We start from the raw sequence: 144,179 nt of genomic DNA, 5'->3' as shown, positions 1-144,179 counted from the left end.
CTCTTTTCTCTCTAATAAATTTCCCTTTTCTGGCCCAACTGCTGGGCTTGCTCTCTTTTTCTCTGCACTCACCTTACACATCCTAGCTTTGAAAACTTCAGTCCACAGAAAAATGTAACTCTTTTATTCATAATTGTCAAAACTTGGAAATAACAAGTTGTTCTTTAGTAGGTAAATGGATAAATACACTGTGGTTTCCATCCAGACAATGTAATATTATTCAGGGCTAAACAAACAAAAAAAAAGAGGTATCAAGCATGAAAAGACAGGAAAATACCTTAAATACACATTACTACTGAAAGAGTGTAAGAAACCAATTTGCAAAAGTTACATACTATATGAGTCTAACTATATATATGACATTTGTAGTGAAAGAAAGCAAATCGATGATTGCCTGGAACCTGGGGGAGAGGAGGCTTGGGGTTGACTGGAATATGGGCATAAAGAATGGGGAATGGAAAAGCTCTGTATCTTGATTGTAATGACATTTGTCAAAATTCATTGAAATAGATCCTTAAAGTAAGTACATTTTATTGTATGCAAATTGTACCTCTATAAAATTGTATGAAAATACAAAGGGGACAAATGTACAAAGGGAACTAGAAACTAGAGAAGGGTACTGTCTATCCGCTCAAAGAATGGGTAGATGTTTGCAAATATTTGTCCATCTAGTGGTCACTAAGTCACTCATCACCAAATCCTCAGGAAAATATAGGGGAAACCCAGAGACACCACTTGGGTTGCTTACATGTTTCAACACTTAATGCTACCTACTTTATACTGGGATTTCAATGACCAGAAAAAAATCACCTGTTATTTGCTCATTTTCTTCTAGAAGTTTTCATGTTCTAGCACTATTTAGCTGTTTTCGATGGAAGAGACCAGTAAGGGACTAGAGAGTATATTCTTTGTTTCTAACAGCAGGTGTCAGGATTGCCTAATAAAAGAGAAGCATATTCAAAGTTTTTTATTTTTATTTTTTAACGCAAAAGAGAAAGGCACTAATCACCTTGATGTATGACTTTAAAATACATGCAGCTAGTATCATTAACACATTGTGAAATTCGACATGAGTGCATTGCTCTCAGTGGCAAGTAACATGCTGGTAAGCTATAGCATTGATTTAACAGCAATTGTTAGAATCTGCCTGCCAAAGCAGGAGCCACAGGAGACACAGGTTCGATCCCTGGGTTTGGGAGATCCTCTGGAGGAGGAAATGGCAACCCACTCCAGTATTCTTGCCTGGAGAATCCCAATGACACGGGAGCCTGGCAGGCTACAGTCCATAGGGTTGCAAAGAGTCAGACACAACTGAAGCTACTTAGCACACAAGAAGGAAATAAATAATTCTCTCTGCTGTCTGAAAAAGGAGCCCATGGCAGGTGCCTGCTGTTTTTTTTGCTTGGCCTACAGTAGGAACACAATAAGCAGAGGAAAGTAAACTAGCTAGCAATCTGCTCACAATGACAGTCCCAAGCCTGCAACAGACTTTGATAAACTTTATCTTCCAGTGTTCAGCGGGAGCTTTTATTTTTCTTTGCTCACTTTCTTGGAGAACTCTTTACTATTGAATACTACTTGTTTGCATTTCTCTTTTGTTAAAAAAGTAAATTAGGCCCTAATTTTTCTTGTAGCTGAGTTGTGAGAAATATCCTAGCATATTCCAGACATGAATCCATCTTCCTCAAACTTACTATTTCTTCTGTTTATTTATGAACGGAAAAATTATTGCCCTAAAAAATCAAATATCAAATGCACACTGAACATGTGCATGCTCAGTTGCACCCAACTCTTTGTGACCCCATGGACTATACCCCACCAGGCTCCCTTGTCCATGGGATTCTCCAGGCAAGAAAACTGGCGTGGGTTGCCATTTCCTTTGCGAGGGGATCTTCCTGACCCAGGGATCAAACCCAAGCTCCTGTATTGGCAGGCATTGCCAAGTGGCATTCTTTACCACTAAGCCACCTGGGGCCTATAACCCAATTTAAAAAGTAAATAAATAAAGTTCAAACCAAAAGTTGAACCAAGATACAAGCTTCTTCATTTAACAGTTAACCAGAGAGCAGCTTGTTCTATTGAACTGAACGGTAAAACTTGGCCAGGGAGGCAGGTTTCAATCCCACCCAGTGGATCAACTTTGTTAAGATGACTTGAAGGAAATGCAGATTGAACCGGTAATTGAGGCTGCAGGAAGGCCTTAATTCAGGGACAGATGCTAAGTAATTGTGGAAGTAGGTTTCTTCTCCCTGTCATTGTAGCAAGGTCACGTTTGCTTCACAAGCACACCCAGGGTCTGCAGTAAAGGCATTGTCTCAGGATCATGGAAGCGCTGAGGATTTCCTAGGTTAACAGTGAATTTCTATATGGGCTCTGCTGCTATACATACTTTGGCCACACGAGGGCGCACAAAGTCCTAAGTGCTGTCCACAACTTTGCAAGCAGGTTTTGAGTCCACGGCCCTGCCTGGGTCCCTCTAAGCTTCCAGGCTTCCAAATTAAAGTCCACTCGCCCTTCTCCCGAAGTCTTCTGGTTTGTTTGTTTGTTTGTTTTCCTCAGATGCAGGAGAAAAGTAGAATAGACGGAGATGCAAGAATAGGAAAAGGCAGGAAATCCTCGCTCCGGGAGGTCCTGCCAATCACCTTTCCCTGGAGAGCCCCGCCCACCGCGCTCTGTGTAACCTAAGCCTGCCTGAGCAGATCTGCCTTCTGTTCCCTGTTACTGGAAGCCCGGTCCTTGTCCAGAGCATTCCTGAAAGAGAGTGTCCTGCAGGGCAGTAAGCGGCTTTCCCGGAAACTTACAGGGAGGAGCCTCGCGGACAGTTCTTAGACGGGAATTTTAGTGATGAGTAAATTCCCTGGCAATTCAAAGAATGCTCAAACTACCGCACAATTGCACTCATCTCACACGCTAGTAAAGTAATGCTCAAAATTCCCCAAGCCAGGCTTCAGCAATACGTGAACTGTGAACTTCCAGATGTTTAAGCTGGTTTTAGAAAAGGCAGAGGAACCAGATATCAAATTGCCAACATCCGCTGGATCATTGAAAAAGCAACAGAGTTCCAGAAAAACATCTGTTTCTGCTTTATTGACTATGCCAAAGCCTTTGACTGTGTGGATCACAATAAACTGTGGAAAATTCTGAAAGAGATGGGAATACCAGACCACCTGACCTGCCTCTTGAGAAACCTATATGCATGTCAGGAAGCAACAGTTAGAACTGGACATGGAACAACAGACTGGTTCCAAATAGGAAAAGGAGTATGTCAAGGCTGTATATTGTCACCCTGCTTATTTAACTTATATGCAGAGTACATCATGAGAAACGCTGGGCTGGAAGAAGCACAAGCTGGAATCAAGATTGCGGGGAGAAATATCAATAACCTCAGATATGCAGATGACACCACCCTCATGGCAGAAAGTGAAGAAGAACTAAAAAGCCTCTTGATGAAAGTGAAAGAGGAGAGGGGAAAAGTTGGCTTAAAGCTCAACATTCAGAAAACTAAGATCATGGCATCTGGTCCCATCACTTCATGGCAAATAGATGGGGAAAGAGTGGAAACAGTGACAGACTTTATTTTGGGGGGAGCTCCAAAATCACTGCAGATGGTGTCTGCAGCCATGAAATTAAAAGATGCTTGCTCCTTGGAAGGAAAGTTATGACCAACCTAGATAGCATATCAAAAAGCACAGACATTGCTTTACCAACAAAGGTCCATCTAGTCAAAGCTATGGTTTTTCCAGTAGTCATGTATGTATGTGAGAGTTGGACTATAAAGAAAGCTGAATGCCAAAGAATTGAAGCTTTTAAACTGTGGTGTTGGAGAAGACTCTTGAGAGTCCCTTGGACTGCAAGGAGATCAAACCAGTCCAACCTAAAGGAAATCAGTCCTGACTATTCATTAGAAAGACTGATGCTGAAGTTGAAACTCCAATACTTTGGCCACCTGTTGTGAAGAACTGACTCATTTGAAAAGACCCTGATCCTGGGAAAGATCGAAGGCAGGAGGAGAAGGGGACAACAGAAGATGAGACGGTTGGATGGTTGGATGGCATCACTGACTCAATGGACATGAGTTTGAGTAAACTCTGGAAGTTGGTGATGAACAGGGAGGCCTGGCATATTGTGGTCCATGGGGTCGCAGAGTCGGACACGACTGAGTGACTGAACTGAACTGAAGGATCAGAAATTGAGGAAGAAACATTAATAGGTAATAACTTAAATAAGTTATTAACTTATTTATTATAAATTTATAACTAAAAAAATGAAATCCCTCCCGGTGAAATAAAGTGGAGGAAGAAGGGGAATGGGAAAAGTACAGAAGGTTTACAATCCTGGGACTTCTCTGGAGCTTCAGTGGTTAAGAGTGCCTACCAATGCAGGGGATGCAGCTTCCATCTCTGGTCAGGGAGCTAAGATCCTGCATGCTTCAGTGACTAAGAAAATAAGCCATGAAACAGAAGTAATATTATAACAAATTTAATAAAAACTTTGTAAATGGTTCACATCAAAAATCATTTTTAAAAAAAGTAGTCCTTTGGGCTGGTGTTTGTCAAAAGAACAGTGCCACACTGTGGGAAGACAGCTATGTATGTTTGCTTTTTATAGAGCTATTTATTTCTTCCCATTATTAAGATTGTAGTAAAATGTTTTGTTTTGTTTTTTTTTCAAAAAGAACTTTTGTTAGCTCTGCTAAGGGAAACTCAAGGAAGAAGGTATTATTTTTCATTATTTAAGGCTGTAACAGGGGAGGAATAACTATGTCAGGAATTTTCATGGAGCATCAGGAGAAGGAAAATGAATGAGTACAGCCCAGGAGGACAGTTGGGGCTCCAGCATATTGGAAGAAGTTATGCATGTTTCCTATATGATAGACTCAATTCCTTATAAGCAGTCTCTATAAAGTTGAAGTAACCATGTAAAATTCTAATTTGATTCCACAACACTGACCTTTCAAACCTTGATTCTCCCTCTCGGTGCCCTCTTATCTGTCCCTTGATCCTAATTTCTCCCTGCTTTCTTAAATCCCATGGACATTATTCTCTCTGAGAAAACAGCACTTTTTTTTTCACCCCCAAGATGGATATAGGAAGACTCTCTCCCTTTTACAGGTTTATCCTTCTTTGATTATTGTCATTTGTCTAGGAAGTTGCCAAAATCCTGATTAGTTTGATTTCAGAAATACAAAGTTCTGTCCATTTTAGCCTGTCCGTAGGTGGTGGTAAACTTGGGGATGAGCAAAGCTGAATAGATGTGAGTGAAGTGAAGCTGCTCAATCATGTGTGACACTTTGAGATCCCATGGATTATAGCCTACCAGGCTCCTCTGCCCATGGAATTTTCCAGGCAGGAGTATTGGAGTGGGTTGCCATTTCCTTCTCTAGGGGATCTTTGTGACCCGGGGATCGAACCCAGGTCTCCTGCATTGCAGGCAGATGCTTTACCCTCTGAGCCACCAGGGAAGTCCATAGATGTGAGTAGTGTTCTATGTTTCTGATATTTTGATGCTGGATGGTCAAAATGAAGAATGATTTTTGCAGTCATCTGGAACAGACTGGTAGCCACTGAGAAAGGGTATTATCTGATACATCCATTGAGGACAATAGATTTCTTTCCATTCTGTTCTCCCTGACCCTTACTTTTTCCTTCTGGTGAGGTTTTTTTTTTTTTTTTTTTTAATATATTTTTTGGTTTTTAAACTTAGGTATTTATTTTTTATTTTTTTATTGAAGCATAGTTAATTCAGAATGCTTTGTTGGTTTCAGGAGTAGAGCAAAGTGAATCCCTGTGTGATTATATGAACTCATTTTTAGCAGCTTTACCCATATAGGCCATTACAGACTGTTCAGTAGCACGCTCTGTACTATACAATGGGAGAAGGCAATGGCACCCCACTCCAGTATTCTTGCCTGGAGAACCCCAGGGACGGGGGAGCCTGGTGGACTGCCATCTGGGGGGTCGTACAGAGTTGGACACGACTGAAGCAACTTAGCAGCAGCAGCAGCAGCAGTGTGTATGTGTCAACCCCAGTCTTCCAATTTATTCCCTCCTGCTTACTCCCTGGTAACCAGGGGCCATAGCACACCAGGCTCCTCTGTCCTCCACTGTCTCCCAGAGCTTGCTCAAGTTCATTGCTCCATTAAGTTGGTGATGCTGGCTAATCATCTCATCCTCTGCTGCCCACTTCTCCTTTTGCCTTCAGTCTTTCCCAGCATCAGGGTCTTTTCCAATAAGTTGGATATTCGTATCAAGTGGCCAAAGTGTTGAAGCTTCAGCTTCAGCTACAGTCCTTTCAATGAATGTTTAGGATTGATTTCCTTTAGGATTGACTGGTTTGATCTTGCAGTCCAAGGGACTCTCAAGAGGCTTCTCTAACACCACAGTTCAAAAGCATCAATTCTTTGGGGCTCAGTCTTCTTTATGATTCAACTCTTGCCTCCATACATGACTACTGGAAAAACCATAGCTTTGACTATATGGACCTTTTTTTCCCAAAGTGATGTCTTTTTTTTTTTTTTTTAATTTTTGCAGTATAATTCTGTTTATATAAAATTTTTAGTGTGATGGCTAACTTTATGGGTCAACTTGACTGCACCACAGGATGCTACTGGGCCCAGTAAAGCAGATTTCCCTCCTCGGGGTAGGTGGGAATCATCTAATCTGTTGAGGATCTGAGTAGAGCAAAAGTTGGTGAAAAGAAGAATCTTTTTTTTCTTCCTGCCTGCCTGCTCAAACTGGTACATCTCACCTCATTTTCTCCTGCCCTTGGACACCACCAGCTCTCCTGGGTCCCCAACTTGCAAATAGCAGATATGGGTATTTCTCAGCTTTCATGATTGTGAGCCAATTTCTCCTAACAAAATTCAATCTCTCTTTTTCTTACATAGATATATAGATAGGCAGATGATAGAGACAGGCATATATATGTATATATTAAAACTTATATTAGAAATCCACAGAGAAACCCTATGCATAACTGTATTTACATTTGCTTACTCTGTGATTTAGATAGATACATATATATATAACTCTCTATTTATCTATATCACAGAGTGAATAAATATAAATATAGGATGTATCTCTGAAGAACTCTTAGTTTTGATATAATTTATTAAATCTAGTTTAATATAATTTTTAAAGTTTCTCTGCAGAACTCTAAGTTTTAATATTATTTTTAATTGAAAATTTATACAGGCTGGTGTTTTAGTAATGGTTGTTTCACAACCAGTTCATAATATTCCTGATAATTTTAACAGTTGACACTCATGAACCAGTCCTAGCTGTCGCCAGCATGCTATTTGCTAAAGCCCTGTAGCTCCAGCTGTTTTATTATAAGAAGCCTCTATCTGTTCATGAAGTATAGGAGAAATAAGCCTAAAGAAGCCCTTTTTCCTTGGAAGATTTGGGTGGAGTTTTCAAGTGTCTCAGTGGTAAAGAATCTACCTGTCAATGCAGGAGATGCAGGAGACATGGGTTCCGTTCCTGGGTCAGGAAGGTCCCCTGGAGAAGAAAATGGCAACCCACTCCAGTGTTCTTGCCTGGACAATCTCATGGACAGAAGAACTTGGTGGGCTGCAGTCTTGGGGTCACAAAAGAGTCAGACATGACTGAGCAAATAAACACACACACACATGCGTGCACACGCATGCGCACTCGCGCGCACACACACACAGTGGGCAGGGATATTGACAAGCCATGGCTACACCATGGCCACCAGTGACATCAGACATGCAGTGTCACTGTAACACTTGAAGAGCCAAAGCCACCAACGACGTGGAGGCAAGGAAGAGGGGGCTTTCTGGAAAGTTGCTTGTTTCAGAAAGTTGCTTGCGTTTACCAGTATGTCTAAGTTCTTGTTCTCCTGACCCAGGTATCAGTGGAAATTTTACACTTTAAATTTTCCAATTTAACAATTGGACAATTGTTAAAAAACAATTTAGAGAAACTTCAAAAAGAAGACTAGTCTTGTGTGACTGGCCTCAAGTCATTTCATTCTGGGCATTAAAAGAGAACATGACCTTTCTCCTCTCCATCACAATGCCTGGCTCTCTGTGGCAGTGCTGTCAAATGACCAAAGGGGAAATTGTCTAATTATGTGAGACTTTATCATCTAACACAGACCTACAACAAAGCTGGAAAATATTCATTTCCAAAAATGACCACACAAACAAATTCCTCAAAAAGTTGTGCTTTAATTCACTTACGCTGTGGTTCATTAAACCAATAGATGAATGAAGCAATTCTTGGTGGCTAAATGACACTGTAAGCAATACAGAGTTCTTCAAATTAATGTTAAATGTGATGGTGAAAAGGTTATACTTGATAAAAAGAAACAAAACACTTCATTAGCCTTGACATGATATAGAAGAATATCACACATCTAAGAGCAAGGAAAGCAGAATACTGAAGAGTAAGAAATGACACATGAACTTTGCTTTCCTTTCTTCCACCAAAGATTACACTCATCAAATGATCTTATTTTTTTATGGACTAAACTAAAATAAAAGAGGGATTAAAACACAAGTCACTTATCACTATACAATTCTGAATTCAGCTTGCATAATTCAGTAGAGCATTTTGCAGTGTTTTAGTCAAAGGCTAATTTCCTTTGTTCTCCAAAGAAAAGAGCTAAACAACAGCTTCAAGATCCTTAAAAAATACATTTAAAGATCAGACTAGAAAATAGGCAGCTTCCCTAAATATATCTATTGACTTGTTGACTGGAGAGGTAAAATTACAGGAAGTATAAGGACAAGTGAAAAAGCAAAATGCAGTTAAGGACAATGGTAAGACTATGCAAGATTCCTGGCACGTTTGAATTTCTTGATTCTTGTCCTGGCAAGTAGCATCACAATGAAGTAGATGTTTGGATTCATCCTCTGATCAAAAGAAAAAAATTGGAAGCCATGGTCATTATAAATTATAAAAATTATGTAATAATAGCAAATATTTAGAGAATTTAAATAATTCTAACAACCCTACTGAAAGACAATACCATTAGCTTCATTTTACAGGTGAGAAAATGAAATAAATAATTTGACTTTAAGTGCTACAGGTAGTTTGGACCTAACCTGAGAAAATAATCAAAGTATCCTGAGTCAAAGTTCAGTTTTCTTTCCATGACACTAAATTGCCAATATTGGCCAGTAATGGGGCATGTCCACCTATCATTCCAAGCCCCTAAAAAAAATTGAAAGTTTATTGTTTGTGATGATATGCTTCTGATCTCTGTGACAAAGGAAGAAGATGGGAATAATTTCTAGTATTTCCTGTAGAGTGGATCACACTAGGGGTAAAACTGAGTGAAATGATGCTTGGTGAGAGAATGAGTAATGTGTATACTCAGTAACTAGTCATGTCTGACTCTTTGTGACCCCATGGACTATAGCCTGCCAGGCTCCTCTGTCCTTGGAATTTTCCAGGCATGAATTCAGAAGCCCTGAATGAGTGATACTCCTCATCATATGACCTTTCTGGTCCTTTCCTTGAGGAAGTGATAGTCAGTGATCTTTCAGTTGATTGGGTGATGGTGGTTGAATCACTAAGTCTTATCTGACTCTTGCAACTCCATGGACTGTAGCCTGCCAGGTGCCTCTGTTCATGGAATTCTCTGAGAAAGAATACTGGAGTGGGTTGCCAGTTCTTCCTCCAGGGGATCTTCCAGACTCGGGTAATTAACTCATATCTCTTGTGTCTCCTAAATTGGCAGGCAAATTCTTTACCACTGACAGGGAAGCCACTTTGAGTTGATTGTTCCCTTTATAATCCCTCTACAAGTTCAATTCCAGATAAGAAAGTCAACACAATTAGAAATGAAAATGGAGAAACCACAATAGACAACACAGAAATATAAAGGATCATAAGAGATTACCATCAGCAACTATATGCCAATAAAATGGACAACTTGAAAGAAATGGACCAATCCTTAGAAAAGTATAATTTTTCAAAACTGAGCCAGGAAGAAATAGAAAATCTTAACAGACCCATCACAAGCACAGAAATTGAAACAGTAATAAAAAATCTTCCAACAAGCAAAATCCCAGGACTAGATGGCTTCACAGCTGAATTCTACCAAAAATTTAGAGAAGGGATAACACCTATCCTACTCAAACTCGTACAGAAAATTGCAGAGGAAGGTAAACTTCCAAATTCATTCTGAGGCCACCATCACCCTAATTCCAAAACCAGACAAAGATGCCCCCCAAAAGAAAGCTACAGGCCAATATTACTCATGAACATAGATGCAAAATCCTTAAGAAAATTCTAGCAAACAGAATCCAACAACATATTAAAAAGATCATGCATCATGACCAAGAGGGCTTTATCCCAGGGATGAAAGGGTTCTTTAACATCCACAAATCAATCAATGAAATATACCACATTAACAAATTGAAAGATAAAAACCATATGATTATCTCAATAGATGCAGAGAAAGTCTTTTACAAAATTCAACACCCATTTATGATAAAAACCCTCCAGAGCAGGAATAGAAGGAACATACCTCAACATAATGAAAGCTATATATGACAAACCCACAGCAAATATTACCCTCAATAGTGAAAAATGGAAAGCATTTCCCCTAAAGTCAGGAACAAGACAAGGGTTCCCACTCTCACCACTACTATTCAACATAGTTTTGGCCATAGCAATCAGAGCAGAAAAAGATATAAAAGGAACCCACATTGGAAAAGAAGAAGTAAAACTCTCACTGTTTGCAGATGACATGATCCTCTACATAGAAATCCTAAAGACTCCACCAGAAAATTACAGGAGCTAATCAATGAGTATAGTAAAGTTGCAGGATATAAAATTAACACACAGAAATCCCTTGCATTCTGATACACTAATCATGAGAAAACAGAGAGAGAAATTAAGGAAACAATTCCATTCACCATTGCAATGAAAAGATTAAAATACTTAGGAATAAATCTACCTAAAGAAACAAAAGACCTATATATAGAAAACTATAAAACACTGATGAAAGAAATCAAAGATGACACAAGTAGATGGAGAAATATACTATGGTCATGGATTGGAAGAATCAATATAGTGAAAATGAGTATACTATCCAAAGCAATCTATAGATTCAATGCAATCCCTATCAAGCTACCAATTGTATTTTTCACAGAACTAGAACAAATCATTTCACAATTTGTATGGAAATACAACAAACCTCGAATAGCCAAAGCAATCTTGAGAAAGAAGAATGGAACTGGAGGAATCAACCTGCCTGACTTCAGGCTCTACTACAAAGCCACAGTCATCAAGACAGTCTGGTACTGGCACAAAGACAGAAATATAGATCAGTGGAACAAAATAGAAAGCCCAGAGATAATTCCATGCACCTAATGGACACCTTATCTTTGACAAAAGAGGCAAGAATATACAATGGAGAAAAGACAATCTCTTTAAACGTGGTGCTGGGAAAACTGGTCAACCACTTGTAAAAGAATGAAACCAGAACACTTTCTAACACCACACACAAAAGAAAACTTAAAATGGATTAAAGAGCTAAATGTAGAACCAGAAACTATAAAACTCCTGGAGGAGTTTACATAGGCAAAACACTCTCTGACATAAATCACAGAGGATCCTTTATGACCCACCTCCTAGTGTAATGGAAATAAAAGCAAAAATAAACAAATGGGACCTAATGAAACTTAAAAGCTTTTGCACAATGAAGGAAAGTATAAGCAAGGTGAAAAGACAGCCCTCAGAATGGGAGAGAGTAATAGCAAATGAAGCAACTGGCAAAGAATTAATCTCAAAAATATACAAGCAACTCCTGCAGCTCAATTCCAGAAAAATAAACGATACAATCGAGAAATGGGCCAAAGAACTAAACAGATATTTCTCCAAAGAAGACATACAGATGGCTAACAAACACATGAAAAGATGCTCAACATCACTCATTATCAGAGAAATGCAAATAAAAACCACAATGAGGTACTATCTCACGATGGTCAGAATGACTGCTATCAAAAAAGTCTACAAACAATAAATGCTGGAGAGGGTGCAGAGAAAAGGGAACCCTCTTACACTGTTGGTGGGAATGCAAACTAGTACAGCTACTATGGAGAACAGTGTGGGGATTCCTTAAAAAACTGGAAATAGAACTGCCATATGACCCAGTAATCCCACTGCTGCATATACACACTGAGGAAACCAGAATTGAAAGAGACACGTGTACCCCAATGTTCATCACAGCACTGTTTACAATAGCCAGGACATGGAAGCAACCTAAATGTCCATCAGTAGATGAATGGATAAGAAAGCAGTGGTTACATATACACAATGGAATATTACTCAGCTACTAAAGGAATACATTTGAATCCATTCTAATGATGTGGATGAAGCTGGAGTCTATTATATAGAACGAAGTAAGTCAGAGAGAAAAACACCAATACAGTATACTAACATATATATATGGAATTCAGAAAGATGGTAATGATGACCCTATAATATATGCAAGACAGTGAAAGAGACACAGATGTAAAGAACAGAATTTTGGACTCTGTGGGAGAAGGTGAGGGTGGGATGATTTGAGAGAATAGCATTGAAACATGTATATTATCATATATGAAATAGATTTCCAGTCCAGGTTTGATGCATGAGACAGGGTGCTCAGGGCTGGTGCACTGGGATGACCCTGAGGGATGGGATGGGGAGGGAGGTGGGAGGGAGGGTCAGGATGGGGAACACATGTACACACATGGCTGATTCCTGTGAATATACGGCAAAAACCACCACAATATTGTAAAGGAATTAGCTTCCAATTAAAATAAATAATTTTTAAAAAAAAATCCAAAAAAGATTCAGGAAATTCAGGAAAGGGTGGTAGTTGGTAAGAATAACTCCATTCATATATTAATAATTTGTCTCAAGTCTTTCTCCTTTTCATAATTTTTGGTTGTTGCTGCCATTTTCAGATTTGGAGACTGGTTTTTACTGAAAGGAATATATCAAAAACAATTAGGTCTCCTAGCCCAACTTATGTAGGAGTGTAAAACACAAAAATAATCCATGAATTATGCATTTTTGAAGCATTTTATTTATTAAAAAAAAATATTTTGGCCATGCCACACAGTTTATAGGACATTAGTTCCCAGACCAGAGTTCGAACCCAGGCCTATGGCAGTGAAAATACTGTGTCTTAGCTACTGGACCACCAAGAAATTCCCTAGGCATTTTAAAAGGAATAAAATTGTCAAATCTTGTAGTGCATTGTTAAATTTTATCTTCTGACTACCTTTCAATTTCAATGATCAGCACTTAAACAAGAAGAGAATTTGCTCAACAATTGAGGTCTTTGCTTCCCTCATGGTTCAGCTGGTAAAGAATCCACCTGCAATGCAGGAGACCTGGGTTTGATCACTGGGTCAGAAGATCCCCTGGATCTACCCACGCCAATATTCTGTCTTGGAGAGAATTCCAGGGAGTGTATAGTCCATAGAGTTGCAAAGAGTTGGACACGACTGAGCAACTTTCACTTTCACTTTTCTGTTTGTCATATTACTTTATATTAAACTCATTATTACCTTTCAGAATTTCATACAATTTTAGCACAGTTTTCAGAAGTTCTAGTTTCATGATGACAAAATAGCTACTTTTCTCCTTAGTGTATTAGTATATACACAACTCTGAGCTATTTATGTTCATAATGGTGGCTTTTTTTAATTTCTGAATTTGAGTCATTTAAAAAATGTAAAATGAAATAAATTGAGTTTTAGCTTTGTTGAACTCAGTGTCATATCTATCTTGAATCACATAAAAATATGAAAATGTTTGAGAACAAAGAAAGAAAAATAAAATCTTACATGTTACTCGTCAGTCTCTTTTCCACAGTTAACTTCATGTTTTAACATACAGGTCATGGCATCACAGCAAGGACTGGTACATTCCTTTAAAACACACACACACAATGCAAAAGTGGGTTCAAGCATTTTTTCCCCTGTAGACTAGGTGCACAGAATTCTGGTATAAGATGACAATGAAATTTCACTTTTTAAACTAAATTACTCTGCTATACAAATTCGAGTTGAAGTGACCAAGGAAATTTAATGATAGAAAAAAAATGCTGAGTAATGAAAACCATCTCTTAAAAGTACAAAAATAGAATAATCCAAGAACTTTCCCAAATAAATTCACCTAGATGGTATTATATGTATGTAAATTTGAAATTCAAGGGAGAATATTTCTATTCTCTTCAAACAGTTTGATGATAGAGAAAAAAAAATTTTTTAATCCTCAATTCATTTTACCAAGCCTGCATAATCCTGATAATGAGAACTGGTAATGAATATATACATCATACCATTCTCATTTGTGAGTATTAATGCAAAAACTTGAGTAAAATATTAGTCAAACACTAGCCTATTAATATAATAATTTTCCATTACAAACTCTGCAGAATATTTTGTCACCAAAAATGCAAGGGTGTCTCAACAGTACAAAATAAAGTAACATTATCTATTATATTAAAAGACTGAGGGAAGAAAACAACTATTACTAATGTGATAGATGGCAAAAATTAGTACAAATTAGGCAAGCATTATTTAATTAACAAGTGTTAGTGAACTATGAACAGTGTTTTGATCATCATGATAAAGAAAGTCTATCTGGTGAATAATAAAAGCACATCCAATAAAGTATAAAACAAGAATTATTTTTATGCTATATTATTATGTTAATTCTGATAAATGCTATGAGACAAAAACATATTAAAGCATAATAATCAGATATATAATAACTATTATCTATAAATAATAATAATTATGTTTTCACTGTTTATACATGATAAAATTCTTGAGCTAGGAAAAAAAAAGAGGATCAATTTCCAAAAACATTGAGTTAGTCACTGAGATAGCTGTTTAAGATAATAATAAAGTAATGTCAAGAACAGTAATAAATGAGAACCTAAATAAAAAGTAAACATTATATGTACTAACAGAAAAAAGAAAAAAGTTGAAAATATTTCAAAATAAACTTTCAAAATGTGCAAGAACTGCATGCAGAATTTTTTATTTAACTTCTCTGAAAAACTTCAAAGGCAACTTATCTTTTAAGACAATACTTAATGTTGTGAAAATTCCAGTGGCCTTTAGAGTGAATTGTGGATTTTACAAATATCAAACTGTATTTGCAGGTAAACTGACAAAATAAATAAATAAATAAAACCAATATATTTATGGAAGAATGAACACTGAATAATTACTATGAAAACACTGCAAAAAAATACCAGTGAAGAAATTTTCCATTACTGATATTAAAGTGTGTTACATAGTTAGAATCATTAAGATGGCATTATGGTTGTTTGATAATATCTAGACAGAAAGAATGATTATTTTTACTAAAAATAATAAAATAGCATACAAGATCCTGGAAAATGGATTTTTCATTAAAGAATTCTGTATAAAGTATATATACTACTTTTTAGGTAAAAAACAGCTATTTAAAAACTCACTTGTTCTTAAGTTTGGACTCTCTAGATCTCTAATTTTATTCAGCTACAAAAGAAGAAAATCAACAAGATATGGAAAGAATATGGGAACTGGATGATGTAGTTAAAGAAAAGAAGATATTAAACACCGTATAATAGTAGTTTCTCCTCTCCTATTCTCTTCCCTCTCTCTTGTGTGTGTGTGTGTTTGTGTGTGTGTGTGTTTGTGTGTGTGTGTGTGTGTGTGTGTGTGTACTGAACACGCAGCATTTTACCTGTTGAAATTAGAAATACCAAAGATTGTGAACAACTTCAGTTATCCTCCACTTGAGAAACCATATGGGAATATAAGAAGTAAGAATGAGATAAACATAAATCTAAATTATTGTAAAATATCAAATCATTTGTATAAATCATATCTCATTATAATTAACAGAATATTTACATTATTCTTTGTGAATAATTTAGTTGCACCATGTAAACTTATAATTTAATAACTTAAAATTTTGTTTTGTTTTGTTTTTTCTTTTTTGATATACAGGCTTAGTTGCTTCATGGAATCTTCTCAGATCATGAATGGAACCCATGTCTTCTGCATTGACAGGCAAATTCTTTACCACTCAGCCACCAGGAAAGCCCTTCAATAGCTTAAAATTTCTGAATAAATAAACAGCATAGAAAGATTATATGTCTTCCTCATTGTCACAAAGCCTCTTAAAGTAATGGATAAATCTTGGGTTGTAACAGGTTTCACCAATTACTAGCTTTGTATCCTTGGATCTAGTTACTTAGCTTTTCTGAGTCTCACTTCTTTTCTAAATTGGGAAAAGAAACCTGTTTTGCAGGTTTGTTGTGAGTAATAAAGGAGATTGTGATTATAAAAGCATTCAGCAGATTGACATGTAAAAATCTCTTCAAATCGTAATTCATTTTTTTTAAATAGAACACTTTCTTTTAGAAACCTACTCTGAGACTGCTAATGAACATTCTATCAGAGATATTCTTTAGGATACACTGATGTCTTGAAGGGGTTAGATATTTATGAAGATTTAGTCAGAAGTAGCGTAATTATCTTAAATGTTCTATGTTAATCCATCTTCTACAGACTTGTGTGATTTTTCTTTTTCCTCTTTACGTTTTAATTTCTCCTTATTTACACACTGCTTAATGACTGTCTCAATGGAGAGAATTTACTTCTGGATTTTCAATTGTTGCATCTGTGTGTAAGTACTTAATCTCTCAGTTGTGTCTTACTCTTGGAGACCCATGGACTGTAGCCCACCAGGCTTCTCTCTGTCTTGCCTGGGATTTTCCAGGCAAGAATACTGGAGTGGGGTGCCATTTCCTCCTTCAGGGGCTCTTCCAGACCCAGAGATATAACCCACATCTCCTGCATTGGTAGGCAGATTCTTTACCACTGAGCTACATGGGAAACCCCTTTTTAATTGTTATTGTTCAACAAAACGATCAGCTGGGAGTTTATGTGATTTAGAAATTTGACTAATACATTTAAGAAAGTTCATAAGTGACACGTATAGTTAAGGATTTACTTTTTAAAAGAAAGTACACTTGATTTATAATGTGTTAGTTTCTACTGTACAGCAAAGTAGAGTATAGTAGAAAGTAGAGTATACGTGAGTATACATGCTCATGTATATCCCCTTTTTATTGGATTTCCTTCCTATTTAGGACACCACAGAGCACTACAGAGTTCCCTGTGCTAGACAATAGGTTCTCAATAGTTATCTATTTTCTGGAGAAGGATATGGCAACCCATTCCAATATTCTTGTCTGGAGAATCCTGTGGATGGAGGAGCCTGGTGGGCTGCTGTCCATAGGGTCGCACAGAGTCAGACACGACTGAAGCGACTTATCATGTATGCAGGCATTGGAGAAGGAAATAGCAACCCACTCCATTATTCTTGCCTATAGAATCCCAGGGATGGAGGAGCCTGATGGACTGCCATCTATGGGGTCACACAGAGTTGGACACGACTGAAGGGACTTAGCAGCAGCAGCAGTTATCTATTTTATACATAATATCAATCGTGTATATATGTCAGTCCCAATCTCCCAGTTCATCCTAGAATCCATACATCCATTCTCTATGTCTGTGTCTCTATTTCTGCTTTGCAAATAAGTTCATCTGTACCACTTTTCTAGATTCCACATGTAAGTGAAACCATATGATATTTGTTTTTCTCTTTCTGACTTACTTCACTCTGTATGACAGTCTCTAGGTTCATCCACATATCTGCAAATTGCATAATTGTGTTCCTTTTTGTGGCTAATATTCCATTGTATATATATGTACCACATTTTCTTTATTCCTCCACCAATGGACATTTAAGTTGCTTCCAAATCCTGGCTATTGTAAATAGGGCTGCAATCAACATTATGATGCTTGTATCTTTTTGAATTATGGTTTTCTCCAGATACATGCTCAGGAGTGGGATTGCTGGGGCATATGGTAGCTCTGGGGGCTTCCCAAGTGGTGCTAGTGGTAAAGAACCTGCCTGCCAATGCAGGAGAATAAAAGACACGGGTTCAATCTCTGGGTTGGGAAAATACCCTGAAGAAGGTCATGGCAACCCACTCTAGTACTTTTGCCTGGAGAATTTCATGGACAGAGGAGCCTGGTGGACTATGGTCTACATGGTCGCAAAGGGTCAGACGCCACTGAAGCGACTTAGCACACATACACTATGCTATGTTTAGATTTTTAAGGAACCTCCATACTATGCTCGATAGTGACTGTACCTATTTACATTCTCACCATCAGTGTAGGAGGGTTACCTTTTTCCTACATCCTCTCCAGTATTTATTGTTTGTAGATTTTTAAATGATGACCATTCTGAGAAGTGTGAGGATAACTCATTATAGTTTTGATTTGCATTTCTCTAATATTTAGTTATGTTGAGCATCTTTTCATGTATTTTCTGGCCATATATATGTCTTCTTTGGAGAAATGTCTATTAAGGTCTCCTACCTATTTTTAGATTGGGTTTTTTTCTTTTTTTTACATTGAACTGAATGAACTGTTTGTATCACAAGGGAGATTAGTCCCTTGTTACTTGTTTCTTTTGCAAATTTTTGTTTCCATTCTGAGAGTTATCTTTTCACCTTAATGATTTACTTCTTTTCATTGAAGTTCTTATAAAATCATATAATAAGCGCATCCTGGCTTTCGAAATGCTTTTCAAAAGATGACTAAAGTCAGTACTGAAAACAAATACAAGCCTACATTTTACTAAGATGCCAAGTTTGTCTTTTTGAACTTCCAAAAGTGCATTTTAAAAGAGAAGAAAAGAAAACATTACAAACAGCACAGGAGCTCAGCCCGGTGCTCTGTAATGACCTAGAGGTGTGGGATGTGGTTGGGAGTGGAGGCAGGTGCAAGAGGGAAATGATACATGTATAGGTGTAGCTGATTCATGTTGTGCTTCAGAAACTGACACAACATTGTAAAGCAATTATACTCTAATTAAAACCAAAACGAAAGCCACAGTAACTCTCTAGTAAATTTTTTAGACCACAGACATTTGCATACCTCAGGAGAGCCACAATCACAGTCTTCACCTACTTCCAAAAGTTGGTTCCCACACACTGGTTGTGTCATATTTTTAGGAACCAGTGCTTGCAGTAGGCATCTTGGTTTTTGAGATAGCATGTATTTTTTAAAATGTGATCGACTGCGTGTACTGAAATCCTTTGGGAATTTTGAACTGTAACCAGAAGAAGAATGAGAAATACCATGTTATATACAGTGATAAGTTAACATAAGAATGTGACTTGTCTAACTAGTTCAACAAAAATTTCAAATTTAGTATAAATGAACCATGTTATATGTGGAGTGTGAAAGAGCATGAATACTACTCTCATTGGGAAATTCTTTTTCTGGATACCCAGTTGTAGGAATTTGAAGAATTTCAATTCCTGTGCAGATTTAATTCTGCCCTAAATGGCAGCAGTGATGAGCTTCACCATTTGTTATCATTCACTCATCTCACTATTGAGGGCTGAGAGGTAAGTGATAATAACAATGAATAGTGAAAGGAAATAATCGCAAACTTAGAGGTTCAGTGGAGATACTTAACTTCCTATTTATGAACACTTCAACAGTAAGATATGTTTATTGATTTTTCTATCTCAAGTCCTTGCAACGTGTTTAGAATTAAAAGGCAACATTAATAACATAAAAATGAATGGATTGGTGATAGGGATTTATAAGGATGCTCTCATCTTAATTATATAAATATTTTTAGAAAAGACTGTTTTAAGCTAAAATTATTTTAAGTTAGAGTAACATGGTCACTATACTTATAAACTTTACCTTGGCATATTTGGAAATCTTAAATAATGAGTTCTGCTAGCTGATAAATCCCGTACATCAAGAAGCTAGAACATGAATTAGTTGGAAACACAGCCATTACATTAAAAAATGTTCATCCAATTATACAGGCTGTATCTGAATTCTTTAAGATCTAAGAATTTTTTTTTCTCTAGAGTGACAAGGTCTCACCTTAGATATTCATTCATCACACAACTCCCAGAGGGACACTTGGTGTAATATGGAACATCAGGCATACCGAGGACATGACCCAATTCGTGTGACATCACTGCTACAAGAGAGACACTGTTCTTTCTCTTACCCTGGTGAAAAAAAAAATAGAAATATCTATTATTTGTGAATTTATTCAATTATCTGTTCATTATCATTGATGTTTGGTGTTACAAAGAATAATAGTTTGACATGAAAATTATTGAATCATTGAGCTTCTTCCCCTGTCATTGGTTATTGTAAATTGTAGACATTTGAGACAACTGACAGGACATTGTAAACATTAAAAATGTTTACATTTCAAACATCAAAAATGACATTGTAAACATTTGAAATGATTTGCTATTGGAAATCTAACTACTGAGCCAGTGCTCAATCAATATGGATTATTGATAAACCATGGTTAAATCATGATAATTCCATTATTCATTGTTGTTGTTTAGTTGCTAAGTGGAGTCTGACTCTTTTGTGACTCCATGGACTATAGCCCTCCAGGCTCCTCTGTCTATGGCATTTCCCAGACAAGAACACTGGAGTGGGTTACCATTTCCTTCTCCAAGGGATCATCCCAACCCAGGGATAGAACCCTCATCTCCCACACTGCGAGTGGATTCTTTACCAACAAGCCACCAGGGAAGCTCGTTCTGCATAGGAAGTACTAAAAGATATCACACTATGTACTCAATTCTAAAAAATATTGCTATGGTGACTATGACACTGGCAGTGTTGGGCCGTGTGACACTGACATGCACTTTGTCCAACCTCCCTGGCCATAAATACTAGCGACGATTAATTTGAAGTTGCCTCAAATCCCAGAGGGCACCTGGATTCTCTTTTTGTTCTGATCGTCCTCTTTTAACTCCCTAACATCAACTAAAGAGTGAAAGCTCTGGGAGGGTCAATGTAAAGAGATATTCTGTTTCATAATCCAAGGAATCCTCAGTGTAGTGATCTACTAATTCAGGTTCATTTCTACTTTTATTTACTGATTCAGCAAATGTACATTGTGCTAACTCTAAATAAGACATTGTGCTTGTCTTCATAGAAGTTGTAGAACCTCAGGGAGCTACATGTTTACAAACCTCAATAACAGCAACGGACGATGGGGTGCACAAGGAATTCGAGGTCGCCAGTCCTGTAATTCGATCTTTGAAGCCAACTCCACTGCGTAAAAATTACAGGTATGTTGTCACAATCTGAGTCTTTTGAACCATCAGCTTCTGTCAACTCTGTCTGAGACTTCCCTAGTTCCCCTATCCTTTTCCTATTCATGAGGTCCCAGAAAAGCCACTGCAATTCTAGAGCATTAGAATGACCACAGATGGTTATCCCACATTCAAGAGTCAATTTTAGTGATCTGACATGGGTCTGCAACAATCCCACAGGTGAGTTGCTAATAACAGAACTTTAGGCTCTCTGATCACTGAACAGGGAGGTAGAATTGAATAGGAATCTCTGCCAAGAAACTTTTGGGATAATTATCTTCTCTGTCAAAACAGTCCTGGCTCTGGCCAGTGTGTGCTTACCTGAGTAGCTGAGCATGGTCATGGGTCTTCATTTTTCCCAGGTTAGAACGATGCCAATTCACAAATTTGTTAAAGGTGGCACGTGTGTTGTGTACCACCTTTATCTTGTCACCATTAGACCATATTTCCATACCTACCAAGGACACTTGAACGTCTATGGTATTGTAAATCTGAGGGAAGAACATTTTTCATCATGAAAATGTTTTATATTTCTTTTTTTAAAAAATTATTGAAGTATAGCCAATTTACAATGTTATGTTAATATCTGCTGTAGAGTAAAGTGACTGAGTTTTGTTTGTTTTCAGTTATACATATGTATACATATAGATGTCAGGCAAGTGTACGCTCCTCGGTTCTGCCTCGTCATAACAAAGATTTGGAGTGACGGACATTAAAGCCCTCGGCGCTTCACAGCTTTTGGGTCTTGGGCAGACTGTGTTATAGCTCTCAGGTCTCGAACAGACTGTGCTATAGCTCTTAGACAAATCAGTGTTACAGCTCCGTGTTACAGCTCTGATTTATTTAGATACTAGCAGGAAAATCTATCCTCGAGGCGTGAGGGCCTGTCGACCCAAACACGCGAAGAGAAAGAGCGCCCCAGCATGCGGGAGAGAGAGAGAGAGACCCCCCCGCCCTTTGGCTTCTCTTTTTATATGTTTTCCCCACCCCCCGCCCCCGGGCCTGCCCTATATAAATGGGGCTAGCCAGGAGTGTTGTTTGTTCTACCTGAGGTCCTCACTCCGGTCCTCGGACCTTCCTTTGTTGTATTTTCGCCGGCTTTTCCCTTCCTTATCTTTTAGCCACCACCATTCTGGACTCCTGTTTTCTATTCTAACTATCTAACATATATATATGTTCTTTTTCATTCGTCTCCATTATGGTTTATCCTAGAATATTGTATGTAGTTCCCCGTGCTATACAGTAGGAAAGATTTATTTAGTTTTTTTAAAAATATATTTCGTTGATTGTAAGTGGTGGATAAATGTATCCCATTTTGAAAACAGAAAACCTAGAAGTTGCCTTTCCTACAGTATACAGTGATTTTACCTTGATGTTAATCCTTGTCTACCAAATTTTCCCAAACTGTGGACTTTAAGCCATTGTAATTCTCCCAATTCTTATTTGCTTAAAATATAGAAAAGCCCTAAACTCCTATGCGGAAACGTATGTTTATAGAACAAATATCTTACCACATTGAGCAGGTTTATCACATCAAACACAAAGCGTCTTATCACAGTTATGTTCTCATTATACATCTTATACTGTAAAATACAAAATGCAAAGAGTAATTAAAATCACAAATTAAAGTGAGAAAGCTGATGGGGATTTTATAGTTTAAGAAAACTTACACATTTCAATGTAAATAAATGTCTGTTCATTCCACATCTACCTTATCTAAGAATCTGTTTCAACAAATTCTATTTCAAATGTAAGACGTTTTTGGCAAAAGAAAACTTAAGCATTCATATAAAATATCAATTCAAATTAAGTTGAATAAATCATATTAGTCTTAATGTTTTCAAACCAATTTAATATTTTTAAAATTTGGTTATGAAGCATAAATTCTCATATAATATATGAATGTAATTAATAAATTATATATAATTTTATATCTGTTTTATATTTACATGTTATAGTGAGAACTTTAAAAAGATATTAATAACCAACTCTTTTATGTTTCTAGTTATTGTGGTTGTTTTACTGTTGCTATCTGCCATTAAGTATATTTCTCATATCTGAACATTTTGGCAGCAGATGAATTTTAAAAGAGAGGGAGTGAATGAAAGCTATTTCTGACATGGTAGGTAGAACAGATAAGACAATCACATGGACAGGCTTTGTATTTTTCATGAGAATAGTTTCTTGTTTGCGTCTGCTTGATAAGAAAACTGAAAAGTTGACTCAACTACCCAAGAAGTGCTCATTTCATACTCACAAACGCATTATCCAGCACCAAAAGCAAATCAATGTATTTCTCAGCATGAAGAAATTCTTCTACCTTAATGAAGAATGAAAGAACATTGTTAATAATATCTTCAACCTAAGAGATTAAAAAGCTTACAAAAAGATTTATTTATTTATTTTCCTTCAGAGGAAAATTAAATTGAAGAATAAGCAAATAAGGGTTGGACTTTACTCACACAAGCCATTTCTGGATACACCAGTATTTCATGCATCATTACTGGGTCAGTTGACATGAATGATGGTGGGAAACTGCACTCACCTCTGGACTTTTGAGTGACCTTGGGTTTCGAATAAGGTCCTGTTTCCTGCCAACGTTTCTTACACCACAGGTGTGCTTAGCTGGGTTGAGCTCCTCCTGGTTGTATGTGAGTACAGCGTGTTCTTCTCGGTCTGTGCTTTTCAGAGGCTTTATCATGTATCTTTGATCATGATGTGTGAAATAGCCCCTGTGAGACACAGAGGTTAGTATTTCAAGATTCTCTGCCAGAGTCGCACCCGCTGGCCAGAGTGAAGGTATTCCTCTCCCTCAATGCCAAGTTCACACGTGGTTTTCATTCATATGTCTTGCAGCTAGCTTTTGTTAATTTAAGTTATAATCAGTGTTTGCCAATACAAAAATAGATCCTATTTTAATTACCCAGGGCATTCTGAACAAGAAGTACTAAGATGAAGCTATTCCCCAAAATTTGAAATTTACACCATGAGCTCAGTAAATATTTGTCCATAGTTTATTTTCACATTTAGCAAATATTTCTTGGCAGATCCCAGGATTATAAGGGAGAATGTAGTAAGGGAGTAGATACCTTTCAAAGGATACCTTGCAAAGGAGTAGATATCTTATAGATACCAAGAACCCCAAAGAGAAAGATTGATGAGCAGATCAGCCAGAAGAACAAGTTGGAACAAGTAGTAACTTAAAGATTTTCTCTTCTTAGAAGGAAAATTAGTTCAGAAATATATAGTGAAACCGTAAGATGAAATATTAGAAAGCCAACACAGCTGTTAAAAAAATTACATCTACAAAAGCACTGTATGATATGGGAAAAGGCTTTTGATGTCATGTGGTATGTCTCATGTTGGACAAAGAATCGTGTATTTTATTTTACATTTCAGTCATATAAATGATATTTTTGTTTATCTGTGTAAAAGACTGAACCGTGATAAAAAACTAATAATAGTGATACTCAGAGGTAAAACTTTTTGGTGGTTATTTTCTTATTTGTGTTTTCTCACCCTTTACAAATTTTCCCTAACTGGCAAGAATCACCTTTGGAAACAGAAATACCACACAGATACACAAACACACTCATACACACAAACTTCTAAAAATTATGTTTAACGTGACAACTGCAGGGTAGCATCTTTAAGAAAATAAAACAGATGGTTTCAGGGAATGAAGGATGGATGGATAATAGATATGAAAGTGAATCCAGATGTCATCATGCTCCCGAATATAGTACTTGTTTAAAAATTGCTAACTCTAACTTTGACTAGAAGTGCAGATAATGATAATTGCAAAGATGATACATTATTCTTCACTTTAACCATGTAGATTCAGCATTTTATCAATGGAAACAATTTTATCAAAATAGTAAGAAGACATGGTGTCCAGGAAGACTCAATATTGTGCAACAAAATAGTGCTTGATGTTTAATATTTTTAAAAGTTGTAGCTCACCTCAATCCATCACAAGTACTAATGCTGGCAACAGAGTCCTTTTCATTTAGGATGTGTCCTTTATAGTAGCAGTGTTCCTAAGGTTGGAAAAAAATTTTTTAACTACAAAAATAAATGTATCACCGTTGTGTTGAAAACTTATCTTGAATATGTAGGAATGTTCTTCAAATAGTGGCTGTGACCAGACTAGCTCCCACAAACAAAAACATGGAGAATCTCAGTAGTTTTATGGGCCTCTCCATCTATGATCTTGGGAACTCTCCATATTTGGTGGTTGAGCTGTCTTTGTGACACTAATTCACACTAAAGAAAAGTCCAGGAAATTTGGACGTAAATGGACTCATGGAAAGAGTAGATACTGCAATTGAGAAGTAGCCAGTTGCTTTATGTGATCTATAGCACTCCCTAGGAACTCTCAGTTTCGAGTGCCAACGTTGGAGAATTTAGTATTTCTGTGCAAGCTCCACTATGCATTACATATCAATAAAGTGAGGTATTCATTTTTCTAAATTCGAGTCTTCAAGAGGCCATACCACCATTTCTGAGACCCTGTGATTTATGGATCAAATTCATTTTTTTTTTTTAAACTGGTGTGTTAGTGGTAGCCCTTTATCAGCCTCGAAAGCCCAGAGAGTTTGTCTATAACTAGAGATTCAGACTGGCTTCCCGGGTGACTCAGAGGTAAAGAATCTGCCTGCCAAGCAGGAAACACAGATTGAATCCCTGGGTTGGGAAGATCCCCTGGAGAAGGAAATGGCATCCCACTCCAGTATTCTTGCTTGGGAAATATCATGGACAGAGGAGCTTGGTGGGCTAGAGTCCATGGGGTTACAAAGAGTCGGACACGACTGAGCGACTAAACCACTACACAGAGATTCAGATATGTTGGCACTTCATATAAGCAGAGTAGGGGGTCACTTGTGTAGAACAGTCCAAGAAAGCTAATGAATAAACTCTTATTCAAAACATACTGACTTTCTTCAGGGTCTGACATTCCATCTGGGTCTTTCTTGCCTTTACAAGAAACCTTGTCATTATAACATTTTCATTATAACAATGTCATTAACATTTTCTTGTAGACAGCTGGAAAAGGTACCACATTAAGATGTCACTGGCCATTCACACTTAAGTATGAACTAATTTATCAGATACTTTCCCCAAAGGTCAATGTTAGCAAAAATCCAGATGCCCTTGAAATAAGAAAGTAAGAAGGGAACAAAGGGCCATTCTGTGGCCAAAGTCTTGTTTGTTTTTTTACAGAGACATAGATCTATGGGACACCATGGAGGGTTTGGCTCTGAGAAATGCTCTAGCTTGATAATACTCATGACTGAGCCTTTTTAAAAAATTAAATTTATTTGTTTTTAATTGAAGGATAATTGCTTTACAGTATTGTGTTGGTTTCTGCCAAACATCAACATGAATCAACCATAGGTATACATATGACTGAGCCTTTTTATATTCTCTTCGTATTCTTTTCTTGGCCTTGATCCTCTATGTCTGAAACCTACACCTTGGCATGATTTCTATGATGGTGGTTTAACCGGATAAAAATTTTTATTAGGTAAATAATTGATATACCATTGTGAATCTCAGGATAAATGCACTTACCGCTAGAAAATTGTAAATAGTGACATAATATTTTGAGTACCTAGTAGAAAATATTTCTAACTTGGTGATAAAATGGTTTAAGGGAAAATAGATTTTTAGTTCCTTCTTAAAATGCAACACTTGAGGGACTTCCCTGGTGGTCCGGTGGTGAAGAATATGCCTTGCAATGCAGAGGTTGTGGGTTCACTCCTTGGTCAGGGAACTAAGATCCCACATGCCGAGGAGCAACTAAGCCTGTGCTCCACAACTAGAGATTCCATGCACCACAACGAAATACTGAGCATGATGCAGTGAAGATCCTGTGTGCCACATTTCAGATCTAACACACTCAAATACATGAATATTTAAAAAAAAATTTTTAATGTAACACTTGAGAGCCTCCTACTACTTTTATCTTTTAAAAAAGATATAAAAAATAAAAAATAAAAAAGATATAATTCTTTTTTTCACCTGTTGTCTCGTTGGTCATAGATGAGCCCCTTGCTTTCAAGTCCTTTGATTTTTTTTTTTTTAAGTTGACCTTGGACTTATGAATCTCATGATGTAAGCAGCTGATCCAAGTTAAGAGCCCCAGAAAGCATTCAGACCTACCATGTTCTGAGGTCTTGTGGTGATTTCTTCTCCACCGGGTGAGTAATATGTCTCAGTGTAGTCTGGTCCCAGGAGATGCCTGTAGAGAGCAGAAAGTTGAATACTCTCATAGTGACAATTAAGACAATATCCCTGATCCAATCTTCAGCACTAAAGGAATGATAATGTTTACGGTGAGAAAGAGCTGATCTGATGCACTGATCTTTTTCCAATATTGTGAGTCTGCTCCTGAAGCAAATCAAACATTCAGTTATACCTCTTAGATCTGAGGAAAGAAATGTCTTCCAATATTTTACTAACACAGAAATCAGAGAGTGATTTTTCTAACTTCAAATATATTATTGGGATTCTTTGCACCAAGAACACAGCCTCTAAGCAATCTCAGAAGGATGTTGGGTCACAAGTACACATCAAGGACCACTGTATTCAGGGAGAAGTTTACTGACTATTATAGAACTTGGTGGAACCCTATTCCCTGAGATTATCTCAAGGCTGTGTGCCCCAAATGAGCCTTAGATATAAAAGCAGAGACTTTACTTTGCTGACAAAGGTTTGTCTAGTCAAAGCTATGGTTTTTCCAGTAGTCATGTATGGAAGTGCTGAAGAATTGATGATTTTGAACTGTGGTGTTGGGCTTCTTCCCTAGAGAGTCTCTTGGATTGCAAGGAGATCAAACCAGTCAATCCTAAAGGAAATCAGTCCTGAATATTCATTGGAAGGACTGATGCTGAAGCTAAAACTCCAATACTTTGGCCACCTGATGTGAAGAATTGACTCATTTGAAAAGACCTTGATGCTGGGAAAGATTGGGGGCAGGAGGAGAAGGGGATGACAGAGGATGAGATGGCTGGATGGTATCACCAACTCAATGGACATGAGTTTGAGCAAGCTCTGGGAGTCGGTGATGGACAGAGAAGCCTGGTGTGCTGCAGTCCATGGGGTCGCAAAGAGTTGGACATGACTGAGCGACTGAACAAATCTGAGCTGAAGTGATATATCAAATGTATAACTAATGAGAATCCACTCTATAGCACAGGGAACTCTACTCAATGCTCTGTGGTGACCTAAATGGGAAGGAAATTAAAGAAAGGGGTTATACATATACGTGTAGCTGATTCACTTTTCTGTACAGTAGAAACTAACATAGTATTTCAAAGAAAATATACTCCAATTAAATAAAAGTACTGGAAAGTCACATCAAAGGTTTGAGTTTTTCTGGGTAAAATATATTTGCAGCAAATTCCAAAATTACCAAGGAAGAAAGTTGTTTGTGCAGCTTCCTTTGTTTTATACTTTGCATATAATTTACTAGAAAAACATCAAGCTTCTTCTATAACATTAATACAAACTATTAGCATCTAATGCTCCATATGTTTCATGTCTTCTTTGTGAAATTATACTATATAGAGTTTCAAGATTTATTTTCCTACATTTTTTTAGAATAATCCAGTGATTAGACTTGCAGAAAATACAACTTACTCAGCTTTTTGTAGGGAAAGAATGACTTCTTCTCCATTTAACATCATCTGATATTGAAGTTCAGGTTCATATCTTTCCTAAAGATATTTAATAATATAATGATAATTTACATTTCTGAATCTAAAATAATTATAATGATATAGGTAGCTGTACAGAATGATAATTACAAATGCATGTAAGATAAAAGCAGTTCTCATGCTTCTAAAATATGTAAAAGGAAACAAATTTTACACCAAAATAGATTTCCAAAAAGTACAACAACATGGTAATACAGATTACACTCACTCTAATATGTAAGATATGGACTTATCATTTGCTGTAACGTATGGTATACAGTGACTGACTGATGGTATACAGTTCTGTACACTAATGGATCCTAATAGGGTAATAATAAGGCATATATTTTTACTGCTTTAAAGCTAAGCTAAATATACTAAAAAAGCTCAAACAAAAGCATACTAAAAATTAAAATAAAAATTATAAAATGAGGAAAATATTTGCAAAAATGTAATAGTCAAAGAGTATCTTCAACACAGTAAAAAAAAAATCTTGTAAATTAATGAGATAATTTTATCTCATAGAAATGGCTGCCATTCCTGTCTTCCTTTATTTTGTTCTCCCCACAAACTTAGAGAAATGTCCAAGCTGCTTTATTCTTTCTGATCCAGAGAATCAGTTAAGTACCTTACTGCTGCTTCAGGGCAAAAGCATTTAAAGAAAACCTATGCCCTCTCCAGGGCAAAGGGGAGCTTTTGTATAAATGGATTTCAAAATTAAACTATTAAATGTTGACTGTGACATCACTTCTACTAGTAAAAAGTCCTTTACTGTTTCATTAGATGACACCATGATCAATCCACTGCTTACCTCTTTGCCATGCTTCTCTGTTTGGTTATTCTGTATCTCTCTTTTGTGTAAAATGTGTAGTTTCTTAGGATGAACTACTTCATACAGCTCTGATTCAAGTGTTTGTCTTATGGTCATTGCTAGAGAAAGAGACATAACATTGATATAAAATATGTAAATGTTTTTGTTGACTGGTTTGTTGAAATCGCGTGGAAGACAATTCCCATTGAGAAGAGAAACACTGAGAAGAATAATTTCCTTCTTCTACCTAAGCTTTGATAACAAAGAATTTTTCTTTAGCTTTCTCTCCCTATCCTGGAAAGACATGACAATGATGAAATAATTCTTTGAAATCGTCAGTATATTAGTGCTTACCTTGAGTCTGAATGATGACCCAGAGGATGGAGAGCAGGACCAAAGACATGTTGGTACTGCAGGTGGCTGAGAAGTCCTACTCAGCACAAAGTTGTGATCTCCCCACTTGTTCAGTTTTATCTCCCCTACTTCACTGGCCAGCTTTATCTGCCCCCTACTTCTCTTTACAAATTGAAAAAAAAAAGTTTTAAAAACCTCAAGCCTTCTTTGGAAGTTTAGGGAATGTTTCCTAATGGCTTTGGAAAGTTGCCAAGACATTGCACTGTCAAGATCATGAGAATGTTCCTCATTTCTGAGAGGTATTTATGTCTGTGGTTACATCTTGTTAAGGACTCACATCTGGGCAACTGCTTGGCCCTGGTGCTCCAATAGCATGGGAAAGTACCTAATGAGACTGAGATATATGTATATATATTTGCACACACATTTAATTCAGCCATCACTCATGCTTTTCAGTAATCTTATAGAAATTAATCTATATATTTAGAAAATCTATCAGTCTGTACATGTTTTGAAAAAGTGTGTGCTGATCTCCTGGACTAGCAAAAGATATAAATGCTTATAGAGAGAATTTAAATTGAGGGAAAACTAGTTTGTCACCCAATGGTCCAACATTATATTTCTTTGATTTCAGATGACTTCCTTCAGATAAAATGCTAGAAACAGTATTATTTAGCAAAAAAGGTAAAGCAAAGTGAGATTCTTGGTATCCATTGACCTGGTCTTTCTCAGAGTTAACTCTAAATTATATTCCTATTAGTAGAGTTTTCCCAATCTAAAAATCTATGCTCTTTAACTACTGAGTTTATTTTTTACTGATACATTTGGGAGTTTGCAAGTATCAGATTGTAAGTTTTATAGCAATCTCTCCATGTCTATGCTTCTCTTTGTTTTTCTACATTCTTTGGAGTCATTTAAGTTTTCTCTATAATTTTCTTTATCTGTTGCTGGTCCAGAAGATCAACATTCTACGTGTATCTTATAGTATGCATGCATGCATGCTAAGTTGCTCCAGTTGTGACCGACTCTGTGTGATCCCATGGACAGCAGCCCACCAAGCTCCTCTGCCCATGGGACTTTCCAGGCAAGAATACTGGAGTGGGTTGCCATTTCCTTCTCTGATTTAATCGCTAAGTCATGTCCAATTCTTTGGAACCCCATGGACCTTAGCCCACTAGGCCCCTCTGTCCATGGGATTTTCCAGGCAAGAATATCAGAGTGGGTTTCCATTTCCTTCTCCCATATCCTATAGTAGTTACCACTAAAATTTAGCAAAATAAAATCTTAATAACATCTAACTACCATCAAATAATACAACATCCTGAAACGCTGTAGCTCTTCTCAGCATCCCATCTCTAGCCACCTTACATGTTGTTAGGTGTTTTAATTCTACCATGATTTTCACCCCCTGGTCATTATAGTTAGTTCTGTGTTTTATACAGATGCTATTTGAAATTACTCGTAAGAATACCATCTTCTTTTCTCCAATATTCTTTTTTGTTAAACATATTTTCTAGCAAATCATCTCTTAGAGTAAACAGTACTGACTGTGTTTTAAAATTCTTTCCCAGGAGACTATATTTATTTCACTATATGCTTTAATGGTAGTTAGGTGGGAATACAGTTTTAGGATGACAATAAATGTATCAGCATTTGGGAACTATTTTACTGTTTTTGGGGGGGGGCAACTCATATTACTGTTGAAAATTCTGCTTTCAGACTATTAAATAACAAATTATTATTATTATTATTTTGCTGTTTATATAAATAATAGGGCTTCCCAGGTGGCGCTAGTGCTAAAAGTACTTGCCTACCAATGCAGAAGACATAAGACATGCAGGTTCGATCCCTGGGTTGGGAAGAGCCTCTGAAGGAGGGCATGACAATCCACTCCAGTATTCCTGCCTGAAGAATCCAATGGACAGAGCAGCCTGGTGGGCTACAGTCCATAGGGTTGCAAAGAGTCGGACTCGACTGAAGCAAATTAGCAGCAGCAGCATACTACTAATATCTCAAGATAAATTAGATATTTATTGAGATCATGTTAATTTGAGTTTACACTAAATTAATACTACATTTCTGGGCATTTCAAGATGACCCTGATACTATCCTTGAAAATGAAAGTGTAAGTTGTTCAGTGGTTTACGATTGAACACCACTTCTCCCGGATTGCAGGTGGATTCTTTCCTGTCTGAGCCACCAGGGAAGCCCAAAAATACTGGGGTGGGTAGCCTACCCCTTCTTCAGCAGATCTTCCTGATCCAGGAGTTGACCCGGGTCTCCTGCATTGCAAGTGGATTCTTTACCAGCTGAGCTACCAGGGAAGCCCAATGGTATCCTTAGTATTCCTATAATAAAGTCTAATAATAGAGATTAATCTACAAATAGATACAGTTTATGCAAATGGTAAATATTGTGACCGAGGCTTGTGCATTATATTCAGGTAGATTTTAGAATACATCATTTGGTGTGTGTGTGGGGGGGTGCAGGTGGGGGGAGAGAGTCAGATTATTATTAGCTAGAAAAGAAATAGTGGAAGGAGTATTCTGGTAAGAGAAAACTAAGTGAGAAAAGCCAATGGATATGTAGAAAACACAAATGTTTGTGTAACTACAGTCCGTTTCCATGACTTGAATACAGCATACAAAGTAAGTATTCACCCCACTCTGGCATTCTTGCCTGGGAAATCCCATGAACAGAGGAGCCTGGCAGGCTATGATCTACAAGACTGAAAAGAGTTGGAAACAACTTAGCGACTAACCAACAAAAAGCTTAGTGAGAGACAAATATTAAAGGCCTTAAAGACAGTGGTGCATATTGGTACATATCTTAGAAATAGTTAGCTCATAAAATTATCACATTTGCTAAATGATTGGATGTAGCAACTAAGGGTATAGAAAAATCTTCAATGATTTTTTTTTTTTTTTTTTGGTCCATAGAATTCTTTTCTTTTCTTTTATATTGTAGTGGGTTTTGCCATACTTTGACATGAACCAGCCATGGATTTTTAAGGTGAAGTTTGAGCAACAGTATGAATTTTACAGATGTCGTCTTCCAATTTGGTTAGTTAGCGGGAGTTGCAGTTTAGTTAAAACTCTTAAAGGCAGAATATATAAATCCTGGTGTGTCCTTCAGGAGCACAGTACCCTGAAGATAACAGATGTTTGAAAATATGGATGTTCAGTGAGAGAAGTTTGCTAACTGCACTATCTACCTGAGATACTGGAGAAGGCAATGGCATCCCATTCCAGTACTCTTGCCTGAAAAATCCCATGGACCGAGGAGCTTGGTGGGCTGCAGTCCATGGGGTCGCTAAGAATCTGACACAACTGAGCGACTTCACTTTCAGTTTTCACTTTCATGCGTTGGAGAAGAAAATGACAACCCACTCCAGTGTTCTTGCCTGGAGAATCCCAGGGGTGGGGGAGCCTGGTGGGCTTCCGTCTACGGGGTCACACAGAGTTGGACATGACTGAAGTGACTTAGCGAGATATTGATGCTGTTTGTTAAGAGAGTTGAGTATCAGTCTATAAATTAAAGCTGGGGAAATAACAGTGAAAGGGTTGTTTACTTAATGCATCTGGAGGGAACGAGGAAAGATATATACATGTACCATTCTGAATAAAATATCCAAGGAATTACTAAACATAGGGCTTAATTTATGATGATAAAACTAAGAAATCATGGCAAATATCCTGACCACAGAGAATTTTGTTCCCATAAAAATCAACAACTTAACAGTAATTGGAAAGTTTCATGATAAAGTATACTTGACGATTAGGGAAGTTGTTTGAATACTGTTTAACTAGAAATAAAACAGCAACATGAATAAAAATGACAAAAATCCTTTAAAATGTAAGTATTTTGCATGCATTCTTTTATTTGGCAATTGTAATAGATTTACGTCATTGTTTCAAAGGTTATGATTCCCAGTTTATAGATGACTCAAAGATACTTAGTATAAATCATCCAGAAGGGATGTAATATCTGTCTCTTAAGTCACTGACATAGAAGAGTTGCTTGATATGAGAACTAAAGTATTTTGAATATTTTATTGAGGGAGATATCCATGATGGCCTCAATTGCTTCAAGGAAGAAGTCTATTTTAAAAATATGAGAGGATAGTAATTAGTGGGTTGTGTGAGAGGTTTGAGATGAGAAGAGAGGGTTTAGAATAATTAAACATAGGAGTTGATACATATACATTATGGATATTATGTATGAAATAGATAACTAATGACAATATACTGTATAGCACAGGGAACTCTACCTAGTGCACTCTGGTGTCCTGAATGGGGAGGAAGTACAAAAGGAGGGGATATATGTATATGTGTACGCACATGTATGGGCTTCCCCCGTGGTGCGGGTAGTAAAGAACCCACCTGCCAATGCAGGAGATGTGAGAGACCCAGGGAGATTCAATCCCTGGGTCAGGAAGATCCCCTGGAGGAGTGCAGGGTAGCCCATTCTTCTTGCTATAATTAAAACCTATTCATGCTCATCAACTAAATAACAACTATTTCTCCCCCAAATATAAGAATTCACCTGGCTCTCATATTCCTTACTCTTTCCCAAGTCCTACATTGTGTTGATATTACCTAGACTTCATTTCAGTTCAGTTCGGTCTCTTAGTCATGTCCGACTCTTTGCGACCCCATGGACTGCAGCACACCAGGCCTCCCTGTCCATTGCCAACTCCTGGAGTTTACTCAAACTCATGTCCATTGAGTTGGTGATGCCATCCAACCATCTCATTCCCTGTCATCCCCTTTTCCTCCTTCCTTCAGTCTTTCCCAGCATCAGGGTCTTTTCCAATGAGTCAGTAATTCACATCAGGTGACCAAAGTATTGAACTTTCAGCTTTAGCATCAGTCCTTCTAATGAATATTCAGGACTGATTTCCTTTAAGATGGACTGGTTAGATCTCCTTGCTGTCCAAGGGACTCTCAAGAGTCTTCTCCAACACCATAGTTCAAAAGCATCAATTCTTTGGTGCTCAATTTTCTTTATAGTCCAACTCTCACATCCATACATGACTACTGGAAAAACCATAGCTTGACTAGATGGATCTTTGTTGTCAAAGTAATATCTCTGCTTTTTAATGTCTAGGTTGATCATAATTTTTCTTCCAAGGAGCAAATGTCTTTTAATTTCATGTCTGCAGTCACCATCTGCAGTGATTTTGAATCCGAAGAAAATAAAGTCTGTCACTGTTTCCACTGTTTCCCCATATATTTACCATGATCATGAATCAAGGCAAAGTGGAAGTGGTCAAAACAGGAGATGGCAAGAGTAAGCATCGACGTTTTAGGAATCAGTGAGCTAAAATGGACTGGAATGGGTGAATTTAACTCAGATGATCATTATATCTACTGCTGTAGGCAAGAATCTCTTCAAAGAAATGGAGTAGCCATCATAATCAACAAAAGAGTTCAAAATGCAGTACTTGGACGCAATCTCAAAAACAACAGAATGATCTCTGTTCATTTCCAAGGCAAACCATTCAATATCACAGTAATCCAAGTCTGTGTCCTGACCAGTGATGCTGAAGAACTTGAATGGTTCTTTGAAGAACTACAAGACCTTCTAGAATTAACAAATTAACACTCAAAAAAAGATGTCCTTTTCATTATAGCTACTGGAATGCAAAAGTAGGGAGTCAAGAAATGCCTGGAGTAACAGCAAATTTTACTTTGGAGTACGGAATGAAGCAGGGCAAAAGCTAACAGTGTTTTGCCAAGACAATACACTGGTCATAGCAAACACCTTCTTCCAACAACACAAGAGAAGACTCTACACATGGACATCACCAGATGGCCAACACTGAAATCAGATTGATTAAATTCTTTGCAGCCAAAGATGGAGAAGCTCTATACAGTCATCAAAAACAAGACCAGGAGCAGACTATGGCTCAGATCATGAACTCCTTATTGCCAAATTCAGACTTAAACTGAAAAAAATAGGGAAAACCACTAAACCATTCAGGTATGACCTAAATCAAATCCCTTATGACTATACAGTGGAAGTGACAAATAGATTCAAGGGATTAGATCTGATAGACAGAGTGCCTAATGAACTATGGATGGAGGTTTGTGACATTGTACAAGAGACAGGGATCAAGACCATCTCCAAGACAAAGAAATGCAAAAAGTCAAAATGGCTGTCTGAGGAGACCTTACAAATAGCTGTGAAAAGAAGAGAAGTGAAAAGCAAAGGAGAAAAGGAAAGATATATCCATTTGAATACAGAGTTCCAAAGAATATCAAGGAGACATAAGAAAGCCTTCCTCAGCAATCAATGCAAAGAAATAGAGGAAAGCAATAGAACGGGAAAGTCTAGAGATCTCATCATGAAAATTAGAGATACCAACGGAACATTTCATGCAAAGATGGGCACAATAAAGGACAGAAATGGTATGGACCTAATAGAAGCAGAAGATATTAAGAAGAGGTGGCCAGAATACACAGAAGAACCGTACAATAAAGATCTTCGTGACTCAGATTACCACGATGGTGTGATCACCAACCTAGAGCTAGACATTGTGGAATGCATGTGAAGTCAAGTGGGCCTTAGGAGGCATCACTACGAACAAAGATAGCGGAGGTGATAGAATTCTAGTTGAGCTATTTTAAGTCATAAAACATGATGCTGTGAAAGTACTACCTAGAGTTACACTGTCTAAAAAATAGTCACTAGCCACATGTGACTGTTAAGGTTAACATTAATTAAACTAAATACAATTTAGACATTCAGTTCCACTGTCACAGAAGTCATATTTCAAGTACTCAATAACTGTGTTGTTGGTGGCTCCTGTGTTGCAGGGGAATGATATAGAAGACATCCATCAAAACAGAAAGTTTTCTTGGATAGAATTACCTAGGTTTTCAATACAGGGAAATTATGAATACACTTTGGGGGGGCTATAATGATTTTGTTTTAGGATACATACATTTTATTGAGGTATTTGATCATCTCTGTTTTATACATCTCTTGTGGTATAATCTGGATTTTCTTTTTTCTTATTTATTAATTTATATAAAAGGCTTTCAAGTGAGTCTTTATGTCATTAATTTTTATAACCTCTAATGCTTGAGAATATTTTTGAATCAAACTCTGATAATTGAATAAAGAGTTCAGTTGTGCATAAAATCATAGTTCTAAGTTCTTTTCCTTCAATATTTTAAAATTGCTATTGTATTTCCTTCTTGCATCTATTACAGCTGTTGGAAAATATGGTATCAATATAATCTTGGTTGTTTTCTATGTGATATACTATTTCTCTTGGACTCATTGGATTTTTTTTTCTTTATTTTAATGTTCCTAAATTTTCTATAACTAGATAGGGACACAATTTTTTTTTAATGTTTTGCTTCTCTTCTTCTTTTCATTCTCCATGGTTTTTCTCACACCATGCTCTTTTCTCTTTCTTAACTCTGGGAAGTTCATTTCCATTATTCAAGTTATTTCCTTATTTCTACTTTTTTGAATTTTCTGTCTTTGGGGGATTTCTATTATTTGAATTTTAACATTCCTACTTCTGCCCTCCATAATTTTTGGCTCTTCCTTTTTTTCCCTTCCATTTATTTTTATTAGTTGGAGGCTAATTATTTTACAATATTGGCTCTTTCTTTTTAAAAAAAGATATCTTTTGTTATTTTTTAGTTCTTTCTGGAAAAATTCTTTATTGATCTCTGCAATTTACTGATTTGTTTATCTATTCTATCTATGTTATTCAGTATTTCAACCATTGAGTTTACCTATTTTTCATATTTCCCCTGAATTCATTTCTTTATGTTTTCCTGTTCTAGTTTCATATTTGAACTATCTTCCCTTCTGCCTATTATTAATAGTATGTTTATTATTATTTTTGTCCCCTTTCTTCTAATATTTCTGTCTAGGTTGAAATCTGTAGTCCAACATATCATTTATCTTCAGAAATTTTTGCTTTCTTAATGTGCTATTTTGGGATCAGCTATCTCATTTTTACATGACTCTGTTGCTTATTCTACTAAGCAACACATGTAGAAATGGACAGCCTCAGATATTGTCAGCTAGAAAAGCTAGAAAGTGGGAAGCTGATGAGTCTCCCGCAGGCTGAAAAACCTCAAAGATCAGGAAACAAGTCAATTACTCAACACTCACAGACAGTTCTCAGATCTTCACCTTTTGCACCTAGAGAAACAGCACTAGTAAGAAAAAGTCGTTAGTTGTTAACTTCCTCTGTCAGTTTAGAGCTGGTGGGGTGAGAAAACAACTTTCAGGGATTAGTCTCATTTCCTCTGAATTCTTACTGCTCATGGTTTCTCTTTTGCCCTGATTTTATCCCTGAGTCTGCCAGGACTTATCCCAGCTGTGGTAGGTATAGTAGACAACACTGCGTGGTCAAGGCAAAGCAAGCAAACAGCCAGAGGAGCACGATACATCCTGTTCCTCTCTTGCTGCCTCCTGATCCAAGCCAAAACCACACACAGAAAACTAAAAACAAGCCCACAGTCACTCCCACGTTATCCAGGGAAGTCTTCCAGTTGTTTTAAGTTCTTCTTGTACTAAAGAAATAGTCAGCTGGACCATATCAGCTCTTTGCTCTAAATCCCTGGATGATTTTAAATATAAGCAAGATATGCATATTTTCTTTCCACACTAAATTTGCTTAGAATTAGATCATTCTGTTGAATGAGTCCCTCAAAACCCTTTCTAGTTATAAAACCGATTTGTATTAGTGTCACGTCTTTTTTTTCCTATTTGCTTCTCTATTTAGTGTTTCAAGAAAAAAGCAGAAGCCTAAACCAAACACCTCATGTATCTTTAGTTGTGGGACCCACACATTGCTAATGGAGGTATTATTTGAGGTCACTTGAGCCACTACATGTGGAAGATTTACCATCTCAAGAGAAATTAGAAGACTCAAATGTGAGTTTGATTATGGCATTATCTTCAGTTACAACAAAATAAAAGGTGCCTGGATGAGTTCAAAAGACCATGTCTGGCAAATAAGCATATGAAAATACTCAACATCATACATATATCATTAGGATTTGCAAATTTAGCCAACTATAAGATACCACAGTTTTTGAATGTTGAGTTTTAAGCCAGCTTTTTCACTCTCCTCTAGACTGTCTAGTCCAAGCTATGGTTTTTCCAGTAGTCATGTATGGATGTATGAGTTGGACCATAAATAAAGCTGAGCACTGAAGAATTGATGCTTGTGAACTATGATGTTGAAGACTCTTCAGAGTCCGTTGGACTGCAAGGAGATCCAACCAGTCCATCCTAAAGGAAATCAGTCCTGAATATTCATTGGAAGGACTGATGCTGAAGCTGAAGCTCCAATACTTTGGCCACCTGATGCAAAGAATTGACTCACTGGAAAAGACCCTGATGCTGGGAAAGATGGAAGGCAAAAGGGAAAGGGGTGGCAGAGGGTGAGATGGTTGAATAGCATCACCAACTTGATGGACATGAGTTTGAGCAAGCTCTGGGTGTTGGTGATGGACAGGGAAGCCTGGCGTGCTGCAGTCCATGGGGTCACAACAATTCAGACACGACTGAGTGACTGAAATGAACTGAAAATATCACTACACACCTATTAGAATGGCCAAAATCCAGAGCACTGACAGCATCAAATGCTGGGGAGGATGTAAAGCAATAGGAGCTCTCATTATATGCTAGTGGGAAAGCAAAATGTTTCAGCCACTTTGGAAGACAGTTTAGCATAACCATACAGTTCAGCAATCTCACTCCTTGGTATTTAACCAAATGAATGAAAACTTAAAGTTGTGAAAATACCCGGATATGAACAATTAGGCAGCTTTCTCATAACTGCCATAAATTGGAAGTAACTAAGATATCCTTTAGTAGTTGAATGCATAAATAGATAGCAGTATATCTAGAAATGGAATTTTATTCAGTAGTAAAAATAAATGAACTACCGAGAATGAAAAGACATGGAAGAAGCAAATGCATATGGCCATGTGACAGAAGCCAATACGAGAAAATTATTACATACCTTTTGATTTCAACTGTATGACATTCTGGAAAAAAGAAAACTTTGGAGACAATAAAAGGATCAATGGTTTCCAGGGACTAGGGTGTGGGAGGAAAGAATCTGCAGAAAAAAGAGGCAAGTACCTTACAAATGCTTCCCAGGTGGCTCAGTGGTCAAGAATCTGCCTGCCAATTCAGGAGACGCAGGTTTGATCCCTGGGTCAGTTTGATCCCTGGGTCAGGAAGATTACTTGAAGAAGGAAATGGCAACCCAGCAACCCAGTCCAGTATTCTTGCCTGGGAAGTCCCATGGATAGAGGAGCCTGGGGGCTACAGTCCATGGGGTTCCAAAAGAGTCAGACATGACTTAGAGACTAAGCAATAACAACTATACAAATACTTTGTCTAGTACTCTAATGGTGGATATATGGCATCATTGTGTGTTTGTCCAATCCCTAGAACACATAACACATTTTTAGGGCCCTAAGGCAAATTAAGGATTTTGAACTGTAGTGATATGTCAATGTAGTTTCATCTACTATGACAAATGTACAACTCCAATGGGGAATGTTGATAATGGGAGAGGTTGTGCATGTGAGGGGCAGGGGGTATATGGGAAATCTCTGTACCTTCCACTCAATTTTACTGTGAATCTAAAACTGCTCTAGAAAATAAAATCTTTGTCTCTTCTCTTCAGTCATGGGAATGAACCAAAATAAAATGAGTGAACCGGGAGTGTTTGCTACAGCTAATCAGATCATCCTAATTGCATTGGTTTCTGCTCTAGTTTCATGTAGGCATCCCTGGCTGTTTAATGGTAAAGAATCTGCCTGCAATGCAGGAGTTAGATTCCTGGGTCAGGAAGATTCCCTGGAGGATGGCATGACAGCCCACTGTAGTATTTTTGTCTGGAGAAACCCATGAAGAGAGAAGTCTGGTGGGCTGCAGTTCATAGGTTCACAGACTGAAGTAACCGAGCACATATGCATAGCTGCATATATTTCGTTGCTTATACTGGATATCCTTATACAAACTTCTTATTCAGCAATCAGCAAGATAGATACAAGCATCTCAGATATAAATATTGTTCTTGATTCTTTACAAGTTGTTTCTGTGAGTTTTTATAGTCCATGCTGTGTACTCAGTAGCATCAGTCATGTCTGACTCTTTGTGGCCCGATGGATTGCACCCCACCAAGTTCCTCTGTCCATGGGCTTCTCCAGGCAAGACTACTGAAGTAGGCTGTCATACCCTTCTTCAGGGGATCTTCCCTACCCGGGGATCCAAACTGCATCTCCTGCATTGCAGGTGGATTCTTGACTGCTGAGTTGCCAGGGAAGCATTTGTATGGCACTAGACTATTTAGTCTGCAGATTCATCCCTCCCACACCCCTAGCCAAGCAGGAAGGATTGTGTTCCTTCTGAATCACTGATTTTTATTATTTGGTTGGCTGGTTTGTTTTCCCAGTAGTCATGTATGGTTGTGAGAATTGAACCATAAAGAAGGCTAAGGGCCAAAGAATTGATGCTTTTGAACTGTGGTGTTGGAGAAGACTCTTGAGTGTCCCCTGGACTGCAAGGAGATACAACCAGTCCATCCTGAAGGAAATCAATCCTGAATATTCATTGGAAGGACTGATGCTGAAGCTGATGCCCCAGTACCTTGGCCCCCTGCTGAGAAGGGTGACTCATTAGAAAAGACCCTGATACTGGGAAAGATTAAAGACAGGAAGAGAAGGGGACAACAGAGGACAAGATGGCTGTGGCATCACCGACCTGATGGACATGAGTTTGAACTAGCTCTGGAAGTTGGTGATGGACAGGGAAGCCTGGCATGCTGCAGTCCATGCAGTCACAAAGGACTGAGTGACTGAACTGAACTTAGCTGGCTGACTTTGTTCTGTTTATGTAATTTTATTATCCTTGTTGATAGTACATTAATTTTACTTTATGGATGCTATAAATCTCCTATCAATCTTGTTTATTTCTCTTATTTGTTTGCTTTTCTTTTTTGGAAGAGAACTTGGAGCACATACTTATCAACCATGTAGGCTGTTATGTTTTATATTTCACTGGTCTCATCTTACCCATGGCTTTATGGTTTCTGGAACATTCTTGTTTTTTTTCCCTTGGTGAGATTTTATTTTTTTTTTAACTTTTTATTTTGTATTGAGATATAGCCAAGTAACACACAAAGTTGTGATAGTTTCAGGTAAACAGAGAAAGGACTCAGTCATATATACTCATGTATCCAGTCTCCCCCAAAACCCCTCCTACACAGGCTGCCACTTAACATTGAACAGAATTCCCTGTGCTATACAGTAGGCCCTTTTTGGTTACCCATTCTAAATATAGCAGTGTCTCCATGTCCATCCCCAAATCCCTAACTATCCCTTCCCTCCATCCTTTCCCTGGGCAACCATTGAAATATCTTGTTTGGCTTTCTAATTTTCTTGTTCCTTTTATGCTTTTTGAAACCTGCTCAATTTGTGTGTGCCATATATATATATATATATATATATATATATATATATATATATATATATATATAAAGATTCAAAAATAAGTAAATAAAATGCTCTATTTCAGTCTAACCTTGATAAAGTTGCTGAACCATGACTTTATACATGCTATCACTGAATTTCATTATCTTCCTAGAATGTCCCTTTCTTTTTATTTCCTTTATAGGCCTGACAAACCTACTATTTTAAGGTTTAAATGGCAGCTTCCTGAGAAACTTCTCATTCTCTTCTTTGACAAATATTTCCCATGAGCTCCCTTATGCTGTTATTTTAGCAAAGATTGTATTTCCATATTTATTTATGTCATTTTTTAGAATGAGGCTGTGAGCCCTGGGACAGCATGGAAAGAGGTCAACCTTTCTATCCTCAAGGTCAACATAATATAAATAAACTGCCATTTTTCCAAATGTTTTACTTAAAGAACAAAAAACACAGGTAAGTGTAAGTTGCATAATGCATAAATCTAGAGTCTGGACAGAAGACTTCTGTTAAGGACTTGTTGAGTATATAACATTTTCCAGACCCTTTGCTAATCACTAGTGGTCAGAATGGAGAGAAAAAGTAAAAGGTTATTTTCAGAAGTAGTGGACAACCAAGAGACATAAGATTTGACTTCAACATCAGACAAATTTTCACTAGTAATATTGTAGAAAAGAAATGATAGCTGGAGATAAAATGAAATTTCCATACTTAGTACTGTAACAATAAATGTGCTTTCCTGTGCAAGATAGTTTTGCTGTAGACAGTTTGTGTAGAAGGAACTAAAATCTTAGAGTCAGAAGAGTTGGGTTTGAGTCCCGATTTCAACACTTCTTAGCTCAGTAAGCTAGAGAAAAATAATCTATTCTCATTTTATCTTTGTTTGCTCATCTGTAAAATGCATGCTTGCATGCTTAGTTGCTTAGTTATGTCTGATTCTTTGTGACCCCATGGGCTATAGTTCACCAGGCTCTTCTGTCCATGGGATTCTCCAGGCAAGAATACTGGAATGGGTTGCCATTTCCTTCTCCAGGGATTATTCATGACCCAGGGGTTGAACCCAGGTCTCCTGCATTATAGGCAGATTCTTTAACATCTGAGCTACCAGGGAAGCCCCAATGAAGACAATGTTAGAAGAATTAAATGAAGACATCTGTGCACACATATATACACAGACTTGTATAAATCATATTGCATTCTACAATTGTAGATTTTTACACTACCCTATGGTATTCTAACCTTTAAAAAAATCATCAAATTTACAGTAAGTTTTAATTTTGCTTTTTTATAAACGTTTTATGCATTCAGTGCTTGTTGATTTCCCCCAACTATCATTTCAGGGTTGTTTCACATGGCAGCCCCGAAACTAGGACAGTGTTCAGTTTAACCCAGAAGTTTTGGCTGAGATTTAGATGTACTGAAAGAAGAGGAATATGAATGAGGATATGAAGCAAATTCTAAAAGCACTTCATAGGCAGAAAAAGCACAAAGAAAAATAGAGTCTTACTGATGAAATATCTACAAATAATAAGTAACTCGGCCCCACTTCCTGCTCAAAAACATGTGAAACAGTAGCCTGTACAGAGAGGGCCACACCTTTGACAAAGCCAAGAATGCAATTATCTTATGGGTAGATCCTTGACATATGGACATCATCTGCCCTTCTACACAATGGACATTTCTCTTCTTTTCTCTTTTTCTTTTTATGTCTTCATAGAAAAACACATGTCTTAGAAAATCCCATTTAGATATTGGCAATTTATGAATTGTTCATTGCATTTCATAGGTGTGGAAATTTAAAGATGCCCACAGAGTTCAAGTGACTTACTAAGTCTAAAAGCTTAGTTAATCGTAGAACCAGGGGAACTGTCTCTGCTTTTATCCCTGTGTGCTGTATATTTCCCCCCACATAGCATTTTTGTTGTTATTGTTTTTCAGTCATTAAGTTGCATCCTGTTTTTGTGACCCCATGGACTGCAGCATGCCAGGCTTCCCTGTCCTTCACCATCTCCTGGAGTTTGCTCAAACTCATGTTCATTGAACTGGTGATGCCATCCAACCATCTCATCCTCTGTTGTCCCCTTCTCCCTCTGCCTTCAATCTTTCCCAGCATCAGGGTCTTTTCCAATGAGTTGGTTCTTTGCATCAGGTGGCCAAAGTATTGGAGTTTCAGCATCAGCCTTTCCAATGAATATTCAGGGTTGATTTTATTTAGGATTTACTGAATCTGATCTCCTTGCTGTCCAAGGGACTCTCAAGAGTCCATACCAGCACCACAATTCAAAAGCATAAATTCATTTTAAAAAAACTTTTCCTGATTCTTTTCTGTACATTTTCATTCAATTTTCTCTTGACTTTCTCCAGTTCCCCATCTAACACTTCAGCTTCCCACTAGATCAGCTCAACCTGCTATTGGAAAATAGGACCAAAGGAATGTCTGCCTAGAACTGACTCCTGTGGACACCATTCCAGTTATAGTTACAACGAGTCCCCAGAGACACACAAATCACAGTGAGCTACTTCACAGTAGTTGAGTTTACAAAGCCAGACTGGTGACGGCGCTTTGACTTAGATGGGAAAATGTTATGAGCTGAGTCATAACACTTGGCCTGTGACTCAGGGTCCTTGTCTATGAAAGTGTTAGTCACTCAGTCATGTCCGACTCTTTGCAACCCCATGGACTGTAGCCCCCCTGCCAGGCTCCTCTGTTCATAGAATTCTCCAGGCAAGAATACTGGAGTGGGTGGCCATTCCCTTCTCTGGAGATCTTCTCAACCCAGGGATCGAACCCAGGTTTCCTATATTGCAGGCAGAAGATTCTTTAACATCTGAGCAACCAGAGAAGCCTCTTCTCTATGAGAAATGCAACAATTTCTTTTGCAGTCGAGGGGCTGAGAGCCCATTCCTCAGAAGTTACTAGGATGACCAGATGGAGACAATTATCTATAGTCGGATTATCATCATCCTGTTTTTAATTTAGACAAACTTATGGGCTTTCTTTATTTCCCCATTAGGGTTGTACAACAAGGATTTCAACACTAAGTTCACATGAATGCTTGGTAAGGCTAAGAAAACAACCTGAGTTGTGGTTCTTACTAAGAAAAGACTAGCAAGAACTTTGCTTTAAAACAAGGTTCTCAAATACTAAGACTAAAGTGAGTAAAATTATCACTTAAAAGCACACTCACCAAGAAGCAAAATGTAAAAGGCATGACTGGGTTAGGAAATGAGAAAGTCTGAACACAATGATAGTGTGCATGAGGATGTGGACACCCAGAGTTTATCTCCAGTGGTTTTTAAACAGAAAATAAATTTAAATGATATTAGGGGACTTCCCTGGCAGTGCAGTGGTTAAGACTTCACTGATCATCAGTGAAATGCAAATCAAAATCACAATGAAATATCACCTCATACCTGTTAGGAGGGCTAGTATTGAAAAGGCCGGAGACAATGTGAGTTGGCAAGGGTGTGGAGAAAAGGGAAACTGTGCACTGTTACTGGGACTGTAAATTGGGACACCACTATGGAAAACAGTACAAAGATTTCTCAGAGAAATTAAAAATGGAAATACCATATGTTTCAGCACTTCCATCTCTGGATATTTATATAAAAGAAGTGAAATCAGGATTCAAAGAGTTATCTGCAATCCCTTGTTCATTGTAGCATGCTTCATAATACCCAAAATGTGAAACAATGCAAATGCCCATCAATAAATGAATGAACTTTTAAAAATAAGGTATATACATACAATGGAATATTATTTAATATTTAAAAAGGAAGGAAATCTTGTCATAGGCAATAACATGGGTGAATTTGGAGGAAATTATGCTAAATAAAATAAATGAATTACAGAAGGACAAATATTGCATGATTCCATTTATATGGGGTATATAAAATAGGCAAACTTATGGAAGGAAAGCACAAAATTGTGGTTGCCAAGGACTAGGGGTGGATGGGGAATGGGGAATTGCTAATCAATAAGTACAAAATTTCCATTTTGAAAGATGAATAAAAACAGAGAGCTGCTATATAATATTGTACTTATATTAATAGATAACTATTTTATTGTACATTTAAATATCTGTCAAGAGGACAGATGTTATGCCAAATGTTCTTACCACAATACATTTTTAAAAATTTGTTTTAAAAAAAGAGTATGGATGAAAGTGTAAGTGGCGGAGGAATAGGACGGGGAGACCACTTTCTCCCCTACAAATTCATTGAAAGGACATTTGAACGCTGAGCAAACTCCACGAAACAACTTCCGATCGCTAGCAGAGGACATCAGGTGCCCAGAAAAGCAGCCCACTGTCTTTGAAAGGAGGTAGGACAAAATATAAATGATAAAAAGAGAGACAAAAGAGTTAGGGATGGAGAACCGTCCCAGGAAGGGAGTCTTAATAGAGGAAGTTTCCAAACACCAGGAAACCCTCTTACTGGTGGGTCTGGGGGAAGTTTTCGAATCTCAGAGGGCAACCTAACCAGGAGGAAAAATAAATAAAATCCACAGATTACATGCCTAAAAGCAACTCCCAGCAGAAAACTACCCCAGACGCTCACATCTGCCACCAGCAAGTGGGGACTGAATGGAGAGAAGCGGGAGGCATTGCTTAGGGTAAGGACCAGGCCCGAATGCCCTGAGGGCAATTGGAGGGAGCTATCCTGAGATAGCAACTTAAACTGTGGGATAGCAAGAGAGAGAGAGAAAATTAACCTGCAAAAAGCCCTAACCAAACGCACTGCCAGCCCGGCCCATTCGCAGAACAAAGGAAGGACTGAGCAATTCCAGAGAAGAGTTAGCTGGCTGCGGACAGGCCCATCCCCCACCAGAGGCAGGAGGAAGAGGGGAGGGGAAAGGGGCAAACTCGGCCCCAGAGAAGGCATCCCCGACCAAACTGCAAACAGGCTTCCAGTTTCGAACCAAAGACTTCCTGAGATTCTGGATGGTTGATATCCACCGGGAGGGTCGTGGCTAGAGACTAGCTCCCCAGAACAAACACAAGGTACACCGGACCGGTGTGCATGGAAACTGAGGCTGGGACCGTGGAGGGGATAAGGCGCACTGCACCCCAGGAGGCTGCGCCCGTCAAGCTCCTGGCTGCCTGAGCTGCTCGGCCGGGGAAGGCACAAAACGCAGCCCAACCGAGTCGGCGCTTTTGTGGAGTACCCGAAAACTGGAACCGCACGCAACTCGGGGCCCGCTCCCTATAGAGCAGCCCGGAGCCCAAGCAGTGTAGACGGGGAAAGCACACACCCATGAGCAGGGGCAAACCCCGTGTGGCCGGGACACTGCGAGTCCTCCCCACACACGCCAGTGACATTTGTCTGCAGCGCCCCTCCCTCCCCGCAGCACAACTGAACAAGCGAACCTAAACAAGAGACCACTTCCACCCACCTGTATCAGGGTGGGAATTAGACACTGAAGAGACCTGCAAACAGAAGCCAAATAAACAAAGGGAACTGCTTCAGAAGTGACCGGTGCAACAGATTAAAATCCCTGTAGGTAACACTGATTACACTGGAAGGGGTCTATAGATATCAAGAAGTGTAAGCTGGAACGAGGAGCTATCTGAAGCTGAACTGAACCCACACTGCCTACAACAACTCCAGAGAAATTCCTAGATATATTTTTACTACTATTAAAAATTTTTTTTTCTTTTATTTTTTTAAAGTCCTCTATTACTCCTCTATTACTCCTTAATTTTCATTTTCATAACCCACTATAACCTTGCAAAAAAAAAGACCCTATTTTTAAAATGAACTTCATATATATTTCTTAAATTTTTTGTGTTTTTGTTTTTAATATTGTATTTTCAAGAGTCTAACCTCTACTCTAGATTTTTAATCCTTGTTTTTCAGTATTTGATATCAATTTTGGGCATTTAAGAATCCAACCTTCAGTACCCATTTTTACTCAGGAGTTTGATGATTACTGTCTCCCCCTTTTAACTCTCCTTTTTCTCCCCCAGATCACCTCTATTTCCTCCCTCCCCCTTCTCTTCTCAATCCAATTCTGTGAATCTCTGTGGGTGTTCTGGGCTACGGAGAACACTTAGGGAACAGAGTACTGCGTAGGTCTGTCTCTACCCTCGAGTCCCCCTTTTCCTTCTCCTGCTCATCTCTATCTCCTTCCTCCCTCTCCTCTTCTTCATGTAACTCTGTGAACCTCTCTGGGTGTCTCTCACTGTGGAGACTCTTTTCACCATTAACCTAGAAGTTTTATTATCAATGCTGTATAGTTGGAGAAGTCTTGAGGCTACTGGAAAAATAAGACTGAAATCCAAAGGCAGGAGACTTAAGCCCGAGAACACCAGAGAACTCCTGACTACAGGGAACATTAAGTAATAAGAGATCATCCAAAAGCCTCCATACCTACATTGAAACTAACCACCACCCAAGAGCCAATAAGTTCCAGAGCAAGACATATGACACAAATTCTCCAGCAACGCAGGAACATAGCCCTGAGCGTCAACATACAGGCTGCCCAAAGTCACACCAAACATACTTACCCATCTCAAAATTCACTACTGGACACTCCATTGCACTCCAGAGAGAAGAAATCCAGCTCCATGTACCAAAACACCGACAACAAGCTTCCCCAACCAGGAAACCTGACAAACCAATCGTCCAATCCCACCCACTGGGAGAAACCTCCACAATAAAAAGGAACCACAGACAACCAGAATACAGAAAGGCCACCCCAAACACAGCAATCTAAACAAGACAAAAACCAGAGAAATACCCAGCAGGTAAAGGAACATGGAAAATGCCCACCAAGCCAAACAAAAGAGAAGGAGATAGGGAATCCACCTGAAAAAGAATTTAGAATAATGATAATAAAAATGACCCAAAATCTTGAAAACAAAATGGAGTTACAGATAAATAGCCTGGAGACAAGGATTAAGAAGATGTAAGAAATGTTTAACAAGGACTCAGAAGAAATAAAAAAGAGTCAATTAAAAACGAATAGTTCAATAAATTAGGTCAAAAACACTTCTGGAGGGAACTAACAGTCGAATAACGGAGGCAGAAGATAGGATAAGTGAGGTAGAAGATAAAATGGTGGAAATAAATGAAGCAGAGAGGAAAAAAGAATCAAAAGAAATGAGGACAATCTCAGGGACCTCTGGGACAACGTGAAACATCCCAACATTTGAATCATAGGAGTCCCAGAAGAAGAAGACAAAAAGAAAGGCCATGAGAAAACACTTGAGGAGATAATAGCTGAAAACTTCCCTAAAATGAGGAAGGAAATAGTCACACAGGTTCAAGAAACCCAGAGAGTCCCAAACAGGATAAAACCAAGGCGAAACACCCCAAGACACATATTAATCAAATTAACAAAGATCAAACACAAAGAACAAATATTAAAAGCAGCAAGGGAGAAACAACAAATAACACACAAAGGGATTCCCATAAGGATAACAGCTGATCTATCAATAGAAACTCTTCAGGCCAGAAGGGAATGGCAGGACATACTTAAAGTAATGAACCCAGATTACTGTACCCAGCAAGGATCTCATTCAGATATGAAGGAGAATTCAAAAGCTTTACAGACAAGCAAAAGCTGAGAGAATTCAGCGCCACCAAACCAGCTCTTCAACAAATGCTAAAGGATCTTTGCTAGACAGGAAACACAGAAAGGTTGTATAAACGCGAATGCAAAACAACAAAGCAAATGGCAACGGGACCATACCTATCAATAATTACCTTAAATGTAAATGGGTTGAATGCCCCAACCAAAAGACAAAGACTGGCTGAATGGATACAAAAACAAATCCCAATATATGCTGTCTATAAGAGACCCACCTCAAAACAAGGGATACATACAGACTGAAAGTGAAGGGCTGGAAAAAAATATTTCACGCAAATGGAGACCAAAAGAAAGCAGGAGTCGCAATACTCATATCAGATAAAATAGACTTCAAAATAAAGGCTGTGAAAAGAGACAAAGAAGGACACTACATAATGATCAAAGGATCAATCCAAGAAGAAGATATAACAATGATAAGTATATATGCACCCAGCATAGGAGCACTGCAATGTGTAAGGCAAATGCTAATGAGTATGAAAGGGGAAATTAACAATAACACAATAATAGTGGGAGATTTTAATACCCCACTCACATCTATGGATAGATCAACTAAACAGAAAATTAACAAGGAAACACAAACTTTAAATGACACAATGGACCAGCTAGACCTAACTGGTATCTATAGGACATTTCACCCCAAAATTCAATTTCACCTTTTTCTCAAGTGCACACAGAACCTTCTCTAGAATAGATCACATCCTGGGCCATAAATCTAGCCTTGGTAAATTCAAAAAAATTGAAATCATTCCAGTTATCTTTTCTGACCACAATGCAGTAAGATTAGATCTCAATTACAGGAAAAAAACTATTAAAAATTCCAACATATAGAGGTTAAATAACATGCTTCTGAATAACCAACAAATCATAGAAGAAATCAAAAAAGAAATCAAAATATGCATAGAAATGAATGAAAATGAAAACACAACAACCCAAAACCTATGGGACACTGTAAAAGCAGTGCTAAGGGAAAGGTTCATAGCAATACAGGCTTACCTCAAGAAACAAGAAAAAAGTCAAATAAATAACCTAACTCTACACCTAAAGCAACTAGAGGAGGAAGAAATGAAGAACCCCAGGGTTAGTAGAAGGAAAGAAATCTTAAAAATTAGGGCAGAAATAAATGCAAAAGAAACAAAAGAGATCATAGCAAAAATCAACAAAGCTAAAAGCTGGTTTTTTGAAAAGATAAACAAAATTGACAAACCGTTAGCCAGACTCATTAAGAAACAAAGAGAGAAGAACCAAGGCAACAAAATTAGAAATGAAAATGGAGAGATCACAACAGATAACACTGGAATACAAAGGATCATAAGAGACTACTACCAGCAGCTCTATGCCAATAAAATAGACGACTTGGAAGAAATGGACAAATTCTTAGAAAAGTATAACTTTCCAGAACTGAACCAGGAAGAAATAGATCTTAACAGACCCATCACAAGCATGGAAATTGAAACTATAATCAGAAATCTTCCAGCAAACAAAAGCCCAGGACCTGATGGCTTCACAGCTGAATTCTACCAAAAATTTAGAGAATAGCTAACACCTGTCTTACTCAAAGTCTTCCAGAAAATTGCAGAAGAAGGTAAACTTCCAAACTCATTCTATGAGGCCACCATCACCCTAATACCAAAACCAGACAAAGCTGCTACAAAAAAAGAAAACTACAGGCCAATATCACTGATGAACATAGATGCAAAAATCCTTAACAAAATTCTAGCAAACAGAATCTAACAACATATTAAAAAGATCATACATCATGACCAAGTGGGCTTTATCCCAGGAATGCAAGGATTCTTTAATATCCACAAATCAATCAATGAAATTTACCACATTAACAAATTGAAAGATAAAAACCATATTATTATCTCAATAGATGCAGAAAAAGCCTTTGTCAAAATTCAACATCCATTTATGATAAAAAAAAAAAAAAAAAAAAAAAAACTCTCCAGAAAGCAGGAATAGAAGGAACATACCTCAACATAATAAAAGCTATATATGACAAACCCACAGCAAACATTATCCTCAGTGGTGAAAAATTGAAAACATTTCCCCTAAAATCAGGAACAAGACAAGGATGCCCACTCTCACCACTACTATTCAACATAGTTTTGGCCACAGCAATCAGAGCAGAAAAAGAAATAAAAGGAATCCAGATGGGAAAAAAAGAAGTAAAATTCTCACTATTTGTAGATGACATGATCCTCTACATAGAAAACCCTAAAGATTCCACCAGAAAATTACTAGAGCTAGTCAATGAATATAGTAAAGTTGTAGGATATAAAATTAACATACAGAAATCCCTTGCATTCCTATACACTAACAAGGAGAAAACAGAAAGAGAAATTAAGGAAACAGTATCATTCACCATTGCAACAAAAAGAATAAAATACTTAGGAGTATATCTACCTAAAGAGACAAAAGACCTATACATGGAAAACTATAAAACATTGATGAAAGAAATCAAAGAGGACACAAATAGATGGAGAAATATAACGTGCTCATGGATTGGAAGAATCAATATTGTGAAAATGAGTATACTATGCAAGGCAATCTATAGATTCAATGCAATCCCTATCAAGTTACCAATGGTATTCTTCACAGAACTACAACAAATAATTTCACAGTTTGTATGGAAATACAAAAAAACCTTGAATAGCCAAAGCAATCATGAGAAAGAAGAGGAATCAACCTGCCTGACTTCAGGCTCTACTACAAAGCCACAGTCATCAAGACAGTATGGTACTGGCACAAAGACAGAAATATAGATCAATGGAACAAAATAGAAAGCCCAGAGATAAATCCACGTACCTATGGACACCATATCTTTGACAAAGGAGGCAAGAATATACAATGGAAAAAAGACAACCTCTTTAACAAGTGGTGCTGGGAAAACTGGTCAACCACTTGTAAAAGAATGAAACTAGAACACTTTCTAACACCATACACAAAAATAAATGCAAAATGGATTAAAGATCTAAATGTAAGATCAGAAACTATAAAACTCCTAGAGGAGAACATCAGCAAAACATTCTCCGACATAAATCACTGCAAGATCCTCTATGATCCACCTCCCAGAATATTGGAAATAAAAGCAAAAATAAACAAATGGGACCTAATTAAACTTAAAAGCTTTTGCACAACAAAGGAAACTATAAAGGGAGGTGGGAGGGGGGATTGGGATGGGGAATACATGTAAAGCTGATTCATGTCAATGTATGACAAAAACCACCACAATATTGTAAAGTAATTAGCCTCCAACTAATAAAAATAAATGAAAAAAAAAAAACAAAGGAAACTATAAGCAAGGTGAAAAGACAGCCTTCAGAATGGGAGAAAATAGTAGCAAATGAAGAAACAGTCAAAGGATTAATCTCAAAAATATACAAGCAGCTCCTGAAGCTCAATTCCAGAAAAATAAATGACCCAATCAAAAAATGAGCCAAAGAACTAAACAGACATTTCTCCAAAGAAGCCATACAGATGGCTAACAAACACATGAAAAGATGATCAACATCACTCATTATCAGAGAAATGCAAATCAAAACCACAGAGAGGTACCATTAAACGCCAGACAGGATGGCTGCTATCCAAAAGTCTACAAGCAATAAATGCTGGAGAGGGTGTGGAGAAAAGGGAACCTTCTTACACTGTTGGTGGGAATGCAAACTAGTACAGCCACTGTGGAGAACAGTGTGGAGATTCCTTTAAAAACTGGAAATAGAAGTGCCATATCACCCAGCAATCCCACTCCTGGGCATACACACCGAGGAAACCAAAACTCAAAGAGACATGTGCACCCCAATCTTCATCTCAGCACTGTTTATAATAGCCAGGACATGGAAGCAACCTAGATGCCCATCAGCAGATGAATGGATAAGAAAGCTGTGGTACATATACATCATGGAATATTACTCAGCCATTAAAAAGAACTCATTTGAATCAGTTCTAACGAGATGGATGAAACTGGAGCCCATTATACAGAGTGACGTAAGCCAGAAAGATAAAGACCAATACAGTATACTAACACATATATATGGAATTTACAAAGATGGTAATGATAACCTTACATGCAAAACAGAAAAAGAGATACAGATGTACAGAACAGACTTTTGGACTCTGTGGGAGAAGGCGAGGGTGGGATGTTTAGAGAGAACAGCATCAAAGCATGTATATTTTCAAGGGTGAAACAGATCACCAGTCCAGGTTGGATGCATGAGACAAGTGCTCAGGGCTGGTGCACTGGCATGACCCAGAGGGATGGGATGGGGAGGGAGGTGGGAGGGGGGTTCAGGATGGGGAATACATGTAAATCCATGGCTGATTCATGTCAATGTATGGCAGAAACCACTACAATATTGTAAAGTAATTAGCCTTCAACTAATAAAAATAATTGGGAAAAAATCAAAAGAGATGCAAAAGAAAAAAAAATGAAAAAATAAAATAAAATGGATAACCAAAAAATGAAAAAAAATAAATAAAAAAGAGTATGGACTTCAACACTAGGTGTGATAGAGAAAAGAGTTAATTTGTTTTTAAGATTTTTTTTCATACGAACTATTTTTAAGTCTTTATTGAATTTGTTACAATATTGCTTCTGTCTTATGTTTTACCTTTTTAGCTATGGGGAATCTGGCATTTTAGCTGCCAGATCAGAGATTGAACCTGCACCTCCTGCATTGCAAGGTGAAATCTTAACCACCGGATGGCCAGGGAAGTCCCAAGAGTTAAATTTTAACAAGGAGATACTTTCATAGTAAATTGCATACCATAATTTTCTCCTGCTTAGGAATTTAGAAGTTTTTAAATCCAGGGCTAATTGTTAAGCAATGTCTAAATTTGTCATTAGCAAGGCAAAGTCTTTTTCTGAAAGCAGTATGTGCCAGTGATGATGAAGAGGAAAGCTCGTATAATAGAAGCAGTTACTTTATTAATCAGGATGGCTTCTGTGGCAAGTAAGAGCAAATCTAACTTGACAAATTTTATTGGTCATAAACAGAAGTCCCAAGAAAGTACACGATGACTCAGGCAGTTATTAATCTACCAATTTATGACAGCATTAAAAGACCAGGTTGCTTTCTTTTCGTCTTTCTGCTCTATCTTATTCAGTCTATCATGTCCTGAAAGAACTAGGATACCTTTCTTAGAAGTTCCCTAACATATCTCTAGACTTGTTCCATCAGCAAAAAAAAGGTGCCGTGTTTGTTTTGTTTTTAACATTCCTTGGTCCAAAACCTGCTTCAGTGCAGTTACCTCAAAAAGAAGGATAATAAGACAATAAAAAAAAAAAAAAAAAGAGTAAATGATTAAATGGAATTAAACCACTAAGAAAAACACAGTTTTTGTTTTAGGAAGCTCTGCATATAAAACTCCTTAATAAATGCCTTTCAAGAGTGATGTCAGCATCATGACAATGTGAGATGTTCCCTTTGTCTCTTTCCTTCAATCTACAAACAGTGAAACATCCATAACTCAAAGGTGTCTTTGTCCAGAACATTCCACATAGCTGTCCTTCTAAAAAGGTGGGTGGACTAGAAGACAGAGGAGGCAAAACCGGGGAAAGAGCAGATGCAGTGCCTGCCATCCTGGATCCCTCCAGCTGAGCCTACAGCTCCAGAGAAACAGGAAGAATCAGGAGAGGCAGTCTATACATTACTGGCCTCCTGGCTTCAGGAGATGTTTGTGGCCAAGGGAACCAGATAGCAGTGGGACATGCAATCTCAGCCCTCCAACTGTGGATGCACCTGTAACTCTCCCTCCTCCACCTGCAGTAATGGTACCCACACCTCCAAATCAATCAACCACTGCTGGTAAGGAAATGAGATTATCGTGTTTGATTTAGTGTGACAGAAATTTAATCAGGAGATGGAGTTAGGATTACCATTAATTTTGTTTAAACTTTATATTGGAATATAGTTGATTTACAATGTTGTGTTAATTTTAGGTATACAGTATAAGTGATTTAATTATACACACTCGTGTATCTACAGAGGATGAGATGGTTGGATAGCATCACCAACTCAATTTATATGAGTTTGAGCAAGCTCTGGAAGATGGTAAAAGACAGGGAAGCCTGGCGTGCTACAGTCCATTATGTCGCAAAGAGTTGGACACGACTGAGTGACTGAACAACAACATATATCTATTCCTTTCCAGGTTCTTTTTCCATAGAGGTTATTACAGAGATTTTTTTTTAAATATGAGAAACTGAAAAAAAATTGAGTTCTGAAAAGGAGGAAAGTTTTAGTAGGCAATCTACCAACTCCATTCCATCCCTAGTCAACTAAGCTGATGGTTACTGTTGGCAATGTGATTGCAGTGTTGACAAGCCATTTGATTACTTTTAAAATGCTGGTGATCTGGATGTTTATGCAAGATTTCTAAATTTTTAAATATTGGCAATACATTCAAAACATTTGAAAATACTTTTTTGGCCAAAATCATTCAGGCCAAATAAAATAAATCTGTAGTCCAAAAACATCCTGCAAATCACCAATTTACAAACTCTGGTTTATGTTAGTAATTTATTTCTGGCTTATGTTATTAATTTATTTAACTAAAACTTTTCTACTTAGTAATGTTCACTTTATGCTTGCCAGTAACTGAATTATACAAATTTCTATAAAAATTTAATTAATAAAGTCTTAGTCAATTGTAGTGAACTTCCAATTACACAGCTAATAAGGACTGCTGAAAATAATGTAGGAAAAAGATAAACCAGAGAAGATTTATATAATTTTTTTTTTGTAACTAAAGGTTCTAATTTGACAGTTTCATGGTTCAAACTGTTAAGATGTTGTTATCTAATGATGACTGTGAAATTTTCTCCTAGTTTCCTGTGATTTCTTATCTTCATTAGAGGGTGAATTAATTCCTAGTGAGTGAGAAAATAAAGGTGCACAAGTCCTTTAACAAATATTAGCCAGCATCATGGTAAAAAATGGGGTGTGGAAAAGATTAGGAAATTCACCTAATTAGAGATATCAGCTTCATAGCTCATTCTTTAGAATCATTCTCTTTCCTGTAAGTATGGAGAACAGAAAATTTTAATTCATACAAAGATTATTAAGATTATGTCTCTCTTGAAACGTTGTGTCATTAAAGTATAATCAAGAAATAGTAGCATTGCTGGGTATAGATGGCAAAAAATAGTGAGGAAGTAAGTACATTTCTCTTCCATCCAGATTGTCCAGTCTTCCAAGTTGATCATCTACCCGGCAACACTTGCTTGGTGTTACTTCAGATTTTTGGATTGGAGTCCTAAAGAAAGAGAAAACTCTTAAATAATGAATTTTTCCTAAAAATGTAGATATTCTATAACCTTTAACTATTAGGAAGTTAAAATGAATTATTTGTAGTCACATGTCGTTTTCTATAGATTCTGTGATACTTCACAATGAAGGAGTGGAAACACGGGAGGGTAGAGAAAGAAAAAGAGTAAAACATCACACTGGGATCCAACTATCCATATGGGTACTTATAGGAAAGAAGGTGGGGATCAGGAGAACAGTGATGTCATGCTGAGTGTTTTTCTGTGGGAAATTTTCTCCATCTCATGATCCCTGGGTAATATTTCTGAGAAAACAAAGAATATTGGGGTCATCACTTTCTAGTAAAGACCCTTACATATTCTTTCTCTTGGTTATTGTCCAAACTAGAGGGTGGACAGATGCTAAAGCCTATTGCACAGTTATAGAGATACTGTCCTCATTGAACATCTTCTTGGAAGACATGGTTAGAATTTCTGTCCTTGATTCTAGGAGTGCTACAAGATCTACAAGTGCTACAAGTAACAGTTTGACTATGTATCACTAATATTAGGTTTAGACACTGGATTATCCTTGAAAACAGTAGAAAAAAGTCCTTTTATGTTTCTATGCTATAATAGAAACAAAAATAATGGTCAGCATTAAAAATGCTATTCAATTCTCGTCTTTACTCATTTCCTTATTTCAGTCATTCCTTACCTCCTTGTCACTTACTTTTTTTAAAAGATTTTTTTTGATGTGGACTATTTTTAGAGACTACTGAATTTGTTACAATATTGCTTCTTTTTTTTTGTTTGTTTGTTTGTTTTGTTTTTATGTTTTGGTTCTTTGGTCATGAGGCATGTGGGATCCTAGGACCCCAATCAGGGACTGAACCTGTACCCTTGCATTGGAAGGTGAAGTCCCAACCACTGGACCACTCGGGAAGTCTCGGCCACATATTTTAATTTCTACCTGACTCTCAGGGTCCAGTACAGATTCCAACCACTTAGCCAATTTTCCTCTTACTGTACCATTTGTACCCCATTCCTTATCCCTTCACCATACTTTTCTCTGTAGTATCATCTACTTTGGCACCCATCATATATGAGGAACTAGGTGTTCCAGGGGCTTCCCTAGTGGCTCAGATGGTAAAGAATCCGCCTGCAATGTGGGAGACCTGGGTTCAGTCTCTGAGTTAGGAAGATTCCCTGGAGGAGGGCATGGTAACCCAGCTCAGTATTCTTGCCTGGAGAATCCCCATGGACAGAGGGTCACAAAGAGTCAGACACGACTGAGCAACGAAGTGCACACAGCACAGGTGCTCCATGTGCATACGACTTGCTTTCCCAGCAAAAATGTAAAAATCATTGAAAAAATGACCTTAAATTTTAGTTCCTTCTCATTTACTCACAATAGAGTCCCAAGTAGGAGGCAAGATTCTCAGGATCCAGTTGAGTGAATGATTCTACCTCTTGTTGGGTGTTGGTTTTTATTCTGGATTTGCCTTTATGGACTCTTTTTTATACACTTCCTCCTCTAGAAAACTGTGACTAGTAGAGGCCTTATTTTATCTAGAATAAGGAAGCAAAATCTAATTTATAATACAATTTTATGCCCTCCAAACTATGCATCTAGAGACTATCCTTTGAAGGAGACAATTCATCTTCTACAGCAGAATCATGTATCCCTTTTTAACAATTACACAACAGAACTATATTTAACAGTCAAAAATAATAGCCATACTAGTTTATATATAGTGAGGAGGCCTTGCTTTCTCCAATATTCCTTTGGGCTACGATCTCTCAAGTTAGCTTGCTGCTGCTGCTGCTGCTGCTAAGTTGCTTCAGTCGTGTATGACTCTGTGCGACCCCATAAACGGCAGCCCACCAGGCTCCCCTGTCCCTGGGATTCTCCAGGCAAGAACACTGGAGTGGGTTTAGAGTATCCTAAAATGGAACCCAGAGTTTGGAAGACATCATTCACATTGGGCACAAGAGTTCTTTCGTAAACATTACCAGTGACCATCTGATACTTACAAGAAAAGAGAATGATACAGATGTAGAAATCAGTGGTGGAGGAAAACTTGGATTTGTAGGTAGCTAGCAAGAAGGTAGGAGAAGGCAATGGCACCCCTCTCCAGTATTCTTGCCTGGAAAATTCCATGGACATAGGAGCCTGGTAGGCTACAGTCCATGGGGTCGCTAAGAGTTGGCCATGACTGAGCGACTTCACTTTTCACTTTCATGCATTGGAGAAGGAAATGGCAACCCACTCCAGTGTTCTTGCCTGGAGAATCCCAGGGGTGGGGGAGCCTGGTGGGTTTCTGTCTATGGGGTCGCACAGAGTCGAACATAACTGAAGTGACTTAGCAGCAGCAGCAAGAAGGTTAAAAAAATTAATTAAAAAATGGGGCCTTGAAAATAAGTGTGCTTAAAAGGAAGGCTTATGTAGCTCAGCTGGTAAAGAATCCACCAGATGTAATGTGGGAGACCTTGGTTTGATCCCTGGATTGGAAAGATCCCCTGGGGAATGGAAAGGCTACCCACTCCAGTGTTCTGGCCTGGAGAATTCCATGGACTGTATAGTCCATGGGGTCACAAAAAGTCAGACACAACTGAGCGACTTTCACTAAATCATTTTCAGATATGGAAAAATAGGAATAATCTAAACCTGTGTATTTACATATGGGCTTCCTAAGTCTTCTCAGGTGGTGCTAAGGGTAAAGAACTTGCCTGCCAATGCAGGAGATGCAAGAGATGCAGGTTCAGTCCCTAAGTTGGGAAGATCCCCTGGAGGAGGGCATGGCAACCCCTTCCAGTATTCTTGCCTGGAGAATCCCATGGATAGAAGAACCCAACAGGCTAAGGTCCATGGAGTCGCAAAGAGTCAGACATGACAAAAGTGACTTAGCATGCATGCACATATATTTACTGCTTTCATTTAGGTGTGGACATACAGTTCAGAAATAAACTCAACGCCAACAGACATAGAAAGCTATGTTCATCATATGTCCATAAAATAGTTATATGAAACTTTGAAAATTGTAAAACACAATAGAATTTAAAGAATCTTTCATTTGATAAAAATATATAAATTTTAAAAAATGAAATAATAAGTTTCCTAATTTCAGCTTCCAAATAAGCACCTTTTCTGATAATGTGAGCTCAGAACTAAGATGGCACCAAGAGACTAGAGGGACAATCATAGTGACTCAGTCTCTGCACTCTGCTGGGTACAGAGCTATCAGAGATGGTTATGTTTCCATCAAAAACATTGTAATCAATGTCATTATCATTAAGCAATTGCTATCTAAATTTCTAAACTTGCAGGACACAACTAGGGCATTAAGGATTATACATATTACATGTATTGTCATACAACTGTACAAGTTGTTGCTGTTATAGTCATTAAGTCATGTCCGACTCTTTGAACTGTTGCCTGCCAGACTCTTTTTTGTCCATGGGACACTCCAGGCAAGAATACTGGAGAGGGTTGCCATGCCCTCTTCCAGGGGATCTTCCTCACCCAGGGATTGAAACCTCGTCTGGTGTCTCCCGCATTGGCAGGCAGATTCTTTACCACTAGCACCACCCGGGAAGCCCACAAGTATACAAATCGTTGTCATTATCAGGATATTGCAAAAGGAATAAGGAATCGACCTAGAATCACAGAGAGAGAGAGAAAGAGAGGGAGAGGAAGCTGGCATCTGCCTTTCTTATTTTTCCTTATTCTCTTTGCCTTTTGTAAACCACAGCAAAGTGGCCTCTGCATCTTAGAGAGATTCTTTTGCATTTAACAAAAGGAAAAGGTGAACTTTCTGAATGTGTAGTTACAAAGCCTGTGGTCCTTGCTACATACTAGTACTACATGCTAGTGAGATAGATTTGTAAAACATTGCTGAGTAGAAATGACAACTAAAGAGAGAGAGAGGATCATAAGCTGGGTTCCCCAGCAAACACACTACAGACTGTGGTTCACCTCTTGGGGTTGAACAGTCTTCGCCATCTGTGGTTTTCTCTTCTGACTGTGTGGGCCGGCATCAGTGGTAGACAGTGGCCTGTATGTGAAAACATAGCATTTACAGTGACTTAGCAGTGTCTTTACCACAAGAGGGAGATTTGAGAGAAGTCTGCTCGTTGCCTTTGCCCTTTTGTGTCCTTCTTGGTAAGTGACGGGCTTTTCATCCGCTCCCTAGGACATCCTCCGGGTTTCCCTTTTATGTAATTCATAATCATCACCACCGATTTTCTTTTTGATTCTCTACTGAGCCATGATATCTAGTAATGATGGTCTTGAGTTCAACTTTTATCTAAATTATGTCTTTTAAATAAATAGAGATTTATTTTATTCATTCAATATTTATCAGAAGCCCATTCTGAGTGAGTAAGTCAGTCTTTTGAAAATGCTAGAAAGATACTGCAGTGTCAAGATTATGTTTGAAAGACTGACTGATGTAGGTGCAAATCTAGATTTCATTACTTAGGTTGTAAGACTTTAAACATGCTTGCTTACCTCCCTGAGCTTCTGTTTCCACATCAGTAAAAATGTGAAGTCCCTAACCTTGCAGGGCTACTGTGAGGATAAATATATAATACCTTTTCATCTATAAAGCAGAAATACTAACAAGTAAACCTTATTTCCTTGTGAAGATTAAATGTTCTTATGAAGATTAAATGACATAATATATGCAAAAGGGCTAAGCAAGGTGCTTGCCATAAAGCTGTCATCAATACATTTTAAAGAATGTATTTGTCTAATGAGTGTTAAAATCTTTAATAATGAGAGTTCTTCTTATTATGAATTATAAACAGTGATGAACAGAAGAAAAAAAGCAGATTTTCCTGTGAAAAATGTCCCAGTAAACAGAATACCAAGCATCTGGGCTGACAAAAATGTATCTGTACTTATTTCTGAGTATTTGAAGCAAACTAAAATGAAATGAAATTTGATAATTTGGGTCCTTACATTTACAGTGAATTAGCTGTCCTCAAAGCAGGGCCTACCTCTGGGCTAACTTCTGCTTTCCTCTGGAGCTTCGGCATTGGATTACTATAGCAACCACCACAAACATGACGGCCACAGGGAAGAGCACCCCAACCACAATGGAGAAGTCTGCAGCAAAGAGAACAAGGGCCTCATGAAAATATGATCAATTCACAAATACACATCACACTGGTCCTGATTTCTTTATCACAAATGTCATCGGTCCTTTTTCCAAAGAACATGCGTTCCCTGGAAAATCTCTCATAGCCAGTAAAATGAAAATGTATCTTGATAATGATGATCATAATGTTATTTACATAAAGGGGCTAAAGAGGATATCTATGCAGAATATTTTACATGAGATTGGTAAAGCATCAAAATAACTGAGAATTCTTAGAAGGAATAAATTGAAAACAAAAGGCTGGAAGATCAGAAAGTATATGAAGTAAGGGGGATGGCAGAAGAGGAGAGAAACATTTTTGAAAATTCAACGTTGGAATAAAGCAAGTAAAAATAACCTGAAGTCTTGAAATCCTATTCCTCTCAGGAGCATATAAGAAGCTGAGACATAAAAAAAGAGAGCAGATGGATAATTGATAACTGATAGAGGGTGGGACATAAGTGAGTATTCTACTGATGTTTACTCTATTTTAGAATTATATTTGGTGGGTTATACTATGTTTTCTATTTTATCTACAGCTTAGTCAATCAGTGCAACTTTAATCTTTTGTTACCTCATATATTAATTTCTCATGATAATCTGAAACCACAAAGACCAGGGGGTACAAGTTTGAAGAGCAATGCCAACAGCTACTGACTGCTCTCTTATTACAGAGATCACTAAATCAATAATAAGAATGCTTTTTTTTTTTGCATAAATGCAAGAAAAGCTCACAAACGTGAACACACATGGATGCAGAAAGGTAGAGACCTCAGAAGTAGGATTCAAGGTGAGATAATAATTGTCCAAATACTGAATACTCTCTACCCTCCATAAAAATTTCTATCCAAAAAACCAAAGGAAATACAATTCTAAGGCATTTGTGTTAGAAATAGTATAGATATGTTCAGAACTTTTTTTAATGTACTTGCACTAACAGCAACATTGTAGCTAATTTCAAAAGAGTGACATGGTCCAGAGGAAATAAAGACGAACTCATAAAGACACCCATAATTTGAAAGGTCGTGGTCTAGGGATAAAGCTGGGGCATGACAGATGGAGAGTATTATAACAAGAAGGAGCTTTATAGTTGAAGATGGCAGTGTCTGAACAGAAAACACAGCCTTTTCTATTTCTGGAAATGTAGGTCTAGGAACTTGGAACCAGCTCTCTCATTAAAAACAGCAAATTGAACTAAAAAAAAAAAAGCTTCCTAAAAACACAGAAGTGCTAAAGAATAGGGGGAAATTACTCTGGAGTGAGAGAAAATTAGTTTGGAGTGAGAGAGCAGGAACCCAGAAAGAAAGAAAGGAAAATGATTCTGGATGGAAGCCCAGAAATGCACAAAGAATGAAGAACAAATAAACCAAGACTGAACCTTAATGTAAACTGGAGACTTTGGGTGATAATCACGCCTCCATGTAGGTTCCTTATCTGCAACCAACATTCCACTCTGGTGGGGGATGTTAGTGGTGAGGATGACTGCGCACATGTGGGGCAGGATATATGGGAAACCTTTGTACTTTCTACTCAGTTTTCCTGCGGAGTTACAAACTGCTCCAAAAAGTAAAGTCTGCATTAAAAATAATAAAGTGGAAATTTTTATGATGGCCACTAAAAGAATACAAAATAAATACAATGCATAATCTCCAAATTAATAAAAAGAAAACTGGAATGATTAAAATCCTTATGATGACCATAAAATAAGAAAGAAGAGAAAAACGAAGAGACCAGATAAGAAGAATACACCCAAGTATATCAGTAATTACATTTAATTTGAATGGATCATGTTTTTTAAAAAAATTATCATCAATCTAAAATTTTTAAACATATTCGTATTTTTTAAATGAGAGGCAGATGTAAAACATGAGGTTTCAGAAAGGATGAAAATAAAAGCAAGAAAAAAGTTAAACCAAAACAATATAGACCAAAATAAATATGACACAGCTCTATTTTTCTCCAGGATCTGTAGACTTTAAAAGGCAAGAAAACTAGAGATACACACAAGCATTTCATAATGACAAGAGTATTAATACACTGGGAACACATACAATTCTGTCTTTTTGAACAGAATACCAAGGTCTCAAAATATATAGGTATTAATAGACCCAGAATTCTCTTGGGCTGCAAAATCACTGCAGATGGTGACTGCCATGAAATTAAAAGATGCTTGCTCTTTGGAAGAAAAACTGTGACAAACCTGGACAGCATGTTAAAAAGCAGAGACATTACTTTACTGACAAAGGTCTGTCTAGTCAAAGCTGTGATTGTTTCAGTAGTCATGTATGAATGTGTGAGTTGGACCATAAAGAAAGTGGAGTGCTGAAGAATTAATGCTTTTGAACTGTGATGCTGGAGAAGACTCTTGAGAGTCCTGAGAGTCCCTTGGACTGCAAGGAGATCCAATCAGTCAATCCTAAAGCAAATGAGTCCTGAATATTCATTGGAAGGACTGAAGCTGCAGCTGAAGCTCCAACACTTTGGTCAACTGATGCAAAGGGCTGACTCATTGGAAAAGATCCTGATGCTGGGAAAGATTGAAGGCAGGAAAAGGGGATGACAGAGGGTGAGATGGTCGAATGGCATCACCAACTCGATGGACATGAGTTTGAGCAAGCTCTGGGAGTTGGTGATAAACAGAGAAGCCTTCAGTCCATGGGGTCTCAAAAAGTTAGACATGATTGAGTGACTGGACTGAACTGAAATGAACTGAATAGAACCAGAAGTGATAGCCAAGTTCATGATTACAGTGGGGATTTTAATACTTGTGGCTCTGTAACTGATACAACAAATAAACAAGATATCAATAAGGATTAATATATTACACACAACTAACAAACATGGATTAAAAAACATGGAAAACACTGCACATAACTGCATAATACATATTTTTTGTGCACAGACAGAACACCTACAATATGGGCATATGCTGAGTCATAGAAAGTGTCAATAAATTTCAACACATTCTCAACACTGTAGATTTTCTGATCCCTATGGAATTATGCTGTGTATAATGTTAACAATAGCTAGATAATCTGTATATGCATATACATTAAGAAATATACATGTAAACATTTCAAGGGCCAAAGAATAAAGCAAATGGAAAATTGAAAATAATTTGAATCAAATGATAATGAAAATATCAGTTACCATACGGGCTACAAACTGAAAAGTAATGAGGCAAAGATTTCTTTCAAGAATTATTTTTTAAGATGAAATAAGCTTAAGGAAAGGGGATTGTATAAAGCAGAAATTGAAATAGCAAAAAAAAAAAAAAAAAAAGTTTGAAAAAGAAAAAACAAACCATAAAGAATAATTAAAGTTTTAAAATTTTGTTAGGATAATACAAAAAAAGATAAAAATCATGCTACAGATCCTATAGATATTGCAAAGATAAGTAAGTATCATGAGGAATTTTAATTTTTTTCCCATTTATTTTTATTAGTTGGAGGCTTATTACTTTATAATATTGTAGTGGTTTTTGCCATACATTGACATGAATCAGCCATGGATTTACATGTATTCCCCATCCCAATCCCCACTCCCACCTCCCTCTCCAGCCGATCTCTCTGGGTCTTCCCAGTGCACCAGACCCAAGCACTTGTCTCATGCATCCAACCTGGGCTGGTGATCTGTTTCACCCTTGAAAATATACATGCTTTGATGCTGTTCTCTCTAAACATTCCCACCCTCGCCTTCTCCCACAGAGTCCAAAAGTCTGTTCTGTACATCTGTATCTCTTTTTCTGTTTTGCATATAAGGTTATCATTACCATCTTTTTAAATTCCATATATATGCATTAGTATACTGTATTGGTATTTATCTTTCTGGCTTACTTCACTCTGTATAATGGGCTCCAGTTTCATCCATCTCATTAGAAATGATTCAAATGAGTTCTTTTTAATGGCTGAGTAATATTCCATGATGTATATGTACCACAGCTTCCTTATCCATTCGTCTGCTGATGGACATCTAGGCTGCTTCCATGTCCTGGCTATTACAAACAGTGCTGTGATGAACATTGGGGTGCACGTGTGTCTTTCAGTTTTGGTTTCCTCGGTGTGTACGCCCAGGAGTGGGATTGCTGGGTCATATGGCACTTCTATTTCCAGTTTTTTAAGAAATCTCCACACTGTTCTCCATAGCGGCTGTACTAGTTTGCATTCCCACCAACAGTGTTAGAGGGTTCCCTTTTCTCCACACCCTCTCCATCATTTATTGCTTGTAGCCTTTTGGATGGCAGCCATCCTGACTGGCGTGTAATGGTGCCTCTCTGTGGTTTTGATTTGCATTTCTTTGATAATGAGTGATGTTGAGCATCTTTTCATGTGTTTGTTAGCCATCTGTATGTCTTCTTTGGAGAAATGTCTGTTTAGTTCTTTGGCCCATTTTTTGATTGGGTCATTTATTTTTCTGGAATTGAGCTGCAGGATTTGCTTGTGTATTTTTGAGATTAAACCTTTGTTATGAGGAATTTTATTTTTTTATTTTTTATTTTTATTTTTTTAATTTTATTTTATTAGTTGGAGGCCAATTACTTCACAACATTTCAGTGGGTTTTGTCATACATTGACACGAATCAGCCATAGAGTTACACGTATGTTATGAGGAATTTTAAACTAAAACATTGAAATTCAAGTGAATGAGGAAAACGTCTAGTAAAATATACTAAAACTTGTATAAGAAGATATAAAAAACCTGAAGGTTCTTATAACTACTAAAGATGGATCTTTAATTAAAATATTGTGCAGAACTATAGGCCCACTTGGCTTACTGACAAGTTCTAACCAGATGTTTAAGGAGAATCTTCCATTCTTATACAGATTCTTCCAGGGAATTTAAGTAAATGAAAACACTCCACTTTATTTAACATGACTAGCATAATCCCGTACTCAGATTTAGCAAGGATGCTATGAGAAAATTATAGGCATCACCCATGAACATAAAGTAATGACAAACATCACCCATCTATATCTATAAGAGCTATTAAAATATTTCCATGTTGGGTTTATGCAAGGAATGCAAAATTCAATAAATGTTCAAATATCAATCAGTTTATTTTGCAATACCAACAGAGTAAAGAGTTAAAAATCTTAACCAGTAAATAAAAATTATTTGACACAATTCTTCAGTTCAGTTCAGTTGCTCATTCATGTCCAACTCTTTGCGACCCCATGAACCGCAGCACTCCAGGCCTCCCTGTCCATCACCAACTCCTGGAGTCCACCCAAACCCATGTCCATCGAGTCGGTGATGCCATCCAGCCATCTCATCCTCTGTCGTCCCCTTCTCCTCCTGCCCTCAATCTTTCCCAGCATCAGGGTCTTATCAAATGAGTCAGCTCTTCACATCAGGTGGCCAAAGTATTGGAGTTTCAGCTTCAACATCCGTCCTTCCAATGAACACCCAGGACTGATCTCCTTTAGGATGGACTGGTTGAATTTCCTTTCAGTCCAAGGGACTCAAGAGTCTTCTAATAAACTAGGAATAGAAGTGAATTTTCTTAGATGAAGAGGATCTAATGTGAAAGAATAACTTTAGGTAACAGGGCAAAATACTGAAAGTCTTTCCTAAGATTGGGAAAGAAATAAAGAGGCTTGCTGTCTCTTGCTACTTCTGTTCAACATTGCACAAGGAAAAAAATACAAGAAATTAAAATTGTGAATATTAGAGAGGAAGTAGCAAAACTGACATTTTTCTCTAGAGTATGATTGAATATGTAGAAAATGTAAAAGAATTTATAAGTTACTAAAATTATTGACAGGTGAGCAGAGGTGCTTCATATAAAAATAAATATATAAAAATTAGTTTAAGTTCTATATTCTAGTTATAGCTAAAATATTTGCTTAAAATATCATTCAAAATATACAATATAAATTAATTCCTTATAAATCCAGTTAAGCAATATATATTATATATAAAAATTCTATGGTGAAAATCATTGAATATTATTTGGCAAAATTAAAGAACGCTAAGTAAATGGATACTTATTTCATGTAACGGGTTTGGAATTCAGTATTTTATATATGCTCATTCTTCCCCAAGTGAATCTATAGATACAGTTTGGACTAACTTTAAATTCTAACAGGAATTGTGTGTGTAACTTGAGAATCTGATGGTAAAATATATGTGGAAGTACAAAAGCTAATAGCCAACACATTCTTGAAGAACAAAATTAAAGGACTGCCTCTAAGATAACAAACTTATCTTAAAGATACAATAATAAAAGAATATTATACTGGCACGTGTGTGGTCAGTCGTGTCAGATTCTTTGTGACCCCATGGACTATAGCCTGCCAGGCTCCTCTGTCCATGGGATCCTCCAGGCAAGAATACTGGAGTGAGTTGTCATTTCCTCCTCCAGGGGATCTTCCCAATCCAGGGACCAAACCCACATCTCCTGCAATGGCAGGAGGATTCTTTATCACTGAGTCACCTAGGAAGGCCTTATACTGGCATATGGATAGTCAAATAGAACCCCCAGAAAAGTAGAAATATCCCAGAAAGACACACATGTAGACACACGTGCTTTATTAGAAAATTGGCACTATTAAGCATTAAGGAAGGATGATCTATTACATGGGTTTCCCAGGCGGTGCTGGTGGTAAAGAACCCACTTGCCAGTTCGGGAGACACAAGAGACAAGGGATTGATCCCGGGCCAGGAAGATCCTCTGGAGAAGGGCATGGCAACCCACTCCAGTATTCTTGCCTGGAGAATCTCATGGACAGAGGAGCCTGGTGGATTACAATCCATGAGGTCACAAAGAGTTGGACACTACTGAAATGATTTAGCACAGCACAGATCTATTACATAAATGATGGTGTGACAATTGAATACCTATCTGGGATAAAAGTGAAATTGAATACTTGCATCATACACAAAATAATTCTAGATACATTATAAATTTAAATTTGAAAAAGCAACACAATAATCCTTTTCAGAAGATCATATACGGATATACATTCATAACTTCAGGATAGAGAAAAATTCCTTAAAAAGGACACAAAAAGGAAAATAACCTAATCATCAAGGAAATGATAAACAAATTGACTATATTACAATTAAAAGCTTCTTTAATCACATGACATCACAAAGAGAGTGAAAAACACAGAATGAAGGGAGTTATTTGTAGCACACATACCTGAAAAATAGCTTATATCAAGTATATTAAAACTTAAACAAGTTAATAGGGGGTCGGGGAGACACCCAGTAGAAAAATACACAAAATGGCGTGAACAAATATTTCATAAAAGAGAAAATACCAATGGCCAAAAAAAATTAAGAAAAGATTTTATCATTATTACTAGCTATAAAAAGAATTTAAACAAAAATTTCAATGTGTTATCACTACTGACCCACACGAGTTGCTAAAATATAACAATTCTATTTATGCCAAATGGCTTAAAGGTTGTAAAGCACTAGGAAGGGGTCCTGAGGAAGAGCAGCTGTTTCTAAAAGTAAATGCAATGAAGAGCTCTGTCCTCAGGGTAAGATATTCATCACCATTGCAACTGGAAGTGAGGCTCTCTACTCTGACTGTTTCCACATTGAAGGTCTGAGGTCTATAGGGAGATCTGCCTACAGATAGAGCTCTCAGCCAGATCTCCTATCAGGAGAGGTAAGATCCAACAAGCATGAACACATGCCAAGAAACCCCTGTATAAGCTAATTCAAGTCAACCTAATCCCACATTCAATGAAGGATCATATATCCCGAAGTAAAAATAGCAAAATGAAATATAAGAGAGGGTAAAAAAAAAAAAACTCAAAAGAAATAGAGATAATCTGGAGAAGAGACTGAATCTGCAAAAATAATAAGTCATATTCTTAGAGAGTTTTATGAGGATATTATACCTAGTATACATTCAGTCAAGGCTGTTAGGAAAACGGGCAATTGTAAAGCAAGAAAACTCAGAAAATTAAAATGAAATGACAAATATAAAATTTCAAGAATTTTTTTGGTAAAATATAAAAACATAAGAAGGTGGGAAATATGATTTAAAGGTTGTTGGAGAGACTTTGGAGATTAATATCATGGATTCATTACCTACAGAACAGGAATTCCAAGAAGAGAGAGAAAAAGGCATGGAATCTTACATAATAGGAAATAAACGCTTGGAAGAGGTGAGCAGTTTTCTCTGTTTAGACATGTATTGTTTACGTACTGAAGACTGTGGAAGAACTAGAACAGTCAGGAGGGGCCCATCCTTCTTTACACTGACACTGAAGCTCATGGTCACACACCTAGAGAAGCAATGGTTCTGTTAGTTTTCTCACTGGAATGATGCGCAACACACGGGCTTATTCATCCATAATTAAGTACATTTCAGAAAAAGAAAAGAATAGACCCCTGTTCTGCAGCCTTTCAACTACCAACATATTTTAAGCATCAATAATAGGAATTTCATAACGCCATCTGCAGCAACATGGATGAACTTAGAGAAACGTCATCCTGAGTGAAGTAAGTCAGGCAGAGAAGGAGAAATATCATATGACATACTTATATGTGGAATCTAAAAGAATTGATACAAATGAACTTACAAAATAGAAAGAGACTCACAGGCTTAGAGAATGAAATTATGGTTCTTGGGGGGACTGGATAGTTAGGGAGTTTGGGATGGACATGTATACATTGCTATATTTAAAATGGATAACCAACAAAGACCTACCTACAGCATAGGAAACTCTGCTCAGTGTTATGTGGCAGGCTGGATGGGAGAGTTTGGGGGAGAATGGATACGTGTGTGTGTGTGTGTATGTGTGTGTGTGTGTGTGTATGTGTGTGTGTGTGTGTGTGTGTGTGTGTGTGTGTGTGTGTGTGTGACACCGAGCCCCTTTGATATTTGCCTGAAACTATCAGAACATCATTTGTTAATTAGCTATATGCCAATACAAAATAAAAAGTTAAAAAAAAAAAAAAAACAGGAATTTCAGTACCAGGTTCTTTGAAGGAAGTTTTCATTGAATCAAAGTACCGAAGAGTTAGATAAACTTAGTTTGGATCATTCAACACTGAAACACTACATTAATATCACCCACACTGTCTGACCTAAAATGACATAAGATTCGGTACGCTTTGGGAAACACTGTCAAGACTTACTTACAGCATGTCCTTTGCACTTAGAGGAACAATTTGCTGATTTGTAAGTTCTTTCCAGGTCCACACATTCTGCGTTAATGCAAACCTGAAAGTGATGTGAAAAACACAAAGCCAACATGAACGTCCAAAGATATCACTTATGCAAACTGATGACTCTTCAGGAGTTAATCTTCTATTTTTAGCTACTATTAATGCTATCAAGAGCTTCCCAGGTGGCTCAGTGGATAAAAATTCTGCCTGCAATGCAGGAAATGCAGGAGACGTGGGTTCAGTCCCTGGATCTGGAAGATCCCCTGGAGGAGGAAATGGCAACCCACTCCAGTATTCTTGCCTGGGAAATCCCATGGACAGAGGAGCCTGGCGGGCTACAGTCCACAGGGTCACAAAGAATCGGAAAAGACTGAAGCGACTAAGCATACACGCACATATTGTTATCAAACTTGCTTTTTATTAGAGAAATCACAGCATCCTTTTGAAAATAGGAAGATGGAATCTAGGTAATTTTTTTAATAAAATATTTAGGAAGTCCTCTCTAAAGAAAAGTTCCTTACTTCATTCCTCATGGATTATTCCCTTAATCCACCTCTTTAGTCCAGCTCTGTAGACTGATAGTTAGCACTGAGCTAAGCATTGCACATGACACAAGGTACTCATTCCAACCAAAAATACTATGGAAAACAAGTTAATATCATATCATCTCTAAGATTAAAATAAAATTTTGTGTAAAAATAAGTAGTATTGCTATGATTATATTTATTATTATCAGTGGCTATCATTTGCTGAGAACCTACCAATTTAGGGGCAATAAAACTTGCCCGGATTTAACATCCTTGTGCTAAGCACATATTAGTTACTTATTAAATAACACTGAGGGGAACAACACAGTCATGTATACATGACTGGCATAAACATTACTTTGAAAATTGTGCTCCATAAAACACAGAGGGGCCCTGAGAAGAAAATAAACAAAACAAAAACCAAACAGAAAGAACGGTCTGTGTAAAAGCCACAATTTCAACTCACCTTCTTATCTCCACATTTGGTTCCATTGATTACCATGCCAATTTCTTCACTGCTGTCTTCAGGATCAAATAGTCTACATGTCAGGGTTGTGACTATACGTCCTTTCCAGGGCAGATAATCTGAGCCACCATTACAGAACAACTTCCCACACATGGCATCTCTGAGGAAAAGCCAAAATGTGCTGCAGTTGAAGCACCAGGATCCAAACTGCCGTGTTATGCAAACGTAAATCGCCTCCTGGACTATCAATATTTAACTAATGGCATTTTTCCCTAAGGCAGACACTCCTAGTTCTCCTTTATACCAATTTTCCCCTTATTCTTAAATAATAGAACCACCATGTTCAATGGTTTGCAAGGCCCGGTGTTGCTAAAAAAACAAACAACAAAACAAAAAACCCCTTGTCTCCCAGATTCCCTAATTTTGGCCAGTTACCTAAATTCTGGCCAGTGGGAAGGATGCAGAACCTTAACTTCAGATTCTTGAAAGTGGCCTTCTGTGAGGGTATGTGTTGTTATTGATGTTCAGTTACCAAGTTGTATCTGACTCTTTGGGACCGCATGGACTGCAGCACTCTAGGCTCCCCTGTCCTGCACTACCTCCCACAGTTTGCTCAAATCCGTGTCCACTGAGTTGGTGATGCAATTCAACCATTTCACCCTCTGCGGCCCCTTTCCCTTTTCCCATCCATCTTTCCCAGCATCAGGGTCTTTTCCAGTGAGTCAGTTCTTTGCACCAGGTGACCAAAGTATTGGAGCTTCAGCTTCAACATCAGTTCTTAACATCAAGGAGGGCACCTAGGAAGTCAGTTTCTGTCTTGTTTCAACTAAGGTTATTTATTGCATGAATTGCAGCAGAATAATTCTCTTGACTATAGTTGTATCAGTATAAGGCTGAGCCTTGATTGACACTCAAAGGCATCATGTGAGTTCCTGAAAGAACTCCTGCAAATTCAGATGAAACTGCTAGGGGCTCACTAAAGCCTTACATTCACTAGCAAGGGGAAGAAAGTCAATGCCAACAAAATTGGAATCAATTGCTTTTATGCAAAATTTAGAGGAAAGTTGTGAAAAAAGTCTTCTGAGAGTGTTAGAATCAGATTCTTCTGATTACTCTGGTGACTTTTAGAAAAAAATACCACTGAGGAGCAGAGAAAGGCATGCATTCTTTCCAGACTTGAGAAGGTGTTTTTCTTGAATAATTTAGGTAGAGCTTTAACAGGAAGGCTCTAAAAAGGTGAAAGTTGCTCAGTCATATCTGACTCTGCAACCCCATGGACTGTAGCCTACCAAGTTTCTCTATCTGTGGAATCCTCCAGGCAAGAATACTGGAGTGGGTTGCCATTTCCTTCTCCAGGGCATCTTCCCAACCCAGAGACTGAACCCAAGTCTCCTGCATCACAGGCAGACTCTTGATCCTCTGAGCCACCAAGGAAGCCCTAGGAAGGCTCTAGGACCCTGGGAATTTCAGGCTTACTTCTCACTACAAGCAAAAATTATTAAGAAGTGATCAGAAGGCCAGTCTGTGGGAAGAAATGAAATGCTTATGCCTTTGGTTGCAGAAATTGTCCAATATTCACACAAGCATTTATATAGAACAAGGGTGTGTGTACACTTTACAGAGGAAAGATGGAATTACCCTAGCCTCTTTTCCCTATCACATCCTCTCATACTAAATATTGCTACCCACTCACCCTACTCCCACACACACATAGCCTTTTATTAATATATTTTCTCCTGATTTCCTATAAAGGAGATCCCACAAGGCATGACCATCTTTGAGGCTCAGACTCCCCAAGAGATGATCTTCTGTCCAACATAGCTTGTTTGGTAATAACTATCATCAAGAAATATTAGTGTTATTTCAACAGAAAAAACTTGGAGAAATGCTGATCTTTTTCATTAAGTGTCTTGTTACACATTAGTTTGCCCATGCAAAGTTTGGAACAGGTATTTCATCTATTATCATTTAATTTTTAAAAATCATCTTAGAACTGTAGGATCCAAGGGAAATATATAGAAAGATCTCAAGTTCACTGATTACAGTGTTTTATCTTTTCTTTTTTCAGACTATCAATTTTTTTATGGAAAACAAATTCTTTAGGTCAGTTGTCAGTCTTTTCCCTTACTGTACTTTTTCTTTATGGAATGCCATGGCAAGTTCAAAAACCACCTGTACAATCATTGTGTTGCTTATTCCTCTGAGAAGATATGTACTTCTACCATAGAATCATCATGAAATGCAGAAGATGGAAAAGCATCTGAAGCATACTGGAGAATCAGTTCACACATTTCCAATGAGGCCCATTTACACTTACATATTCCTTCTCAAACATTCATTCTATTTAACAACAGCTATACTTGGTGTCCTTTGAAGCACGCATTATGAGAGACTAAAAAATGGGAATCATTCCCTATTTACCTTTTTAACTTAGTGTCTAGCCTAAAATAAAGCAAGTAATAGTCACTCAATGAATGTTTATCAAATAAATGATATCCAAATTACTTTCTCTTTAAATGGGATAAATCAACATATATGAAAATGAGCAGGAAGTTCAAATAGCAAGGCCACTTACTTTGCTTTACAGGGAATGTGTGTGTTGTTCACTTTTCGACAGTATCCATAAGTTGATCCACCTTCATTCTTTCTAAAACATGACTTATCTGCAACCTGGGATCCTAGGATCAAGCAAGGTCAGTAAGGTCATAGATGGAAAGAAGAGAGGTAAGTAGTTCAGTGCTACAAAGGATTCATGAAACAGAAAGACAGCATGAAGAATACGATTTTAGCATCATACCTCTTCTTGGAAATATAGTTTGCTTTGATATGATATCAAGAGAGATGTCTGGAGTTAAAATAATATTTTGGATGGCCTATTTTTGAATGATGGCTATCTAAATATTTGGAAACATCTGCAAGATTGAAGACTTAGCTAGAAGAGCCATAGTTATCCTAGCAGCAGCCCACAGGCAGATCCTGGAATGCTGTCCTGTTGGAGGGTATACATGTGACAGGTAACCCTATGCTTAGTCAGACTTCTACTCTGCCAGGAAGTAATATGCATCACAAGTTTAATTTCTCATGCAATCTTCATCAGATGGGCAATCAGTGGTTAAGAGCTGTATCATATGGTTAATTGCCTTAAACTTTCAATTTGCTCTGTGTGAAAATGATGACTCTATGATAGTATGCCCTTGTAATGTTATTATGAGGAATTTTTTTTTAAGTTTTTAGGATTATGTCTTTTTTAAAAAACAAACTTTATTTATTTAAATGTTTGATCACTCCCGGAGTCATCTGAGATCTTAGTTTCCCTACCAGGGGTCGAACTCACACCCTCTGCACTGGAAGACAGAGTCTTAACCATTGAACCACCAAAGAAGTCCACTATTAAGAAGATTAAATGAGTTAATCTGTGTGAGCCACTGAGAAGAGTGCCTGGTCAGTAGAACATGGTGTCCATTCTTATTAGCATTCTTATTTTGCTAATAAAGATACAGAGGGTATTATTGGTTAAAGCCACAAAGAGAGATGAAAAATCAGACCTCAAATCAAGTTCTATTGAGTCAAATGACTCTATCCTTCTTTTTCTAATGCCTCTACTCCTTCTCTCTCCCCAACCTTAAGGATCAATACGAAGACCTGGAAAATATGAATCCAGCCTTTGAAAAAACAACAATGAAGTTAAAAATAATAAAAAAGCCTATGGAATCTAGGACTAGGAGATACAAACTACCATAGGATGTTTAAAAATAAGGTCCCGTCATATAGCTCAGGTAACTACATTCAATATCCTGTAATAAACCATAATGGAAAGAAATACAAAAAACTGTCACTGTTTGCAGATGACATGATTCTATATAGAAAATCCTAAAGATGCTACCAGAAAACTACTCATCAATGAATTTGAGCTCATCAATGAATTTGAAACTACTAGAGCTCGTCAATGAATTTGGGAAAGTTGCAGGATACAAAACTAATACACAGAAATGTTGCATACCTATACACTCACAGCAAAAGATCAGAATGAAAGACTAATCAGTGGAGCAGAATAGAAAGTCCAGAGATAAACTCACACATCTATGGTCACCTAATCTATGACCAAAGAGGTAAGAATACACAGTGGAGAAAAGACAGTCTCTTCAGTAAGAAGTGCTGGGAAAACTGGACAGCTACATGCAAAAGAATGAAATTAGAACACTTTCTAACACTACACACAAAAATAGACTCAAAATGGATTAGAGACCTAAATGTAAGGCCAGATGCTTTAAAACTCTTAAAGGAAAATACAGGCAGTTCACACTATGACATAAATCACAGGATCTTTTTTGACCCCCTCCTCCTAGAGTGATGAAAATAGAAACGAAATAAGCAAATGAAACCCAATTAAAGGTTAAAGCTTTTGCACAGCAAAGGAAACCATAAAGGAAAGACAGACGAATGGGACAGAATGCTACTTCAGCCACGATGAAACACTGTCCCTTGGGATGATAGGGTTTTCCTGCGTGTGGACATGGAGAGAGGCAGACGTGCCACTGACCCTGGGCTTGTCCTCGTACCTGGTCCCCAGAGGTCAGTGCACTGCTTCTCCAGGGTGGGGCACGTTCCCATCCAGCAGTAGCCCGTCCCATTCTGGCAAGGGAAGCCATTGATTTGGTACCGATCACTGGGGCAAAGAGGAGATTTGCCATCACACATGTCGGGCAGGTCACACTCATCTTTTGCTGGTCTGCACACCTCACCAGCCTTTTTTAACTGTAGGGAAATAAAAATGTAGACATGGACTTTTTCCACCTGACCTACCATAATATCTCAAATTGATGCAAATTATATTTTCGCTGTGGCCTTTAATTAGCAATGCGTACCTAGAGGCATCGTTCTATTTTAGTTTACAGTTGTATTATATAAGCCAAAACCATCTCCTATAATGTCACTTCTACTGACTTTGGCCAAACCCTGAGTCGTTAAAACAATCAATACTTCTGAATTTGTAGAGCAACTGCTATAAAAATAACAATGAAAAAATACTTTAGAACACCAAGCAATATTATAGATGTGAAGAAGGAAGTTAACTGTCCCTTTGTTAAATGCATCTTTCTCAAGCTTTTCAAGGAGATTTAAATCTGCAGCTCCAGAAATTTACTGGTGAAGTGAATCTTCTGTAATAAGGATGATAAGCTTCGAAGCCCCGATCAGCATGCTCTGAGATTTTCCCAGGCATCGAGTTTCCTAAACCTGAATTCCTTTTAATGTAATTTTAGATATTTCTTTTTCACTCACATCTTCCTATGGATTGATTTATTAGGAGGGAGAAACAAACCAAAAATGTTCATTTGCTGTGTCAATTCCATTAAAATCTATTACTGCAAATCTTGCTCTTATTTGCTCAGAGAATGTTAGCCAAAGAAATCCTGCCATTCAGGCAGATCTAAAGAGGCCTGTGTGGATTCTGGAAGCAACTCCTTCCTTAGCTGAAGCAGCTAGGTGTGTTCTCACACCAGGGTTCTTGCCTGAGAAATCTTGCGGACAGGGAGGGCTTGCGGACTATAATCCATGGGGTCGCAAAGAGTCAGATATGACTCAGTGACTAAACTACCACCACTTCACATCATCGAGACTCTTTTAATATCTTTACATTGGTGAGAGCATATAATCAAAATTTTCACTGGGGCCTATGAGACCCTGCAAAGCTCTTCTGCTCCAGTCAGACTAACTGTCTTATCAGATGTCACACAAACCATGCTTTACCTTCTGTTTATTCTTTCCTCATCCGGAATTTTTTTTTCTTTCTGTTTATATAAAATCTGCTCTACTTCCCAAACTATTTGAAAGCCTAATTTTTCCATGAAAACTCCTCTGATCCCTTCAATGTGGATCACTGCTCCTCTTTTCCACATGTAGTAGGAAAACAGCCCAGAATTTGGATATGATAGACACATACTTTGGATACGAAAGACACATACTTGGCTCTGCCAGTGGTTAGATGTGTACCCTTAGTAATTGAGTTTAATCTTAACTTTATAAGCCATTGTGAAAATTAAGTGAAAAAATATGTGGAAAGTAATATTACCCAAAGGTCATATATCATTATAATATCTACCTGGCATTTAATCATGTATCATATTTTAATCCATATGTATGAATATATCCTCACCCTAAGGAAACAGCAAATATTTTGAGGAAAAATATCACGTGTGTGTGTGTGTGTGTGTGTGTGTGTGTGTGTGTGTGTGCAATGCAAGAGACACAGGAGCTGCGGGTTTGATCCCTGGGTCAGGAAGATTCCCTGGAGGAGTAAAATGGCAACTCACTCCAGTATTTTTGCATGAAAAAATCCTATGGACAGGTTAGGTAGTTAAAATAGGAAAAAGGAGTCCAAAATGGTGGTGTCTAAGACAAAGAAAGGGAAAAGCCTGCAAAAATGGTTCAAAAGAAAACCCATGGACTGGAGTGAGAACTTCAGGTAAAAAAAAACATACCCACTTCTTGGCTAGCCCAATTTTCATAGGGCAGGCTCAGTGGGGAGGAAACAAATGCATAAAAAGGGGAAGCCAAGACGGATTAAGGCCTCTCCTTTGAGGTCAGCCCACCCTCACGCCTTGAGGGTGTACTATCCTTTGCTTGCTAAATAAAACTGAGCTGTAACTGAACTGTAACACTGATCCACCATTTCAAATCTTTGTTGCAGTGAGACAGAACCAAGAAAATTACACAATCTCCCAACATATCCGGTGCCGTGACCCAGATGTAACCTGGCTGAAACAACCTCAGCTCATCCTCAGTGAGGCAGATAGCAAGCACAGCAGAGGCTGACTTGGTGGAAGCTCACATGCTGGAAGCTGAATGCGAAGGAAACCCAGTGCAGTGGAAATGACAAGAAGCCCGTGTGCTGGAAACTGGGACAGCAAAAACAAGCTCGGATGAAATTTCATGATGCTCAGTCTCAGATTCCAGAAGACCTCCAGTTTAGTTAGGTGGTCCTCACCCCTATGGCTGGATGGACATATGGCTAACAGACTCTTAATTCCTCTACAGTCTCTTGTTTCTTATTCCTTGAACCCCCTGTGAACAGATGAATGGCCATGGGTGCAACTGACGGACTCTGACAGGGGCTACTCCCCAGTGTGTCCTGAAGGCTCCACTCTCTGCTGTGCCCTAGTAGCTGTTGCCCAGGTGGGTGAGGGTTCTTCGGTCCTTAACCTCCTTTGTGCCTAGGATCAGGCCAATGAAAACTGTGGGCACAGGTCAGGCATTTAGCAGTTTTTCCAGCAAGTTATGAAAGGGATTCCTTGGCATGTTTTTCCCATTGCTTTTTTCTCCTGTCCTTTAGCTCCTCTCTCCATCTATGCCTCTGTTTACAAAGTATTGGGCAGGTCATCATCTTTCCATTTCTGAAAGTTGTGTTTGAAACTGTTTACCTAAGATTGGGACTCAAACCCATGTGGCAGGGACTCTGCGCTATGCTTAGTCACTCAGTAGTGTCCAATCAGGACTTGAGCCCAGCCAAAACCCATGGTGCCTGGTTTCAGCACCTAATGAAGCTCAGGTTCTTGATGTCTCATTGCAAAAAAGTTCAGTGAGAGATACAGCGATAAGTAAGAGGTAGATTTGTTTGAATTCACAGAGAAGCACAGTCCACAGAGTGTGTGCCATCACAGAGGGTATATACGGTGCCCATGAAATGTGGTGTGGTTAGTTTTTATGGGCTGGGTGATTGCATACACTAATGAGTGGGAGGGTCCTTCCAACATTTGGGGAAACTCTCACTCCTTGGTCTTTTGATAGTGCCTTGGAACTGTCATGGCGCCTTCAGGTGTCTCATTTAGCTTGCAGACTGAAGGCTTTTAGTTGATTTTGACTTGTCTGCATCTTGGACCCATTTGATTTTAATTGGTTTATGTTATGCCCTTGGGCTATATCAGTCTTTCAAAAGTTGTGCCCTGCCTGCTTCAGTCCTGTTTCATACTCTTTTCATGAGCCCTGTCCAGGCCCACAATGTTGCCTCCACAATCTTCTGGCAGGACAACCAGAAAACAGCTCGCCCTTGAGAGGGAAATAGTGTATAATATCCAATCCCTCTAGAGGTTCACACCTTCATCTTCCATGTTTCCCACAACATGTGAGACAACAGCACCCCTCAGTGAACCTGCCAGGGTGGTGACAGGCACAAATGCCTGCTAGAAGTTAATCTGTTGGTGGCATCCCTTCAAGGGCAACTGGGCTTCCAGGGACAATGCTTGCCACTTTGGGAGTTAACCCTGCAGGTTGTTTGGGCCCAAATCCTTACCACCCTTCTCCTAAAGCTACAAACATACCCCTGGATCAAATCTCCACTCCACTTTTATGGAACATCTGATCTGTTGCCTCATCATTTTGTCCTTAAACCACTTACTAATTCCTACAACCATAAACCTGCACCCACTTCAGGCAACATTGCTCCACCCTGCTTATTATTAAAGCGCTCTTAATGCCCCAACAGGACCAGATAACCCACTCCTTTGTCATTACTTCTGTTATTACCTAAAGTGGGTCTATGACAATGAAATGTTTACCATTGGAGACACCCTAAACTGCCCTGGTGGCTCAGAGGTTAAAGCGTCTGCCTGCAATGCAGCAGACCTGGGTTCGACCCTTGGGTCGGGAAGATCCCCTGGAGAAGGAAATGGCAACCCACTCCAGTATTCTTGCCTGGAGAATCGCATGAATGGAGGAGCCTGGTGGGCTACAATCCACGGGGTTGCAAAGAGTCGAACATGACTGAGCGACTTAACTTTAACTTAACTTAGGGGAGGGAATCAGTGACTTACATTCCCTCAGAGAAATGAGGATAAGGTTTATGGCTATTTCCTCAGGTTCCCAATTTCAGGGCACAAGTTTGGATTACTTTACATCATGGTATCTATGGGTGTCCACCACCCATCTGTGGTGGACAAACCAGCAATGAGTTAAGATTACAGCCCCTTAATCCTACCCAGCACTAGTCACACTGGAGTCATTGGGAATTCCCAACTCCAGCCTGGGGGTTCCAGGAGGTCGACCTGCCTTGACCTGCCTAGGAATCTGGTCCCTGGGAGGTTGTCATGTCTCAACCTGCCCGGGGATTCAATCTCCAGGAAGTTGTCACACCTCAACCTGCCTGAGGATCTGCACCCTGACCCAGATACACCTAGCTCTCAGGTTGCAACAGTACTGAGTAGGATAAGCTTCAGATAGGCTTACCCCTAAGGAGGTCCACCCAAGGAAATAGAAGGAAGCCTATTAGTTGTGGGACCATGCCCGGTCTCAGCAATAACTCGGGAGTCCAAGAAGAATCCCACTGCCTTTCTGGAAAGTCTAAAAGAGGCCCTCCAAAAGTTTACTAACTTAAACTCTTACAAGGAACAGGTGATCTTAAAGGACAAATTCTTGTCCCAGTGTACATCAGACATCAGGAGACAGTTGCAACAGCTACAGCAGCAGGACCCTGCTGCCTCTTTAGATGAGATTGTCCAGACAGCCACCAATTCCTTTTATAACAGAAAACAGGAGAGAGAGGCCAAGGCCCAGGAAAGGGAAAGAAGGAAACAAATAAGGCATGCCCAGATGCTGGCTGCCTTCCAGGGAAGACCTATGGCAAACTCCGAGTCCTTGAAGGACAAGGCATGAAGCAAATGTCTAATCTGTAGACAGGCAGGGCATTGTGCCAAAGAGTGTCCAAACTGTGACAAGTCTGCTAAAACATCTTGCTACAAATGCCATCAACTGGGACACTGGGCGGCACTCTGCCCTTGGGACCCAAGAGCCTCAAGGTCAAGTGCCAAGCCTTCCCTCCTGATAGTTCAACAGGACTGAAGTGGCCTGCTCCAGCCAGCCCACCTGTCACAGATAACCATCATGGAGCTGGAGCCAAGGGTGCAACTGGATGTGGCAGGTAGGTTCAAGAATTTCTTGGTTGATACAGGGGCTATCTACTCTGTCCTGACCTCCTACTCTGGAGCATTCTCCTCCCAAACCTGTGCCATTTTTGTTGCTACAGGAAAAGTAATAACAAAAAGATTCATCCGAGCACTTCTTTGTTGCTGGGATGGACAAATATTTTCCCACCAGTTTCTGGTGGTCCCTGAGTGTCCTACTTCTTTATTGGGAAAAGATCTTTCCCTGCTTTCAAAATCTTGCAGCTACTGCAATCCTGGTAGAAGATGTTTTAAAACTCTCTTTTGGGGGCAAAATAGCTATTTTGACCAGCCACCAAGTGAAACAACTCCTGAATGGGAGAGGCCATTTATGAATGTCTGATCAAAGGATCCTCAGATATCAAGTAGTGCTGATGGAAAATCCAGGCCTGACTATATCACCTTGTGAGGTTCTTAACCCAGCTATGTTCCTGCCTACCCTCGAGGGCTCTCTGTCTCTTCACTCTTGCCTAGAAACCTTGGATCACTGGACAAAACCCCAAGAGGGATTGTTGGAAGATCCTCTGACCAATCCTGAGGAAATCTGTTACACTGATGGAAGCAGCTTTGTCTTGGATGGAAAAAAAAGAGCTGGATCTGCAATAGTCTCCAATTTTGAGACCATAGAGGCTAAACCTTTGCCGCCAGGTATTTTAGCACAATTGGCTGAGCTCATAGCCCTGACTCAAGCTCTACAGCTGGGAAAAGGAAAAAGAGTAGCCATTTACACTGACTCCAAGTATGCCTTTCTGGTGCTACATACACATGCTGCTGTTTTAGGAAGAAAGAGGCCACTAGACCACACAAGTATCCCCAATCAAATATGGTGATCAAATCCTTAGGTTCTTGGAGGCAGTCCATCTGCCTGCTGAGGTTTCAGTCTCCCATTGTAAAGGACACCAAAAATACAGCAGCATTACCAAACAATGACCTAATAGGGGTTGCCACCTTAGTTCCACGGACTAATTTGCCAGAAACTGCTTCATATTCTGAAAGTAAGACTCTTAAAGCTAAGAGTGAGGGTTTTCAAGAAGATCATATGGGGTGGTCCCAAAAGGAGGGACTCCTTTTCCTGCCTGGGAACCTCCAGTGGTAGTTGGTTAACTCCTTATATGCCACCAATCATTTAGGGGAGAAGGCCCTTCAAAGATTACTAGAAAGGTCCTTCAGAGGAACAGGCCTCCAAACGACTATAAGGCAAGTGGTCTCTTGTTCCACTTTCCAATTAAACAACACCCAAGGAGCGCAAGGATCCCACCTGGCCCAGTCTGTCCAATGGCGTGGGACCTACCTAGGAGAGGACTGGCAAATCAACTTCCCCCAGATGCCAATTTCTCAAGGGTATGAATACCTACTAACCATGATAGATACATTCACAGGATGGATTGAAGGCTTTCCTATCTGCACTGAGAAGGCTGAGGAGGTGGTTAAAAAAAAAAAAAAACTATTCCATGAAATCATTTCAAGATTTGGTCTGCCCAGCTATTACAAAGTGACAGTGGGACATCATTTACTTCTAAGGCCACCCAAGGAGTCTCTAAAGCATTGGGCATTACTTATTACCTTCATTGTGCCTGGAGCCCTCAGTCTTCAGGAAAAGTAGAAAGAGCCAACCAATTCTTAAAATCAGTGATAAAAAAGATAACCTAGGAGACCTCCCTGGGATGGAAGGAAGCTTTACCAATATCCCTCCTCTGTACCCATACTGCCCCTATGGAACAGGTTTGTCTTAGTCCTTATGAGATGCTGTATGGGAGACTTTTTGTTTATGTCAATGACCTCTTCCTAGATCCAGAGGTTCAGATCCTCAAGTCTTAATCCATGGCCTTTGGGAAATTCCAACAAGATATACATTTGTGGGTTGTCAACCAGGACCCAAAAGATTCTAAAGACCTACCACAATATGCTTTAGGGATTCAAGTCCAAATTAAAGTCTGGAAAGATGGGTCCCCAAAGGCTCAACTTCAGCCCAAATGGAAGGGCCCCCTATCCTGTAATCCTTTCTACCCCCACAACAGTCAAAGTACCAGGACACAACTCCTGGATTTACTACTCATGAGTCAAGCTGTGGAAGAAAACAGAAGAGGACACTCAGTACACCTGTGAGCCCCTGGGAGATCTCAGATACCTATTCAGGACTACAGATGAGTGTCATTCTAATGAATACCCCCAAAATTAAGTTTCTGGGGATAAGATTTCTCAGGATAGCTCTAAAGAGCCAACACAGCTTGGCAGGGGTTGTACTCCAAAATACAGAAAAATCCAGAAGATAGATTTCCTGATCCCTGAACAAGAAGGGACTTGAGCCATCTTGAATGAGATGTGTTGTTTCTGGGTAAATACCTCCAACTAAGTTAAAGTCTCACAGTCCTCAAGAAAAACATTCAAATCCTACGGGATCTCAAAGAACGAGCTCAAACAAGCTGGAGGGTTCTCAGGGTGATTACAATCTCTCTTTGGGGATCTTTCTCTTGGCGAGGGGGGATTTGGAGTTGGCTAATGCACCTAATAATCCCTGTTATCAGCATATAGATGCTGCTTATGATTGTTCCATGCGTTATCAATTGTTTAACCCATTTTGTCTCTGCCCGGGTCAACAAGCTACAAAATGCAGTGCTAGTTCAATAAGGATATATGAAACTACACTCAACCATGAAATATATCACTCACCCTTAGATGGACACCGCTATAAGGACTCTCAGGCTTGAGACTAGAAAGAGGGGGAGGTCCAATGCATCTCACTGTCCCAGCTCAGCAGAAAGTAGCCAGAGAGACTCTGACGCCCCTATTCCCAAAGAATTGGGCCTCCCATCTTTTTTGGGGGGGGGATGTTAGGGAGTTAGAATAGGAAAAAGGAGTCCAAAATGGCAGTGACTAAAAAGAAAGGGAAAAGCCTGCAAATATGGAACAACAGAAACCTTGTGAACTGGAGTGAGAACTTCTGGTGAAACAAACATACCGGCTTCTTGGCTAGCCCAGTTTGCATAGGGCACGCTCAGCGGGGAGGAAACAAATGAATAAAAGGAGGAAGCCAAGACAGATTGAGGCCTCTCCTTTGGGGTCGGCCTGCCCTCATGCCTTGAGGGTGTACTATCCTTTCTTGCTGAATAAGCTGAGCTGTGACAGAGGTGTAACACTGGTCAGCCATTTCAAATCTTTGTTGCGGTGAGACAGAACCAAGGAAATCACACACTCCCCGGACAGACGGAGGAGCCTGGCAGGCTGCAGTCCAAAGGATTACAAAGAAGCAGACACTGCTGAGTGACTAAGCACTGCACACACAGCTTGTTAGAGACAAGCTACTTTTTTTTTTTTATTACCCATAATCTCTAACAAATGGGACTTAATAAATACTTGCTGAATACTACTTACATTCTCCAATTTTCTTCTTTTTGGCTTTCTTTATTTCTTTCCTCTCCCTCCAACATCAAAACAAAACAAAACCAAAAGCAAAAAAAAAAAAATCTATCCCAAACACTACCTATAACTCAGCATGCCATCTGCATATTCCTTTTCCACATGACTACCACGTATTTAAAATGCATGCAATTCTTTGTCAAGTGAGCATGAATCAGATCCTGAACCTTAACAATCAGTCTAATTAAGAAAACATATAAATAATCATAATACAGAATTCTGTGCCGTAGTAGAATGTAACACGCTGAACTCTTAACTGGAAGAGAAGTTCAAAAAAAGCCCCACAGAGGAATTGACAGAGCATCCTCATCCTAAGTATTTTTTCCTAAGAATTTAACCCAGAAGTCACTTCAAAGGATGAAGATAAAGGAACCCCTATATTATTCAAAATAAACTTTCCCACTAAGCCATTATTAAACTGTGAAATAAAATTCATATTTTATGGCAAGACAAGAAAAATTTAAACATAAAAAAGTATCTCTACCCTATGGCCTCCTCTCTCCCCTGACTGTGCATTGTGCATCTACATCAGGATGAACCAAACCTCCCCATGGGCAGAAACACCTGCTCAACCACAAAGAGCAACATCCTCCCAGCACCAACAAGAAAACTCCTTAAAAATAACAATCCTTCTTGAGCTTGTAAGGGACCATGATAGCACTTAGATCTGGAGTGTATAAATTATCAATAATATGTTTTTTAATGTGCTTGTCTTGAAAAACTTACACAACTGTGCTTTGACTCTTAATGGGCTCACTGGTTTCCACAGTATTCTGAGATGCTGTTCCCCAGTTATGATCCTCAGTTTGACTAGAATAAAATTCTCCATTTCTTTCTTAGATCAACTGATTCATTTTTTGTTGACAAAGGATATATGTAAACAGTTCCTGAACTTGGTCCCAGAAGATCCCATGGCATCAGAAGAAACAGGAGGTAGGAATAACCAAACATTGGCTTTAGAACTAGTCATATTTGGAGTTTGCCATTTAGTGGCTGTATTATTTTGTACATTTTCTGTTCTGAGACTCTGTTCCCTCAAAAACAAAATTAAATGTAATATCTACCTCAAAGGGCTGTCAGAGAATTAAAGAGCCCACGTTTTCAAAGTGTTCAGTGAGAACTTGAGAGATGGTAGCTAACATTATTTTACAGACAGAAAAATATTACTTTGCCTATTTCATTTAACATAATCTCTAAGATAAGATTTTAGTACAGAAAAGAAAACAAAGAGCAAACATAATTATTAAGGTATAAATAAATAATAATCTTACCTGGCATTTTTCACAGCATTCTCCTAATGCACATTGAACATTTTCTTTCACTTTACATGTTTTTGCATCACAGCAAATGTTGGTACATTCCTAAGAAATCCAGAAACAAATGTAAATGCCAGATTAGCTTTTGGTCTCATTTTTGCACTATTCATAATATAATTTATTCATCACACAGACTTTCCTTTGATATGGTCTGAAAATAATTTGGGGAGGGAGGAGAAACACAAGCTTAACATTAGAAATATTGAGTTTATCTGAATTCTACTTATGTCTTTTTTTTAAAAAATATCTTTTCTAGCTTCTCCAATCTACCAGATTAATACTGAGCATGGTCTATTTTTGATGAAATATGAAAGAAAACAAAAGAAAGGGATAGTTTTTGAAAATCAAATTCTTCTAACTAATGAACATAATTAGTTCAGCTCATCAGTTTTGTATCTATCCAGCAGTAAGTTTAAACTCTAGAGCATGTACAGAAAATCTAAAAACAGAGTTCTTTATTCAAGTTTGACATTTAACTCAATTCTCTGTAAGGCACTAATCTTTGTCTTCTCTCCTCCTTGTTTCTGGGAAGTCAGGCACCTACATGAGGCATGGGGGGAAATCCTACTGGGGAAACTCCCCTTGTAGCTGTTCAGATTTGGCCAAATGGTGGGATGTATTTAGAGTCACAGAATTTTAGTGTTGAAACTCTTAACCTTATTTCAAACAAACATCATCTGGGAAAGTTTCCTTTTTCCCACAGAAAAGATAAATGTTTAATCCTATTTTGAAGTTAGGCTTCTTGGGTGGTGCAGTGGTAAAGAATCCACCTGCCGGTACAGGAGACACAGGAGACAGACTTGGATCTCTGGGTGGGGAAGATCCCCTGGAGGAGGAAATGGCAACCCATTCCAGTATCCTTGCCTGGAAAATCCCATGGACAGAGGAGCCTGGTGGGCTATAGTCCATGGGGTTGAAGAGTTGGACACTGAGCAAGCATGCACGGTTTTCAAGTTACTTAAAGGTTCACACCTTAAGGGCTTGGCGTGGTACTCACTTGAATGTTAATAAGATAGGGGCAAAGGTCCCATTCAGAGTCCTGGCTGCCCTGTCAAGAAGGTGGGACCAAGCCAGACACTTCGAGCGATAACAATTTCTGAGTCCCAAAGCAGTAAGAAATGATTGAATCCCAGGGCAGGGAGGCTCCAGGGTTGCTAAAACAAACACACCTAACACCTAACACCTGAATCCAGATCTTGGCTCCTCCATTTAACAGCCCAATGACCCTAAGCAAGCTATTTCCACTCTCTGAGACCTATCATAGGGCTGGGTCTAAAGTAACTGCCAAGTAAGTCTCAGGCACATAAGAAATGTGAGGTATTTCTCCCAAAAAAGGAGGGTTGAGGATATGAAGCTCAAGCTGGTGGGTGGAACTTATAAAACAGAAGATGGGGAAGGAATCTTGAGAAGGAAACAAGGAAGATCTTAAGCAATTCAGGGTTTTTTGTGAGAAAGGTTGACCTGACCACTGTCTACAAACACGAATCTACAAAATTATAGGAAACGCAAGGTTCATTTGGGCTTCCCAGGTGGGGCCAGTGGTAAAGAACCAGCTGCCAATGCAGGAGATGTAAGAGACTCTGGTTCAGTCCCTGGATGGGGAAGATCCCCTGGAGGAGGCATGGCAATCCACTCCAGTATTCTTGCCTGGAGAATCATATGGACAGAGACATCTGGCAGTCTATGATCCATGGGGTCCCAAAGAGTCGGACATGACTGAAGCGACTTAGCATGCACACACATGTTCTTTTATAGCTCATCTCTTAAGGAATTGAAAAACAAACTAGATCGTTTTAAAAAGAGCTGGTGGTACCTCAGGGGTCCCACAATCACAGTCTTCTCCCATTTCTACCAACTGGTTCCCACAGATCGGGGTGGATATGATTTCTGTAGGCAGTGGAACATTAAAGAGACAGTTGGATAATTTATCTTCAAAGAACTTTTCAAAGCTGGCCCGGCTGCAGGAACTGAAGTCTGTAGGTACATTTTTGCTGTAAAGGTAAGGAAAGAGAAACCAATACAATCACACTGAGTAGATAGGGAGAAATATCAGATACTGAGTGTGATGTACTCAAAACATAACCCAAAAGAATGAATGAAATCCACTCAGCAGCTGCTAAGTCATCAGCTCATTTTTTTGTGCCTGAATTAGCTCACCTGGGCAAGTATAAACACCTCCAGCTTAATGAGCAAGTATGGCCACATCTCAAAGTAGAGCATCCAGGCTGCTGTTTAATAAACTGAAAATTCTTCTAATTTATCCTGATAACCTCATTCATTCAGCCTTAGGTCATTTTGGTTGTGAAACCCTAAAGGCACTAAAATTATGTTTACTTATATGTTTAAGAATTCACTTTCCTTCAGAGGAAGTTAAATTGATAGCCCCTCTTCATTCCACAAATAAGAGTGAGATTTAAAAAGGCAGTGGTGGAAGGAGAGGAGGGAAGGAATGGGGGTTTGGGATTAACAGAGGCAAACTCTCATATATAGAATGGATAAAAAACAAGGTCTTACTGTACAGCACAGGAAACTGTATTCAATATTCTGTGACAAACCATAATGGAAAAGAATATGAAAAATAATATATATACATTCATGTGCATATACATACATATTATTTTTCATATTCTTTTGTGTATGTGTGTGTGTGTGTGTGTATATATATATATATATGAGTCACTTTGCTGTACAGAAGAATACAGCATTGTAAATCAACTGTAAATAAAAATTTTAAAAAATTTTAAAAAATGCAGAGATATCTGGAAGAGATAGCATAAGATATGTAACTGGCCTGCAAGCCATATTCTATTTTGTGGAAGGGCATGGGAGATTTAACTTTAGCTTAGGTGAACTGAGAGAGGGAAATACAAGAGAAAATGAACACATCAAAGGAATTGTGGGGTTTTTAAAGATAAAATTCCAGAGCAGTTTTGCCTCAGAGATTAAACATAAAGGAGTGTGTAATCTCTTTTCAAAGACTTCCTCATCTTCCTGTGAGAACATTCTTTTTGAAAAAAATTCCGTTATAGAGTATGGTTGATGTATAATGCTGTGTTAGTTTCAGGCATACAGCGAAGTGAATCAGCTCTCTATATAAGTCCATTCTTTTTAAGATTCTATTGCCATATCGGCCATTACAGAGTACTGAGTGGATTTCCTGTGGTCTACAGTAGGTCCTTATCAGTTATCTATTTTATATATAGTAGAGTGTATTTGTCAAAAATGATCTCCCAATGTATTCCCCACCTAAACCCCTGATAAGATAAGTTTGTTTTCTACATCTTGTAACTTTATTTCTGTTTTATAGACAAGTTCATTTATACCCTATTTTTAGATTCCATGTATAAGTGATATCATATATTTGTCTTTGTCTGACTTCACTCAATATGACAATCTCTAGATCCCTCTATGTTACTGCCAATGCCATTATTTCATTCTTTTTATGGTTAAGTAATATTTCATCTGAACCATCTTCTTTATCCATTCCTCTATCAATGGACATTTAAGTTGCTTCCATATCCTGGCTATTGTAAATAGTGGTGCAATAAACATTAAGGTACATGTGTATTTCTGAATTATGGTTTTCTCCATATAGATACCCAAGAGAGGGATAGTTGGATGGTATGATAGCTCTAATTTTATTGTTTTAAGGAACCTCCATACTGTTCTCCATAGTGACTGCACCAATTTATGTTCCCACCAACAGTGGAGGAGGGTTCCCTTTTCTTCACACTCTCTTCAGCATTTACTGTTTGTAGTTATTTTCTTTAAATAAATGCATTCTTTTTTATAATTGTTTTACTTATTTATTTTTGGTTGTGCTGTGTCTTTGCCACTGGATGTGGATTTTCTCTAGTTATGGCATGTGGGGGCTATTTTTTATTGCTGTGGCCTCTCTTGCTATGGAGTGCAGTCTTTAGGTGTCAGTAGCTGTGGCTTGCAGACTCTAGAGGGGCTTGGTATTTGTGGCACACGGCCTTAGTTGCTCCATAGCATATGGGATCTTCCCGGTCCAGTGACAGAACTGCTGTTGCCTGCATTGCAAAGCAGACTTCTAGCCCCTGAACCACCAGGGAAGCCCTATTTGTAGATTCTTTGATGATGGCCATTCTGAGCAGTGTGAGGTGACACCACATTGTAGTTTTGATTTGCCTTTCTCTGATAATGAGTGAGTCGAGCACCTTTCCATGTGCTTTTTAGCTGTCTGTATGTCTTCTTCGGAAAAATATGTATTTAGATCTTCTGCCCATTTTTTGATTGGATTGTCTGTTTTTTGATATTGAGCTACATGAGCTGTTTGTATATTTTTGGAGGTTAATCCCTTGTCAGTTGTTTCATTTGCAAATATTTTTTCCCACTCTGAGGGTTGTCTTTTCATTTTATGGTTTCCTTTGCTGTGCAAAAGCTTCTAAGTTTAATTAGATCCCATTTGTTTATTTTTGTTTTTATTTTCAATCCTCTAGGAGGTGGATAGAAAAAGATCCTGCTGTGATTTATGTCAGGAGTGTTCTACTTATATTTTCCTCTAAGAGTTTTATAGTATTACACTTTACATTTAGGTCTTTAGTCCAGTTTGAGTTTATTTTTGTGTATGGTGTTAGGAAGTGTTCTAATATCCTTCTTCTTTAATTAGATTTTTCTTCTAAAACTTTTCCCTTATGAGCAACCAATCTGAATTCATTGAAACTGTGGTAAATGCTAATGATCTCCTGAACCCAGATCTTGTGCAACTGAGATGAGGATAGAGTGACATGTCACCCCAACAGCAAAGAGACAGTATGTTTAAACTATGTCTCAGTTAATGAAAAACATTACATGATAGAGATAGTACCATGTGATGGTATGGGGCTTCCTTAATTGCTCAGATGATAAAAAGTCTGCCTGCAATGCAGGAGACTTGGGTTTGATACCTGGGTAGGGAAGATCCCTTGGAGAAAGAAATGGCAATTCACTCCAGTATTCTTGCCTGGAGAATTCCAAGGACAGAGGAGTTTGGTGGGCTACAGTCCTTGGCATCACAAAGAGTGTGACAGTATAGGTAGATTGGTATAGACCCACAACCATGATCATGTCCTGATAATGCTATTTAATAATTTGGAAGTTTGAACAGGTTGCTGAAGATGACAAAAAAGAGTAGCATAGCCCAGAGTGAACCCAAAACAAGAATAAGTATCATCTTCCCAGAATGGCTCACCTTAATGATCTGTCCATCACACATTCTATAGAAGGGCACTTGCAATTGTAGTTGTCATGAAACATTCCGAAGTTATGGCCCATTTCATGGGCCATGGTTCCTGCAACCTGAAGTGCATTGGGACTGTGATCCTGAGGATAAAAATAGAGAGACAGATCCTCTGGTTTGCAAACTGAATTATCATTCAGGAAATAATTAAATATTTTTACTGTAGCCAAGTGGAGTAGAGAGTCTGATTTTAGCTTCAGCCTCCTCACCTTGTCAATGTGGTCTACTGGAGAAGGAAATGACAAACCACTTGAATATTCTTGCCTTGAGAACCCCATGAACAGTATGAAAAGGCAAAAGGTATGATGCCAGAAGATGAGGCCCCCACCTCATCTTCTGTAGGTGTCCAATATGCTACTGGGAAAGAGCAGAGAACTAGCTCCAGAAAGAGTGAAGAGGCTGGGCCAAAGCAGAAATGCATCGTGCATTTGTGCAGATGCAGTTCATGCATCTGGTGGTGAAAGTGAAGTCCAATGTTATAAAGAACAAAATTGTGCAGGAGCCTGGAATGCTGGGTCCATGAATCAAGATAAACTGGAAGTGGTCAAATAGATGGCAGAGTGAACATCAACATTTTAGGAATCAGTGAACTAAATTGGATGGGAATAGGCGAATTTAATTCAGATGATCATTATATCTACTACTGTGGGTGAGAATCCTTTCGAAGAATGGAGTAGCTTTCACAGTCAACAAAAGAGTCCGAAATGCAGTACTTGGCTGCAGTCTCAAAAATGACAGAATGATCTCAGTTTGTTTCCAAGGCAAACCATTCAACATCACAGTAATCCAAGCCTATGCCTCTAATGCCGAAGAAGCTGAAGTCAAACGGTTCTATGAAGACCTACAAGACCTTTTAGAACTAACACCAAAAAAAGATGTCTTTTCCATCATAGGGGATTGGAAAACAAAAGTAGGAAGTCAAGAGATACCTGGAGTAACAGGCAAGTTTGGCCTTGAAGTACAAAATGAAGCAGTGTGTGTGTTTGTGTGTGTGTGTGAGTTGCTCAGTCATGTCTGACTCTGCAACCCCATGGACTGTAGCCTGCCAGGCTCCTCTGTCCAAGGGATTCTCCAGGCAAGAGTACTGGAATGGATTGCCATTTCCTTCTCCAAAACGAAGCAGAGCAAAGGCTAATAGAGTTTTGCCAAGAGAATGCCAAGAGAATACCCTCTGCCAACAACACAAGAGATGACTCTACATATGGACTTCATCAGATGGTGGAATACGAAAATCAGATTGATTATATTCTTTGCAGACAAAGATGGAGAGGCTCTACACAGTCAGCAAAAATGGGACCTAGAGCTGACTGTGACTCAGATCATGAGCTCCTTATTGCAAAATTCAGACTTAAGTTGAAGAAAGTAGGAAAACCACTAAGCCATTCAGATATGACCTAAATCAAATTCCTTATGATTATACAGTGGATATGACAAATAGATTCAAGGGATTAGATCTGAGAGACAGAGTGCCTGAAGAACTAAGGACAGGGGTTCATAACATTGTACAGGAGGCAGTGATCAAAACCACCCCAAAGAAAAAGAAATGCAAGAAGCAAAATGGTTGTCTGAGGAGGCCTTACAAATAGCTGAAAAAAGAAGAGAAGTGAAAGGCAAAGGAGAAAGGGAAAGATATACCCAAATGAATGTAGAGTTCCAGAGAATAGCAAGGAGAGATAATAAAGCCTTCTTAAGTGAACAATGCAAGGAAACAGAGGAAAAACAGAGGGAAGCCTGGTGTGCTGCAGTTCTTGGGATTGCAAAGAGTCAGACACAACTGAGTGACTGAACAACAGCAATAACAAAGGTAAAACAGATAAGCAGAGATGTATAATAAATCCCAGCAGCCATCAAAAAGAAAAGTCAATAAAAAGCTAATAATGGAGGTAAATGAAATTATTTTTTGAATACTCAATTCTAAAAAGGCAGAAAAAATAGAAGAGATGGTATAGGAAACATCTAGCAAGATGACAGATTTTAGTTCAACAATATCAGTTATGTATTACATATAAATTACTTAAGCATACAGTGTAAAATACAGATTGGCAGACTAGATTAAAAAAAACCCATGTGTATAATGTCTAGCAGAAATCTTCTTTAAATGGAAAGAAATCTATATGTTAAAAGTTACAGGAAGGAAAATGTTGTATCAAGTAAACCATCGACAAAGTATTATACTCATACTGGATAAAGTAAACTTTACAGCAGTAATAATTCAGGAAAAAGAGGAACATATATGATAAATGGATCAAATCTAAATTGACCTGAATATCTAAATAATACATGAATCCAAAAAGAAATCAAAATGAAGATTAGAGGAATCAACCTGCCTGACTTCAGGCTCTACTACAAAGCCACAGTCATCAAGACAGTATGGTACTGGTACAAAGACAGAAATATAGATCAATGGAACAAAATAGAAAGCCCAGAGATAAATCCACTTACCTATGGGCACCTTATCTTCGACAAAGGAGGCAAGGATATACAATGGAAAAAAGACAACCTCTTTAACAAGTGGTGCTGGGAAAACTGGTCAACCACTTGTAAAAGAATGAAACTAGAACACCTCCTAACACCATACACAAAAATAAACTCAAAATGAATTAAAGATCTAAATGTAAGACCAGAAACTATAAAACTCCTAGAGGAGAACATAGGCAAAACACTCTCTGACATAAATCAGAGCAAGATCCTCAATGACCCACCTCCCAGAATATTGGAAATAAAAGCAAAAATACACAAATGGGACCTAATGAAACTTAAAAGCTTTTGCACAACAAAGGAAACTATAAGTAAGGTGAAAAGACAGCCCTCAGAATGAGAGAACATAATAGCAAATAAAGCAACAGACAAAGGATTAATCTCAAAAATATACAAGCAGTTCCTGAAGCTCAATTCCAGAAAAATAAATGACCCAATCAAAAAATGGGCCAAAGAACTAAACAGACATTTCTCCAAAGAAGACATACAGATGGCTAACAAACACATGAAAAGATGCTCAACATTACTCATTATCAGAGAAATGCAAATCAAAACCACAATGAGGTACCATTACACGCCAGTCAGGATGGCTGCTATCCAAAAGTCTACAAGCAATAAATGCTGGAGAGGGTGTGGAGAAAAGGGAACCCTCTTACACTGTTGGTGGGAATGCAAACTAGTACAGCCGCTGTGGAGAACAGTGTGGAGATTCCTTAAAAAACTGGAAATAGAAGTGCCATATCACCCAGCAATACCACTCCTGGGCATACACACCGAGGAAACTAGATCTGAAAGAGACATGTGCACCCCAATGTTCATCACAGCACTGTTTATAATAGCCAGGACATGGAAGCAACCTAGATGCCCATCAGCAGATGAATGGATAAGGAAGCTGTGGTACATATACACCATGGAATATTACTCAGCCCTTAAAAAGAATTCATTTGAATCAGTTCTAATGAGACGGATGAAACTAGAGCCCTACAGAGTGACGTAAGCCAGAAAGATAAAGACCAATACAGTATACTAACACATATATATGGAATTTAGAAAGATAGTAACAATAACCCTATATGCAAAACAGAAAAAAAGACACAAATGTACAGAACAGAATTTTGGACTCTGTGGGAGAAGGCGAGGGTGGGATGTTCTGAGAGAACAGCATTGAAACAAGTATATTATCAAGGGTGAAACAGATCACCAGCCCAGGCTGGATGTATGAGACAGGTGCTCAGGGCTGGTGCACTGGGAAGACCCAGAGGGATGGGATGGGGAGGGAGGGATCAGGATGGGGAACACATGTAAATCCATGACTGATTCATGTCAGTGTATGGCAAAAACCACTACAATATTGTAAAGTAATTAGCCTCCAACTAATAAAAATAAATGAAAAAAAAAAAAACAAAAACAAAAACACAATGAAGATTAGAAAAACTTTTGTTAATAAAAATGAAAACACACATATCCAAATATCTCAGATGCAGCTTAAGCAGTGCATAGTAAGAAATTAATAGCATTAAATTATCATATTTGAAAAGAAGAAAGGTCTCAAGTTCATGATTTAAATTTCTTCCTTACTTAACTAAAAAAGAATAAATTAAATACAGAGAAAGCAAGAAAAGAATCAATAGTCAAGACAAGAACTGAAAGCAATGAAATAGAAACCAAAAAAACCATAGGAGCATCAGTAAAGCTAAAACTGTTTCTCTGAGATCAATAAAATTGATATACCCTAGCCAAATTGATCATGGGGAAACCCTCCCCTGCTCCACACACATACAAATTACTAATATCATGAATGACAGAGGGGAAATCAATATAAATTCTTCATACATTAAAAAGATAATAAGGGAATATCATCAACAAATTTATGCCAACTTAAATGAAATGGACAACTTTCCTTGAAACACAAACTACCACGGCTAACTTAAGAAAAGATAAATAACCTGAATAGCTCTATATTTATTGAAGAATTGATTGCATGCTTAAAAACCTTGCAACAAAAAATATCGGGCCTGTATGGTTTTACTGATGAATTGTACTGAACATTTTACTATGTTATAGTACTGATTTGGGGCTTCCCTGGGGGCTCAGTGGTAAAGAATCTACCTGCCAATGCAGGAGATGTAAGAGATGTAGGTTTGATCCCTGAGTCGGAAACATCCCCTGGAGGAGGAAATGGCAACCTTCTCCACTATTCTTGCCTGGGAAATCCCATGGACAAAGAAGCCTGGCAGGCTATAGTCTATGGTGTGGCAAAAGAGTCAGACACGACTTAGTGACTAAACAACAATAATACTGATTTTACTCAAATATTCCAGAAAAAACAAACTGATTTTATTCAAATAGTCCAGAAAATTGAAAATTGCACATCATTGTATATGGTCAAGTTTATACTGATTTTTGCCCTAAGAGTAAAACCTGAAAAATACACATTATAGCAAAAGACAACTACAGACTAATATCCCTTCTGAATATAGATGCAGAAATCCTCATGATATGTTAACATGTTGAATTTAGTAATATATACAAGATATAATACATTATGACCGTGCTGGGTTTATGGTGAATGTGCAAGATTGAGGCAATATTTGAAATTCAATCAATGTTATTTCCCATATCAACAGATTAAAGGAGAAAAACAATATTTTCTCCATAGATTCAGCACAACAGCCCTTGACAGACTTGAACTGTAGAACCAACAATTTTATCTTTAAACAAACCTTAATGATGCCAGCAGAAAAATCAGGAGAGCACATTGTAGACATGTAAGCAAGGCCCACAGTTGTTCCAGAAAATGTTACTGTCCTGTGAAAAAGAAAGAAATTGATACAACTTATGGTTCTAATTGGGCTCCCCAGGTGGGGCTGCTGCTGCTGCTAAGTCACATCAGTCGTGTCTGACTCTTAGCGACCCCATGGAATGCAGCCTACCAGGGTCCTCCATCCATGAGATTTTCCAGGCAAGAGTACTGGAGTGGGCTGCCATTGCCTTCTCCGCAGGTGGGGCTAGTGGTAAATAATTTGACTGCCAATACAGGATACATAAGAGACTCCGATTCCTGGGTGGGAAAGATCCCCTGGAGGAGGAAATGGCCACCAACTCCTGTATTCTTGCCTGGAGAATCCCACGAACAGAGAATCCCATGAAATGGGCTATGGTCCCGGGTTTGCAAAAAGTTGGACACAACTGAAACAACTTGGCAGGCACTCATGATTCTAATAATAGACATTTTTCTATAGACAATTCCTCTAGAATGCTGGTTAGCAGAGAAACTCATGACACTTTTTTTTATATGATGGTTGTCATACCATCTAAATCCAGGCAGCTGGATGTAATCACTGTTAATATTTTTGCTTTATAAATATAAATTAAATTATAAATGTATATAAATATATATATTAAAGTGAAATATCTTTCATTTTAATTTATATTTTTCTCATATATTTTTATATATGTTTGCTTTGATTTTCTTTTAGCAGTGCTATAGCTGTAGCTGGATTTGGAATCTGGGCCCATTCTGAAAGCTTTTGTATTATTGAAGTACTTATGCAATTGAAATATCTGTACTGTTTAAGAGATATTTTAACTACTTGCATTTGTTCATATAGATAATATATTTGGTCTTCAGTCATTTTAGTTTCTTTTTAAAATTTTATTCCATTTTGTTTTCCTCTCAATTTGTAATTATTTCACGTGCTTTTTTGGTTATTACTGTTGTGCTATCTGTTCAAGAAGGTCACTCTGGTCTGTCTCCAGAAATTTGCAAAATATGCGTTATTTTTCAAATTCCTTTAGTAGATGCATTTACATAAAAAGTTGAACCTATGTTTTCCCACTTATCAACATCAAGAATGGAGAGAGTACATTTTGCCATAAAAAATGAAGAAATTAGAGAACTGCCTTCCACTTTCCATTCCTTGTGGAGTTATCTGTTATTTTGAAATGATACTTTGTGTCACACATGATACTCTAAAGATTTACAGCATTTGTATTGTCTTTTAAAATTATATTAGAAAATTTTTATATTCAAGTCTACATTTTTATGGATTTAATCCTTGCTCCTAGCTCATTTGTAAAAAATAAAAGTCTCCTCCATTATGGAGTTCACTATTTTGCTTTCTCTTTCCAGTGGAGAGAGTTCATTTGGAATCTTAGAGTCCATATTAGATTCCTACCTGATGATGCCCAAGTATAGGTGTATTTTGTTAATTTGTCAGAGAAATGGTAAGACTTTCAATTTACACATGATAGCACAGTTCTTTCCTCTACCATTATCTTTTTAGTCCTTTTATCCTGTTTATTCTGGTCTATTCAGGAAATCTACTCTTGATATTGGATTACCCTGCCTTATCTGTACAATCTGTCATCCTGGTCATGATTTATATCTCTCTACCTTAATTATTTCACAACACTAGATTCTACTACAATTTGAGCATGGTCCTGGAGCCAGTCTAGTAAACGTTTAAATCCCACATTCTTATGTTTGTAGCTCAGTCATTAAGTTTAATTCCTATACTGCTGTTCAAATGAGGTAAGTCTTGTGCTGAGTCCCTGAGTCTGGAACTCATCTTTCCAAACTAAGAGACTGTGGGTGGCTATCCTGCAAAGATAACCCCAGTGAACCAGCTTTGCAGTGTTCACATCCTGTGTAGCTGCTGCTGCTGTCGTCCAGTCGCTAAGTCGTATCCAGCTCTTTGTGACCTTATGGACAATAGCCCACCAGGCTCCTCTATCCTTGGGATTTTCCAGGCAAGAATACTGGAGTTGGTTGCCGTTTCCTCCTCCAGGGGATCTTCCCAACCCAGGGATCAAAACTGCATCTCCTGCATTGGCAGGCAGGTTCTTTACTGCAGAGACACCAGGGAAGCCCCCGTTATCTAAACCCTGTCTTTCTGTTCTGTTATAGACCAAATAACAATCAAAAGAGCTTCTGATGAATCATTGCTCCTGTACAGCTTCTCTCTCCTTAAAAAAAAAAAGAAAGAAAAGAAAAGGAGACCACATGCAACATAAGATCCAAAAGAATATTTTTTAAACTTTTAGCACCCTATGTGTAAACCTGTAATGCTTTGAGATACCATTTGCTTTGTCAAGACTTTGAAAGATGTCTATGCCAAATACCACAGAATGCAGAAAGGGGGAAAATCTATACATACGTGAGTAGCTGAGCAACATCATGGTGTTTTCTCTTCAGGAGGACATTTGCCCTCCACTTAGAAAAATTTTCTAAAGTGAGGCTTGCATTGGAAGATATATGTATCTTATCCTCGTTATTCCAGAGCTCCATCCCAGTTAAGGCCACATAAGTATTGAGCTTTTTATAAAGCTGTTAATAAAGAGAAAAATGGCAAAGCAACTATTCATAATGGTGCTATTATCTTTTAATATTTTCTATGTACTCCAGATTTTCAAACTTCTTTACAATTACACTGTAAAAACCTTATTTCCAAACATACTTGTGTAATGGAAGTCACCATCTCTTTTGGCAGACGCTAGCATCCCTGTTTGTAGGCAAGACACACACTCTTAGTTCAGGTTTATAAACTCCTTTTTTCTGTGACAAAGGGTCTATTGAAACAAATTTTTCCCACTTGCAACCTCAAGAAATATTATAATATCCTGCTAGTAGTTGATGACTATGACTTCACTGTAAATGTAGTTCCTCAATTGCTATGTAACTTTCTCAGAGTCATAATTTTTCAGAATTAACAAGCTTGGCTATATTTTAAATGGATAACCAACAAGGACTTACTATATAGCACAGAGAACTCTGTTCAGGGTTATGTAGCATCCTGAATGGGAGAGGAGTTTGGAGGAGAATGGATATATGTATATGTATGGCTGAGTCCCTTCACTGTCCCCCTGAAACTATTACCATATTGTTCATTGGCTATACTCCAACACAACATAAAAAGTTAAAAAAATCTTGCATGTAAAATAAATAAATTTTTAAAAAGAATTAGCAAGTTTGACTTGGTGCTGATTTGAACATCAGAAAAGGAAAAGGCTACATGGAAAAGTCCTGCATATATTAGTTACAATAAAGTAAGGGACTCTGTTATCGAACTGGATTGAACCAAAGAATCTACAGCACATATAGGATACCTTTAGAAATAACCAGTTAAGCTTATGAGACAATACACTTACTTTACAGATAAAAACTTATATTGCTACTATAGTTTGTAAAACTGCACAGTGTTGGTCAAAGAGTACAAACTTCAAGTTAAAAGATAAGTAAGTTCTGGGGATATAATGTACAATATGGGGATTACAGTTAATGATACTGTATTCTATGCTTCAAAGTTGCAAAAAGGGTAGATCTCTAAATGTTCTCATCACAAAAAAAAAAAAAAAAAAAAAAACTGATGGAATCATGTGACATGATGGAGGTGTTAGCCAACCCATCAGGTTAGCAAAACTAATCATTTTGCAATATATAAGTATACCAAATCAACATATTGAATGCCTTAAATCTATTCAATATAATATGTCAAATATATCTCAATAAAGCTGGGGGGAAACTGCAGTTAAGACTTTCTCTTGGGGAAACTTCCTGCTAAGAAATTTGAGAAGACATTTTTTAAAAAAGAAAACAAGAAAAGTGTTGAGGTATGCAGTTATCATCAAAAGGGAAGTAAAAATCTAACCAGATTAAAATCTTGCTTTGATTGTTTTCCAACGTTCTTATTTCTCTCTTCCTTTTATTTCACCCACCTGACAAAACTTTAACCCTGGTTAAAACAAACTGTTCTTTCTGTTTCTCCTCTGTCAAGCTCTGGTTTCAGACAGGGGAAAGCAAATAATGTTGACTGCTTTCACTCAGAAGACATGACTACTAACCTCAAGTTGTCTGAACCACCCTCCAACAAACCTGCTGTATTTCCAAAGTCCATTCACTCTCACAGCTTTCTGCACATGCCTCTCTTTCTTAAACATTCTGGGACTTTCTTTCAAGTCCTCACTTTGAGCAGATTCGTTGAAGAGTACAGATGCAACCAGAAGAGAACTTCCACAAGCTCCACCCATCCACCCACACTGGTCTACACCTGTTCAAACAACCTGTACTTCCCCTTCTTCACTGTATGAATGACAGGTCTGTGAGCCCAAGGCCAACTTCCTCACTTATGCACCGGACCTGCCATCTCACCCCATATCAAAGAGATTCCTCTAGCAGTTCTCCCATCTTCTTTGCATTGTCAGTGTTGAGCCTTCTGTGCAATGATTCTCATCAGCATCAAAAGGATGCCTCATTGTGGTGGGGGGAATTTCTCTTTGTGATTTTTCCTCCTTTGAGTTATGCCCCATTTCTCTGCTCCCATTTATAACAAAAACTTCCAGAAAAAACAAATCTGTATCTGCTGTTTCTAAGTTCACGTCTCTCGTGGTCTCTGGACTCCCTAAAATCATGATTTTCACAGTCTGTGGCTTCATCCAGGAGATCAATAATTTCTCCTTTGTTAAAGCCAATGGCCAGTCCCTGGTCCTCAGAAGTATCTCACATCATTGATTATGTCTTTCTTTGATAGATGCTTGTTTCAAGTAGCTTCCACAACCACAACTTTTCCTTTTCTTTTCTTTACTGTCTACTCCTCGGTCTCACCTTCACTCTCACCTCCTCCCCTCTTATCCTCAAAGAAGTGTTTCAAGGATATATTTTTGTGTCCTTTTCCTACTTACCTACACCCATTTCCCTGGTGATTTTACAAATATTTTCTGTAAAGATCCAGATAGAAAATATTTTAGGCTTTGAGGCCACATGGTCTTGGCTGCAATCACTTACCACCTTTGGTATTGTAGCAAGAAAGCAACCATAGACAATGTAAACAAATGGGCATGGCTATGTTTGAATAAAACTTTGTTTTACAAAGAGGCAACAGGCCACAGTTGGTCCACATGGCACAGTGTGTTGACCCATCTTATGCCACCTATGTGTGCTATACATATAGCTAATTCACACTATTGTAGAAATTAACACAGCATTGTAAAGCAATTAGAATCCAATTAAAAAATAAATTAAAAATAAATAAATAATGCCCATTTAAAAAAAGGTATAGATTCATATCTCCACTCAGACCTTGCCCTGAACTCCAATCTTCAGGATTTCCACCTAGAAGTCTTTGTACAAAAAGATACCTCAAAGTTGATGTGTCCAAAATGGAAAGCCTAATCTCTTCTCTGAAATATTCCCATTGTTCCCCCACCATTGCTTCACATTCTTGAAGTTGCTCAGGTCAAAACCCTTGATGTCACCTGACTTCTCTCTTTTTTTATGCTTCTCATATCCCATCCACCTTATAAACTCAAGTCACTCTATCCAGAGATCAGACCTTCTCAGTAGGTCACCCATCACTGATTTCTCTCAAGCCACCACCATCTTTTAGCCTGAATTATGACACAGTTCCCCTACCTGGCCTTGTTTCTGCTCTTGCGCTCCTTCAGTTTATCTTCAACAGAATAGCCAAAGTCATCTTTTAAGAACCCAGATCTAAACATATCACATCTCAGGTTAGACTTTCTAATGTCTTCCTCACTCATTAAGAAAAACAAAATCCTAAATACCATCTGTGATCACTGGTCTGCGAGATCTAAAATATAAGATAAACGAACTGACTCATGAAACAGAAACAGACTCTCAGATATAAAGAACTGACCTGTAGTTGCCAAGGGGGTGAGGGTGGTGTGGGGGGATGGATTAGGAGTTTGAGATGAGCTGATGCCAGCCATTATTTATAGGATGGATAAACAACAAGGTCCTACAGTATAGCACAAGGAACATACTTTGCAATGGTTTATCCTGTGATACCATAATGAGAAAGAATATTAAAAAATGTACATAAATGTATAACTAAATCACTGCTATACAGCAGAAATTAATACAACGTTGTCAATCAACTATGTTTTATTTTAAAAAAAATAGCAAAGTCCTTACACAGGCTCACTAGGGGCTTCAAGTTTTGGCCACCACTACCTTTAGATGTCATCTCCCTCTCTTGGCCCTGACCTTCCACTTACTCCTCAAGCAAGGCAATCTAGATTCGACACTCAGGTCATTTTTTCTTCCTAGAGTTAGATCTGTCTCTTTCCTACAAGTCTCTGCTCAAATATTACCCTATTCGAGATGACTTCCCTATTAACACAACACCCAAGACATCTCATTGCAAGACTTCACTGGTGGTTCTCTGGTAAAGAAACCATCTTCCGGAGTTTGATCCCTGATCAGGGAACTAAGATCCCACATGCTGCAGGGCAACTAAGCCCTCACACCATAACCAGAGGGCCCATGCATTGCAACTAGAGTAGTGTCATGCCACGACGAAGAACCTGAGTGCTGCAACAAAGAATTAACATAGCCAAAAAAGAAGAAAAACAAAACCCCAAACCACAATGCATACATGTAAATCTTTCTCTTCCTTTCTCTTTCTCTCTCTTTTTAAAAACTGTTTTATTATTCTTTATAGTACATATCATCATCTTACACACTCTTTATTTGACTTGTTTGCCTCTTTGAACAAGAATGCTAACTTCCGGAAGGGAAGAATAATGCCTTGAAGAAAGAGATATTTGTCAGTTTTGTTCCCCTTTTTATTTCCATAATCTAGAAAAATACTCGGCACAAAATAAGTGCTCAATAAACATGGCCACTTCTTGAGGTCTCTTAAGAGGAGTCAGCATACTCTCTGTGGTGAGAAAATGAGATATGACCTTGGTCAGTGAGTCCGCCTTCATTTCATTTCTATTGTTACAGTAATCGCAGGACCACAGGTGACTCAGCCATTTCAACTAAGTAGGCTACCTATATGTTCAACTAACAAGGTTTGAATAGAAGGGATATAAAAATAATTTTAATGGAAACTAGATGATAAAATCATGTTTAAAGACTGAATCAACAGTTGTACAATGAAAATAGGCTTGGAAATCTAACCAATCTAAGATCAAATCTTCTCTCTATTGTTATCTAACTTTGTGATTTTAGGCAAGTTATTTTTTGTCTTAGAAGCTAATTCCTTAGCTATAAATTAGGTTTAATAATATGTTAGACTTGTTCAAGGTTTAAATGAGATAATGTATCGAAAGCTGCTATTCTACTAGAGTTTGGCTTATCTCATTGGTTGGTTAGTTGGTTTTTCCATTTGGTTTTCTATTGGGATTTGTATGTCAGCGTTTTCTTACTGGGCTTTAGAAAAACAAAGACCATGAAACAAAACCACCTTCTAAATCTTGATGGACCTGGAAATAATGTGGCAAGTAGGTGACATACTTCTCTATCATGTATTATTAATATTCAATGAAGTAGCCAAAGTTATGGTCACCTTTCAAGAGACAGTCAGCCATATTCTTAGAAGTATTGGTTTTTCTTCCCTGTCTCATGAAATGACCAGTGACACCACCTAACAAATTGTTAAAACAACACTCAATAAAATATATCATACCATGTTGATGTAATTGACCATCTCAAATACCGTCTTTCTTATTTCCTCTTGATCTTGACTGTACTTTTTAAACTAAAAAACAACACAGACAAAATATAGACATCGATAGAAATGAATGAAATTAGAAGGTTAAAAATAGCAATTTCACTAATTTTACTTATTATAATTAATGATCAATTATAAAAGCTAGCCCTTAAACATTAAAAACAAAACACTTCCTTATTTCTCTAGTGAAATGAAAGCACTTTAGAAGATGATGTTTCATCCCATAAAGTACTAGCTCAGTGTAAAGCTCTAAGGAACTATTCCTGAAGTATTTTCAGTTAAATACCATGGCTTCCTAAACTGTGTAGAACTAATGCAAGAAAGAGTCTATTCATTTAAAGAAATATGAGCAGTAAATGAATTTAGTATAATAAGAAAGGTCAAAACTTTATGTAATAAGTATATATATATAACTTTATATAATAAGGGGTCAAAACTTTATATAATGAGAGGTCAAAAATGAATTAACTTACTCATATTATCATAACATAAGTTTTCCTTTGTGATAACATATGTGGAATTCAGGTTTAGAACAATCAATATATTAAAATGCATTCAAAACTGTAACCAAAGCTCCATGTGTTATGTAACTAAATGAAAAGTTCTTTACAGAGTTTTCTATCAGAGTCCTTGTCTTCTTTTCTTTGTGATGAACATTTTTCCAAGTTAAGAATCTAGGCTTTTATCAGTCACACATGCTACAAATGGTTTTTCTCAGTTTGTGGTCCTAATTCCATTATAGGCTGGTTTTGCCAAACGAATAGCTTTAACTTTCACTTTGGATTCTGGCTTTGAGTTTAGGCATCTGCAAACTAAGAACCCAATGTGGCCTGTGACATGCTTTTGTAAATAAAGCTTTATTTCAAATTTTTTAAAAAAAGATTAAGAATGAACATTACCAAAAAGTGCCTTTTTCAGAAAATTCTATTAGCTCTTTTAAAAATTTACCACTCCCTGATAAGCATAAACTTTAATTTACCAATGATTTAACTACTTAACATAACACAAGTGACTAAAGAATTTAATTAGAAAATAAGTTTGGAGTTCTTGAGACAATAAGAAAGGAGCATTATAGTGCCAAAAGATCAGTTTAGGCATATTATTGTAGGTACTCATTCCTTAAAAGGCAAAATCATATCAGCCTAAATGCATGTCAAATTTCTAAATTTATAAAAAAGAATAGCCCATATTCATTATTTTAAGAACATATCCATTATTTAATATCTTGTATAATAAACTTATGCAGTATAGCATTTTAAAAGACTCATTTATCTGATATAATTACCTCACCATGGTCCAGGACCAAATAATATTCTACATATTTCTTTTTTCCCCAAGCTTTCTGGTCTTTGGATGTCTGTAAAAAAAAAAAATAAAAAGGAAAATTACTAAGGCAATGTCTCTCTCTGCAAGAATCATTCTTAAGTTTGAAATGTGTAATTTAATAAGAGTTGGTTGGTACCTGGAAAAGAAGGAAGACAATACTGCCATTTTGACTCTAACTAACCACCAAAATCACCTTATACTAGACTCAGAATGTCATAGATAAAAGAGACATTGGTGATATTCTAGTCTGGGCCCTTCATTTTTACCAGAGTGTAAAGGATTGCATAACTAACTAATCAGTTCAGTTCAGTCACTCAGTCGTGTCCAACTCTGTGACCCCATGGACTGCAGCATGCCAGGCTTCCCTGTCCATCACCAACTCCCAGAGCTTGCTCAAACTCATACCCATCAAGCCAGTGACTCCATCCAACCATGTCATCCTCTGTCATTCCCTTCTCCTCCTGCCTTAAATCTTTCCCAGCATCAGGGTCTTTGCAAATGAGTCAGTTCTTCTCATCAGGTGGCCAAAGTATTGGAACTTCAACTACAGCATCAGTCCTTCCATTGAATATTCAGGACTGATTTCCTTTAGGATGGACTGGTTGGATCTCCTTGCAGTTCAGGGGACTCTCAAGAGTCTTCTCCAACACCACAGTTCAAAAACATCAATTCTTAAGTGCTCAGCTTTCTTTATAGTCCAACTCTCACATCTATACATGACCACTGGAAAAATCATAGCTTTGACTAGATGGACTTTTGTTGGTAAAGTAATGTCTCTGCTTTTTAATATGCTGTCTAGGTTGGTTTTTATTTCAAGGAGCAAATGTCTTTTAATTTCATGGCTGCAATCACCACCTGCAGTGATTTTGCAGCCCAAGAAAATAAAGTCTGTCACTGTTTCCAATGTTTCACCATCTATTTGCCATGAAGTGATGGGACCAGATACCATGTTGTTAGTTTTCTGAATGTTGGGTTTTAAGCCAGCTTTTTCACTCTCCTCTTTCACTTTCATCAAGAGACTCTTCCTTGCTTTCTGCTATAAGGGTGGTGTCATCTACATCTCTGACGTGATTGATATTTTTCCCGGCAATCTTGATTCCAGCTTGTGCTTCTTCCAGACCAGCGTTTCTCATGATGTACTCTGCATATAAGTTAAATAAGCAGGATGACAACATACAGCCTTGACGTACTCCTTTTCCTATTTGGAACCAGTTTGTTGTTCCATGTCCAGTACTAACTGTTGCTTCCTGACCCACATACAGATTTCTGAAGAGGCAAGTCAGGTGGTCTGGTATTCCCATCTCTTTAAGAATTTCCCACAGTTTATTGTGATACACAGTCAAAGGCTTTGGCATAGTCAATAAAGCAGAAGTAGATATTTTTCTGGAACTCTCTTGCTTTTTCAATGATTCAGCGGATGTTGACAATTTGATCTCTGGTTCCTCTGCCTTTTCTAAAACCAGCTTGAACATCTAGAAGTTCACAGTTCACGTACTATTGAAGCCTGGCTTGGAGAATCTTGAGCATTCCTTGACTAGCATGTGAGATAAGTGCAATTGAGCAGTAGTTTGAGCATTCTTTGGCATTGCCTTTCTTTGGGATTGGAATGAAAACTGATCTTTTCCAGTCCTGTGGCCACTGCTGAGTTTTCCAAATATGCTGGTATATTGAGTGTAGCACTTTCACAGCATCATCTTTTAGGATTTGAAATAGCTCAACTGGAATTCCATCACCTCCACTAGCTTTGTTCATGGTGATGCTTCCTAAGACCCACTTGACTTCCCATTCTAGAATGTCTGGCTCTAGGTTGGTGATCACACCATCATGATTATCTGGGTTGTGAAGATCTTTTTTTATAGTTCTTCTGTGTATTCTTGCCACCTCTTCTTAATATCTTCTGCTTCTGTGAGGTCCATACCATTTCTGTCCTTTACGTGCCCATATTTGCATGAAATGTTCTGGTTCCTCTGCCTTTTCTAAAACAAGGCTTCCCTTTTGGCTCATCTGGTAAAGAATCCACCTGCAATGCAGTAGACCTGGGTTCATCCCTGGGTTGGGAAGATCCCCCAGAAAAGGGAAAGGCTACCCAGTCCAGTATTCTGGCCTGTGATATTCCATGGACTCTATAGTCCATGGGATCGCAAAAAGTCAGACACGACTGAGCGACTTTCACTTATCACTTATATACGCACACATATATTTAGAAATGCTAAAAATAAAACTAAAGTCTTCAGATTTTTTGAACAGTGGACTTTCTCCACTAGTTTGCCATGAAATAGACACGTTAACTTCAGCATTCTCTTAGGGACTGGTTTTGTTTTGGTTTCCTTGTATTCCTATCCCAATAAGTAGCCCCTCCTTTACCAAAGGTTCAAAGCCAGGAGTCACCACAGCCCCTAGTCTGTCTTTTGCTTCTCAAACAGAGCTGCATCTCCTCTGCACATTCCAAGCTTCCCTCATTTCAGTTCCTTTCTCTCCACAAAACAAAGCAAAAACCATGTTTCACAGTAGATTTGTTACTGACCTGAGTTCTTGAACTCTGTGTGTGTGTACGTGTGTGTGTATGTGTGGTATGCAGTGTGCAGTGTCTTAACTCTCTGACCAGGGGTTGAGCCCATGCCCCTTGTCTTGGGAACAAGGAGTCTTAACCACTGGCCACCAGGGAAGTCCTTGAACTCTTTAATCAGTAGTAATTGATAAGAGGCCAGATAAAAAATTCAGATAAGAGTTAGATGCAACAAGTAGGCAGCTGTAAAAGTCTGGCCTCTTAAGGCCAAAGCTAGAGATATGCATTTGATGGTAATTAGTGCAAAGTTCCTTTTTAAATAAGACATAGCACTGGATGAGATTATCCAGGAAGGATATGTAGATAAAGCAAAGAATGGGATGCAGGATTGAGCTACAAGAGGCCTCTAATATTTAGTGGTCCAGCAGAGGTGGGATAACAGTGAGAGGATCTGAAGAGGAGTACCAAAATGAAACAGCAAGATGTCATGAGAGTGAGGATATTTGCACATGATTACCAAGGAATTGAGACAGAAAGACTGGGGACCTGTATCAAGCTTAACCAGGAGATCAATGTTCATGGAAATTTATGGCTCAGAGTGATTCTCCTGGGCTCTTAGATATCATAGCACTGGTAGAATGTAGTGCTCAGTACCCAGTCTCTCAGTCGTGTCCTTTTGGTGACCTCATGGACTGAAGCCCGACAGGCTCTTCTGTCGATGGTGTTTTTCAAGCAAGAATACTGCAGTGGGTTGCCATTTTCTCCTCCAGGGGATCTTCCCAACCCAGGGATCAAACACATGTCTCCTGCAACAGCAGGTGGATTCTTTACTGCTGAACCACCTGGGAAGCCTGGTAGAATTTAAACCCACAGAAAATTGAATCCAACAGAGATTCTATTTTATTCAGACCTCTTCTGTCCAGGTCTTACGGATTCTGAGAACATGTATAAGAAATGATCGGATGTGAAGTGTATCCTGAAGAAAATGAAGGTAATGATGAAAAAGTTTTTGTGTATATATTTTATAGTTTCCAAGCTGGCTTCATGGTGACTCAGAAGGTAAAGAATCTGCCTGAAAAGTGGGAAACCTGGGTTCATTCCCTGGGTTGGACTCATCCTCTGGTACTGACTACCCACTCCAGTATTTTTGCCTGGAGAATTCCATGGACAGAAGAGCATGGCAGGCAATAGTACATAGGGTCAAATAGAGTTGGACACAACTGAGCGACTAACACTTCCAACACAAGCCACGTTCATTTTCTTGTGTGACCAGAAGCTGAATTCCAGGTATAACAGAATATTCTAAGTTGCAGATCCCATATTTATTTTGCTCACTGCCATATCTCCAAGACTTACAGCAGTAGTTTAAGAAAGATCTGTTGAATAAATTCATTCATGGAGACAACAGGGTATTTTACCTCAAAACAATAATAATACTTTATCCCTTGTTGTATGATGCAGCACTGTGAAAGTTGTCTGCTTCTAGGAGACCAGCATTACATCTATGAATCTTTTTAACCCTTGAACACAACAGATTGTTAATAATAGTCATTGTTGTTGTTTATTTGCTAAGTCATGTCCAACTCTTTGTGACCCCATGAACTGTAGCCCACCAGGCTCTTCTGTCCACGGGATTTCCCAGGCAACAATACTGGAGTGGATTGCCATTTCCTTCTCCAGATCCATATGTACCTATTAAATAAATCATCAGTGTACAATGAGGTTTTAATGTCTCTGTAACCTGCTAGTTTCAACAATGACTGTAAAGTTTCAGTCAGTTGGATTTAATAGGATGGGAACCCAGAGCAACCAGGATGAGATACATGAGAACACTGAAAATAAAAAATAAAAGCAGGCATACAGCCAGACTGGTAGACGGGATTGCCTTCAGATGAATCCCAGGTGCCCAGATTGTATCAGTCATCCCACAGGAGCTGTTAGTCTTCTGCTCTTCAGGATCGTGCTTGAAGAGTGCGTGTTCCTGTTCATCCTGGTTTGTGAGGCTTAATGGTTCGATGAAGTACTTTTGGTCTCCCTGACTGAAGTAACCCCTGAAAAACAGAAGAGTCTAAGCTTCCTAAAAATATTCTAGTTTTGAGAGTTAAAGACATGTAGACTCTAAAAAGTGACTATCACCAAAGGATTCCAAACTCAGGGCAGTGGAATATAGTAAAACATTAAAGCTGAAGACACCCTTAGAGATCACCTAAACTTGTTTTCTCTATGAGGAGATTGGACCTGTTGGGGAGAAGTGACTACTGCAGTCAGACTGCTATGTCAGAGCTGGTGCTATAAGGAAATTTTGTAACCCTCAGTCCAATGGTCTTCCAATTCCCATGCGTTGTCTGCTCTAGAGGTACACTGACAATGAAAGAGACTTTGGAGTCTTATAGCAAGGGTTAAAATTCTGGGTCTATGACTTAAAGTCACATATGGGAATGATAATATCTACTGAAGAGTGTAGTTGTAAAGGCTGAAGGAGATAAGATGCAAAGCACACAGTCAATGAATATTATCATTTTCTTCTCACTTCTCTCTGCTGAAATCCTGAGCTAGGATTCACTTAACCGTTATTTAGGGAGCACCCATTATTCACTAGACATTGGAGCAAGGGAAAAAGGTAAAAAGGAAAAGAGTCATACTCTCTCTTATGGAGTATGAGCTTATATTAAATGAGCTTATATTAAAATGAGGAAGAGGGAAGTGAGTCAAATGATCACATTGAATCTACAAATACACATAATTATATGATGTGTATGCAATATATACAATTACAGTAGATAATTGCTAGGAAGGAAAAGTCTAAGAACATACAGTAGTAGGGAGACTGGACTAGTGTACATGGAATTAGAAGAGTGGGTGTAGAGAGTTAAGTTAGATGATTTCAATATTTAACCACTTTGTTGATTTGACTGTGCCAGGTCTTAGTTGTGGCATGTGAGATTTTTAGTTGTGGCTTGTGGGATCTAGTTTACTGACCAAGGATCAAACCTGTCCACAGGATTTCCCTGTTAGAAACAGGGAATCTGAGGCACTGGATCAACAGGGAAGTTCCGCTTAGGTGATTTATTGCAGTGGTATGCATAAAGGATTACGGCAGTTGGGACTAGGATGTGGCAGCAGAGAGAGACTATAGTGAATAATCTCAGGGAATATTTAGAACATATAATCAACAGGGTTCATTAAATGAATTGAAAATGTGTATTTGAAAGGCAAGAAGTCATCAAAGAACCTAGGTTTCTGGATTAGGCAAGTGGTTGGTTGACTATAACATTCACTGAGATGGAAATCCCTGGAAAAATACCACATTAGGGAGAAAACCATTTGTAGTATCTTAAGATTGAGATTTCCTTGAAATCTCCAGATGTGGAGAGATACAGAGTTATGGAAGAGGAAATGAGAAAATCAAGTCTGGGCATGAGAAGAGATATCTTATTGTAGACAGATACATGGCAAGTCATAAACATCCAGAAAGAAATGGATGTCATAGGAATGGATAGAACACACTAGAAAGAGTTTAGAGTGAAGAGAGGTTTCATTCCCTATAGGCTCTGACTCTAAAACTAGGACCCAATAACCTATATTTTGAAAGAAAGCAGACAAACAAAAACAACTCTGCAAGCAATTCAGGGATGTAATTTATAAACTACTATCAAGAAAAGCCATGTTTCCTTCAACTTTCAAAATTTTTGAGTCTTTAGAATTCAAACTCAACTATAGTACAATTCATTATATTTGAGATTCTTTAGATTATTCACACATATCATCATCATCATCACAGGAACATACAAACCATCATGAAGCCTTCCTTACCTTAGACCTCTACATGTGCTGATGCTAGCATCAGAAACTTTTTCATTAACGATGTATCCTTGGTAATAACAGTTATCCTAGGAAAAAGGGCAAAGGGGGTTGACAAAGGACAAGTGTGCATGTATTTTAGACCAGCAACTAAATTTGAATTTGAAATCTTGAAATGGGATCAAAACTGTTTTCAAACCATTTTATGCTAAACAGCAGTCAATTAGAGCTGTAAAAACATTTTTTTAACCAGCCTTTGTGGACAAAATTTTCATTGTTTAGTTGATGATCCCAAATGCCTAGGAGGCATTAACTATCCTTGTTGCAAATTTTATTGTTGCAGAAGAAGAATGCCAGGGATGAATAGAGTCTGGAAAAAAACAAACTCATAGATGTACGTTTAAAACCTGAGTCCCTGAAATACCAGACATTCATTCTTTCCCTGGATAATTAATTGTTCATTGAGTTTTCCTAACACCAACAAGCTCTTTCCAATGAATGGATTATTCAGATCATGTTGTTGTTTCTTGATTTATGCAAAGAGTGCCACCAAGCTAACTGGATTAATATTAATATAACAACTCTGTCTCCACATGAAGCAAAATGCTCAACCTTAATGCTTTTTCATGTGGATGTCCAGTAAAATTCACCTTTCTACTTTGGGACAGGCAGTGTGTTGGCCAGCATAAACCTCTGCATTGATATGGAAGAGAATTCTTGAAGAGCTTTCTCAGAAAAGACGGCAAAGATAAAACATCCCTTGTACCTCTCCATCCTGTCTTCTCTGAATAAGAGTCCAAAGTGGAAATTATTTAGGGAAAACACAGAATTCTGCAATTCTAATGTTGAGGATATAGGATTGAGTTTGACAGGCTACATGACACGGAGAGGTGATTGGCGCTGACTGAAAACACCAGACACATGTAATTCTTTATTTTTCTAATGAAAACAAGAGGCTCCTTCCACCTGCTCTCCTACAGGGAGTGCTTGAAGGCTGGAAAGCCTTACCAAGGTGGTCAAGGGATGGGTTTGTTTTTGTCCAACTGTAAAAATGTTGGAGGATCTATTAAGAATTACTACTGCTTCTGTTTTGTAAGTTCATTTGAATCATTTTTATTTAGGTTCCACAAAGTGATATCATATGATATTTATCTTTGTCTGCCTTACTTCAACTCTAGGTCCATCCATATCCTGCAATAATTTAATTCTTTTAATGGTTGAGTAATATTCCATTATATATATATACCACATCTTATACCTACTACTATATATATAATGATAATCAACTATAGCACAGGGAACTCTACTTAATAATCTGTAACAACCTACATGTGAAAAGAATCTGGAAAACAATGGATATATGTATATGAATGACTGAATCACTTCTGTTATACACCTGAAAGTTGCTGTACAGCTTTACAATGTTCTAAATCAACCCTACTCCAATAAAAAAAATTTAAAAATTATAAATTATTACAGCTGAAAAAAGCAACAAATATTTCACTTTCACTAATTGTCTGGCAAAGACACTGCCTCTGGGTATGTGGGTCACACCCCCAATTAACAGTGCATCTAGGATACTCTGTTTACCATGATCTGCGGGCTTGTGGTGACTGCCTTTCCACTGGAATTATAATATGTTTCTGTGTAGCCTGGTGCAAGGAGATTCCTGGGGGAGAAAAAGAAATGTCATTTTTATTCATGCTAACTGGGAAGTCCAGTGATTCAACTGAGAGAGTTTCCTGGATGTGGTGAGCTTTTCCTCCTAGTCCCCCAAGACAAATCCAACATGAAAGAGGTACTTAAACTAGAGGGAGTGAGAAGGGCAGGGAAATTCCTTAGTAGTGTACAAAAATGTCTGCTTTCTCATCAAACTTTGCATGCTTGTCAGAGGGGTGATTAGAGGAAGAAATAGAACTGAAATGGGCAAGGTTGATAAAAATGACTGAGAGGAGCAAGGTTTCCCACCACCAGCTTCGGATGACTGCCTTTTTCACCCAGTCCTTGTCAGTTACTAGTAACAGTTAACAATTGCAGCAGTGGAAAGTGTATTGAAAATTGACTTGCACTTGGCAGTTAGGGACCTTTCAGCATTTCCACTGAGCTTCTTAAAATTCTTTCAAGGCCTCACCAGCAAATAAGAGTCTGAATAATTTTTTTTGAAAGAGGCAGGGCAAGGAGAAAAAGGAGTAACTAATATGTATTAGATACTGTCTCCATCCTGGCTGCTGGAATAGATAAATTATGTGTAATGTTTAATCATTTTAACAGTCGAACAAGATTAAGTATTACCTTCCTTATATTTCAGATGAGATTAAATAGTGACAAAGAATCTATCCAGGTCTGCCTGAATTCAAAGCCTGTACAATTTCCGTTGCATCAAACTATTTCCATACTCTAGTCAGTTGTGACTTTTTGTAAAATATTTGAGGCGGGGGGGGGGAAGCATCTCATTGTTCCTATATTGAACAGTTTAGGGATTAAAAAAGCTTGAAGGAGTAGGGCTAGGAAAAACTACTTTGGAAATAGTGTAGACATAGGATGATCAAGATCTGGATGGGAGCTGAAGCAGTGAAGTTTGAAAAGCAATGTTGAATTTAGATGAATGGACTGAAGGAATCAGAGACAATGGAATGTTTGAGAAGATGGAAGGTTGGTGGATGTGGGTAGAAAGCAAATCAGTGTTGCAATTAGGGGATCCCGGTTTGATTTTAACACTGACTCGAATTTTGGCTCTAGAATTTAACACATATATGTCTTTTTTCTAATCTTTCAGTGTTAAAATAATAAAATGCAATAATGCATGGGAAGATTTAAAACTCTATGCTGTTTCATAGAAGTTGCTAAAATATATGCCTGCTTGCATTGTGTTTTATGACTCCAACTATCAGAACACTAGTCAACTGTGGTTTTACTCAATGTGTCTCTACTACTTCAGTAGGAACAAATATTCAAGGAACCCATTGGGTCAATTGAGAGCAAAAGCTGAATATCCAAGATTTCCAGGAGCCCCTAGGTAGTAACAGACTCAATTAGCACACTTTCCATATGCTAACTGGTTGTCGGTGAGAATAACATCAGAAGTATAGGCACTTACTTGTTTTTTTTCAAGTAAAGCACTGCAATTTTCCCATTAACCGTCATTTCATACTTCAATTCAGTTTCAAAATTTTCCTGCAAAAATACACAAACATTTATTGGCAATTAAAAACATACATACACATATTCATTTGGCTATGTTCATCACTAGAAACAATGCCTGCTTTTTTCCCCCAGTAATTGCTGTAATCCCAAATGTCTACTTCTGTTGCTTTGAACAAATCAAATGACTACCAATTGAAAAGACAAATTATCTGAGATCTTTATGCCAAGTCATCTATCCATCCATCCAGTTGCTCATTCTACAAAGACTGAGTGCAGTTTATATGCCAGACACCATTTGATTCTGGGAATGGGCAGGAAAAATTTCTAAGCAGGAAAAATTGGTACCTACTATCAGAAAACTTATAGCCTTGTGAAAAAGACACAGTAAAAGTGAGTTGCCTGTGATAAGGGGCATAAATATGGAAGCAGGGTAGGATGTCTGATATCTTAAGGGCAGGAAAGGCTTTCCTGAGGAAATAATGAAAGCTAAGATATGAATTGAACAGGTGATGCAGCATGGGGAAGTGGTTTGAGAAGAAAAACTAGTACGCACACAGACCCAAAGACCTGCAGGCCTCTCACTAACGTCTTTTTTTGGATAGTGTTGTGTCTTTGTTGCTGTGCACGCTTTCTTCTAGTTGTGGTGAGTGGGGGCTACTCTTCATTGCAATGCACAAGATTCTCATTGGGGTGATTTCTCTTGTTGAGGAGCATGGGCTCCATGGCACCTAGGCTTAAGTTATTGCAGCCCAAGGGCTCTGGAGAATGGGATCAGTAGTTGTGGTGCACATGGCATGTGGAACCATCCCAACCAGGGATAGAACGGACCCCTATCTCCTGCATTGGTAGGCAGATTCTTCTTACTGTACCACCAAGAAAGTCCTCACTAATGTGGTCTATAGGTCTTCTCAAGGCTAAGTGGAGGGCAGAATATGGGAAAAATAACACAAATTTGTACCTGAAGGCAGGAAGAGGTCATCAGCAAGAAAATACAGTCTCAGGTGTTCAGAAAGAGAAGACAATGTCACTTCTAGTACACTGTGTAGAAAAGAACTATTTTAAGTCTAGATTTATATATACAGGAGGAGACAGGTGTCTATCAAAGGATTTTAAAAAGATGTTATCAAGTACTCAATTCTTAGTTTGTTCTACAAAGCAGGGTTATAAGCCATGGTGGCATATAATATCTACCAATTCTCTGGGAAGTGCTAGGACTTTGCTATTATTAAAGAGATCCAATACGGCAGACCAAATGCAATGGAGCACCACTTATGAGCTGAGAGCCGTTTCCACTGCTGTGTTGCACTTAAGGTCAAGCTTTCCTGTCTCTTCCCTCTCCTGAGAAAGGGAATAGGACCTGAGCTCATCCAAGGACAACAGAAAGTTAGAGCCATCTAGACCTCCCTGGTGGCGAAGTGGATAAGAATCCACCTGTCAATGCAGGGGACGCGGGTTCGATCCCTGCTTCGAGAAGTTTCCATATGCTGTAGCTGCAACTATGCCCATGAGTCACAGCTACTGAGCCCAAGATGTCACAACTCCTGAAGCTCACAAGCCTTATAGCCCATGCTCTACAACAAGAGAAGCTACTGCAGTGAGAAGCCTGTGCACTGCAACAAAGACCGAGCGCAGCCAAAATAATAATAATAAATAAAACTTTTTTTTAAAAAAGAAAGAGCCATCCATTCAAAATATTGTACAGGGATTTGCCATCTCCAAAGTCAGTTATTTCAGCCCAAATTTCCCTTAAGTGATCAGCTTTTGAAGGCTCATCTGGTTTTAAAAATCCAGGACTATAAATACCCTATACTGTGGGTATAAATGAGGGGAAGCTGTTGTAATTCAGTTCATTTTCATGAATAACAGGAGCTGCAAAAAGCCTGAAGGTTAAAAACAAATGTCATGGGGAATTATTGTCACCACTTTTTGTTCAGGCTTAAGAAAGGCCAGATAGAATGAAAATATCAGGAGAATGCTAGATTTGACCTTCCATACAAAAGAGTCTTTCCAATATCTATTTTCTGTCATGAAAGGTTTGTGGTGGATAATAAGCTAAAATATTGGGTTGACCAAAATGTTTGTTTGGGTTTTTCTGATATAAACCCAAAAGAACTTTTTGGCCAACCCAATATTAGTTGGAGGTTATTTCAGAAAGGATAATTGTGGAATGGAAGTTTTAGCTGACATTAGCATCAAGGGTATGGATGAAAGGAAACAGCAAAGACAAAAACCAGAGACTGTAGAAAGAGGGCTTCCCTGGTGGTTCAGTGGTAAAGAATCACCTGCCAAGGCAGAAAACATGGTAGACACGGGTTTGATCCCTGGATCAGGAAGATCCCCTAGAGAAGGAAATGGCACCCACTCCATTTTCTTGCCTGGAAAATCCCATGGACAGAGGAGCCTGATGGGCTACCAACCATGGGGTCGCAAAGAATCGGACACAACTGAGTTGACTGAGCGCTAGAGGGTGAGGACTGGGCAACACTGCAAATGCACTTCTCAAGTAGAAGTTCATGGTGAAGGACAAGGCCTGCTAGTAAGAAGTGTGTCTGAATTAGGAGTTGGGGGAGGAAATGGGCACCTTGATTTGGAGAGATTCTACTAGAAGGAAATGACTTGGAGCCCACAGAGTAAGATTAGCTGGGCACAGGGATATATAAATAAAATTTCCCTCCAGGAAACACCATGGGTAAGGACTACTGGGTGGATTGGGAAGGTCATGGTTCTGGATGTTTCTGGGATGGCAAGTGATCACACCAAGGAAACTGCAGCAGTCCAGGGAGTTTCTTAATTCTAGTAGCACAACTGTGATCAAAACATATGGTAATCTTAGCTCTAGAAACCCTGTTGGATCGAGTTAAGGTCTGAAATTGTTTGCACTATAGGGGAGGCATTGTGGTGCCAGGCTTCCCAGGAGGCTCAGTTTGTAAAGAATCTGCCTGCAATACGGGAGACCTGGGTTCAATCCCGGTAGGGAAGATCCCCTGGAGGAGGGCATGGCAGCCCACCCCAGTACCCTTGCCTGGAGAATCCCCGTGGACAGAGGAGCCTGGCGGGCTACAGTCCACGGGGTCACGCAGAGTGGGACACGCCTGAATGACTAAGCACAGCACTGTGTGGTCCCAGATATCCTGCTTTGGGTCACAGGCTGACAGCAGGATGGGTTTGGCCTCTAAGGAAGTGTGTGATCCGAAGGCAGAGTCCTAGAAAGAATGGTGGTCAACTTTAGAATGTAAGTTTCAACATCAGGGACCTTGACTAAGTATTTGCTGAACATGCATCTATGGAGGTATATAGGAAATGTATTCCACTTATACTCATTCATTCATCTATTTGTTTACTTATTTATTTGCTCACTTATCCCCCAAAAACTTATTCAAACCTCTTTATGCCATGTATGTAACATGCAATCAAGAATACAATCATGAATAAAATCTTCAAAATTCTACCTTGGCTATTAGTGCCTCCTCCAGGAAAGTTTTCAAAGGATTACTTCACTCCAGCTCAAATCTTAAGTGACTTGGACAAGTGTGATGAAATCAGAGAGATGGGGCCGTGTTCTTGGCACACCTGACAGGTAATGCTTGTGCCTTAGTGCCCTGGTCCAGCAGGGGGCACAGTTGTATAATAATAAGTACAGGAGTGCTCTATTTTACCTTAAGTGAGTGCTCAGTTGTGTCTGACTCTTTGCAAAGTCACAGACCATAGCCCATGAGGCCCCTCTGTCTGTGAGACTTTCCTGGCAAGAATACTGTAATTGGGTTGCCGTCTCCTCCTCCAGAGGATTATTTTGACACAGGAATCAAGCCCATGTTTCCTGTGTCTCCTGCACTGCAGGCAGATTGCCTTGAGAAGTGATCAATTCAGATTGAGATCTATGTAGGTCCCCTAAGTCAGGCATTAGAAATTCTCAATGTTTCAAGTAATTGCTAATTAATTATTTGCACAAGGAAGACCAAAAGTCTCAATATAGAAATCACCAAGATCATTTCCAAGAACTTGGTTTCCACCTCAAAATACTCAGTAAGAAAGGAAGCTGGCATTTTTTAGATACTGCCAGAGAGCTTTTGAAGAAAGTAATACTGACTCAAAAGCCAGTACATATGGGTCCTATATAAATTTTGCAGAAACGTTTTGTTGAGAGACCATCATTTTGGGAAACAGAGTCTTCTCTGACTTCAGTTGTTACACATGTGCTTGCGTCAGAAAGAATAACCTGCGAGGAACTTTGTCCAGTTGGGGAATATGAACTTCCCATGAGTTTCATCTTAACAGTAGGTAGATGTAAAAGTTATTTCCATCTCATATATTTGTGTTTTCCTGGCCCTCAGCAGAAGAATTGCAGGTGTAGGTAATTAGAAAATTTCTGTGGAGTGAATCATCATGTTTCAGCTTCCGTCTTTTGACTGAGAATGTGTTTTTTGTCAAGTGGTAAGAATTCTGCAAACTTTAATAACCACTTCTTTTGAAAAAAGCAGGGTAAGCTTTGTGTTTAATTACAGTAATTAATCCTAATTTACTACATATCTATGCATGCATTCACCCACAATATTTTATTTTTTTACTTAAATTTTAGTGTTCACAGTTTTGTTTGTATGTGGAGCCTGGCTGGGGTCCATGGGGTCGCAAGAGTTGGACACAACTTACTGACTAAACCACCACCACCATGTATCTAAAGATGATGATAGATAGAGATAAAAAATACTGTATAAAATTCTTTAAAAGTAACAGAATGAATTATGAATTGCCATAAGTAATTAAAGTTTACTCTCTGTGTGACCTTGGATAGTTTATTTCAACTGTCAGAATTTTAGCATCAAAATAAAGCTAATAATAGAATGTTAGGTTATCGTGAAGATTAATAAAGATATTGGTCAAAAACATACACAAATGTGTATATGTCTATCTAGAAAAAATGTATATACTTACATATGAAATATATTTATATATATATGAAAGTGAAAGTGAAGTTGCTCAGTCATGTCCGACTCTTTGCGACCCCATGGACTGTAGCCTACCAGGTTTCTGCATCCATGGGATTTTCCAGGCAAGAGTACTGGGGATTGAACCCACGTCTCCCACATTGCAGGCAGATGCTTTACCCTCTGAGCCACCAGGGAAGTGTGTATATCTATATCTATATCTATATCTATATCTATATCTATATCTATATCAGAGAGAGAGAGAGAGATACATGGGCATGCTCAGTTACTAAGTCATATCTTAGTATGACTATTTGCAACCCCATGGACTAAAGCTCACCAGGCTCTTCTGTCCATGGAATTTCCCAGGCAAAAATACTAGAATGGGGTGCCATTTCCTCCTCTGGGGATCTTCCCAACCCAGGGCTAGAACCAGAGTCTTCTGCATTGGCAGGTGAATTCTTCACCTTTGAAACACCTGGGAAGCCCATATATTTGTGTGTGTGTGTATATATATATATATATATATATGTGTGTGTGTGTGTGTGTGTGTGTGTGTGTATTCAAAATTCTTTATTAAATCAAAAGTTGTACCTGTTGACCTGGATCCTTGACCTCTCTTTTACGTAGTGGATGAAGTCTTTTGGGATAAACAACTTCATAGTTTTTCATTCCTGGAAGCTCTTTTATAGAATTTACTGAGAAAAAAAAAGTTGGAGAAGAGTCAGCCAAGCAGAACTAACATAGGCTATTTGGTAATGGCCTTCCTGATGGCATTGCTGATGAATGATGCCACATGCAGGGGCTTTAACTGAGTTATATGAGAGAGTTATACAAGTGCCAACCTTAGAAACAACCAACAAAATCAGAAACCCGCTCCCTTTCTCACATCTTTAGCCTATATCTTCAGATATTTTTTCCACTGAAAGTTTACCAGAATTTCTCAGCTTAGTAAATACGTTTCTTTGGAATTTCCCCACTTCTCTTTGCCTCTAGGATCCCCTAGAGGAATGGAGCAAACAGTACAGACAAAAACCAGGACAGGAGAGAAGGAATCAAACTAATGCTCCAGAAAGCTAATCAGTGTCGGAGTAATCAAATCGAAGCACTCTGAAACTACACAGCATTATAAAAATTAAATAATGAATGGATGCCATTTCAGATTCAAGTATATCTCTGTTGGGTTTTCCAACAGCAATATTTTTTTTACTAGTGAAAGAAACTGAATCAGTAGGAAAAGTCTCCAGTACCAGCTCCATGGATTGGGCCAGCTTTTGCAGTACAGACAAACCTTCATATTTTTGCAAACAAATACCAAAAAAGAAAAAGAAAATTGGAGAAGGAGACAATTAGAACACTAGGACTGGTCAGGAAGGAAAATTTTTGAACTTGCAGTTATGTTTAAAGAGAATTGGAAGGCTTCAACTTTCTATCTGCATCTTGAAATCTCATATCAATGTTGCTTCTAGAAGTTTTCATGGTTTTTTTTTTTTCTTTAGAGAAATTCAGATTTCCCAAAGCTAACGCAAGATTTTCTATTTTCATTTTTACTTGCCCATATGGTTCAGCACAGAATGTAGGTACAAGGAAATCAAGGTACACAACTTGGTTTGAAACTTCTGGCCAACCCAGAGTTAGGTCCTAACTGTGACTGCAAAGGCTTTAAATGACTAGAGGGTATTCTTAGCTTATTAAAATAGGTAAATCTAGGGCCTTCCCTGGTGATCCAGTGGTTAAGAATCAGCCTGCCAATGCAGGAGACAAGGGTTTCATCCCTGGCCTGGGAACTAAGATCACATGTGCTGAGAGCCTGTGTACTAGGAAAAAGACCCAAGGCAGCCAGAAATTTAAAAATTATAATAGTAAAAATAAATAAATAAAATAGGCAAACCTAAATTCTATAATAATACAAATTTATGTGATTGTGGTTCATCTTATAGCAAAGAAAACAATATTTTTCATTAATCAACTTGCATGAATGTACACCTGTCCCAGTGATGCTCCAGAGAAGAAAAATGCTTATTTTTTCAAAGTTTCTTCAGAAACTAAAGTAGAAAATTTCCAAAATTGCCTAGTGATGTTTATTTTGTTTTATCATTTTAGGATGGTTTTCATTCATCTGACCATTCTTAGAGCCATTTGCATTTAACTCTGAAGGATAGAAAAAGTGATTAAATTGTCCAAGAGCTCATTGGGTTCAAAATGGAGTGCTTAAGTAATAAAACGACTTTTCTTTCACTGACTGAAGATTTACCTTTAAAAACATTCCCAAAACACATAAAGCCATGACATCAACACTTACCTTAACTTTGGGTTTAGTTTGGGTTTTTTAATTGTTCAGAAAATGTGGTCAAATTAAATGATCTCTAAGGACAGTTCAAGCAGTCTGGGCATCTTCTATTTTTATTTAGTTAATTTTTGGTAAAGGAAAATAATAGCATTAGTTTTAAAAGTTCATAGCTGAAGTTCAAAATCTTAAAGGAATATTAAATCAATCATTTTCTTTTCATTAGGTGAAAATTGTCATTGTTGTTGTTGTTCAGTCCCTCAGTCGCTAAGTCGTATCCAACTTTTTGTGACCCCAGGACTGCAGAACCCCAGGCTTGCTCAAGCTCATGTCCATTGAGTCAGTGATGCCATCCAACAATCTTGTCCTCTGTTGTCCCCTTCTCCTCCTGCCTTCAATCTTTACCAGCAGCACGGTCATTTCTAATGAGTCAGCTCTTCTCATCAGGTGGCCAAAGTATTGGCTACTTCAGCATCAGTCCTTCCAATGAATATTCAGGATTTATTTACTTTAGGATTAATCTCCTTGCAGGTTTGATTTCCTTGCAGTCCAAGGGACTCTCAAGCATCTTCTCCAGCACCACAATTCAAAATCATCAGTTCTCTGGCACTCACCCTTCTTTATGGTCCAGTTCTCACATCCATACATGACTACTAGAAAAACCATAGCTTTTACTATATGGACCGTTGCCAGCAAAGTAATGTCTCTGCTTTTTAATATGCTTCTTCCTTGGAAGAAAATCTATGACAAATCTAGACAGCTTATTAAAAATCAGAGACATTACTCTATCCAGAAATTAAATGATGGTAGCAACACAATTCCCTATAGCCTCCCATTACTCTGTGTATAAATACACCAAAGGCACCCACGTACTATCTGGTGATTGTGTCCAATAGACACAATTAGTCCCATTAATGTGGAGCTCATGAAGCCATACATTCCACCAATGCTGCAACCAAAGTAACTCTTCTAAAATTGCTGCATGAAAAATGGCTTTCATTCATAATACACATTATTCTGATGGGGAATATTAGTCCAAGTTGCCCTCAGGTCATAAAAAAAATAACTATTCAATAAATTTTTTTTATAAAAGCAGAGGGTGATAATGCTCACATGCTTCCCACATGCTCCCCACCAGAGGTGGTGAGTGGAAACAGGCAAATCCACCCAACACAAGTTTTCTCTGATGTCCACATTGATCTCCATGCACCCAGTTCATAATCCAAATTCTAACATTTCATGAAATCAGAAATCACCGACTGACTCTTAAATGTGAAGTCTAAATATGTAAATCTGTGGGGAAATGTCTTTCCAACTCTTTATTTGATGGCCAAACACTTCCAATGGACAACCAAATTAAATCAATGAATAAACTAAACTAGCAGAGTTTTTCAAAAGCTTCCAGCAACCTCTCGTATTTTCTTCAGTTTGAAGTGAACAGATTTCCAGCTCTTCATACTCTTACAACACAGGACAGCTCTAAGGAAAACAGACAGAATTTCCCTTAACGGCCCTTCTTTTTCTGAAACCCAGAAAGCCCCTGAAAGAATGAGACTTGAGATAAAACTGATTATGCAGCAGGAAAAGAGAGTCAATGGACCCAAATGCTATTTGGCTCATTCATCCTTAAGTGTGATGGAGATACTGCAGTCTCCTCCCAGCTGGAGAACATCAGGCTAATTACTCCGAAGCCTGTGGAATGATCACAACTAACTGCCATCCAGGGAGTCCATAAATCTGAGACAAAACATAATATGTTTCCACCAATTCATTTCAACACTTGCTTTTTTCTCTCCCACAGAACTCACAAACTAGATTAGTTCTAACTAGCAGAACTGGATCAAAAAAGAAAATTGTTATTTGGGTTTGGTTGGATCATTATTTTCAGTGTTTAATAGTTTCAGAAAAGTTAAATCTTTTATTTTTGGACTGTTAAGCACTTTTTATTTGGAAATAAATTCAAATGTACATGAGAGTTGCAAGAATAGGAATAGTACAAACAACATCTTTATATCCTTTGCCCAGATTTGCCTGATTCACAGATTCACCCTTTTCAAAACATCCTGATGAGGGAGAAATAAAGTATTCTTGTAAGCCACCAATGTTTTGAGGTTGTTCTTACTGAAATTTTGCATATTCTCAGTCTCTCACATATATAGATATGTTATATACATGTGTGTGTATATATACATATACACACAACTTTTTTTCTAAACATTTGAGGATGAGTAGTTACATTAGATACACCATAATTCTTTACTCCTACAAACTTCAATATTTCCTAAGTATAAGAATATTCTCTTATACCACCATAGCCCAGCAATCAAATTTAAGAAATTTAACACTGACCCAAGACTTTATCATCTATATTTCAATTTTTTCAATTGATCCAGTAATATCCTTTTTGGTATTTTATTCATTCCATTGTAGGGTCCAGTGTAGGATCAGGTATTTTATTTAATTTTCGTGTCTCTCTACCTTTTTTAATCTAGAATCTTCCCTCCCTTCCTTCTTCCTTCCTGTTTCTGTCTCTCTTTTACTTCCTCTCTCTGTCTTTACTTGTGTGCATGCTAGGTCACTTCGGTCATGTCTGAGTGTTTTCCACACTATAGACTGTAGCCTGCCAGGCTCCTCTATCCATGGGATTCTCCAGCAAGAATACTGAAGCGGACTGCCACACCCTCCTCCAGGGGATCTTCTCAACCCGGGGGTCAAAGCCCTGTCTTGTCTCCTACGCTTGCAGGTTGGTTCTTTACCACTGGCGCCGCCTGGGAAGCTCTTCTCTGTCTCTAGAAAAAGTTAAATCTTGTTTACAAGATTAATAAAACAGACATTAATCTGGAAGGCTACTTTATTTTTTAATATGCATGGAGCATTTTGGAGTTTAGCCCTTTTGTATGGAATAGTGATATTTTCATTTTTTTCCCAAAGATACTGTTTAAAGAAGCATCTTTCCAAACTAAACACATGATGTTGAGCCCAAATCAGGGTTTATGCAATGACATTGACTTAAGTTCTGGAATTCTCTGTATCCCATCAAACTATCTGATGATTTTAAACTTCATGTAATAAAAAAAAAGTACAGACACTAAGGGAAAAAAACACATCCTAATTAAGTCTATCATTTTGATTATTAAGATTAAATTATAAATATTCTTGTTGGTCTTCTAGTTACCTGATGAAAGCAATAAGAAATTGCTAATTTGAAGTAAAGTGATTTCAAAAGGTACTGTATTCCCTGGGTATTCTGCTGAAATAAAGACCTTTCTCCTTGGTCTCAGTTCTTCACCCCCAAGCACCTGCCACATTCTTTAAATTTTTTCCCCCTTTCCACAAGGAAATCTCTTAAGTTATTTTTCTTGGGGGATTGTAAAGCTCATTACAAACAGTTGGCCTGATTTATCTCATCTTTTAAATTTCACATATTTAAGAACTGGGCGAAAATATGCTGGGAGTGGCTCTTGTTTATTCTCTGGGTGATGAGGGCAGACAAAAAAAAAGGGAGATGGGAAAATGAAAATTGTTTTACTTCTTACATTTGGCTGGAAAAGAAATTAATATGGGAATGATATCAGGGTATTTCAGTGACCATAGAAACATTCTTGAAAATACACATTGGAAGGTAAGAAGAGAGGGAGCTTTCTGTCCCAGATGGAAGATGGGGGGCAGGCGAGCTTTCTGTAAGGACTCTCCTCCCCAGCCTCACAAAAGCCACTTCAGAACCTTGGTCCCCCACCACACCAAGCATTCAGAGATATCGTACTTTTAGACACAACTTCTGAAAATACTGTGTCTCTTGGGATAATTGTTGTGAATGCAAAGACAGGAGAACAGAACCAGTTGGTATGCCCAATTTCATCAAAAAGGCTATAATGTGGGTGGCACCCAGCTATGCTATTCTGTCAGTGGATCCAGCTTGAACTTTATGCTGTTGGATAAGGCTAGTACACAAACAATTCTTATGTTTCAACCAAGCAAAGAGCCTCCGAGAGTTTTTAGTGATTGTATTTTCAGAAAATGTGGGACAAGAAGGTGTCTAGTAAGTTTGATTTTTTAAAAATAGGAATTTTAAGCCAATAATTTAAATATCTAGCACAATTATTTTTTTAAATTAATTTTTATTGGAGCATAGTTACTTTATAATGTGTTAGCTTCTGCTTCATAGCGAGGTGAATCAGCTATATGTATACATATATGCCCTCTTTTAAAAATTTCTTTCCTTCTTTTTTTTTTTCTTGCCTAGCACTGTTCTATACTGAAAGATGTAATATAAAACCTTCCCAGGTCTATAGAAGAAATCAGAGACCAGGGTAAAAGGAAAATAATTTTTAGTGACATGCACTGAGTGGGTGCAAGGGGGTAAGAGAGTCTTCCCCTTCCTAACCTCATCCTTCTTGTTGATTAGTTAGTCTCATTTCTAGGTCCCAACAAACATTCTAAAACTCAAGAAAATGTTTACCAAGGAAGGAGTCTCAGGCACTGAGGCTAATGTGCTGACTTCAATAAGGTCTAGAAGCAGAAATAATCAAAGGAAATGTGTTATCCAATCTAACATACAAGGCCTTCCCAGGTGGTTCTAGTGGTGAAGAATCTGCCTGCCAGTGCCAGAGATGTAAGAGACTTCAGCTCAACCCCTGGGTCAGGCAGATTCCCTGGAAGAGGGCACGGCAACTCATTCCAGTATTCTTGCCTGGAGAATCTCATGGACTGAAGCAACTTAGCATGCATGCACATAAATTTATAAATATATTTATTTGGCTGTGCTAGGTCCTATTTGCAGCACTCAGGATCTCTAGTTGCAGCATCCCAACTTCTTACTTTTAACATGTGGGATCCAGTTCCCTGACCAGGGTCCCCTACGTTGAGAGTGCAGAGTCTTAGCCATTGTACCACCAGGGAAGTCCCTACTTTTGAATTCTTAAACTAAAAATTGCTGCTTGCCATCTGGTATGACAAGAATGAAGTCACTAGCCACTGTAGTAACTGATCTTCAATACACAGCCTGAAACAAGAGTTCAGGGCAAAGTTGAGAAATGAGACCCTTGGCTCTGGGAGAACCTAGCAGAACAGATCTTCAGATAGTTAGATACTTTTAGGAGAAGATATTATAAGCCTAATTTCTTGCATTTTCCCATATCTAGAAAAGCACTAAAATCATTACTGGAGACATCCAGCAGCAACTTTCTTGTGATCAACCTTCTGCCCAAATGTGTGGTTGATTGCATGCATCCCCTTCAACAAGATCACTTATATACTGATCTCCCTGCCCCACCTCTTGAGAGCAATTCCTCAGTTATCTGAGAGGCTGTCTCCCACGCTATAGTCCTCATTTTGTCCCAAATAAAGCTTCATTCACAAATTTCATATTGTGCCTTTTTTTCAACCAACAAATGTTTGATGTAACCAGAAAAATGGAAGTGAATGATCAACTTAAGCTTAATGGCAGCATTGTTTTGATCAAATAATATTATAGTGCTTTATAAATATGAAATGTTTATTTCTAATGTATTATATTTATTTCTAATTCAATGTCTTTATTATCACCAATAATGAGAGGACTAAATATAAAAAGGGGTAGGAAGGCAAGAGGAGAAGGGGCGAAAGAGAATGAGATGGTTGGATGCCCTCACTGACTCAATGGACATGAGTTGGAGCAAACGCTGGGAGATGGTGAAGGACAGGAAAGCCTGACCTGCTGCAGTTCATGTGGTCACAAAGAGTCAGGGACATGACTGAACAACTGAACAACAAATACAAAAATGTGATCAAAACAAATAGAGTCAAACCGGCCCCAACAATAATACAGATACCTTCTGAAGCCTCCTGCACTGTAATAGCCAGCCAAATCTGCCTCATCTTAACTACTTTAAAAACGACAAGGTTGATTTTGAGGCCTTCCATTCTTTGACTCAAAGATCATATTCTTTGGTTAAATGATGGTGAATGAAGTCTCCCCTCTGACTTCCCTATTCTCAGATCAAATGTGTAAATAGTGGTCAAGAAATCTCCTTGTTTCTCCTTTATACTATTTATATCAGTCAGAGCCCCCCAAAACAACAGATGAAGCCTGCCAAACTGGTTAGTAAAGCTGGTGAAAAAAACTATTGGGAGAAGATGAAAAGCAAGCAGGTATTTAACAGAAGTTGTAAAGGAGTTAAATGCCTACCTGGGTTTTGTCATACATTGACATTAATCAGCCATGGTTTTACATGTATTCCCCATCCCGATACCCCCTCCCACCTCCCTCTCTACCCGCTCCCTCTGGGTCATATTGTAAAGTAATTAGCCTCCAACTAATAAAAATAAATGAAAAAATAAATAAATAAATAAATAATAAAAAAAAACAGACTCAGAAAAAGAATTAAAGTTAAAAAAAAAAAAATGCCTACTTGGAAGTGGAGCAAGGAGTAAGGTAGCCGTCAGAAGAAGCCATTGCCACATGCTGGGTGCTCCCAGGAGCCTGGGATCCACTCTTCTCACTCAAGCAGACTGCCCTCCTGGTCTGCCCCTTCCTCCTCTTAAGTGAGACAGACCGAAACCCCAGGGTTCATTCTTGTCTCCACTTCAGGAAGTGTTTACTAAAGGTGTTGCACAACCTTGGAGCTGTGGTTCTGTGACAATGGCACAGCAGGGGGAAGTTCTGGCTGCTGCCTGACTCCAAGATCCCTTTATCCTCTGCTATTGTTTCTTTGTCCTTCCTCATGTCCCCCACTCAAAAGCCGTCCATGTCCAATAAAATTCTATATTCCCAGAAGCCACCAGGAGAACAGCTTCAATGTAGCTTGATAAATATGTGTATTTATTACCTGTATAAGAAATATACTCATATGTACACTCTACCATATATAAAATAGATAACCAGCAAGGACCTACTGTATCAGACAGAGAACTCTCCTCAATATTTTGTGATAACCTATAAGGGAGAAGAATATGAAAAAGAAGTAGGTCATGAGATAGTAGTTTTCTTCCCATTTAGGGTACCATGGAGCACTACAGTGTGAATTTATGTAAAGTTCTCTTTTCCATTATCTAATATCCTTAGCCTCTTCTTCCCTAATAGTGATCTCGGGGAACTTAAACTATCATGAAATAAGAATGTATGACTCTATAAGCTCAAGGCTTTTGAGCTCCCCAAGGGTATTCATATCATCCATAACAACCAGGAAAGAGGGGTCAGGGGAAGGCTTTAAGACTCAAAGAATGTAATTTCCAGAAAAATATCAGGAGTTGTCACAGGTGGTAATGAGTCCAAGTTGGCATGTCCAGCTCTCACACTGTATAATCAAATAGCTAACATTTATTAGAGCCGCTTACTAAATTCCAGGTCCTTTATGTTAATTATCATATTGATTCTTATAATATTCCTGTTTAATAAATATCTTAACTCTATTTTGTATAAGGAAAAAAATGGGGTTTAAAAGTTTAAAAATTCAAGAGATTGAGACTCAGTTTTCCTTACTTTATAGAATAAAAAGATTAATTAAGCAGCTGGCCAAAGTCACCTATCTAGTAAGGGGCAGAAGTGGGATTTGAACCTGTGTTGTCTGATCAGTTACTTACATGCTTTCTGACTTATACTGATTTAAACACCCGGTTATATTTCTGTTAAGAAATAAATATACAATTCCTATTTTTTAAAAATCCTGAAGTATTATTACAAAACCCATTTCTGGTCCACTAAAAATATACATCATTTTATGGATTCTGAAGCACATGCTTATACTAGTGATTGCAATGAAAAAAGACGTGTCCAAATGATCATACACTTGTTGGCTAGCAACCACAACAGGATTTTCTTTTTTAACTTACTTACTTGGCTGTGCTGCATCTCAACTGCAGCACATTGTGAGATGTGAGATGTCATGTGTCCTGTGAGATCTTTCAGAGCCCTTGGACTCAGCAGTTGCAATCCCCAGGCTTGGTTGCTCTGTGGCAGGTGGGATCCTAGTTCCCCGACCAGTGATCGAACCCACATCCCCTGCATTGTAAGGGGGGTCCTTGACCGTCAGGCCACCAGGAAGCCCGCCATGAGGGACTTTTTGAATCTGGTTATTGAATATGTCGGCCATCAGGATTAGGAGTCTCTGTTCTCAGCACTTCCAGTGTACAGGTGCTGTGCAGATGAGTCCTCACGTGGATCAGAAGATGCTTGCCCTGTGGAATTTCTGGGGCAGGGGTGAGTCTTCTGAATCCTCAGGATAAGCACTGGCAAACATGCTTATTCCACATGTCACCTTTACCTTCAGGGCTGCCCTGGTGGCTCAGACAGTAAAGAATCTGCCTGCAGTGGAGGAGACGTGGGTTCAATCCCTAGATCAGGAAGATCTTCTGAAGAAGGGAACGGCTACACACGCAAGTATTCTTGCCTGGAAAATTCCATGGACAGAGGAGCCTCGTGGTCTGGAGTTCATGGGGTCACAAGAGTCAGACATGACTGAGTAACTAACACTTTCACTTTCTTTCACTTTACCTTATTCACTTTAATCAATTATAAAGAAGCTGTTTTAGTCAGTATCTGCCTTAGCTTTACCTTCTTTCTCAGATGACTCAGAAGTTTCACTGGTCTATTTTAAAGTCCAGCCTACAGGAATTGATTCAGGAGGTAACATAATGATGAGAACCCAGGCATGGAAAAATATGAGGGGAGAATATTTTGGCAGAAGGAAGAGACAATGCAAAAGGATTCAAGCTGAAGCACAGCTGACACATGCAAGAAAAAAAAAAGTGAGCTGACGTAGCTGGAGGAACCGAAAGAGAGGAAAAGAGGAAATTGGGTATGTGGGCCAAGGACCAAATAATGTTGGGCTTTTAAGTATCTTGTTTCAAGTGCAACGGGAAGATTTTGGTGATGCTTCAGCAGAGAGCAATACATGTTACTTCACGTTTCTAAAAGATTATTCCTACAGCAAAGAGAGTAATGGAAGCAGAAAGACATCAGGAAATGGAAGAAGAAATAATTACGAAGCGACTAAGACATGTTAGTGAAAGTAAAGTAGCTCAGTCGCGTCCAGCTCTTTGCAACCCCATGGACTGTAGCCTGCCAGGCTCCTCCATCCATGGGATTCTCCAGGCAAAAATACTGGAATGGGTTGCCATTTCCTTCTCCAGGGGATGTTCCCAACCCAGGGATCAAACCCATGTCTCCTGCATTGCAGGCAGACGCTTAACTGTCTGAGCCACCAGGGAAACTCAGAGGCAGAATATCCAATTGTTAATTAGAAAAATAGATTCAGATTTCAGACTAGAGATCTATTTCAGAAAATAATAGATTACATATACTGAACTTTCATATGTGAATCAACACTTTTTATCTTCACTTTGTTCCTATGAACTAGGAAATAGTTTCATTATCATTTTAAAGAACAGTGTGTGCCCCTTAGGAGCACAGTTCACTGGGAGATGACTGCCAGAAAAAGAAAATCCTTTAGGCCTGGTGACTGGTAACAGATCGATTGTGAAAGGATCTAGCACCAAGCAGGAAACAGGGAGGATCAATGCACCAGGGAGCATCTGTCTTGAGCTCTGGCTTTTCATTGATGCTTTGGATGAGTATTTTGGAGCAGAGTATCTGTATCATAGTAGGATACCCTTTTTTCTTATTCTCCACCCTGCTGCTGTTGCTGCTGAGTCACTTCAGTCGTGTCCGACTCTGTGCAACCCCACAGACAGCAGCCCACCAGGCTCCGCCATCCCTGCTGCACACCTCAAAAAAGAAACTCCTGGAACAGACACAGATAAATGGGTTGGAGAGGTGTTCAAGGTTTCAAACATCTTATCCTTACCTCTTAGGAGTAGATGGACCTAAAACTGGGAGTGGAATGATGGGGAAAATAAGGACCCAATTATGGGTAGGTTACTAAGACTCTTAGATTGTATCTGATTAAATAATCATAATAGTTCTGCTGTGTTCTCTGTATGCTTATGTCATTCAAAGCCTTCAAAATATCTTCAAAAATAATTATTTAGAACCATCAAGATTAGCCCACCAGGCTTCTCCTTCCATGGGATTCTCCAGGCAAGAACACACGAATAGATTGCCATGCCCTCCTTCAAGGGATCTCCCCTACCCAAAGATAGAACCCACGTCTTCTGCATCTCCTGCATTGGCAGATGGGTTCTTTACCACTAGCACCACCTAGGAAGCCCATCAAGATATGTGAATGAGAAATCATGTTCTGAACTCTGTCCCCTTGGGTAGAGTTGAGGTGGGCATGTTCTCACTGAAGCTCTAGGAGGACCTTATCATCACAGTTTCATCCCTCTGGACCATTATAGCTCTGTTCCTATTCACTTTGGGGTGAAAGAGAAATAGTACATATGGAAGACTGTATTCTTCCTCAAAGCGACTTCGCAAAAATCCCTTCAGTCCAGAATTCTCACTATTCTTTCTGCTTTCCATATTGATTATTTCAAAGAATATCACATCAAAAGAAAAGTAAATGATGTTATTGTCGGAACTGGGAAAAAAGGATGATTTAGTCACCACCTATTTGACCCCACTCAAGGGGATGCAAAGTCTTCTTAGTAGGAAGTGAGAAGGGTGCAAAAACTTCCTGGGTGATCAGAATGCACCAGTTGCTTTATATCAAATGTATCATCTTCACCACAACCTAGAGAAGGAAGTGTCATTAAAATATCAAAAACTTGACATTGATCTTTTCTAAGCATGTGTGGCAGATCTTGGGACCACTGGGTATAGGATCTTCAGTGTGTTTTTATTTAATTAAACTATTCTTAAACTTCTCCACTCTTAGAGTTAGTTGCTTTTGGAACAGACAGAAAAGTACCATTCCTTTAACCCAGAGACAGACTATAGGGTCATCAAACACTGAGGCATGTTTGTTTTCCCTGTGCCCAGAAATGAACTACACAGATTTGGCACTGAGTAAATAAATAGCTCCCAGAGATGCTGTTAAAGGTATGTGGCAGGGCATAAGGAACTCTGGTTTTAAGGCGGCTGAACGCATTCCTTGTGTCTGCTCTGTAGACACGCTGTACCTACGCTGTTCACTCACTCAGTCGTGTCCGACTCTTTGTCGTCCTCTGGACTGTAGCCCGTCAGGCTCCTCTGTCCATGGGATTGTTCAGGCAAGTATACTGCATACATGTTGAAAATTTATCAGATCGCATCTCTAGAAAAGAACAAACAAAAATACAAGCTTAGAGGTTTAGGCAGCTTGGTCGTCAAATTCAAGATTTTAAAATATTTTCTATATTTTAAACAAATAATTTCTTAGAGTGAGAATCACTCTAAGAAAATTGCCTGAAATATAATTCACATATGCATCAAGATGCTAATTGCAGTATCTATAAAGGATAAAACTAAAACTAAATATCCAAAAGTAAAGTGATAGGTATATAATCAATGACATACTTAACTTTTTTTACATACTTAATTAATGAACTATTAAACCACTTAAAACAACATTTAATATTATGGGAAATCTTAACATTATAATATTGGAATAAAAATGAGGCCATAAATGTATATACAAAATGGTTACAACTAAATAAAAACTTTAAAAACTTATTTGGAGTTTAAAGAAAAAGAAGAAGCAAAAAAATTCCCAAATATTTAGAGAGGCATTTCTGTATATACTGGGAAAGTGAGTGTTCTTACTACTGTTCTTTTTGTGTTTTTTAATTATTGTTATTTTTTACTATTATTCTTGCAATTTAAAAATTACATAAAGTAAACACAAAAATCAGATTATTTTCCAAAAACCATAGACAGAACTTTTCTCCTCTAAACTGAGCTCTCCTTTAGGATACACATTAGTCATCACTGCACCCCCAAAACCCCAACACAGTGCTTGGAAAGTAGTAGCTACTGATACCTAATTAAGGATTTGAAGGAGGATCATTCAAAAAACAAGCAGAGCCCCTGAACCACAAGTAAGTAGCAGCTGAGGCTTAGAAGAAAAGAGATAAAAGAGCTGTTAGTTTGTCAAAACCAGAACAAAGCCAAAGCCTTAAAGGTGTCCTGTTCTAACTTATCATGTTCACACTTGTGGTGACCTAGAGTGCGGCTCAAAGGAAAGAAAGCCGTTTGCTTTCAGCTCTGTAAATATATCTTTACATAAGAAAGCCAAGAGATTGTGTTATCTCTTTTCAGGTACTATATTTACAGAGGATTTTATTTTCTTGCTTAGGCTTTACTATTATAATCAGCCAATACCCCTCTCACCATGAATCAGTTCAGTTCAGTGGCTCAGTCGTTTCTGACTGTGTGACTCCATGGACTGCAGCACACCAGGCCTCCCTGTCCATCACCAGCTCCCGGAGTTTACCCAAACTCATGTCCATTGAGTTGGTGATGCCATCCAACCATCTCATCCTCTGTGGTTCCCTTTTTCTCCTGCCTTCAATCTTTCCCAGCATCAGGGGCTTTTCAAATAAGTCAGTTCTTTGCATCAGGTGGCAACATATTGGGGTTTCAGCTTCAGCATCAGTCCTTCCAATGGATATTCAGGAATGATTTCCTTTAGGGTGGACTGGTTGGATCTCCATGAAGTCGAAGGGACTCTCAAGAATCTTCTCCAACACTACAGTTCAAAAGCATCAATTCTTCAGTGCTCAGCTTTCTTTATGGTCCAACACTCACCATGAAGTATTCCCTGAGTTCCCTAATCAAACCAGTCCATCCTAAAGGAAATCAATCCTGAATACTCATTGGAAAGACTGACGCTGAAGCTGAAGCTCCAATAACTCGGACACCTGATACAAAGTCAATTCATTAGTAAAGACCCTGATGTTAGTAAAGGTTGAGGGCAGGAGGAGGCTTTTTCACAAGCCTGCTGGCCATAAGCTGAACACAGAGATTGGAATTTGATTATTTCCTTCCAGAGAATCCAGGGTTTTAAATTTAAATTTTATTTATTTATTTCCTTCCAGAAAAACCTACAGAAATGTATTTGTGCATGTCAAGTGAGTGTTGCAGGTTTTTAATTATTATTATTATTTTTTTTTTAAAACAGAACTAGCTATACACTAATCCTCTAATCCAAGAAAAAAATGTGTACCTGCTAGCCCTCTATCTGCATATCAAAGAAGGCTCTCCAAGGGATCCTTTGCCAGACAAAGAAGATCAACCCAGGATTAGAAATCTTGGACTTCTTGGACAAAGAAGGGATACCCACATAAGGAACAGTGCCCAAAACTGTGACAGGTTAATTAGAATGAACTTTAAAAACCGGAGGTGAAAGCTGATTGCAAGTTCTGAGTAAATGTCTTCTGAGTATGTTCTCAGACTTGTTCATCTTTTAAATCTGATATAAACCAGAACCACCCCCCCCCACCCCCGAGACTGCAGGCATTGACCTTACTTTCGTACAAACTACATGGAAAAACATTGTTCCAGGAGAGTGTGTGTGTTCAGTCGCTCAGTTGTGCCCGACTCTTGCAACCCCAGGAACTATAGCCTGCCAGGCTCCTCTGTCCATGGGATTTTCCAGGCAAGAATACTAGAGTGGGTTGCTATTTCCTTCTCCAGGAATAACATTCAACAAATTTATTTATAACTGAGTCATTCTACAAACTCTAGTCCTGTGTCACATGTTTCTGGGTTGATAAGAAGTGCTCTGTAAGGTCGATAGGATAAAAATATATGATTGAATGATCCTTTCTGATTGACCAAGCAAAGCTGCTAACCCATGCTCTTATTGATGTGTGATCACTTAGGCACTACATGTATGAATGAAAATCACCTAATTATTCACAGATTAAATTTATATTATATTAAACAGATCTGCTTAATAAGTAAAGAATAAAACCATTTCTGAGTGTGGTTTAAGAAAAGATAAATGCAACTGAATGTTAAAGAAATGAGAAAAGAGAGCTTGAAGAAATTAAGATTTAGAATTTAACTGTCAACTACAAATTGGCACTTGCCAAGAGCATTTGCCAGGGACTGAACAAGGGCATTTGTCATCTGCCCCTGCAGGGATTGAACCCTGTGCTATTACAGCTGCCGAACTTCAACATCCCCTGAGTGGAATTCAGGGTCGACAGTGAGGCACTCTGTGCTCCAGGGAAAGTGGTGGAACAGGTCTTTAGATAGTTAGATATTTTCAGGAGCCAGCTTTATGATCCCAATCCTTGCATCTCCTCATATCTAGAAAAGCACTAAATCCCTTCATGGTGACATCAGTTCCTCGTGACTAGCAGAAAACCTTTTGTAAAGTAAGTACTTGATTGCATTGAGCACCCCCTTCACTGAAATCTTATATATTGACCTCCCCCCACTGCATCTTTGGAGCTGTCTCTCAGAGTTATCTGAGGTGCTGTCTCCTGGACTACAGTCCTCACTTCACCCCAAATAAAACTTAACTGACAATTCTCACATTGACCATCTTTTTAATTGACATAACTCATGAATATATGATGATTAATATTATGTGGCAACCTGACTAAGCCATGATACCTTACCCAGATATTTGATCAAATATTATTCTGGATGTTTCTATGATGGTATTTTGATGAGATTAACACTTAAATCATCAAACTCTTTTTTAAATCCATTTTGTTAGGGTACAATTGATATGTAAAAGGCTGTACATATTCACTGTATGTAAGCTGATGAGTCTGGGAGTAAGAAGCCGTCACCGTTATCAAGGCCATAGATATATCTAAGTTCTCCTAGGGCTTCCTCCCACTTCTTTTTAAGTTATTGTTTTACTTTCACTATCATTATTATTTTGTGTGGTAAAACCACTTAACCTAAGACCTACACTCTTAGTAAATTTTAAGCTTATAATACAGCATTATTAGCTCTAGGCACTGTTCTGTACAGTAGATTTCTAGAACTTATTTACCTCCAATAACTGAAACTTTGGGATTCCCAGGTGGCCCAGTGGTAAAGAATCCACCTGCTGGCACAGGAGACATGGGTGTATTTAGGAGTTTAGGAGACATATGTTGCCCCCAACAAAACACATGTATTTTTAATTTCCGTATAACAGGTGAAGAAAGCCATGAAAAGGAAACACACTTAATGTGCAAAGAGAGCTACCTGTAATGAAAAAACAAGCAAACAAAAAAGCATGTAGAAGAATACCTATATCAGATGGCCATGTGAGTTTAGGAATCTAATATTTCTGCTCCAGGCCCTACAAGTCCCCTGGAGATACGCAGAACACAGTGAAACCTGCATGTCTTGCAGGACAGTTGCTGCACTGATGTTGGTCATATTATTCACAATTTAAGAGCTATAGGGAGTTAAAGAGGTCTTCTCTTTAGACCAGGAGAGGCAATAAGGCTGAAACTGTATTGCTTCTTGCTCAAATTGGCTTGAATCACAATGTGATGACTTTGAGAATTCATCCACACAGACATATTTTCAGGGCATGTGCACATTCATAGCAATCTGAGCCAGAATGGGTTTCACTTGCCAATTCATGCAGACATAGAAAAAATATATATATATATGCCAGGAGCCAACACACGAGACCCTACCCATGACAAGGCCATAAGGGAGAAAACCTGACGGGCAAGGCGGATCAGGTTTTCAGGGGTTTCGAAAAGGCCAGCTCACGAGATCCCACCTATGACAAGGTCACGAGGAGAAAGCCTGACAGGCAAGGCAGATCAGGTTTTCAGGGATTTCAAAAAGGTGCCCCTGGCGCTCACCTTAAAGATGATATCTGTCATTCTGATGCCTGCCTCAATGGACTACTCCCTAATTTCTCTGACACAGGCAGGAAGGCCTTCCCCGATCTCTTCCCAAATAAGAATCAATATAGAACTCTAATCAATAAGTTTCCCAGGTGGTGGTATTTTATGAGATTATTCAGGGTGAAAGGAGTGTTTTAATTTAAACTCCTTTGCTGGTAGTTTGTTAGCCAAATGCATTTATGCCCTTGGTACTAATATACATGATTGCTTATAATATCCTAATCATAAAATAGCATAAAGAACCTGATTATATAAAAGCCCTAATAGATATAGAGCCCTTTTAAGGGGTAAAGGAGTCCTATTAGAAAACATAAGAAAAATTATTCTATAGGTGGTTATTGGGTTGTGATTTGCTTGCTGTATTTTTGCCTTTAATGTGCTAAGGTTGTGTTATAGAAACCATTGTTAATATAGTTAAAGATCTAGAGAAATAAGAACTTAGCCCTAGTGTGATAACAATGAGATGGTTGTTAATTGTCAGTCAGGAGTGCTAGGCAGAGGCTGCCTCACCAAAGTCGCAGAGTCAGTATGGGGTAAACTTCTTAGATAAATGCAACTGACAACTTTTGCAGAAAGATTAATTTTTGTATTAACAAGAATATAATTCTACTCTGTACTATTTCCCTATGAGACTGTTACCTTTCAGTTAAGATCACCATAAAAATGGAAAATAGGTTTACAATCACCTGACCTGCATAAAATGTTAATAGCCCCAAGGCCAGAAGACCATGTGCTAAGAATTACTATAGAATTAGAAAGCAAAAAAATCCTGCTTTTCCTAAAAATCAAAATGATGTAATGCTAATCCTGTGTAATCATGAGTAAGCATCTTGTACCTTGAAAACGTTCTGTGAAAGGGTATAAAACCGGTTGTCAAAAAGTAAAACACAGACTTGGCCCTATCAAGGCTGGTCTCACGTGTCTTCTCTCTCTCTCGCTGACGCCGTCCATCCTGAGGGTACCCCCTGGATCCTGCGGAGGCTGGCATTAGCTTGTGTGTTAAGTGTTGCTGTGTGGCTGAGGGTTTTCTTTAATTTTTAAATATTTATTTATGTATTTGCATGGGATCTTAGCTTCGGCATGTGAGGTCTCTGTTGCAGCATGCGGGGTCTTTCATTGCAGTGCACAGGCTTCTCTAGCTGCTGTGCGCAGGCCCCTCTCTAGATATGGCACTTGGGCTTAGTTACCTTGCAGCATGTGGAATCTTAGTTCCTTGACCAGGGATTGAACTTCTGTCCCTCACTGGAAGGTGGACTCTTAGCCACTAGACTACCAGGGAAGTCCCTGGCTAAGGGTTTGAAGAGGGAGAACTATAGATCAATAACTATCTACGAGATGATAGCTAGCTAGCTAGATAACGTGCACATTGTTGTTGTTCAGTTGCTCAGTTGTGTCTGACTCTTTGCAACCCTATGGACTGCAGTACGTCAGACTTCCCTGCCTTCCACTACCTCCCAGAGCCTACTCAAACTCATGTCCTTTGAGTCACTAATGTCATCCAAACACCTCATCCTCTGTTGATATTCTCCTTCTGCCCTCAATCTTTCCCAGCATCAGGGTCTTTTCTAATGAGTCAGCTCTTCACATCAGGTCCATATGATAGACAAAAAGTAGATAGATAGCTGGATGATAGATAGATAGATAGATATGGAGATAGATAGATACAGAGATAGATATGTAACACACAAATCACCAATATTATATACTGGTGAGTTGTATATTTTTTTATTCTTAAAATCTCTCAAAATTTTTCTAAAGAGCACGTGAATAATAAAATAAATTAGAAATTAAAAACCTTTTAATGTTTCAAACCCGGAAAATTTTAGGATAATAAACAGGTCGAGGATGAAGCTATTTCTGAGAATGACATAAGGAGAAGATAAATACAACAGAATGTCAAGGAACTGAGAGATAAGTTGAGATACTTCTATCAGATCTTATGAATGTGTTTACTTGGGACTATGGCGGAAACTAGGGTTTGAAAGAGCAAAACCTGTGAAATGCATACTAACTTCTAGTGAAAATGGAGTAGTTTGTAGGCTAAGCAAATATAGAACTTTATAGGAAAAAAAGATGTCACACATGTAGAAGAGGAGAGATGCAAAGAGCAGTGAGAAACTTAGGAAAACGAAACACTACTTGCATTCTTAGGAGGTAATTGAATGAAGACTGTCTAATAAAAAGCTACAGATACGCATTATCCTTGCTAAAGCTGAATGATGTTAAAAGTGACACAGGTTTTGTAAACAATAACACAGTCATTCTGGAAGGCACAATGGAAAGTCTGAAAGAGAGAGCAATGCTATGGTGACAAGCTGTTAAAGGAAGCATAGAGAAATTCTGAGATAAGACTATAGAAACAAATCAACCAGAGTAGTTTTCAACTGGAAGATGTCCAAGGATGGCAGGACTTGAAAAAAGTTACAGTTCTATAATTAACAAGGACCTATTGCATACCACAGGGAACTCTACCCAATATTCTCTAATTACTTACATGAGAAAAGAATATGAAAAGGAGAGTATATATGTGTATGTATAACTGAATTTCTTTGCCGTATACCTGAAAGTAATACAACATTCTAAGTCAACTCAACTCCATTATAAAACAAAAACTAAAATTTTCTAAAAAGGTACAGTTCTAGGAGAAAATACTTGAAAGGATAAAAAGAATGCAGAAATGGGAGATGAGACCTTCATGCACAGTGTCTTGAACTATCTTCATAGATCACAGAGATTTACAAAAACAATCTCCAGTGTCTCCAGCATAATGATCTAATGAATCACAGCCAGAGTTGCTTGACCTACCAGAGCTCTTGGGTACAGACCTTAGCAGGTGCCTTACTGTATGTAGGAAAGGTATTCATCAGGAACAGTGATATCCTGTGAGTGGGGTCAGGGGAGTAGGATGAATAGAATGATATATGACCCACAGATCTCAAGTTGCTGTATGAAGTTTCTACATTGTTATTCCTTGTCCCTAGGAAAGAAACTGGGTGGTGAGGAGTAAGAAAATGTATAGTAGAAAAGCTGATTAGAAGTAGTGATGGGCACGTGAAACCTGTCTATGCATATAAACAAGTCAGAGCGAAATCACTCACCCAGACACCTAGAGAAATATACCACCAAGTTATCTGTCACAACTTTGTAAAGGGGGACTTGCCTGCTGGTCCAGTGGTTGAGAATCCATCTTCCAATTCAGGGGATGAGGATTCAATCTCTGGTCAGGGAACTAAGATCCCACATACTACAAAGCAACTAAAAGCTCAAGATGCAACTAGAGAAAGTGGCCTGCTGCAGGAAAGATCCAGCATAACCAAAAAAGAAAGCCAAAATAACAAAAACAAAACAAAGCACTTTGTAAAGGGCCCCCAAATAGTCCTATTCATGTTCTTGAGCTTCTTGATTAACAGTTCTCTATTTTAGTAAACAAACTTTCATTAAATTGATGACAAGGAGGGGCGAATTTTCACCAGAGTTTAATCATGAAGCTACAATACTTAAAGGTCTTGTCCAGGCAGAGTAATAGACTGTTAAATGAGATTAACTAGATAATCCAGAAATAGACAGAAATATATCTATAAAATTTAGTATATAATAAGGTTAAATTTTCATACCAGCTTATGGTCCTCAATAAATGGTAATAATTAGTAGGTTTACTAATTAGTAAGTCTAATTAATTACATAGAAAAAAATCAACTTAGAATGCCTGTCTGATATATTAATTCCACATTGCTTAAAAATTAATATATAATATATAAATATAAATAAACACCTCTTATCACCTATCAAATTGGCACAAATTTTTAAAATGATATTGCTTAATATTGCCAAAAATACCACTGCTGAAGGGTAGGGAAATTAGTCCAACATTTTGAATACATTGTATACATTGCTAGTCATTTTCATGCGTTATATTCCAAAGTATAAAAATTTTCTTATGCTGAGGGCATGATGATTCTTGGGCTTTAATATATATGGCCAAATAGCCATCCTGAAAGTGTTTCTCATTATCATGTTAACTCATGCTGAGTATAGATAAGCAGAAAGTACCAAGAAGCAACAAAAGAAAAAAACCTAGTTTTAAAGACCTAACTTCCTCACAAGAGAGACAAGTTCTCACTTCAGGGTATAATCATTTAGGAAATTTTCTACACGTTTGTATGTGTGTTACTTTTTCCAAAATGAGATCATGATATTAAGATTTATACCTTTCCTTTTCATTTAAAAATTTGCCATGAAAATCTTTTAAATTAACGGGTACAGTATTGAAGCATTTGCATTGCTGCCCAGCACCCCACTGGATGGATATACAACAATTTAACTAATGCACTTTTGTTGGGATTGCTTCCAACATTTTTTTGTCACAGAGTTACAGAACATACCCATGCAGAAACATGTGAACATTCTCACAGTTTGCAGATAGATATACAAGTTTATTAGAACATCTTTTGGTATTTCAGCCTTTTTTTTTTTTTTTTTATACTGGCAAATCAGAATGCAGGCTTGAATAACTGGGCTGTTTACTGGGAGAGTATATTGTTGTTTAGTTTCTCAGTTGTGTCTTACACTTTTGCAACCCTGTGGTATGTAGCCCACCAGGCTCCTCTGTCCATGGGATTTTCCAGGCAAGAATACTGGAGTGGATTGCCATTTCCTTCTCCAAGGGATCTTCCTGACCCAGGGATTGAATCCATGTCTCCTCCATTGCAGTTAGGTTCTTTACCACTGAGTCACCCGTATGTAAATACATAACAGAAATTAGTGATTTATTAATTTGTTCTACTTTTGCCAAAATGGGCAACGCCTTTCACTGGAAACAAAAATAAACCTGCTGTTGGCAAATCTCACGCTATTGAGTATAGTGTGCTCACAAAGTCTCTATCAACTAAGAATTAATAGTCATAGTCACTTGAAAATTTGAACAACTAATTGTTCACACAGGGGCATTTTCCTGGAAGCGTGCTTTATTTTATTTACATTTAAAAACCTTAAAAT

General features: G+C 38.3%; 2 protein-coding genes across 3 annotated transcripts; both read right to left on the bottom strand.

The window, feature by feature from the left end:
- Window positions 1-8,171: 8,171 nt before the first annotated feature.
- Window positions 8,172-30,217, bottom strand: ADAMDEC1 (ADAM like decysin 1). The gene is made up of 14 exons (XM_065946898.1): window positions 30,070-30,217; window positions 29,716-29,834; window positions 28,849-28,925; window positions 27,370-27,448; window positions 25,168-25,244; window positions 23,750-23,936; window positions 23,462-23,524; window positions 22,716-22,787; window positions 21,526-21,695; window positions 21,082-21,163; window positions 19,961-20,091; window positions 18,989-19,163; window positions 13,817-13,900; window positions 8,172-8,878 (listed from the first exon to the last, which is right to left on the bottom strand). Exons 1-13 carry the CDS (start codon window positions 30,116-30,118, stop codon window positions 13,820-13,822), a joined length of 1,362 nt encoding a protein of 453 aa, XP_065802970.1. The 5' UTR covers window positions 30,119-30,217; the 3' UTR covers window positions 8,172-8,878; window positions 13,817-13,819.
- Window positions 30,218-67,631: 37,414 nt separating this feature from the next.
- ADAM28 (ADAM metallopeptidase domain 28) lies at window positions 67,632-130,035 on the bottom strand. Of its 2 annotated transcripts, XM_065946918.1 has the most exons (19): window positions 129,902-130,035; window positions 121,820-121,923; window positions 116,257-116,333; window positions 114,750-114,828; window positions 113,172-113,248; window positions 111,220-111,409; window positions 106,812-106,883; window positions 105,482-105,553; window positions 100,208-100,377; window positions 97,772-97,856; window positions 92,523-92,653; window positions 89,142-89,319; window positions 87,284-87,373; window positions 77,223-77,418; window positions 75,239-75,341; window positions 72,664-72,823; window positions 71,645-71,725; window positions 70,706-70,784; window positions 67,632-68,019 (listed from the first exon to the last, which is right to left on the bottom strand). In XM_065946918.1, exons 1-19 carry the CDS (start codon window positions 129,951-129,953, stop codon window positions 68,012-68,014), a joined length of 2,004 nt encoding a protein of 667 aa, XP_065802990.1. In that variant the 5' UTR covers window positions 129,954-130,035; the 3' UTR covers window positions 67,632-68,011. The 2 variants fall into 2 exon arrangements, with proteins under 2 accessions (XP_065802990.1, XP_065802991.1); XM_065946919.1 differs by lacking the exons at window positions 113,172-113,248; window positions 114,750-114,828.
- Between the last annotated feature and the right edge of the window lie 14,144 nt (window positions 130,036-144,179).

This window comes from Muntiacus reevesi, chromosome 10, assembly GCF_963930625.1.
Source record: "Muntiacus reevesi chromosome 10, mMunRee1.1, whole genome shotgun sequence".
In the NCBI taxonomy this organism is placed as follows: Eukaryota; Metazoa; Chordata; class Mammalia; order Artiodactyla; family Cervidae; genus Muntiacus; species Muntiacus reevesi.
The sequence above is the reverse complement of the archived record's forward strand: the minus strand, read 5'-3'. Positions and strand labels throughout refer to the sequence as shown.

Bases quoted from the DNA above. Each gene is read 5' to 3' on its own strand.
- ADAMDEC1 (XM_065946898.1), bottom strand. From the start codon at position 30,118: ATGTCTTTGGTCCTGCTCTCCATCCTCTGGGTCATCATTCAGACTCAA. The intron at 23,937-25,167 runs GTGAGCTACAAC...TGTGTCTCACAG, and splicing joins AGTACTTGTGATGGATTGAG to GGGCTATTTCACACATCATG. The intron at 23,525-23,749 runs GTGAGTGCAGTT...TTCTTCATTAAG, and splicing joins GGTCACTCAAAAGTCCAGAG to GTAGAAGAATTTCTTCATGC.
- ADAM28 (XM_065946918.1), bottom strand. From the start codon at position 129,953: ATGTGGCAATGGCTTCTTCTGACGGCTACCTTACTCCTTGCTCCACTT. The intron at 89,320-92,522 runs GTGAGCCATTCT...TTACCTTTACAG, and splicing joins GTGATGGACAGATCATTAAG to CAAAAATGTACCTACAGACT. The intron at 72,824-75,238 runs GTAAGTGGCCTT...GCTTTTCCTCAG, and splicing joins CACATTCCCTGTAAAGCAAA to AGATGCCATGTGTGGGAAGT.